Below are 143,858 nucleotides of genomic sequence, written 5' to 3' on the forward strand. Positions count from 1 at the left end.
AGACGGAGCAACCGCTCAGGGAGAGGAAGGTGGCAGAGGGTGGAAGGAGATAGAGATTTAAAAAAAAAAAAAAGAGACAGACGGGGTTAAGAGGGGTGATCTCTCCAAGTGTGTTTGTATGTGTGTGATCGCATGCGTGTGTCTGTCTGTGTGTGCGTACATGCATTTGCCCCCCCCCCCCCCCCCCCCCCGCAGTCGTCTAAATCCCGGGGAAGATTGATTGCCTTCCAAGGATAATCTGTCCCAGACACTTTAAAGCAACCCCCCCCCCTCCTCTTTTTCCTCTCCCCCTCCCATCCACTTCATACTCCTCTCCCCTTTCTCACCGTTGTCTACCTTCCCTACCCTTTGCTCCCCCAGTTGCTGTAACCTCCCCATCCTGTCTGAGCACCCTGAAACCTTCTGCCCTCCATTTAGCACTTTTCCAACCTCCCTTATGATTTGTTTTTTCATCTGCACACTCACACACACCTTTACAGAAGAAGAGAAGGAGGTGTATGAAAAGCATTACCCAGAACCTACATTTCACCTAAATCTTTAGGTGAAGCGAAGCTTTATGGGACAGTTATGTCCAAAGGAAATGTATCAACCGTCTTCAACTTTCTCACAGTCTGCTCTGCTGTCTCACAGAAAAAATATCACACTCTTTCCATGGTCAGTGTCTTTAATAACCCTTGATTTCTCTCCCTCCATGCCCAACCCTGAACCTATGTCTCAAGAATTTATATGACAGGCTGCGTAACAAACCTCTTCCATCTGGCTGTAAGATAGAAAATGAATAAAACATCTGACAGACACAGAGGCACCTTTACTCCTCCTTTTCTTGTCCTCTTCACCCAGCCACCAATAAAGATATAGAGAAGACAACCCTTTGGGTAATACACGAGGTCAAGGTAGCAACTGAACCTTTGGGGTAAACAAGACGAAGCCTTCATTTACTCTTGCAATTTCAAGTGTCTCGTATCCAGATAAAACCCAGATGCAATTTAAGAGACTTTCATTTACACTCAGCCTCACATATGCTTCTCTTGTTGGCCAGGTCACAAATCTGATTGCAATCCGTCTTGGTTTTCCTAGACTACATACAAATAGGGGTCTGCCCTCCTCCAGTTCTTAAAGAGGTAGAGGTAGAGATGCACCTGAAGCTGTTTGGTAAATGCCAAAAAGACCAGAAGAAAAAAAAACTAACAATGGATCATATTTCTGAACTTTGAGCAAAATATAAGTTATCATCTTCACAGGCTCTCATTCGTGTCGCTCTCTCACCCACACAGATCATTTAGTCATTGACCTGATCAGGGATCAGATGGAGCTTTGCACGCCTTGTATTTTTCATAGGTGTAGAAATCACTGAAGCCGTTTTTCCTTGGAAAGATGGTTGCAGTTACACCTCTTCAGCAACTGGCTAGAATTCATCCCACATCACCTCAGGAGGTGTTTTGAACAACGCAATTTCAATCTGTCTTGAATGTTTCTTGGATGCATTGATCCACCCCAGATGCATGAAGTGACGTAAATTAGTGTCTAAATGTCTACAGCCGTGCCTGTGAAGTTGTATTTACAATATGCAAAGCGGTCCAGTGAGCTAAATGCTCCATTCAAGAGTTGTTCAGAGATTTCAGTCTGGACCAAAATGCAGGATTGACCATTTGATATTACCATGATGAAAGCAAGATGATGAAAGCACCCTTTTTTTTTTTTTTTTTATTCAAATGCTACAATTTCTGTCTGCAAACACCCTAATCCACTCTGACGCAAGTAAACACACACAGACATGCAAGCACACCTACCACCTTAACCATGGTTTAGCCTAACATGCAGAAACAACAAATTAGACAACAGGAACTAGTCAAACCAGCTCTGATTCAGCCACAATGGAGCTAATAAACACCAAGCTGAAAACCAAAAGCCTCAATCATGGCAAAGGGCCTCAGTACTTACAGCGAGGCCAATTATGACAATGATGCCCTGCTTCCCTTGAACTCCCCCTGAACCTGCTCACAGCTTTCAAATGATGCCCCTGTGTTTGGTGTGTGACCCCTGCGTGGAAATAACCTCCCCAGTTATCCTTGGAAAATTGCAGGGTATGAGCGGAGCTAGCCGGGAGCGCACATGGGTATCTGCTGCTGAGGCGGCGTCTGCAGAGAGAGAAAACACATTGTTGCCATTAGCGTGTGACTCTGCCTTTAACAAAGGGCTGATCTGTTGTGACATGCTCTTCCTTTCCCCGGTGGATCTATGAAAGGGTTGCTGCAGAGATAGGCTGCTGTTGGCTTGGCCACAAACTGGGGTTGAGAAGATTTGTTAAGGGGGAATTAAAGCTTAGTTCCTTATCTGTAAATAAATTGTAGTAAAGTGTAGTAAATTGTTAGACAAAATTAAGTGGAGGTGAGAGTTTTGTATCCAAACAATGTCACTTTTGATATGCCAACATTTTTATCTCTTTATTTTGCATCAAAAATTTCATATACTGTATACATATGTCTACTTTTGGACAACATGCTCGACCTATCTGTGGAACAAACAGTAGATATTTAAGTATATGTTGCCATTAAAATGTCATTAAAAGTTTTGCATGCATGCAGCAGGGTTACAAATAGCTGCATCAAAGAGTGACTGCATATTTTAACTTTCACTTTGCTCTCAGTACATTAAAGTTAACCTGCCAGGTGTGCAGGGTGAGACACGTGGACTGCATCTGTTGTCAATTCTGCTCCAAAATGAAAGAAAATACATCACTTGGAGAAAAAAAAAAAAAGGTGACAACTGATCTTACAAAATGATTTGTACTAAACCACAAAATAAAAGCACACCGTGGTTACTTAAGCTGACAAACCGGACAAATCTTTTATAGGCTGTTGATAAACTAATTGACAAAAGCTTCTTTCACAGGGATGTTAATGCGCAGGTGTTTTCAATCTTACAGGAGATGCAGAACTTAGATGTCGATGTATTATCTTTAAATTTTAACCTATGCTGATGGATGTTTTCATACTTATCTCATGTACCAATTCTCTTACAGCAAGTACCTCGATGCCACAAAGTTTTTTCAACTGTAGGTGTCACTTGTCAGGTGGAGGATAACCCGTGTTGGCATGAACCTGCATTTTGTCTAAAGTATACACCTTTAAGACAGGAGTCGGATCTCAAGATAAAGCTTTGTTTTGGCGTCAGTCTGGAAAGCCTGCAGTTAGGATCACGTGGGAAAAAAGTGTTTCTTATAAGTTACCCAATTGATGCCTATTAGGTCTTCTTTTTTTCAATGTGAAAACAAACTGGTTTGGGTAAAATAATTTCATTCATGGCCAATTACAATCAACGTTTCTCTTGAGGAGGGGTACTATTTTGAAACATTTGGGGTATATGATTTGTTGAGAGTATAGTCACTAAAGCTTAAAGGTGCCACAATCAATATATATTTGTGTTAATAATGGACCAAATGACTGTGTTTACATGAAAGGTGTTGGAGGTGAGGTGATGGATCTGCAGGTCATTTCCATTGAACCTGATGGTTCTAGTATCTTTCAGCTCACTGTTTTTGTTTTCTGGCCCAAAGATTTACTGTTCTGGTTGACTCACACTGCTGTCATAAGCATCATTTCAGATAACTGATTTCAGCGATTAAAAACACTGTACGTGACATGCCCAGCACCAAACGCCAGACAGACAAAGTTGGCAACTAGTTGATGAACTTTGTTGAGAATTTAGCAGCAAAAGAGCCAGATATTTCCTTCAGGAGCTGGTGCAGCACAAAACTTGAGCCAAAGGAGAATGAATTTTATACATTTGTCATATGAAGTGAGGGGGGCATTAATATGTCACTGCTGTAAGCTTGAAGAAAATTTGAAAATAATTTTTTTTTTGCTGTCTAAGGCCCATATACAGCAAAAAGTTTTTGCCCATCCCAATTCTCTAACACATGATTGAGTTTTGCAATGAATTCTCATTTCGTCCAACAATAACATCCATTAATGACAGAACTATTAACGTGATCCAGTTTGTGTTGGCTGGTTGTGCCTTTCACATGGCCAAGGAAGGAAAAAATGGCAAAGTGGAAAAAAAAAAAAAAAGTCAGAGGCATTAAGGCACTATCACACGCTAATTTAGACGCATTTCACTAAATCCTGTCGTATGGAGTTTAGTCTGGAACATTGCTCAGGGTCTTTAAGGAGATTTAATCCAGTCTGAGGGTGATGGCCTGTGACACTAATAACAAGCCACCCAGTGATATGGACCACCACCTTGAAAAAATGTTCTTACACTTTTCCTTTAAATTCAGACTGAATTTTTGATTTTTCTGCACCAGAACATGAGGTCATATTATTTGTTTTCCAGTGCGAATTGATTTTTAAACAGTCATTCTCTTCAGTGGACATTAGTCTATTAGCGGCCAAGGACCGCCATCTTAGTGCTCTGAGATGGAGCCATGGGTGGTGGAATCAGGGTAGTGGTCCCTTTGGGTTGACCAAGGGTCTGGTGGCCAAAAATCTGAAAAAAATTGTTTCCATCACAGTTATCCCTTAAGTCTTACTTAATCTGGGGAATGTTTTCTTAAAAGTTGGCCTAGCAAGATGGATTCCACGCCCCAGGCCTGCACAATACAATCAGTGATGTATCGGTAACATACAGCGTAACCAGGACCTTGACTCTTTTCCTCACAAAAACCAAGGCCCTTGTGCTTTTTTAACAACAGAACTGGGCTGTCTTTTTTTCTTCAATCTTGTCTATTCTTACATGCAGATCTGTCCTTAATCAGCGTTGTGCTCTGAGGGGTGATTCAACAGTATTCTTCATGATGAAATTGTATGCTCAATGGTAAAACCTCAAGCCAGAAACAATAAACATCACAAACACATGTTTGTTTACTTGCCAGCCAGCGCTGAACATGTGGATGTGGTGTCGTAAACCGGTGATACTGAGACGTTAGAGAGCCTGATGCTTGTGGGAAATGGATTAGTTACAGATTTAGTGCATGTCCCTTTTTCTTTCTCTCGCTCACAACCGCTCACAGAGACGCACACGCAGAAACCAAAAGCACTAAAATCTTCCCTCAAAGGCGTGTGTGAAGCCGTTCTTTCCGACTGTAAAATGGCCATTGTCAGTCCATTCACGTGACCGTGCTGAAATTTGACGCCCGTTTCTCACCCTTTACTCTGTCGACCTGTGGAATATGAGTCCCATGGGGGGTGTTGTAAATGCGAGGGGCAGGGGGGGTTTTTTTGTTTTTTTTTTTTTTTTTTTTTTTACAACAAAGGTCGCAGTGGGACCATGAACATCACAGACACTTCACAAAACTCAAGGACCTCACAGCACTGTGATCAGACAAGTAGTACAGCACTGCAACTTCAGTGTCTGGCCTGAAAGTAAAGGACTATTTGTCAGCTAGCATGAATTGGTCCAAAAATGGCAAAATATGCCCACCAAAGCCAACTGAGGCGCTATGTCTCATCTATACAAAAATAAAGTATAAAAACTGTTATCCCATTTCTGTCTTTTTTTACTCTTTCCTTCCCTGTCAAGAAACCTTTTGGCGTTTTTCTCACATTGATCTGATAATCATCTTAATCTGGTTGACAGCCTGAGCTTGTCTTCTTTCTTATCTTGGCAATTGTATGCATGCCTTTGCATTTCATGCGTATTTTACATGCTGCATACTCTTACAGTTTGCACACACACAAGGCCATCAGTGTGGATCATCTATGTAGGTGTCTGCACCCCTATCTATGGGAGCCAGTTCTGACAGAGGCAGCAAGGCACGTGTGAGGCCAGATCGTGTCGTCTTGCCCACCCACCCCACTCTCCCTCGCCTGACTGGGAGTGTGGGAATGTGTCATCCGATACCATACCTCCAGCAGGACCTGTGAGGACAGGGAAGGTAATCCAGCAGGAGGGGGGGCGGGGCGTGTTCTGATCTCATCAACAAAACAATGCAGATGGGAGGAAAGCTGAAGGTGCTACCACAGTATACCTTATGATACAATGTAGTTCACAACCTTAAAGTGAAGTCGGGTCTTGTTTTAGCAAGCTGAAACAAATGATCCCCAGCAGATGTAGGAACTTGGACTCCACGTCAATTTAAATTCTTTAAGAAGGGGTAACAGCTGCTCAGGTGCTGCACCCTGCCTCTTGAGCTGCAGTGGAAACACCCTCGTGGCTGTCCCAGACCTCAACCTAAATGAACACCACAGGGAGAATTTGAGTCAGTGTCACACACTTTATATTGAATCAAGGCCAAAGCATACTGAACCTCTTTTGGCAGTTTGTAATGGCCCAGCACTCTATTAAGACACATATGTAGGCGTTTACTTTAATTTAGGGATTTCCCTTAGTCCAAATGAGCAGATCACACCATTATAGTTTTTCCAGCATGTAAGTGTTGCATACGTAACGCACAGTCTCAACGTACAGTATCTCTGTCGTCAGAAACTGTGGCTCACCCTGGTGGTAAGTCAGAAACAGTTTTCCGCTGTACTCAACACAAAAACAACTTTAAATGAAAAAGGAAACGCACTTAATGTGAAGAGCTCTCTTTTACTTAGATTTTCTGTCTTTTCTCAGATCTCCCCTTCCTTACGGTCTCATTCCTTTTCACCTGACACACACAAAGATAACAAGATTGGGCGACAGTGCTCTAACATCTTAAAGCTGCCGCTACTAACAAGCTAATAAATTAAATAAAAATAACAAAATGAATAAATTAGTATTCATCGGGAGGAGCGCAACAACCCAGAGTCGACATAGCGAACATGTCACAGTTGCTCAAATACACATCTAGCAGACATGGAGCAACAGGAGCATTAAGTTTGAGTCCTAGTTGGAGTATGTATCTGTTCGATACTCACTTCAACTCACTTCAGAATATGATGTGGCTCTTTCCGCTGCTTAAGGCTGCAATAGCTTAGCTAACTGTGACTGACTTTGCTGGGTAGCATGCGGTGGGTTTCAGAGCATTTTTGTGAAAAAAACAGATGGGACCAGTGATGATGAACCCTGAGAGAATGAGCATTAACACTAACAATCAGCTGAAGCAGGCTTTAGCTACTTTCCGATTGGAAGTGGTTGGCAACACTGCTTCTACTGAAGCTTAATTCAGCAGAACTGTGAATGCAACGATGGCAGAAGACTGGTGGGTAAACAACTGTTAATGCTAACGTTGGCTATGCAGCAAAACTTACAAACTGCTTCTTTCAGCATTGGATGGATCTAAATCGCAGATCCAAGCAAAGCAGATGGGCAACTCATGAGGTACAACTCAAGCACAAGAATGCTAAAGTTAATTTCCAGATCAGATTTTCTTTTTTACTGATTTAATGCTCAATATCTTCATTAAAAAGAATCCATCTGTTCAAGTTTGGTCATTTAACAACTCAGCCTCTTTGTAGACTCATAATGAAATCAAACTTTTCCTTTTAGATGTCTTAGAGGAGTAATAAGATCCACTGTATAGCTACATAATGCAGATGTGTGACAACACCTCAAACCCAGCCTGCCTGACCATCACATGGTCTCCAAACCACAGAGGTCTGGCTTTCTTAAAAAACCATTCAAAGTCTATTAAGTCACTCACTTAACAGAGGAGAAGAGGGAAAAAAAAAAGGTGGAGAGCTCAGGGTACACAGTAAGTACACAGAGACAAGAGAGAAAGAGAAATAAAAAACCTAAAATGAGACAAAAAGCAGAAACAAAGAACATGTTTTACAAGAGAATATACAACACTATGTTTAATTCACTTTAAAGTTTTGGCAACATAAGAACAATAGAGAGTAAGCTATTTCTTGGTCCTTTGGTCCCTATGAGGCCATCAGCACTGCCAATCCCGTTGAGCTGTTCACAGGAGAGCACAGGAATTAAAGAGAATTAAAGAGAATTAAAGAGATGAGTTACGCAATTGCTCATAAGCACACTGTTTTCTTTTTCTAATTCTTATCAGCCACATCGTTTAGATAATGTTTCTTTAACCATTCAGTCTAAATATACCTAAGTAGGGTGATTTCCCTCTCTCTCCTCTTCTGCCTTTGCTCCCAGTGTGGCTGCAAGAAAACACATGAAAAAGGTTGATGCAATAACCCAGATGTGACAGAAGTAAGGCAACCTTATATTATACAGTATGTACCCCAGCAGATCTTCAGATCTTCATTTATGTTGAGGTCTGCCTTGAATGTTCCTCAAGTGTTGGATATTTCTGCAGGAGAATGTTTCTTTGATGTGCCATGGCAGATTGTGCATTAAAAAAGAAAAGGAAAAAAAATCCTTAGATGTAGGCAATGTAGAATCCTGTCAGAAATCAACTACACTCCACACGTCCACACTTACTCGGCCCTTATCTTGATAAATCATGCAGACTTCACAACAAAAATGAGCGTCAGAGTCAAGAGCTTCAGGCCTGAGTCATTCCTGCAATCCAGGCCAACAAAATATGAGCAGCTTTTTCCACCGCCTTACACATGATTGAGAGTAGTAGAACTGAAACACACTTTTGAAATAGACTGATTAATTTCACACCCTGGTCAGTTGCCACTGTGACCACGACTAGCAGAAAAGGTCAGATATTGGGTCGTGGTTAAAGGTAGCACAGACATTTGTCCACTATGGATGGACAGTGATATGCAATGGAAGCCTTTATTTTTCTGGGGCTGAGTTAGTAAGTAGTGCTGGCTTGTTCCACACAACTTATTAGTCAAATATGGAGCCTTTGCTTCCCACTGAGTACTATCAGATTGTTATACATGGCAAAAGCTAGCAGATTCCAGTGCTAATAATTCCACATTATTTCCAAAAGATTATATTACTTGAGCTCATAATTTAACAGTTTTGAGCACAGTGTATCAGGATTAAGTTGCTCTTTTTTTTTGAACAATATTTCAAGTAGTTTCCTCACATAATAATTACAACAGAAAATAAGATGAGGTAGAAAATATTATACAAGACTACGAGTCTACAGCCACGTAAGCAGCTCTGTGAGGCCGTACTTAGGCTCAGCATTACTTTGAGTTAAATGCTAAGAATGCTGACAAACTTAGCAGGTATAAAGCTTACCATGTTTAGCATCTTAGTTTAACGTGTTAACATGCTGACATTTGCCAATAAACATGCTAGAATTTGCTGTTTACAGTAACAGGACACTTAAAGTAAAGCAGAGGCTGCTGAGAATTTACATTTTCATTTACAGGTTTGGCCATAAAACACAGCATTGAACACAATATTGAACACAATATTAAATTTCTTTATCTGATGATGTCTCTATATGAAAAATTAAGGTGTCACCAAAATTATTAGAATTCATCCTGAGGGTAACATGAACATCTGAACCAAATTTCATGGCAGTCCGACCAATAGTTGTCGATAAAATTCACTAAAAACCACAAATGTCAACCCAACCTCCTGATGGTGCTGTGGAAAAGGTCCAGGAATTATCAGGGGCATGAGGGCACTGAAAGTTTACCTCCATTAAAACTGCATTTCTCCCAAACACACTTTAATCCATGAAAACTCTAAATCAAACATCCAGCTGGAGGATGACCCTGCGTCGTGTCCTCAGATGAGACGTCTTTTGACAGCTTGAACACGTTGATGTAGATGAATCCATTTAGGATAAATTGACTGCAACGGATGTTCTCATGTCTGTGTGAATGTGCTGAACTCCCATAAGTGATCAGTGAGATATGCAGGCTTTGTGCTTCTCCAAAGAACCATGCCACTGAATAAAATGGAGGGCACAGCAGTCCATTGAGCCTGTGTATTTACACAAATTGTAGCAAGGAGTTGATAAGAGAGTTCAACAATAGAGGGAAAATGGGTGAGGTGTTTCGGATCAGTCATGGTATGGTTCTGTATTATGTAGCGGCAGAGAGGCTATGTTGTTTTATCATTATGTGCAACTACAAGCAATTTCATATCTCTCTCCCTGTGTGGCCTGAACTGTTTTATACCCAAATCAACTACATATCATCCCATCTGCTGTGCTCAGTTGTTTCTACTCAACAGAAAGCCACCAGTCCAGTGTTTTCATTTTCATTCATGATGAATGACTGCTCTTTCTCTTTTTTCTCGTCCTAACTGCACCAAATCCATTTCCTCTGCAGAGCAATGGTTTTTAAAGAACCACATGCACAGATGCATGTCAGATGACCCAAAACAATGGCTCCATTCTTGGCAAATACCCCTTACAGTCAATTTAATTAGACAGTACTCTGTAGTTTCTGTTTTTGCTTCTCAACCCTTTTTTGAAATCTCTTCTTTCTCACTGCCTCTTCACTGGCACTTTGTGTCATCTGGGTTCACAGACCAGTGAAGTGAAACACATTTAGTCATAAAAGACTATTTGAACTTCACAGACTTGATGGCTGACAAAAAGAGTGGAGAGTATCTATGTAATATGTTACAATACAGATCATATCGCATACATAAGTCTGGATGGGAGTGCAGTTTCTATCTTATTAACTCTTGAAGGAAAATAGTGGCGGTCTTCTATGTTTTAACCAATAAACAACATACGAAATTACATTCTTTAAATTATTGCCAACCACTTCCACCACCTTCCAGGACTGTTGTTTTCTATTTATGACACATGATTAAGACAGACAACCAGCTGTTGGTGCATTTAAGTTCTTGGGGGACACTCACACATCTGAGTGTGAGACTCCAAAGTTTTGTTGTTCAGAGGTTACTAAAGGCATACAGAGCAAGAGACAAATGTACTATGTATGTAAAGGTGGATTGAATGATAAGGTCTAAGGCATCATAAGATGAGAGCTGTTTCTTAGGCAGCATTAGGACTGATTTTCTAACAACAGTACAATAGCTCCATGGCTAAAACAAAAACAGACAAATAACAATGATTTAATGCTTATTTCGATGGATTTCTGATATCAGGGCAGTTTCAAATTTGTGCAAGTTCAGTTTCATACTTTTCTTAAATTAGCTTAAACCAATGTTTGCCTGGGAGGTAGGAAATCAATCTAAAAACCTTTGGCGTACTTTGGCAGTCACGCAACTTGTGCATGCTTTGTGGTCAAAGCGCTAAAAGAAGCTCATGGTCCGTAGTGTATTGCATATGGAGTCATAGGAGTGCCATGTGAAAGAATAAGAAATTTATGTAAAAATATTTTTTAAAAGAAATAATAAAGAAATATAAAAATAAGTGTAAAACAAAATAACAAAATATTCATTAGAATTTTTGCTTTGTTAATTTATTTATTTACATATTTATTTGTATATTATCAAAAATGTATATTATATATGTTTTATCTATGTGTATTTATTAGATTTTTTTAAATGTCATATTTTTGCAATTTTTTTATTATTTTTATTATTCTATTTATTTCTATATAATGTAATTTCTTTTTATCCTTTTCTTTTTCCTTATTCTTTTCCCTATTGTTTATGTTTTTGCTATTTATCTCCCCGGTGAAAATAGTTTGACTTTTTGGGCAGAATGCTTATTTTTTTCACTTTTTAACACAAGTTAGGGAGCAAGTGCATTTCCCAAAATGTCAAACTCTTGTGTTTTTGTTCCACTGAAGATATAAGGTGGAAAAGAAAAAATAGTCGGGTGAGAAGCAAATAGAGCGAACAAGAACAGAGCGTAAACTGGTGTTAAAAGAGAGGGAGTAGACAAACATTGTTGAAATATATGTGACAGAGTCCCGATGCCTGGCTGTTTGTATAGACACAGAGAGAGAATAACAGCATTATGAATGTGCCACAGCCAATTTTAGCAGTCTATAATGTGTCTGTTAGCCTATATCTATGATAAATAGGGCTTTTACTTTCTTCAACACATTATCTAATGGTCTAAGCATGGCTGGATGTGAGATACTGTGTAGATAATTTGGTGTATGGAGATATCAGCAGGCCATATGTAAACACTATCTGTCATTCCCTTGTAAAACAAGAGGGAGAGTTAGGGGAACGGGGCAGGGGGCTTCGCAGAGAGGAGGGTGAAAGGAGTGAGAAAGTGAAAAAACACTATGAAGGGGGGTTGGGGCAGATTGGAGCAGGATATTTAAGAGCATCAGGAAATAACGATGGTCCCTCAGAGCTCCTCAATAACCTCCACCAGGACAGGAAGCTACTCCATCAATCACCACGAGGACAGCTCTCTCTCTTTCTTCCTCTCTCTCCTCCTCAGGCTCTGAACCCAACAGGCGCACACCGGTGCAGCTGCTCCAAAGTGGCCTGCCTCCCATTTTCATTCCTATCCTGTCTATGAACACACACACACACACACACACACACACACACACACACACACACACACACACACAGCTGTGATTTAGTCAACAAGGTAATTACAGGGCTACAGTCAGGCCCCAAACCAGCTACACCACTGAGACACTGACTGATGTAAAAGGATACAGGACACCAAACCTCAGCAATGTGCTTCTCAAGGTCTGTGTTTGTTTGTGTGTGCGCGCGCGCGTGTGTGTGTGTGTGTGTGTGTGTGTGACAGAGAGAAACTGAAATAGACCCATAAAAAAAGAAACACAATTTTTTTTTTTTTTTAAAGGTATGAAGTTATTTCAGGAGCTTATCTTAAGTAAACACTATCATATCTGTGAATCTTGATAATATAAAACTACTTTATGAAGGTAATACATTGTGATCATTTTGAGATACACTCTTAGTGGATTTCCTGTTGATATCACTCTCATATCTGTGCGCTGAATCAGTATGAAGCCAGAGCCAAGAGACTATTAGCTTAGCTTAGCATAAGGATTGAACAGAGTCGGGCTAGCTTTTCCCTTATGGTGCCAAAGTTGTTGGAAAGTAAAGCTGAGGGGGCAATTAGATGATTAGACTCATACTGGCCTGGGCTGAAGCTGGCTTTATACTCTGTCTGTCGGTCCGAGCGTTTCTCTAACTTTCAGAAACGGACAAACCGAGGATGACAGGCAACAAGCCAAGAAATACTTAATTGGCCAAGAAATAATTCCAGCACATAACTGCCCATAAAACCTATACTTCTTCAAGATATAAGGCAATTAGCTTTTTTTAAATAAAAAAAAACTTCAGTTTAGCTGTTTCCCCCTGTCCCCAGTCTTTAAGCTTAGCTAAGATATTTAACAAAGAGATATGGGAGTGGTATCGATCTTCTCAACTGACACTTGAGCAAAAGCAAACGCCAAAATGTTCTTTTCCTTTAACTGAACATTGAAACAATTCACTGAAGAAGCTCTAAACAATGTATTTAGTGTATATCACATATTGCTGTGTGCTTCCATGAAAGATTTTTCATGTAATGTGGTAAATTTGTAGAAACTAAGAGTAAGTTTATTTTTCGGACAAATTTAGTTCTGCCATTTGAGAAATGACGCCGGTGTCAACGCGCTTCAGGTCCATGTTTTTGGTTGCCATGGGATAGCATGGTGTTCATGCTTGCCTATGCTTTGACAAGATCTCAGTGTTGTAGTCTGGAGCTAGCTAAAGTAATATTATGGTCCATCTCTCTCTTTCTTTCTCTCCCTCTCTCTCTCTGTCAGCGGAGAGACGCCATTAAAAATAATGAGCTTTCCTTCACCACGCTGTGCTTTGCAGCCAGTCAACAGATTCTTCCACTGGCACAGAGTGCTCACTGTACCCAGGCAGGGCTTTAACAGTTTTTTTTTTTTTTCTTAACTTTTACAGTGTGAGAAAAATTCCCAATTGTAGCGAGTAACCCATTAATGGCTCATGTGCAGGCAGTTTACCGTGACCCCGCTGATGTTGTGCCTGAGTGTAAAAAGTTGGGTTGTTCTTTGGGTCACAAACAGGGCAGGAAATTAACTTTTTCCACCGACTGGACTCGGTGACTGGTCTGATCCAAACGTCCACAGCCACTTTTTATATTTTAGCAGCCAGATTTTTTTTAATAGCTTTTTATTTATTTAATTATAGAATAGAGCTATGTTGGATCTGTTCTTCATTCACAGCCAGAGAAGGAATATACCAGCACTTGGCTGACAGTTATAGCATTAATTTTCCACCCTTCAGCTGCATTGTGCCATGGTTGCTGTAATAAAGCAATAACTTGATAATTAAAGACACAAAATTTGGAGTATCATAAAACTTCAATTGGGCTCAAGCAGCTGACATGAACCGGTCATGTTATGGTTTCAAATCCTCGATCATGACCTTTCTAGGGAATACAGACACACATAGACAAACTTAAACCCAGTGGCTTTCAAGTGCCAAAACTGTGGTTTTATAACGTTAGCATCAGTACTTTTCTTTTTTTTAAAAAAAAAAGATTACCTAGATATAAGCTTTTTGATTTTACATATATATTTTTTTCTTCTTTCTGAATAGGTTAAAGGTGATAGTTTGGTACCCACTGAGGATCGAGATCATGGGAATGTTTTATCCAACTTTCACACATCCTCTTTTTGTCCTGTGGATCCAGCTGCTCCCTACGTACAGGATCCAGTGACGCTCTCAAAGCACTGCAGCATTACTTCCATCCTTTAATCAATCTCATTTCACATGGTTTTTGCTCTTTTCCACTTGTCAATAGTGCCGCTGCAGTTATCAGGCCAGTGTATTTTCCACATGCAGGCGTCTCACATGTGGGACACTGAATGGAGTACTCTAAATGGGTGATAGAGCAGCCTCTGGGCTGCAGAAAAGGTCCCATGATTTTAGTGTTGAATGACACTGTCCCATAATGAAAAGGTCGCAGGTTAAATCTTGCAAACGGCTCATGCTTCCAGCCATGTGTGCTTTTGAGCTCTACTTGAGTTCTTATTACATGCGTTTTTACACGCAAGTCCTTTATGATTTACAGTTACTGTGAGCTTTGTTAAAATATGTGCCAATAAAAAGGTTATGTTTTCCAGCAACAGAATCATCTATGTGTGAAATATGAATTTCATGTGGTAACACCATTTCCAAATTATTTCAAGGTCTGGTTTTAACTTTTCCCGTCCATCAACTGCACCCCTGTTAGCTTCGTTTGTTGTAATCAAAGTACCTAAATCCTGCCCAAGAGCCTTTGTGCACTGACTCTGAACTCCATGAACGGCACTTGCCGTAGGTGTGACAGTTGAATAAATCACTTAAAAAAATGCCTGCAATGCAAGTGTAAGAGCTCTAAAGAAAACACTGGAAATCCCAAAGACTAACCGGATGATATTCACATTTACGTGGCAGCTCAAAAGTGAAAAGGCACACACTGTAGAAAATAAGTTCACAATGTTTTCTTTTCCTGAGACTCGGCAAAAAACATTTTGTCTTGTAACAACAGTATTGCTCACGCTTATCCAACCTCCAGACTGTCACGTCTGGACAACACTCAGCAGTGGCTCCTGCAGCAGCATGGTTGACAGGGGCCCAGAAAAAACACTTACTCAACTCATTCTTTTGCTTTCTCCTTAATGGGCACAGACAAGCTCATAAACACACACACACACACACACACACACACACACACACACACACACACACACACACACACACAGACACACACATACATTTTGCGCACACACATTCCCATATCAGTGTAGTAAAAACACTGCAAACCACTTGCCAATCAAGTGACTGGAGGACAGAAAGCTCAACCAGGTCAAAGGTCGCTGGAATGTTTATATGTCTAATCATGAATGAGGAGCTGTGTGTGTCTGCATTGTGCTTGCGTATGTAGCAACTATTCATATTGCCATAAGTGTATTCTGTTGTTTTTTTGTTTTGTTTTGTTTTGTTTTTTGTTTTATATTTATATTTAGTCCTTAATTCCTCCATCACTTTCCTCATATTTTAGTATTTTTCTGCTGATAAAAAGTGATTTATGACTGATTCAGCCCCTTTTCCTGCCTCTTTCATTGTTCTATTCTCTCTACATCATCTATGATTCATTTTATCTTCCCTGTTTTCTCTGTAGGCCTTCCTTTTGCCATCTTCTTCCTCCTCAGTGTAGCAGGTGATTCCAAGACCAAGAGCAGCTACATATTCTTTATATGCAGTAATAACTCTCCCTCACTTGAAACCCCTATAAATGTGATTTTTCTTGCCAACATGAAATACTCATGACTAAATAAACAGCAATCAGAGTCAAAGTTTTAAAAAATAACATCCCACATGGATTTTCAGCATCTTTAAAGGTCTGAAAAAAAATAAAGGTACTTATTACAGGAGCTACACTGTTCCTTTATTTCACAGTAAAGTGTCTTTCATAACCCTCAGCTTCCTCGACCTCTCTTTGCAGGGAGAATACATCACTGTACATCCATGTTACTTGTCTTTCAAAACCCTTGACTCCCTTCTCGCTCTCAAGCCTTTGCTCTGCTTTTCAACAAGGCGAGAGGAGTAGTAAAGCTGTCATCTTTGCTGCTGAAGTGGGTCAACATTTGTCTACAGCCGGCTGGAACGGGATTGAGCCAGAAGATGAGGAGAAGCCACTCGCCCATATCTGTCTGTGTAGAGGAATAATAGCTGACAGATACGTAGTCATGTTCTCACTATCTGCACTGGAGAATCAGACCAATTATTCTCACCAGTGCTCTTTTCAACTGCAAGTGTACTGGGCCTCCGCCACACAAGCACACTGCAATATTTTTTTTATATTTAGTGCAGAGTACAGCATCACCAAAGTGTTGCAGTATATACTTGGTGATGGATCATATTCATATTTGTAGGCTGGGATGTCTTAATTGAATTCCTCTTCTATTCAAAAACACAAAAGTTTTATTTTTCATAAAACAAGTGAAACAGTGGTTTATATTTGGTTGATGTCATAGTTTCCAGTGAAGTTGCATTTGTTTTAGTATTTTTTCAAACAGTGCAAGGAAAAATCATCTGATCACTTCCCTACTATCATCATATAAATCAAACTACTTGAATTTGATTTGTTCATTACATAAAAAAAAAGCAGCTAAAAGAACATACTGTATATGGAGTTAATATTTTTGCAGTTTATGTGGTGGCCTGTTGTGTTAAACTTCCTCTTAAATGTCACCGCCACAGCAGGGCTCCACTTCTTGACTCACACACGAAGCAGTCCAAATTAAAACCCCACAGATGTGAGAGTGAAGATTGTGCGCTTCATTCATCATCTAATTAACCACATTAGGTCCCAAAATCAAAAGAAAATAATTATATTCTTTAAATAATGGGCATATTATGAGTTTTTTTTTTTTTTTTTTTTTTTTTTTGCAGATGACATAAAACTGTATCTAATATTATGTCAGTGTATTGCCCAGATCTAGCTTGAATAAATGCTCTTCATGACGGACTGTGGGGCAGCTGTGCACTGCACATCAAGGCAGAGGGTGCTGAAAATCAGTTTGAAAATTTTTGAGAGGAACCTACTGTATGGAAATGGAGGAAGTGCTGTAAAGATGTTCTCATCAAACTGAAGCAGATTGACAACTAACTTCCACACACAGTCACTCAGACACAACTGTCAAAGCAACCACACGCAAAATTGAGATCTTAATAGAGGAGCCATTCATACAGATCTCATCTTGATCTAATTCTTAGGGTTTTTATGTGACAAACACTAATGGTTTATCACATTAATTCTGGAAATGCCTTATTTCAGTTGCGACATCTGCAGGCACAGTAAAACTAAAGTTCTGAGCAGGTAATGAGACTGCAGTGAGGTCAAGGAGTTTCACAAATAAACATACAGCCTTTGTTGCACTTGGGGGACATGGGAGATTCCCCCAGCACATGATTCTTTTTTTTAATATGTGATAACTATTTAAAAAAAAAAAAAAGCTTTATTATTATGAGTGTCAAGATTAAGTTTAAGTCCTGGGGCATATCCAACATTCATATCCAACAAAGGGTTCAGTCTGTAAGTGTTACTACAAGGATTTCAATTATCCACTCTCCTTTCTGGTGGATAGTGTGTCATTTTGTAACAAAGCTCTTCAATAAGCGAAGAAACTCATTACTGCTAATGCGCCTCTTTGGCAGACAGTTTAGCTCACAGGCAGGCACTTTATCAAACGGTGCTATGGGTTGATGACAGGCTGCGTGTCAAAACCCACCTCCAACTAAAACATCCATATAGTCAGTCACTTTTCACTTTGCTTACAGTAGCGGGTATTAGAAATAGCCCAGAGGCATATCCAAAGTGAGTTATCCATGAGGGAGGTTTTATATGCTGCTGTCTTTAAACATGCTCATCCAAATTGTATAAATTAGTCACAGGAGGCAAAGCTGGCTCAATTTTAATACAGATCGAATGCTGCCCCTCAGCAGCATAATTACACCAGGGTTTTATGCTTCATTATATTACATATAGATTCTTAAAATGACTATCTGACCAGGGTGCAACTCTGTTTTTCACATGAGAGGGGATCACATGAACTGACACGGTGGATTTAGTCTCCGATTAATACTGTGATTCATTCGGAAACATCATTAGCCAATTAGTCATGTGGCGCCGGTGCTGTTTCCTGTCAGATTAGGAACTTTATATTTTGCCAGCTTGACCAAGAGGAAACTGGTGGACAATTAGGACACTTAAGACAAATTAGTAATAAGACAAAGTACAGTATGACACATGGAGCAAAAGAGGACCAATGGTATGAGCATGATAATTATTGTCAGTTGTCTCCATCTAGTGGTAATTAGTGGAGAATAGTGCTGTGTCCCATTTCCATTCTGCACATAAATTTTTACATTTTTTTTTAATACAGCTGAGTGACAAATGAAAGGAACAAGCAACATTAAGTGATGATATAAGATGTCAAGCCACCATAAGCTGCCAGAACAGTTTCAGAGCACTTTGACATTGATTCTTCAAGTCTCTGGACTGGAGAGATGAACAACATTCTTCCAAAAGATATTCCTTTGAGCTGTCCAGCATGTCAGTCCAACATCTCAGTTGGGTTAAGATCAGGTGACTGCGAAGTCCCCAGCATATGATTCATATTATTTTTATACCAATCAAACCATTCAGCAACAGTCAATATGAACACCAACACTGATTTGTGAATTCTGATGAACACTATTGTCCCACAATGCAATGCACTATTGCATAACATTCACAACTAGAAAAACCTGGACTTTGGCATAAAAAAGCGACCACCAAGGTTATCTTTCTCTCAACAACAGAAAAATAAGATTAGATATTATTATCAATTTTATTACACCATAATTATAATTCAGATTTTTTTGCAAATAAATGCATTCTTTCGCTAATATATGAAATTGGAAAATTATTTTCTATTGTGAGAACCCCCCACTGCAGGACTATTCAGGAAGTCTGTGGAAACACGTATGTCGTTGGATTTATGTGCTGTGATTAGTGTTGAAATTTATCTCTTCATTTATGGAGGATGACATCTGTTGTATCCATTAGAAAAGAGTTGTAAAAGAAAAATATACACAAAAAAGAAGCTTTATAATGAACTTAACATTAGTAACATTTACACAGTTACTTTTTTAAAGTTAAATTTAAAAATGCAGTTTTAAAAAATACTTCCCCAAATTCACAAATTTGACCTTAGAGTATTGGTTTTATTCAGGCACTTAAAATGGCAACTAACTTTGACCCACCACAGAGGTGGCGTTAGCCATTTTCAAAGTATGCAACTTTTTCAAAGTACTGTTCACTGCTGCAATAGTTTAGTTCGGACAAAGTTTGACTTGGCATGTAAACTTCATTAGCTCATTGCTGGCATTTCATAAGTACTATGGTGTAATTTGGAAGGTATGTTCCGCTAATACAATCTCAATTTAACCTCAGTATTGTTGCAGTATTTTACATCACCAGCTGAACAAATCATCAAATGTCTAATATTAGCAGCAGGAGAATACAACTATGTATTGGTGGATTGATAAACTAATTGTGAATTGGTTTATGATCCTTGTTTTTTTTAATCCAATTATATATCAATCAATGAAATTCTTTATAACTATTTCCATGAAAACTGTGCTCCTCCGTACCTTGTTGGATGGAACTTTATCATTTCAGAGGACTCAAAGGAAAGTAAAAGTTCACAAACAAACAAACAAAAATGAAAATCACAGTGATTTCTTATCTGAAAGTTTTATTCATGGCACAAAACACAAATACTGTTTACATGCTTTTACACTTAGATATGTTTACATTTGGCAGTGGCCCCCTTTTTGATTAGAAGATTTATTAACTGCACATTACGTTGTTTCACTATGTAACCTATAAACACAGTCTTCTGCTCAGTACTTCAACAACAAACTTAAGTGCTACTGATTACTGTCTCACAATCACTGTAGCATCAATAAAGTTAAAAAACATTGGTGGGTTACAAAAAGCTGACTCTTTTACACACAAGTATACACAAACACAACAGAAACAATGCACACTGAGTTCTACGGGTCACACTTCATGATCTCTCTGAGGCAGATAGTAGCATAGCAGGAGGAATCCAGGTCAAAGTTTAAGGTGAGAGTGGGTGAGTCCTGCTTCCTTTCTCCTGACACCGCTCCTCCTCCTCCCTCCCTGCAGGCTGCTCTCTGGAGCTGATAGCTGAGGTTGTGTGGCAGGGCCAGCAGGGGGCGGTAGCAGCCAGGCAGATTCAGTTTGAGACTGCCGACTCTGAAGCGACAGTCCTCCAGTCCATCCCTGGCCAGTCTCTCCTGGTACCAGGTCCCCATGGCATTTTCTGGATATTTCACTGTGTTTCCTGGCATCGGTAGTAACACCTGACAGCACAATAACAACAGTCAGGATTAAAGTTGAAACAGTTGCATTTAAAATATAAGATTAGTCCCTAAAATACATACTTGTCCTAGTGTGTAGACTCCCCCTTGCTCCTCTTGGTCTGTCACCACATGGATCTGGAAAAGAAGAAAAGGTCAGTAGCACTAACATTGACAGAGTGGCCTACAGTCCCTGAAAAAACAATGTTTACTGTTGAAATGTCCTTGATCTGAATCCTGGTTACACATTCTTCAAGTCCCTCTGGATTGCAACATTTGCTAAAATGGCTACTGAAACTATGATATCATGATATTAAGTGTTGAACTGCAGAGAGACAGTTTGTATAAACAGTGTGTAATACAAGCAAACTCTATGTAACATTTAACCACAAATTTCAAAGTAAAAAAATACAGAGACAAGATTCAGCCACTCTGCTCTACTCTGTCATATCCTGTATTCTGGTGGGAAACGTCTCCTCCTCTTCTCTGATTTTTTTTTTTTTTTTTTTTTTTTTTTTTATAGACTAAAAACAAATCATTGTGTAGCTATGTGTACTGTATATTCACAATTCTATATAATTCCACAACTACTGTGTGTACATTCCTTTTTCCTCTTCTTCCTCTAGTATTTAAACACAGGTCATTTCCTTTGATGCAAATGCCTTCTTTTTCCATTTCTCCTCTTTCTTACCTGAGCAGAGCTGGTTTCTGCAGTGTCCTCTGGTTTGTTATTCCCTTCCTGCATCCACACTAGGTCTCCTCGCCTGGCACTGTGGCCCAGAGTGGCCAACCTGTGAGCCACCGCCTCGTTCCACACTCTGACAACCACAAACAGACTGATCAGTGACATTAATCTTTATATTATTATTATTAAAGAATTAAAGTATTGGGAGCTGGCTTTAATGGCCTAAACTGATTATGACTCAGTTACTTATGATTAGTTGAATCCTTTTGTAAAGAGAAACTAAATCACACATTGAGGGCAGAATCTGTTTATGAATTAAAAAAGGAAAATGCAGGTAATGCTGAGTTAAACATAACCCTACTCAATCTAGCTGTGGAAAGTAAGAAACACAATGTCTCCTTCTGAAAAACTGGGATGATGATTTCCCTAGAGTACAGTGTTTGGAGGTTCCTTGCAGCTGACCTGCTACAGTAGGCGTGTGGGTAGAAGACTCTCATGCTGTGGGGCAGGCTGAGCCAGGCTTGGGCACAACCATCTGCACCTGTACCGTAGCGGTTCAGGGCCCGCAGCATCAGCCGCTCCCTGGCCTTAGACAATGGCATCAAAGCCAGAGACTCTTTAGCGTTATCTGGTGCAGAGAGGCAGGAAAGACAAAAGTGAAAAAGAAGTTTAAATATCAAAGGGATTATCTCTGGGATTTTAGCAGATTCTTTGAAATAAAATAATGATAATAATGGTCAGTTGTTGTCCTAACTCTCACCAGTCTGAAGAAAGTGTCTCTTTGCATGGCTCTGAGGATCGTCTCCTTCCTCTGGAGTGAAGAAGAGGTGCAGGGCACTGACCTGACATACAAGAACATACAGTACATCAGCAACACAGGACTGTGCAGTCTGACAGGACATGATTATTTTACTTGGATGAAACTGTTCCTCCTTCTGGGGCTGCTAAAGACTTCACGTGGACAGTGATGAACTGGTCACTGGACCAGTGGCAGCTCACCCTAATTTGACAGTATTAGGGGTAGTAACATCCAGCCCTGTACATGTAGCACTTACCATGTCTTCTTTGAGTAAAGCCAGTCCCACTCTGTCAGACTGAACGCTCTGTCCACTCCCAAACCTCTGTGGTCCATAGTAGTTGACAAAACCTCTGACCTGCAATAACAATCATGGTGAACGTTACAGTGGCATCTGTAGCTAGTTTAAACTGAAGGGCAGCAGTGACACAGAAACAACAGGCATTCACTGTTATATTTTCATGGACAAAGTCTAAAGCAACAATGTGTTAGTTTGTCTCTAAGTACCAAATTCTGACCCGACCATCTGCGTGCCTAAGCAGAAATCCACATTCATCAGACCAGGGTATGCTTTTCTAGTCTTCAGCCTGTGCCGACTGGAACTCACTGGATGTTTACTATTTTTGGCACTATTCTGAGTGGAAATCTCAGGAGATCAGCAGCTTGAGAAGCAATCAAACCAACAATCATGCCACAGCCAAGGTCACTCAGATCATATTTTGTCCTCATTCTGATGGTTGATGTGAACATTAACTGAAGCTCCTGACCTGTACCTGTATGATTTTAAGCCGGGCACTGCTGCGACGATTGGCGGACTGAATAACTGCACAAATAAGCAGGTGTACAGGTGTTCTTAATAAATTGCTTGGAGAGTGTAAAACCGAAGACACGCCTCAAAGTAGATCATTTATGCTGGTTCACCCATAAAAAGTTATATTTGTGTGTGTTTACATTGGGACAATGTAAATGTAATTTTTATTCATAAAATAAAAAAAAAATACACAGGAGATACAACAAGGAAAAATTGAATAATACCTTGACATTCTCCACTGCTTCCTTTACCAGCACTGCCAGGCAAGCTTGTCTGTCTGCACCAGAGGCGTGTGTGTCACTGGCCCCATGTGGTCTCAGGTCGCGGACCACCAGGTCAAAGTGGTTCCCCTGTAGTCGCCCAAGCCTGAGAGGTTCGCTGACAGAGCGGATCTGAGACAGACGCATCCCTCTCTTCTCAAATTCTCCTGTCTTCTCTTTCAACCTAATGATACATAACATCAGGTTAATAAATACATTCAGATTTTCTGGCATTAATTATGAGGCTTCCAAAGGGAACACAAACAATAGTGAAAAATATTAACATCTTAGGATGATTGCCAACCCTCTGTCTTCCTCTTTGTCTCGCCTGTTTCTGATTAGGAAAAAACAGAACCAAAACCAACCAAACCAAGAAACGCAGCACTACCGTTGAGGTGAGACCTTCCTGACCACCATGGACTGGTAGGTGATGGCTCTCTTATCCTTGATCCCGGCGTAGGTGAAATCTGACGGTAGGACACCAAGAGCTGCTGCCATGTAGCTGATGGCCTCCAGAGTCTCCAGGTTCTCTTTACACAGAGTGAACGCTGGAACAGAGGACAGGATAACACGTTGCTGGTTTTCTTCATTTCTTTCATAAAAAAATATTTTAAGATACATTGGTGTGTGACTTTGAGTCCTCTTGTGACGGTCAACACAGAGGGCCTACAATAACAGAAAATGTCCTCTGCGTGCGTTCGCATAATTTTCCTTTTTTTTTCTTTTTTTTATGCACTTTTGAACAAACAAGCAGGTACAACTACACAATTTTCATCTAACTACAGCTGAAATGATTTTGATAAATCAAAAATCATTTGAATCAATTTTTTAAAAACAAGAATATCAAAATTTCAGTGGTTTCAGCTATTTATTTGTGATATTTACTGGTTTTCTTAGTGTTATATGATAATAATTTGAATATCTTTGAGCTTTGAACTGTTGGTTGGGAAAAATAATGAATTTGAAGACATCACCTTAGGCTGTGGCAAAAACTTTATCTCTTTTCTGACATTTTATGTATTAATTGAGAGAATAATCAATAATTGAGACAAAGAAACCTACACCTTACCAGTGTAAACTTCTTCTTCCTTGCGTTCCTCTGCGCTTCTCTTCTTCGGCCTCCCTCGCTCTCTCAGCCTCACCGAGATTGCTGTGCTCCCCTGATCACTGAAGCTTTTTGTCTCCACCAGTTTCCCAAACCGGCGGCTCAGGAAGTGGTGGACCGCCGTCCTGTGCTCCTTATTGTCGTCAGGTCCAAATGTATAGGATGAGCCCCGCACTTTGGCGTCTATGAACCTGAAGAAGTCCTCTGCTTCATCCTCTGTGACCAGCTGGGAGAGTTCTCTGTAGTCTGGGTCCTCCCTCACTCTGATCTCAGGCTGAATAGTGACAGTCATGAGGAAGGGGAAACGGTGTCTGACAGCCCGGTGGACATTAGCTCTGTGGTGTTTGTCAGTGAAGGATCCCAGAGATAACTCCTGCCGGGTTGGCTTTTCATCTTTTAGAGTCAACACAAACTGCTCAAGCTCATCGCTGACTGACTGGCCTAAAATCACACCTAAATCAAAATTGCCTGGACTAGGCGGGGCAAAATCTACCTCACAATCAGCTGGGACATCTGTGTCAAATGAGACAGAGGACTGATTATTCTGTTTAAATTCTGCAGTGGGCTCATTGTTATTATATGAGGATGCACCACCTGGGGTCTGCGTTGCTGCAGCTTTGTTAACCTGCTGTCCATTGAGGTCGATCTCAGTCACCACAAAGTCTCTGATAAAGTTTTTGATGCTTCCGAGAAAACCTTCATGGCTTGATATGAAGCATGCAGGGACGTTCACAGCATCACTGTCCTGCTTCATGGTCACTTCATCAGGGCTCCCACTTTAAGCAGAGAGAAATAAGAAGCATTGAGAGGCCAAAAGAAAGTAAATGTATATATACAGCACGATTCATACACTTGAGGCTGAAAGAGAATGTAAACATATGTACAAAATAAGAGACAATAATGGAGAAGACAAATAGAAGGCGATAAACTTAACATTACACGGCAGCAGAGAAGAAGAGGATTTGAAGCCTGTTCTTGAAGGTAGTCAGATTTGTGACATAGCTTAAAAAGTGATGTCAGTACTCTTAGAAAGATGATAGGTGCTTTATTTCTGCATAAGCATTGGTTATACATGCGAAAAAGTCCGTCTATTCACAGCAATATCCGTATCCTACACATTATCCCTACCTCGACTTCGGTGACGGAGAGCAGTGCCTGCTTTAACAAAGAAAGTAAACCGCATTTCTGTCTTTAAATGGGAATATAAATGTATTATTAAGAAATAATAACTGTTTATTTACTCAACGAACCTGCATGTGGCATGTAAACCAGAGGCTTTTCATGTAAACACAACCACGCCGACAAGATTCAGTCTACTTCCGCGCCATGTGACCGTCATGTGACTTTTCTTAAAGGGGCCGACACAAAGTCAGGTGCAAGATTTTTACTTGTAGTCCTGATTTATTTCTGCAGACCACTGTAACAAATTCATGGAGGGATGACTGAACGGGCCTACTGGGTCTCTTTGGGGTCACTGTTAACATTTCTTGTTGGAAAGGTGATCAAACAACTACATGGAGTTCCAAAATGAGGACAAACTCAGAAGAAGAAACGGGCACAAAACAACCACAAAGAGACTCAAAATTACCACAAAGAGATTCAGAATGACCACAGAGATGCAGATAATAATAATGTCACATTCATAGAACTTATCAGGTGTTTGACATTGGGATTTTTACTGTCAAAGTGAATGATAATGCTGAGGTCCGCAGCTGATTCTTGACCTTGCAAACAGCAGCTGAGAAAGCAGACTTAATGCTTTACTCACATAAGGCTATAGCAATTAAACGTATCAAAAAACAAACAAAATCCCATTCTTTATCCATGTTTTATAAATGTCATTGAAAAATGGCATCTATTCCATAGTTTAAGTGTTTTTCAAGAGAAATGAATTAAGAGCAAAGAAACCTGCTGATGGGAATTGTCATCAGTTAGTTGGGGTGTGGTTTACTGCCGCTGGGTTGTACACTGGTACTTTGTGTGTCCAAGTTAATTCTTGCTTTGACACCATATGCAATGAAATGTTGTTCATTCAATGCTATGGTTTAACTTCAGCAGTTCCTGGAGGACATGAAGACAGGAAACAGTAAATCAACTGTGTAGTGAGAAGTGAAAGCCACAACACACACACACACACACACACACACACACACACACACACACACACACACACACACACACACACACACACTTGTACTTCTATCTTTGTGAGGACACTCGTTGACATAATGCATTCCCTAGCCCCTTACCCTAATCTTAACCATCACAACTGAGTGCCTAACCCTAACCTTAACCTAAACCTAATTCTAACCATACTTCTAAAACCAAGTCTTAACCCTCAAAATGTGATTTGAAGGTGTCTCAAAAAGTGAGGACCGGCCAAAATGTCCTCACTTTCCCAAAATGTCCTCACTCTGTTAGTAAAATACTTTTTTTGGTCTTTACTATGTAGCAAGTACAAGTGTACACACACACACACACACACACACATTCCCAGCACACTTGAACTTTAAATATGTTTGGTACAAATTATGGACAAAGCACATTCACATTCCTTGGTATTTTGTATGATGAACCCTTCTTCCAAGAAGGGAGTGAAAAGGACCATTCAACGAAGAAGCAAGAAGTCCCCATATGTTGCTCAATAACTTCCACTGAAGAGATAGTGGAAGTGGAAGTAGAGCAACATATGGGGAATGTACTATTACTTTCTCAAAGATAAAGATACACACTTATGAAAAGCGGATTAGACTGTGCCATTGCTTGGCTCCCTGACAGCAAAGCGTCAGAGGACGTTTCTCAAGAATGAAGGTCCCTTTTCAAGCTGTTCTTGAAATCTAAACTTCATTTTAAGCTTGTAAAACCAGAGCAGTTATTCCTGTTATTCCTGCAAAATTTGCACCCACTGAATCAAAACTGTACAGTCATATTTATTGTACTATGTTTCTAATACAGTTGCTGCAGCCTTAAGCTGCATTGGGCCGAAAGAATCCCCACAGGAATGTGGGGAGGAATTACATCAAGTGAGCAGAGAATGCCTGCTTCACACATACGTGATGTTTTTGTTGGTATTCAATGAAATACCATGTTTCTAGCCATGTAAGTGTAGACTCATTCGACTGTTGAAGCATTCCTCACAATGATTCTGAGTAAACACAGCTGGAATATCAGGAGGGATAATGTGCTCGCAGGAACCCAATAAGAACCCAGTGTTCAAAAACAGTGGGAGGTGGTGACAAAACCAAATGCTTCAAGATTGGAAAAAGGAAGAAACAGCTAATCTGCCTCTATTTAAAGGTAATAAAACCCACCTTGTAGTACTTCCAAAGCTAAATAAGTAACACATCTTTTTTGTTTAATCCATACAAAATCATCAGTTTTTATGGGGTTTTGTGACAAAATATGTGCCTGACTGTATTACAAAGAGCATTAAAAAAAGCTATTTGTAAATTGAACTATTGCTACATAGCCAATGTTAGCATTAACAGTTGTTTGCTTCCCAGCATTGCCAAGCACTTCAGCCATCATCAGCCCAAGGTCACAACCCCTCTGAGCAAGACTTGGACTATCTGGTTCACCACTAGTGACAACTCTTGGTAAGTAAAGGAACCAAGTTTGATGCTGAACTCGCAGTATATCTTCCATACTGGCAAGACAACAGCCATTACTGCTAATGTTGGTTATGTAATAATAGCAAAACTTACAAATAGCTCTGAGGCTGACATATAATGATTTTCAGTCCCTTATATCTATCACCTTGCATATTGAAAGCCAGGCACAAACAACGGTTTGGTCTCTGTAACTGATTTCCCCTTTCATAACAACTGTGCGAGGGAGAGTTTTTAAATTCTATTAAGGCGTGCATAAATTATATGCATAATTTAGGGTGTGGCGCGCTGTGTAAAAGGTGGGTACTGTCACAGTTAGCTAATCACCTGGCTTGTTAGCTTAGCTTGTTATCTAATTATCCAGCAAATGAATTAGCCCTCAAGCAAGATGCCCAGATGCCCAGCTGTGCCAACGATCCTTACCACAGTTACCAAATTTCTCTGACCTTAAAAACCACTCTACAGAAACCTATTGGTGACATCACAGAGACTATGTCCATCTTTATATACAGTCACAGAGTGTTTCAGACATTAAAAAAGCTCATCCCCAGCCACAGAAGATATGATTTAACCATTTTCACAAGCTTAATAATACTCTCCATGATGAATAAGCTGATCTTCTCGCATAAAATCAATGGAGTGCCCCTTTAGGCGATGCTGAGGTTTTGAATTATCATCACTACATCAGATATTAAAACTGAGTTTATTGTTAAGCAGTGTTATGTGAGTATATCATCAAGATGCTGCTATGGGTAAATCAAACTGCGCAACATTTATCTCTAGAGAGCGGATCTGGTCCAAGGATCTCCGCTAAAGTAAATGTGCTTTTGGGCCTTTTCTTTCACTCCACCCACCTACATCAGCTGCTCCACAGACTGCATCAGTGCATTCATGTCATCCAGATGTGTGAATTTGTGCCAATTTATATGTGTGTGTTTTGTGGATGTGGGTTGGTGAAACTGACTAAAGCAATTGGAAGCGTGGGACTCCAAGAAGGCTGTATGTACAGTATGTGTATATTGATGTCTGCTTGAATGAGTCATGTGCACAGCATGCTCTCAGGTTGTATACATGCTCTGTCAGGAAATGCTCCACTCCGTTTCCAATGTTGAAACTGTTTAGGAAGAACCCCAGGGACTGATAATGTTGCAACAGTGTCTGTGTGTGATAGATGGATGGATGGATAGTTAGATGGTGAGTGTTTGTACTTGTGTTTGGGACTCTGATGAGAAGTCATGTGATGCAGCCTCTCACTCGTTCCTTTGTTTTTCCAAAACAGCAGACCGAGTGTTTCGTCTTTCCTCCCAGCTCTTGACTCCAGGCTCTGATCGGTTTCCTCTCCTCAGTTCCCTAGACCATGGCCATGCTCCTTTCATCCATCAGATATCCCCAGTCTTTACTCCCTGTTCCCATTATCCTGTTTGCTCCGCCCAGTCACATACCTGTTCCCACTTCTCGTCAGTCCTGTTGTTACCTGGTCTCTCCCCACCTGCTGTTCCGGCTTAATTCTCCTTGTGTACCAGTTCCTGCGTGTTGCATCTTGTCATCTGTTCCTGCCAGTTCCTGTTTATCCACCTGTAATCTTGGCACACATGATGAAGTCAGTCAGATCGCTCTGTGCAATGTGTCTGCTGGGAAAACTGGCATTTGTGTGGATGTTACAATAACACGTACCACCTATCTAAAAAGTGTTGCAGACCAAGCGCACACCCCTTCCTGGCAATGGTATTTCCTGATGGCAGTGGCCTCTTTCAGCAGGATGCAGAAATTGTTTAGGGACAGTTTAAGGGACAAGAGTTCAAATGGTATTTACTTGGCCTCCAGATTCCCCAGATCTCAATCTAATTGAGCATCTGTGGGATGTGCTGAAAAAAGAGGTCAGATCCACGGAGGCCCCACCTCGCAACTTACAAGATTTAAAAGGCGTGCTGCCAACATGTTCTTGCTTCATACCAACGGACGCTTTCAGAAGTCTCTGGGGGACCAACATGGTGTTAGGTGGGTGGTTTTAACGTTGTGGATGACCGGTGGAATTCTGACTCAATGCATGATTTTAAACCACATTTTAGTCCTGCTGCCATGTTGAATATCCAATATTAGTCAGTGCAGAACGCTGACGACGAACATGCTCACATTTTCTATTGCAGTGTGTGTTGATGAGGAGCTGGGTTGCATTCGTCCAAATAAACATTTCTGCTCCAGCTGATAGATTTGATCTACAAATTCATCTGAACAATGTCTTTACAACATCATCCTTCACAGACCAGAGCCACAAAGTACCATCAAACTAGGAATGAAAATAGGGGGGGGGGAAGAAAATTAAATTAAAATTTTAATTACACTTTCAACTATTTTGGAACAACATATACATCTATACAAATGTTCCCCAAAACTGTCTTAATTATTTACCCCATCCAGTCCCCTCTTTCCGAAAGGGGAGGGGCTTTCCCAGAACAATGGGGTTATCTTCCGCTACATTCGTTTATAGATGTAAACAAGACGTGAAGCCTCTCCTGGGTTGTCGCTCTCTCTCTCTCTCTCTCTCTCTCTCTCCCTCTCTATAACGCTTGGATTCTTTTACAATAAAGCTTCAAACTTTAATCCAATATACTGACGGCGAGTTCTAGAGAAACACAATGGGGAAAGTGAACGTCTGTCTGCGGCGGAGTTACATTACCGTGGCAAGTGTGATCGGGGTAAGTAGCTCTTTTTCTTTGCGAAGTAAAGAGGTAAAGAAGTGCAGAAGTTAGTATTATTCCCTGGATGAACGGATGCTAAAATCCGATCTGTCACTCGAATTGAGCCGCGTTTGTTGTGGGTTAGTTTTTGGCACTGCAGCTAAAAAAAAAAAAAAAATAAAATAAAATAAAATAAAAATTTTAAAAATGAGGAAGAGGAACTTAATATGTGTAGACAGAGCAGAGTTGGACAAAGTACACAACTCCATTTCAAAGTAGTAGACACTCCTGGTCAAATACTTCTCCAAAACAAGTGAAAGCTCTTCAGTCAAAGAGTTAAAGTGCTGGAGTAGCTGCTTGCTTTTTTTTTTTTTGTTTGTTTGTTTGTTTTTTTCTTTTTTTTTAATGTTGTATGGCTTCACAGTGCATCTACAGAACCTGATGACAGCAACGCCTCTGAAACAACTTACTGAGTGCACTGATTTACTTGTAGAACCTGTAGAATAAAAAGCTTGTAGAATATGCTGCAAAGCCTATAGAAATAGTGATTAAAAAAAAAAACAAACTCAGCTGTCACTGTCAACTTCTGATTATAACACCAGTAAACAAATTACACTTAATTGTACTAGTGTAGCTCTCCTTCATAAATTATCCATGCAGTGGATGGGAACTGGATTATGCAACATATGGTTTTGCTTGTTTGTGTGCCCCTGCAGGGATCTTTTAACTGTCACTGATGGTTAATTCCCTGTCATTTCTTATTTATAGATTTATAGCACACTTTGAGTTTCAGTGCATGCTGCGTGAGCAACATGCCCTCCTTCATGATTTAGCCCACAGCTCTTTAAGAAGACTCTTGTGATGCCTCATTAAAATTAACACTGGCATTGAGGCAGACCTGTAACAGCTGAAGTGAATAAGTGGAATATGTAGTCGGCACATATAGACATTTCAGGGTGGTTACCAGTGCCACGTTTAGCTAAATGAATGAACTTATTTTTCAAACTTATGCCTCAAATTTTCTATCAACGAAATGAGGAAAAATGCTAAAAATTCAATGGCCATAGCTTTTTAAAATATGAAGATTTTTATTTCACTATTATGGTCATTTTTCACTACTTTCTGAGATTTTTTTGTGCTACACAAATAATGGATTAATTGTTCTCTTGCAGGTCATGAGTGCCCTACTGTTGGCATTCACTCTATTTGGCCATGGACACTTGCACGATAAAGAAGAAGAGGTAACATTGATCTATCTATAATAATACAGCTGAATTTTTTTTTCCTGTTTAAAGTTTTTCTTCTTACAGTATTTATTTTACAGTAATACCACACAACTAAACACAAACAATAAAAAAAATGACTTAAAGTTCAACTTTGAGTCTACTTTGATCATATATAAGATGGTGCAATATACAGTATTTCAATTCACCTGATAGGATAAGGTATAGTTGCAACTAGTTATTATTTCTGTAGTACTGGAAGTACTTGATTAATACTGCTCTCTGTATGGTTGATGTTTGTCTAAACTGACCTTGACATTTCCAGTAGTCCAGTTGCAATCTTGGCTAAAACTACCTAGACTGAATAAACTGCAGGAACTAAAGACAGCAGCTGGGACACATGAGCATGCATGCTGACACTATGCAATAAACTTTTTCAGTCTTTTTTCAGTGTTCACTGAGCCTGGTTCTCTCTCAGTTTACTCAACAGATGCAAGCAGGCATACATGCCACTTATGTTATCTCCATAGTACCTCTGCTCTTGACCATCAGTGGTGTGTTTGGTACCTGCAAAAAGAAGCAGTGGGCACTGATATTGGTGAGTAAATTTGGGTAGTAGTAGTAGTAGTAGTAGTAGTAGTAGTAGTAGTAGTAGTAGTAGTAGTAGTAGTAGTGAACAAGTATACAACTATAACAACCCCCTTAATGTTTTCCCAGAATTGAATTGCTCATGCCTGTATATGTGTCTGTGTGTCTCAGTTTGCAGTTGGAATGATCCTGGGCAGTCTGTTCATGTTTGTGACTACTGTCAATGGACTGGTTAACAAACCTAAGGTATGACAAAGGTCACTTTAAAATGTGTTGTGTCGTCCATTCCTATACAGTGGTTTGCAGATATAATGGTGGCAGATTACCACTTGAAAGTCTTGTTAGTTTTTTCAAACAATGGGTCATAGATTTCACACAGAGGTAAACAAAGCAGGCCTCTCATTTCTAACCAACGGTGTGGATTTTGGAGGCCGAAGTGATGATTGCTAGCTGATTTGATCAGCTGTGGCTAGCTATCATAAGCAAATGCTAATGCTAAAAATTCTGTGAGTTGGTTTAACACTCAATCTGTGTGAAGTTTCCAGCTGGTTCATTTTAAAAATGTGCATATAGTGACTAGATACACAATTATAAAAAACATGATAAGTTGCTCTTCGGGGTCAAAAAGTCACCATCGATCCATAGAAGATGGAAATAAAGAAACAACTGTGTTTTTCCAACAGAACCTATCCCACATAATAATGAAGGTAGCTTTGCCACTGGATATAACACAAGGTTACTATAGTAGTAAACATTCGTTAACATTTTCAAATTGTTAGTTACTCCTAGTAATTTTATATAACTTTGTTTTGTTGTGCAGTTGGTTCAACAGCTGAAGGAGCCATACCTGGATATGGGACCGCTGAATAATATTAGCAAGAGTTTTCACGAGTACCTCAACGCAACACAGATGGAAGTAGGTAACAACAAACCTCATGCAAATACTTGTCTTACAGATTGGTTCTTAAGTGGGGCATGTGAGTGATTTTAAGATCATTTGTGATTGCAATGAGTAGTTGAGTCCCATCATATGAGCCATGAATTGGTAGACCACCTTTCTTCACAGGGGGAAAACACTCTTGTTTGATTTATGAATTATAGTGGCTTAATCTGAGTGAATTTAGAGTTAAATATAATACTGAAATGTATTTAATTGAAAAATCCCAATGCAACATTAATATTTTGTTCACCATATCATTGTCATCATGGCTTGTCAATTTATGAGAGATTTTAGTTTTTATAGGTATATTTCATGACAACTTATACGTTTCATGTATATCATGTATAATTTTCTCCTCTGTCTCAGTTGCAGTGTTGTGGACTCGATCAGGGCTACATGGACTGGGGCTACGACATCCCAGAATCTTGCATTTGCACTGAAGAGTCCACTAATCCATGTGTGAGTGTGAAAGCAATTGCACCAAGCCTACATGGCTGTAGACTCTTAGGTCCTGTTCAGACCTGGTATTAACATACATCTTCAGTGATCCAATCACAAGTGGTCAGCTATAAGCATGTCTGTTCACACCTGGCTTTAGCCATTAGAAATAGAAAAATATTTTTGGTTCATTACGAAACTGTAGAGTTGGAAACTCAGTAGAGTTGGTGGTTCCTTCAATGTGAAAAGGACACATTTGCGTTCACACTGCTAAGAATGTGGCCACATGTGGCCCGAGTGATTGGATCTCAAATGTGTCTTGGGTGTGATCACACCTGTACTTAGAGCTGTCCACTTGAGATCGGATCACTGGAGACGGATGTTAATACCAGGTCTGAACAGGGCCTCAATGTTGTTTTTGCTGGACTTGCTGATTCGTGTCTGTGTATCCCAGGTGGCAGCTCCTAGAGACAGCATACTCTTTGATCACAGGATCGAAGGCCAGCCCATCATGATTTATAAAGAGGTAATAACAACATTACATAAATGTTGGCTTGTGAAAACTTACAATGAAGCAATATATACCTGTAACCCCTTACTGCTAGCTTTATATATCTGCAGGTTGTTACTAGTTTTTCCTTTGTTTTATTTCCCTAAAACATTACGAATATCCTCCCTGAAATCCTTTGAAATTCCTGCCTGAACTAATTAGTTGGAACTACAAACTACAACCATGTTTTATGGTGAAGTTGCAGAATGAAAAGTTAAATTGATGGATTCATTTTCCTCTTTTCAGCCATGCCTTCCACACTTGATTAAGGCGGACATTTTAATGATAAATATAATGTTTGGCGTGACACTGGGAGTCACATTACTCTGGGTATGTACTGTCAGCCTCTATGTCTTTATTGTACCCACCTACCTGTCCCCTTCCCCTTTTATAGTTTCAGGTTGATTTTCAAAACTTGTCTGAACATTGCTCTCTGACTGTCCAGCTGCCAAAATCCAGCATTGAGCAGATAAAATATGTATACTCTCATTTGAGTCAGTACTGTGTGCTCGGAGCAGTAATCGTAAGAAACAACCACAAGTGTGCTTTTTTGACTGGGATTTAACCTCTCTTTAACTAAACATAGACAAGACAGTAGAGCAGTGCTGCAGTATGACCTTTTGACTTGTGAGAGTAGGGAAAGCGCAGGTGTTATTAACAATATTAATGATGGCTCTGTAGTTAAATGGAATTCAGCCATTATTATCTCAACCTGTTGTCATTAAAACCTGTCACCATGTCTAAAGTAAAGCCTTCATCTCACTGCTTTGAAATTATAGCTTTATTCAAAACAATGTATTAACATAGGATGAAGCAACAAAAAATGAGTAGAAAGTAAAGACCCATCTCTGTTTCACTGTCCTTTAGGTTTTGTCAGTAGTGCTGAGTATTCTCATCTTGTGTCAGCTGAATCGGAAGGAAGATACCCCTGCAGTGGTCTACAGTGCAGAAGCAAAAGCAGGCAACTACACCACTCTTGCAGAGTTCACCTGATTTTATTGTTTTTCTTTTTGGCTACTCTTTACACTTGTGAATGTCATCATGTATGAAAAACATTGGGAAGAAGGGGATTTTTTTTTACAGGGTTACATAGTGTACTTGTTGAGATTGAATATCCAAATGTATTTGTTTGGTTAGTTTTCTGTCTGTTTAAACCTTGAACCTTTTATTCATTTGTCATCTTTGAAGATTCATGTTTTTTTTTTCCTGATGGCAAAACTGGGGGCCATGCCTTCTTTGTGATTTCTTTGTGATAATCAAAAATGATGAAAACTGAGATGCATGAGGTACACATTAAATCTGAGTCCAGTCACAGAATGATGGAAAAAGTACAATGAATAACTAATGGTATTTTCATCCAAGATAGAAATCGTATTCTCGCGTGCTTGATCCGAGATAGAGGTCCTCACCCCAGCAAACATGCAGCGAAATGAGACATTTTGTAAGATGTGAAAATAGAGTAAAACATTAATATGAGCTGGTTGAAGACAATGTGGGTAAGAAAAAAGAAAAAAGCCCAGATGAAGATATGACTGCAGAAACATGGATGTATTAGAACAATAGTAAGAATAGCTGTATTTACCTTTTCCTGTACCATAATGTGCCAGATTTTATGTAAACTGTGTTTTGTTTTTTGTTTTTTTTAACTTTGTTTTTTTCAAATTTTCACTAAAATTTTAATCAAAAAAGCTGTTGGAGTACTTGGGTAGTTTTCAAATTAATGCATATTCATATTTTGACATTAGTAATTTCATCTCTAATAGGATTTCTTTGCTACTCACACTCACACTCACACATGGATTGTATACATTAAAAACTTCATGGCAAGGGAAGAGGAAAACTGAAAATGACATTAGCTGCCAATCCTGGCCATCACAAATTTAATAATGATGTCAACTGAAACAGTAACAGTTACCTTTACCTCCAGTGTTGCCTGCAAAAAAAGTTCATCGTAAAGCAAAATTGAACAAAATGACTGCATAATGAAATCTAAAATGAATGAAAAGTAGAAAACGTCAGGAACCTTAGCTGCTAAATTGACCATCAATCATGACATCTTACTAAAATACATTTTCAATAACAGCTGCTGCCTTCTGATGAGAAAATAAAGGAAAACTTCATGTTATCTGAGCTGCAAAGTTCAGCCTTTAAATATACATTTCCAATTAAATAAATATTCACCGTTACTAATCATAAATTTAGTTGCTCTCTTTGGCCTCTATATCTCTCTGTTTTCACAAAGTTAGTAAAAAATCCAAGAGTAACAGTTACATTACATGAGATGAAATGAAAAGAAAAATCAAAGTTGCATTAGTTGCTAGTTTTGGCCACAACTATTTTTGTTGTAGTAAAGTTAATGTCAAGGTAACGCTTAAGTCAGTTGCATTAAGCATTCGAAGACCACCATAAAGCTCTCACCGGCGCGGACGTCCTTTACTCAGCTGCCTTAAAAAACAACTGCTTATATAGCCTGTTTCTCTGCTGAACAATCAGCCTTGGCAGAACCAAACGTCATTCAGGTGGTTTAAGTTTAGCCCCTCTAAAAGGATTAAATGACAAGAATTGAATTTAATCAGTAAACATCAACAGTGCTCACAAGACATAAATTATAATTTTGTAAATAATCTGTATTATCTTTCCAAAGCAGACATATACTTATTAACAATGTATATTAAACTTATGCACACCCCTGCAATCATGGTACAACCTGTGACATCATTGATGACATCAGGAAGAGCTTAAAAGAGGTAAGTGTTTGGCTGCCATGCCCTTTTTTTAACTCCTGGAGCCATGGCTAGTAAGGGCGAATCAAGACGCCCTGGTTAAACCAATAAAGCATTAGAACTGTTACTGTTTCACCCGAGAAATTATGTTGTTAACTGTAACAAAGCACAGTGCTAACCACAAACAGCCATACGTACTAACTGTTTGCAGGGCTAAATATCAAAATGGAAATGTGGCCATGAGATTTGTGTTCTCACAGTCGCTGTATACCATGGATGTATTATAAAGACAAGCAGTTTGTGTGCTTCGCGGACAAGAAAGAGAGCAGTGAGGATGGCGACCAGAGCAGAGAGTTCAGAGGTTAGCAGTATAGCTGTGAATGGAGCAGTGCAACGTATGAGCACTTACAGCTATTTGTGAGTAAATAAATGCAATAACTCCTCTAGACCCAAGTCAATTTCCCGCATCTCCCCTGTGCTTCCGCCAACTACAGTCCAGACGATTAGCCAGGAAAGGTTTACAGTATTGAGGCAAGAAAATGCAGGATTCTGCATTGTCACTAGACAGCCAGGAAGGAGTGCAGAAAGATGCAGGAGAGGCGTTCAGCACAGGAAAGACAGGCAGCACAAAGTCATGGGAGAGGAAAGGCCACGAGTTTAAGGAGATTTGCCAGTGTCGCTGTCATGAATAGGTATGTTTTAGTCTGGTCCATATTTTCCTCGGTGGTGTAGTAAACAGCTGAGATGAGTTCAGCTCCGCTTGCCAATCTGCAAAAGTCACCTCACGCCACTGAGATTAGCAGTTTTTCAGTAGAATTAGGACACCATATGCCAGGGTCATGCATCAACAAACCAGCCTTATACCAACACACAGGCCAGGCTGCCTACAAGAGATCCAGTCCTCATCAACACCTGTCACATACAGTACAGTGCTAACATTATCAATATTTTAGAGACCCCCCCCCCCCCCCCCCCCCAAAATTTCACAATCATATTTTCAGGGGAACTCATGTCCTATTAATAAGAGCCAGACTCACCTAGTTGCCCTGTAATTCACACCCTTATCTGGTTATGACCAAATGTGATCAGTCGTCAAATCACCTGATATACTGTACATTTTAGCAACTGGGTTAATGGGGTCATATATACCTTCTAGATTTGATCACTGAATTCTTCCAAGCAATGTGTCTCTATAATGTCATCCATTACATAAAGCCATGATGTATACTTAAAATGACATTAAGGCTCCAGACCAGAGCCAGAAAAAGGTCAAATAAAAATTTGATTCACCTTTTCAACTAGTTGAGAACAATATGTACATCTGTACAAATGTTCCCCAAAATTATGTTTATTATTTCCCCCGCATCTCCAACTTCACACACACACACACACACACACACACACACACACACCCATCTTCCCAAAAGGGGAGGGCCTGTTCACTAGAACAGCGTAGCATAGTGTAGATTGATTCATCCCTCCCTCTCTCTCTCTCTCTCTGCATCCCTCCTCATCTGTTTATCAGCAAGAGGTGAAGTTTCTCCAGTGTTATCTCTCTCTCTAGAGCACTTGGATTTCTTTCATAAACTTTATTGATTATATTAACTGTGAGTTCAAGAGAAACACAATGGCGAAAGTGAACACCTGTTTGAAGTGGAGTTTCATAACCGTGGCCAGTTTGATTGGGGTGAGTATTTTTCGCTGACCCACATCGGCCCCAGTCTGCGAGACTGAACATGCATTTTTGTTTAGTTGAATATTTTGAATCTGCTGTAGTGTGTCTGCTGTAGAGCAGAGACCAGCCCTCACTATTGCCAAGGCTTTTGTGTTATGCAGCAAACAGTCCACCGTTTAATACCCTCTTAAAGGGGCCCTGGCTGCTGTGAGTCTATCTGGCTGCCTATGAGGGGTGGAGGTAACAAAAATTAACTGACAGAAATGAAAGTGATGAAAATTCATGTGAATTGAAAAATGGACTGATTGTGATTTGATTATTTAAAGCCCATTTGATTAGACGGGTTGCGATATGATGAAAACAAAACCATGCGTCATGTTGTGTTTTTCTGTAATGCACGAATAATGGATTAGTTGTAAAAAATAATCAACAGATTAATCAATAATGAAAAAGTGTAAATTGCAGCCCTGAAAATAGTGGCTAATGCAGTGTGTCGCTGCTGTTGCAGATCATTGGTGCCCTACTGTTGGCAATCACTCTGTTAGGCCACGGAGAATTACACAGAAAAGACGAGGTAACACTACCTATCTATCTATCTATCTATCTATCTATCTATCTATCTATCTATCTATCTATCTATCTTATGTTCATTTTCCTCAACAATAGTATATAACTTAAAAAAAAAAAAGAGCTACAATGGTCAAGCTACAATCTTGGTATAAATAATATATATATATATAAACTGCGCACATTAGATAAGCTGCAGGAAGTAAAACAGTAATTAGGACACTTTAGGACAGCATGCATGCATGCATGGTCACTGAACTCAGGTTTTTTCAGTGTTGACTGAGCATGTTTACCCTCTGTTAGATTTCTCCACAGACACAAGCAGGCCTATATGGCTTGTATGGCGTTTCCATTGTAACTCTGCTCTTGACCATCATTGGTGTATTTGGTGCCTGCAAAAAGAAGTGGGCACTAATATTGGTGGGTAAATAAAAACCAAAATTTGGTTGTTATTATTATTAAAATTAGTAGTAGTTGTTGTTGTTGTTATTGTGAACAACCATAAGCAACATCAAACGCCTGCATCAGAATTGTATTTCTGATCAAACTGATGCCGGAACAACAGGAAAGAGCTCTAGCTATTAGGATGCTGCAAGACATCAACTGACAGTTTGCTAAACGCCAACCCACTTAGCCACTATTGGTACACCTCAAGCTTTCATTCTCATATGGTGGTTTACAATTACAATGGTAGCAGGCGACGGGTTATTGATTTCACACAGCTATAAACAAAGGCCGGTTTCTCATTTCTAGTCGATGACATGGATTTTGGAGGCTGAAATGACGAATGCTAGCTGATTAGTGGAAAAAGGTACTTTTTTTAATAAACAGTATGTCAGAGGAATCAGGACTCTTAATGCACCTACATATCTGTATGTGCTTATGTGACAAAAACAGAAATATACATACAATTGTTAGCTATTCCTAGTAATTTCATATGTTTGTTTTTTATGCACCATGATAAACATCTGAAGGATGACTTATACCAGCGAGAGTTTTAAAGACTACATCAACAGAGAATAGATGGAAGTAGGTAACAATGGACCTCATGCAAGTACTAGTCATACAAAAAGATTAGTCCTTTAGTGGCACATGCAGGTGATTTAAGAGAATTTGTGTCTGTGATGAAGCAGAATAGTCAGTTTTTCTCCTGTCTCAGCTGCAGCGTTGTGGACTTGTGAATGTACGATATGGTATGTGTACATAAAACAGCTGTTGAATTTCAGAAGGAAAAAAAAAACATAAATTCCTCATAAAGATGTGACATTTTGTATGCTTATCTATGATATATAGTGCTTTGGAAAACAGCCCCTAAAATAATGCAAAAGAAACCTGCCATAAACAGGGTAGACTTCACTTTCAGTGTGGGCAAAAAACTGAAAAAGTTTGCATTTAACATCAAACATGCATGGGGCTGTATTTACAAAGCCTCGTAATACTAAGGGAGGGTAATAATAGAACTGGCCTTTTTTAATAAACTGATAAATAACCTTAATAAACTCAAGAAACACATACTTGCATTCCCTCATTGCCAATCTAATATGGGTGCTTCTTATCAGTTCAACAAAGGGGGATTTTAAAAAAATGTATTTTATGTTTCGGACTATGAAACATTAGGAATATTCTCCCCCAAAATCCTGTGGAATCTGCCTGAACTCTCATTAGTTGGAACTACAGACTTGCTTTATAGTGAGGCTGTATGAAAAGTTAAATTGATGTATTTACTCTCCTCTTTCAGCCATGCCTTCCACACTTCATTGCAAAAGAGATACATTCCATAAATATTATGTCAGGCGTGATGCTGGGAATTCACACCCGATGGTGAAATCTCATTTGAAGTTGCAGTTGTTGAGGTTTTGATTATATTGGTGAGTTTGCCCAGTTGTCATGACATTGTAGAGGTTCAAGTGTTTCCCACTCTTTAAAAGTGGTTTAAAGTGGAAGTTCAGAGATATATCTGACCTCAGAAACCGCAGCTGACAAAATAATCTCACCTCAAGGACTTTTAATTCTTCTGGAACTGTTAAATTATTTAATTCACTGTTTTTTCTTGTTTCCTCAAGAGGCTTGATAAATATTATTTGGGAGCACAGTGGAACCTTATGGTTCGCTTTTTAGAAAACTAAGCCATTATTAATTAACCTGTTGTTATTAAAACCAGTCATCAAGTCTGTGTCGAGCCTCTCTCTCACTTGCTCTCTCGCTTCATTAGCTTTGCCTTTTCTGCCTCCCTCAGTCTCTTTCTGAAATTGCAGCTCTGTTCAAAACAACGTATTGGCATAGGATGAAACAAAAGATGAGTATGAAGTAAAAAAAAACCAAAACATCTCTGTTTCTCTATCCTCTAGGTTTTGTCAGGAGTGTTGAGTATTCTTATCTTGAGTCGGCTGAATCAGAAGGAAGATACCCCTGCAGTGGTTTACAGTGCAGAGGCATAAACAGGCAAATACACCACCAGTCTTGATTAGACTGCAGAGTTCAGCTTATTGAATTGTTTTACTTTTTGGCTGTTCTGGTGAATGTCAGCGTGTCGGAAAAACGTTGGTAAAAGTGACATTTAGAAAAGGTTGCATAGTGTATTTGTGATGCTTGAATATATCAGAAGTTGCCTACACCATGTAAAGCTGCCTTTTTATCTCTTATTATGTATTTGTTTAGGTAGTTTTTCAATCGTAAATTCACACATTTAAAAAAAAAAGAAGATGTAAGCATTCAGCTCAGCAAACACACAACAAAATCGTTTAATGTTTAAAAAAGAAGCATGATGAAGATATAACTGTGTTGTACTATACTGTATTGCATTATGTAAACTTTTTTCTCTTTTTTTGGCACATTTTTTCCAACTTTTCAGAGACATTTTAAAGAAACTACTGGAATGCCTCGGCAGTTTTAGTCTAGTAGTAGTATAAATATTTATTTGACGGGTCTAATGACAAACTGTTAAGTTTGTTTACATAGTGTTTGCAAAAGCAGCAGGAAAAGAGGCTGATGTTTTGAATTTACCCTCCATTTACACCTGGCATTAAAATCTCATAGCCAGATCGTTTCCATATAGATATGATTTTAACCTGATTGTATTTACACATGGTAATTATGTTTCTCCAATGTCCACATTGAGATCCAATGACTCTGTCTAAGCTCAGTTCATATCCTCCTCTCATTTGTGTGGGTCAAAAAAAACATTTAAAACTACATGAATCGCCTCAGGATCCCTTCCAGTCATCCTTGGTTTTGAACCACTGGATTAAACTACTGAACCGTATATAAAGTAATTAAAAGTAGCAGCACCTCAACCAGCTACAGGAGTGAAATGCTGCTTTCACGTTGTTGCATCAGTATTAAAACTCTAATAATGTCACATATAATAACGGTCTAACTGCACAACCATTACTTTTACTTGTGACACCATATTTTACTGAGAACACCTCTATACTTTTACTGAAGTGGGATTAAGAAGTTTTTTATTTTTCCATTATTGTGTGGTGCTTTTATTTAAGTAAAGGATCTATGGACTTTTCCACCACTGTGTACTTGTTTTGCAGGCAGAATGAACCCATTAGGATTACTAGATTAATATTACTGAGGCATTTATGTGTAAGCAGGACTTTAAGATTTTAATATTGCAGCTGGTCAAGTTGGGACTCATTGTAAGTATTTGGTATGCTGTTGGGTAGTTAAACTTATGACAATGCATTTCTTTGTTCTTGTTATTGTGCAAAATGAATAAATGCATTTTTTCCCTCATTTAGTAGAATGGAAGTCTAAAAGAGCTTAAAATGTTTTTAAGGTCTAAGAAATGATTTCAAAACCAAAAGCTAAGACATCAAAGGAACAAGAATCACATTATTTATTCCTGCTATTTACAAAATATTACATTACTTCATTCCATAAAAAGAAAACAGTGTATGACAGAAATCAAAGTACCATACTTTTCAGAACATATTGGAACATATATATTAGGCATTAATGGTTAAAGTGCACAGGTAGACATTGGATCTGCTGTTTCAGATGAAACTCATTTGACAATACATTAGTCGAGGAGACATTTCAACTGCGGGCAGCTCATGCAGCAAGTCATACTTGGAGTGATGTGGCATGAAGGCCTCTTCGGTGAGAGTGGCATCAGTTGGGAAAATACAATCTCTGCAAGAATATTGATGACACATTTTCCTACAGGAGCCTCTCACAGCCGGTCTGCACTGGCCTTGCCAAAATTTCTCCGAACCTTGAAATCAAATTTTGGAGGCAAAAAATAATTGAGGATTTATCGGCATGTCTACTGAATGTGCAACCAAACAGAATCCCCTCTCCTCCTAATGGACATGATCACATATCACTTACTCACTACATGTGCTTTAGGGAAAACTGAACGAGGTGATGAAGTTTCAAATATACAATGTGCATAACAAGGCATCAAGACATTCTGGTATCCTAATGAGAGGTTCGACTCATTCCTTGTCTAACCTGATTATTTACTCGAGAAAATCGTTGCTCGATAACAAATCATTATATTTCAATCAAAGCACTTTGTAAACACTGTTTAAGAAAGATGCTACATAAGGATTATAATAATATTATTTATTCAAAGATTATTGGTTGCTCTAGTGCTGAAAATTCAACGTGTGTGCTTAAGACGAGTACAAATATATGTATGTTTGAAAGACATTGGTCCAGTTGACAACCAGAACAGCGTTTTGTGCATGTGTTTGAGACTGTTAGGTTCAGTAGATGCGATTGCATTATAATCTGCCTTTACAAACTCACTGATGCGTCCAGGTGTGAAGGCAATGGAGATAAATAATGTCAGAATATTATCCAGAGAAGACGACACTTACTGTAAATAACACAATGCCAGAAAAAGAGATGGCTGGTTAAAGCTTGGTAAGATATTCAGAATCTTAGGGATACCGCCAAAAGCAGGTGAAAATGTGATGATTATTAAACATTAGTTAATTCCATTAAACTGCATTGTTTTTATAGCAGTAAGGGAAAGAAAATGTCATTTGAAATTGATCTATGCATGTAGATTACTTCTCAACATCAGTTACATGCATTAACACTTAGAAAATAATACTGATTATAATTTAACATATGTTGCTACAGCACAAATTAGCCAGGTTATGTTATACAGCCTAATGTGTTTACATGTGCAAATTCAAACAAGGTACGCTTGATAACAATTTATGTAAGTATTAAATGTACTAGGTTACTAGAAGGCACCAGGAACATATCTGTTTGATTGTAGAAGAGCCATGAACTCCTGTTTTCTTCTTATCTGGCCCATCAGCTTGACGCTCATGACAAGTAAAACCATCTGGGAATGGAAGCACAGGTTAGATCAAGGCACGTAACAGAGCTGGTGATTGTCATTGTAAATTAAGGCACAAGCAAACATATAAATGTGGAAATAAATTTTTTTAAAAATCATACCCAAAACACTCCGCTTCCAAATTGTATACCCATTGCCAATGAGAATGCAAGCTTTAGTTCAGAAACATAAATCGGTAGGCAAGGCTGTGGGGGAAAAAAGTGCAGGTTTGTTTTAAAAGGTGGTGGCAAAAGTGGTTACAGTGTGACTCAAACAATCTGTGAGATGACAAGAGTTTACTAAACTAAATTTTCTAAAAGAAATCTCAAGATTTTTTTTACCTCTTGATAAACATACTGGTTCTTTGGAGCCCCGAGTGTGGCGCTGCCCCTTAGTCGAATCTGGTGAGGAGGACAAAATCCCATTACGTAACATGACAAAAATAGGGTTCACTCAATACTGGTGAGAGATTGGTGCAACATAAATGATATTAGGACAAATTTAAAGTTCCTCTGACATATTTGGTCCTTCATTTTCATGGTTTTTGCCATCATTCCTATCAGTTATGAAGATATATTACTTCCCCAAAATCCTGATGAGTCATCTTCACTGCTTACACTACTTATATTTATATGAAGGGAGATACTCACGCATTTTCCTGGATAGTGGCAGTTACAGGAGGCAGGGATGAAAGAGCCCCAGTCTTTGTAGCCTTCAATAAGACCACAGCACTCAAACTGGAGGGGACACACACACACACACACACACACACACACACACACACACACACAGGCCAAGTAAAAAGTAAGTCCAAAACAAAATGCATTACACAATATATTACCCAACAAGTACATACACATGTCTGCACCCATGAATGATTCATCCTTTCTTGGAATCTCTTGATTTGTACAGATAATGAGTCCCTTACAGCAAGGCAATATGTCTTGAAGATAAGACACATATACTGCAGGTGTGGCTTCATTCAGGTTTGGTGGCCTCCTAGAGAGTTGAGTGTGATGTGTGTGTCTGTATTGGGGGTTTCAGCTTTTGGTAAAATCCAACAAGTGTGTATGTGTGTGTGTGTGTGTGTGTTTGTGTGAAGCCTGAGCGGTTTTTTTTCTGAGTCATAACTCAGTCAAATCTGAACACACGGACGTGATTCGCATATTTTCAGATTCAGTGTGACATACACTTGCCACAGAAAAAAATTGCCTGAGAATCATCATATTTTTTAAGTTGTCTTCAGCATCAAAATACTCCAGTGCTAGTTGTCTGAACACACATGAGGACTCTAGTGACAGCAACTGCTTATGGCTAATTCAGCATAATTTTAACAGTGCCAACTTGCCAAAACTTGTACAAATATATACCTTAAAAAAACAGGGGTAAAGAAGAAGGCTGCAGCTAACTAACTGAGTCCATTGTAACATTATACTTCCTGTTAAATTCCCCCAAAGCATTATGGGAATTGTGGTTCCCATAATGATCGTCCCCTCAATCAAAGTGAGTCAAAAGAATAACAGGAGCGAGGAGCATCAGCATGTATTACAGTTTAGAAAGAGCACAGTCATGCGCTGAATGTTTCAGTGTCCTCATTTACACGGACAGCTGCGTCTGAAAGAGTTATCCACTACATAATGGATCATAGCCAAGTGGAGACATTGTCTCTTCACTGAGAGCACCAGTTCTAATAATAAAAATCAGATGTTTTTGTTGTTGGAATCGGGGCTGAACTGAATAATTCTCTAAAGGCCAGATCATCGTGAGATATTTTTTCCCATGGAACGCCAGAACAGAGCTCACAGGTTATTTGAGATATCAGCTTTTATAAATGGAAAAATGGACACATACTATTTAATTATGTGTAAAAAAGAAAATAATACCCTATGTCTTTTTCCACTGCACTTTTGAAGAAAGATGGGTGTATTATTTTAATGTATATTATAAAACCAAACCCAATGTACATCAAGTTCAATAAAGAGTATACGCTTACTTCTTCTTGAATACTGTACAGCAGGGTCCTGTTGGCTTTGCTCGTTCCACTGAGAGGCATCATGGACAACAACTTCGCTTCCTCACGGACAACACGTTTCTGAGGAGGGAGACATCACACTGAACCCTGTTCTTTGCATATCGAGGCACACTGTAGTCAAACCTGCTTTTTAAATACCTTTATTGTCAATTAAAATCACATCAGTATTAGCTTGTAAAAGCAATGCATTCAAGTACTTTACCTCATAAACATCTTGGTAACTCAGTGCTGTTCTGACAATTATAGTTTGACTGGCTGCCGCCATCCCAGTTGCATACTGCACAAACACATAAACCAGCAAGAGTCAGTGAAAGAGAAGCATCAATTTCAGAAACCACTTTTGAACACATACACACACTGCCCTACACAGGTTTAAAAAATCATAAAATGATGAAGAATTGTAATCCTAAGAACACACACACACACACACACACACACACACACACACAGTAGTAACAAACACACAGAGCAGGTTTTTACCAGAATCAAACACCATCTCTTTCCTTTGCAGGCTCCAAATATACCGAGCACTGAGAGCAGCAGGCAGCCGATCTCTATGACGTACATTAACACTACAGAAGCATTGGACACCAGCTGTGGAGAAAAACAACATTAGTATTAAAGGGATGCACTGTATTTTTATTTTTGGCAAATACATCAAACAATAATTATTAATCAAGGTAACAAAAAAAAAATCAAAAAAATCTAAGATTGAAGGATCCGTGTAAGAAGTAAAACTCATCTGGGACATTCACTTACACTTAATATTTATATCATTTTGTTGTCATAGACCTATTGCTAGGACAGCATGGCTACAAACGAGGTCAAAGGTCAGGGTCAGCTACAGAACAGCACCCGTAGCATGTGAAGATAATTCACTGTCTTGTCCAAGGACACCTCAACAGGCAGATGCTTGCTGACATGAGTGCTTGAACTCAGCTCTTCCAGAGAAAAGACAATAAAAAAAAAAAAAAAAAAAAAACCTGCTGCTGAATAGTGTTCAGGCAATATCGATGGAAGCCCGAGCAGGCCCATGCATTAATAATTCCACGGCTGTACTTGGATATCCCGGCAACTCTTTAGCTCCTTTAAAGTCTGACAAGACAAGGTTATTTCTGGCTCCAGCAAACTACATTATCTGCTTTGGAAAACATTTTCACTGGGTCAGAAGAACAACAGAAATCGGCCTTACTTTGCCAGTTTGTATGAGGTCTCTGTGCCAAGTTATTGTCATTGTCAGCATGAAGAAACACAGCGCCTTTTTGGAGAGAGAAATTTGTTTAGACATGAAAGTGTTTCAGAGTATACAGACAGCAGTGGAAAATAAATATGAGTGGCTCTAAATCCTCAGCCATTCGGTACTGTTATTTAGTCAGCCCCCGTGGAAAAGTACCAGCCTATGGTACTTTTCCAGGGGCTTATGTTTTTAAATGTGCTGCCTTTAGGTGAACTCATAGGTGTCACCTCTGAGGAGCAGCAGTTCATTTAAGTGCAGATGGAAGGCAGCAGCAGCAGCAGCAGCCATCCAGGATACCTTTACAGTAGAATCACAACGAGGCGTATGCTGCATATGACTCAAAAACAAACACGTTGTAAACATTAGCATTATAATAATATTTTAATATTTCAGATACTGTCTGGGTGGGGAGGTGTGGGGTCGCGAATGATTGTTATTCTTTGGAAATGCAAATTCTAACAATTACCATGGCGTCTTTTTTTTTTTTTTTTTTTTGTTGCAGCTACCAGTGATTTATTTATTTTTTCTTTCTCATCACTTTCTTTGCGGACACCCTTTAAAAATAGGCTGCGGTCATTGCAACGTTGTAAGCTACATACATTACATTTTGATGGAGGGGGGTTCGCTGCAGCATCTCTCCGGGACAGACATGCTGTAGAGCAGGAGTCTCCTTTAGGTTAATCATAGACTGACTGATGATTTAGGTAAAATAACAGCAGCAGTTTAAACACTGAGTGGGACAGACGGGCTATGTAAAGCGACCGAATAGGCCTCTTGATCTTAAAGCAGTGATATTTACCTACCATATGCACAGCATTTGTAAAAATAAACGGCCTTTTCAGGGTCGTTTTCTCCGCCACCACGACCACTGCGCTCCGCTGCATGCTGCTGCGTCTCTCCGGGGCGTCAAAGCAGCCTTTCATAAAGCAAATATTACGGCGATCCCAGACCTGTGATGTTAACAGTGAGGGCACCTATGAATCCGCACCGGACGTCACTGTGATGTGCTGGATGAGAGATCTGTGACGCCTTCGGGTGCAGTCGGAAATTGTGGAACCCGGAGGATGAGCGTAGGAATCAGCCGTGATGAAACGGGTTCATGTCGGACTGATGAGGTGCAATGGTTGCGAGCTTCATGGTCGCTCACTGCGGTGGAATGTAACTAAATGCATTTACCCAAGTAGTAGTTATGTTTTATCCCACACTGTCTGTACTTTATACTTATACTGCGCTGCATTTTAGAAGCTGATGCTTTTATATATACATTTATCTGACAGTTTTACTAATTAGTTACTTAGTTACTTAGATTCAGATTAAAAGTTATGATGAATTATTATAGATTAAGCTACCCAACAAATGCTAAGTAGTTAAAATTAGCCCCACCTTTACCATTGACTTGATGTTTTCACATTAGTGCATACATGCATTAAAATCAATAATGCAATGTATATTTATAATGAATACTTAATGAATACTTTTAGTTTTTACTTTTACTTGTGAGTATTTCTGCTGTGGCAGTGCAGCTATTACTCTGAATGCTTCTAACAAAGGGAGCACATGACCTCAGTGTCCTCATACAGCCCTTAATAGGAAGCTGTTCATGCTGTCTTCCTCATTTTATGCACCGGGAAGCTACTATTTTCATCTGCCGCTTATCAATTTGAGCATCAGTTATGATGTTTCCCTGTCATAAGCCATTATCTATAAGTAACTTTGTTCTTCTCCTAAGCTCGGCACGACTAAGCACTACTCAAAGTGACATAACCTGGTTGAAAAATTCCAGTTGAGATCCCAGAGCTTCAAAAGATCTGAGATGTGTCTGCGCTCCTCAGTTTTATTCTGTGAATGAATTAAAAAAGAAATGAATGAACAAAACAACTTGAAAACAGGCATAAGATTTCATCACACCGGTTTGTTGGTGTTGGCCCCTCAATAAATTGCTCTGCATGAAATATACACTGAATAACTTAATGTTGAATTTTATGGCTATAACATTATATTGAAAATATTTTCATGTAGTTCAGCCCAACACATTTTATATCTTTTGTAAATTTGGGGATACTGAACAGAATTTAAAACAAGGTTCTATTAGGTTATGTCACAGACTTCCTGTCAAAAAAATGACTACATTTCCCAACATCCAACTGTGGTAATGGGGCTGGGCTACTTTCCTAGGACAGGTAGGGCGGGTTTCTATTGTTACCACAGGTGCTGTGAGGCTGTAGGAACAGGAAAAACTGATGAGGGAAAGAGACAAAGAGAGAGAAGAGGAGGTGGAGACCAGTGGAGGAGAAAAACTGACACGTGAGAAAGAGCAGCAGGTGGATTGGACACCAAACCTGATTGCAGACAAGCTTTTTTTAAAATCCTATTATATCTAAAGGAAGTTCCTTTTTTTGACAGCTAACTGGGACCTGTGCAGGAGGACGAAAAGGATGAGATGTGTATTCATGCTTTTTTTTCTTTTTTTTTTTTTTTTTTTGCTGCGAGGCATAAACTGGGTCAACACCTGAGAAGGGGCTGAAAGGAGCAGCAGAACTGAGACAGTTTTGTCCATCTGAACGAGTACTGAAAGAGGGAAGGGACGTACTGAACTGGCTGGAGACATGAGACAGAGAATGCAGAGTTGTAAAGGAAAAGGTTTTAGAAACTGAAAACTGGGATAGTGTTCACATTTTAGACCATTTAAATTTTATTTAGAAGTAAATAGTTTCTAACCTGTGAAAATCTTGACAAACAAACTTAAACTGGTTTTACAGGCTACATGTGGATTAATTCAACCTAACTGACCCTGCTGCTGGAAATCTAGCCTGGTGACCGACTGGAGCTTTCACTAGAAGAAGTGGAGTTAATATATTTTCTTCCCTATGACCCAACATTTTAAATTCTTACTCAAGCATAAAGATAACGCAGCAAGTATAAGAGGGATCATCTCCTCCACTCTCATACATCCACAGAAAGAGACGCACTGTTCCGCTTTAACTCCACCATGCAGACCCCAGGACCTGAGCACGATGACTCTTTTGATTTCCTGTTTAAGATCATCCTGATTGGAGACTCTAACGTGGGGAAAACATGTGTGGTTCAGAATTTTAAGTCAGGGGTTTTCGCAGAGAGGCAGCAGAACACCATCGGAGTGGACTTCACTGTACGAACCCTGGACATCGGGGGAAAGAAAGTGAAGGTTAGTGCTGTGTGTGGAGTGGACTTGTGGACATAAAAACATATGTGCACGTAAGGTCTCATGAGTGTAGCAAAAGTATCAACTACACAGCATCAACACCCATATGTAGGCTTTTCTGTACCAGCAGCCATAGTGGGAAGTAGAATTCAGAATTTTTTTGTCAAAATATGAATGAACAGAGTGAACAGCTTTAATAAGTGTGTCAGAACTTATGGGCCAACCAGTATGTGACTACAGGTTACAGTAAAGGTTTGATATTAGAGATAGATAAAGAAGGAGTACAATAAGTCAAATAACTGGTGTGTCCTCAGGTCCTAAAGGAAAAATGCCTTAAGACACTATTAAAAAGTCTGCTTTATAAAGGCAGTAAGGTTAGTTATACAATGTTTTTGTATATAACTGAGGGGTGTCAGGACATGTTACACACTTATAAGCTAAGCCTGTAGCAAGGAGCTGTCACTGCTGTTAGCCACAGCAGCCAGCAAGCTCATTGTCTCACAATGAGTCAAGTTTAGCAAAACCTTAAATTAGCTTGAATTAATGAATCATTTTTAACAGGTTAATCCATCCATCCATTTTATACTTGGCTTGATGCCACATGGATTTAATTAACTGTATCATTAGGAAATATTGTTTTATGCTGTTTTGGAAGTACTTAAAAATGTGATGAATCATTCCATGCCTGTATGACAGTTAAAACGGTAATAAACTGTCTTTAATGTGGTAGTAAAGAGTCTTAACTTTAATCCTGCAGGAACCCTGATTATGCTCCAGTGATGCCTGCTACATGCCCTGATCCTTATCCTTAAGGGTGTTGTAGAGTCAGCCGGTTCTGACAATGACAGGCTGCACAGCATGGTTACGGGCACTCTGGTGAAATATTCAATGGACAGTATGGGGAAAAAATGCTCATGGTGTGTCTAACAGGAGCAAACATGCAGGTTCAGTTCCACATAATGGACTTTTCCAGCCTCAGGAGTAAATGACACTACATTGAGGTGTCCTTTGCTGACAGTGTCAGTTAGACTCAGTCTAAAACAAGTCAGACCAGCTGCTCACATGACTGACCTGTCCTTCAGGTTTCTTTGCTCGAGTCTTTGCGCTACAGACAAAAATAAACCTGAAATCACTTCTCTGCTGCGTCATTAAACGAGAAAGGGAACTAAATGGTTTGGGTGAACTGTGACTTGTGGATGCACACAGGCACTGCAGTATCTCCTCCACATAATACTCACAGGTATGGGAGGTAAGGGTGCCCAAAAAGGTCAAATAAACTCACCTTCTGTATTGATATATCAAAATGTTGTTTCATTTTTGATGTCTCTCTGTTTGTATCACTCTTTATTTGTCATAGCCAAGGGGGGAAGATATAGTCTGTTACACATGCACATAAACACACCCACAGCAATTGTATTTTTCTCTGGCCAAGCCAGTTAGATGACTGCAAGATAAAAATCATGGCATGCACTCTGTCCTTAACAAACATGTAATCAGCTGATCTTAAATGCAGGAGAAAATATTTTATCAATTTACGTCATACATCCTAAGTCATGATTGGTTATGTGGACAGATGCCAAAGATTACCATCCCCGACATCTGTAATGAAGACCTAAAGATGAATTTTCAGTTTTAATGACTGTTTCCCTTGTCTTTCCAGATTGCCATTGACTGTTTACAGACAGGATGTCCCTGATTGATAGTCTAAAAGCATTTATCTTTTATCAATCAGTAATTCACAACACAAGGTCACCATGACATTGTTAAAGTAACACAACAGAATGAAATAAATAGGCATTGCTAAGAGCTGAGGGTTCAAATGAGTCCAACATGAGCTCCTGTTTTCTCATTTCAGCTCAACTCCACCTAATGTTTCAACCCTGAGGTTGTACAAAATTGAGCCACCTGATATTGAGAACAATTCACTTTTGTGTTTCTAATGCTGGAAGCATTGCTAATGCTAGGTTGTGATGAGCCAGTTCTTGTGAGTTATTTTATTTGTTTGGCTTTGCTTATTGTTAAAGTTACTACGACTAACAAAGCACTGCTTAGAAATCTATTGAACAGCTGTATGAGTTTTGTTTATTCTTTTTTATATAACTTGTATATAAGAAAGGAGTCATTAAGCAGCAAAAAGCACCTCCAGTCAGTGTCTATTTTTAAAGGCTTGTTATATATAACATGGTCAGTGTTATAGACTTTGACAGGTTTGTATTGAGACATGTAAAGCTGTGAGATTTTATTTCATTTCTAAAATGTGAAAAACTATGTTATAATCTGGTTTTTAAGCTTTTTCATGTAGCATTGAAAACAAATAGGTTAAGCTTGGGAGCTTGGACTGGTTGCTATGACAGCTGTTGCTACACTAACATGGTCTGTGAGATGCTCAGGGAATATTCAGCTTTAGTGTGTGTGTGTGTATGTGTGTGTGTGTGCATGATCCATGCATTCAGTCATGTGTATGTCATTCATATATTCATTTGTGAATATATATCAGCTGATTTGCTGATTTCGTATTTCGTGTGTGTGTGAGACAGATGCAGGTGTGGGACACGGCAGGTCAGGAGAGGTTTCGCACAATCACCCAGAGCTACTACCGCAGCGCTCACGGTGCCATGATCGCCTATGACATCACACGAAGCCCAACCTTTGACTCAGTGAACCACTGGATCAAGGAGGTGGAGCAGTTCGGGGCAGCCAATGTAGTGTTGGTCCTAATAGGTGAGTGTACATGTGAGTGCATGAAAACGCTGTGTGTGTATTTTGACTGATTTGTACAAGAGGAAGGGCTAAATAGAACGTTTGAGAATATGAAAATGTTTATATTGCAAACATGATGAAGCCTTACCACTGAATTTCCTTCCCTGTGAACACTGTGATAGTTGTAAGGGGAAGTATAATGTGCCTTTCGCAGTTGTTGAACATTACTTGATGAGTTAAGCTTCTCTGTGAACAAATAATGTCTTCCTGGAACACACAAATCTCCCGGGAAGTAGTTAGAGGTGAACTTTAAAGCCTAGGTGTGGCTTTTTAAATTCTGTTATTAGCATAAGTGGCATTGTTTTGCTATCATTAAATCTACATTTTGAGCACAGACTGGAAATGTGCAGAACAAATGGATTTCAAGTCCAGCGCCTGAACCACTGAACCAGTGTAGCTCCTTTTACCCTTAGAATGAGAATAATGCTCAACAATAGTGCTTTCTTATTTGCATGGAAAGGGCATCATGCTTTACAATTTCAGAATATAATGTGGATTTACAACGTACACCCTGTGGAACCTGACATCTAAATTGTTAGCAGCGCTTCCATTTACCAACTTGCCAACTTATCAAGCAGTACTCAATTGGTTTCTGCATTATCTCTGCATAATTAACTTAACTTTAAATTAATCTTATTATTTCAATCATGAGCATGTGCATCGGAAAAACAGTGTCAACTGAGTGAATTTACACACAGACCAGTATGTGCTACAATAGTGTTCAGTGCATCAATTCTATCACAAGAAAACAACAACAAAATATGTGAGTCAGTATTGTGTTTCCATCTCTCAGCTTTTTTGATTTGATGATTTTTTTTTCTCTTTCTAGGGAACAAATGTGACCTGGAAGAGGAACGTCAGGTTCTGTTTGAGGAAGCCTGCCATCTGGCAAAGGAGAGAGGAATACTAGCTGCTCTCGAAACATCAGCGAAGGTGATAAGTGTGCTCACACATATAAAACACAGAGGAGAAGTTTTGAAGTCGGTTGAAATGGTTATCTAAAACTTCTCTATCTCCTCCTCTGTGTCTAGGAGAGTCAGAATGTGGAAGAAGCCTTCATGATGATGGCCAGAGAGCTGCTGTCCCGTAACGGCCTTGATGTCCAGCAGGGGTACTCGGAGAGCAATCCTCGAGTTCTCCTCCGAGCCAACTCCCGGCCCGTTAACGGCATCGCGGCCGCCTACACGCCACCAGAGAAGAAGTCATGTTGCTGATACAACATGGACAATAAAAGGTGACAGCTGTCGGAAGAGCTGTCAGTGGATGAGGAAGCAGGTGAAGGACACTTTTAACCATCACTGTTGGAGAAGAGGGGTGGATGATACAAAGATGCATGGACGTGGATTATGGCCATCAAAGGCCTCAAGAACTGAGGGTGTTTGCATTGAGGAAGTTTAAGCAATTATTAGAAAGTATTGAAATCAATTCAGTGTACTTCTGTGTGACTTATCTGACATGAAGAGAATCAGAGATTTGTCAATCTGGTGCAGCAAGGACAAGAAAGCCAGTGCTACCACAAGGCATGCTTACCGCTGTCAGAATAAGAGACAGTTCTAAGTGATGGGTGTGATCAGTGTTGTAAAGTTACAGTAAGCCAATTTCATTTATATCAACTATATCCAGATGATTTTCTTCTCTTCCAGTTAATGTCACATATGCACAAAACGCTGTGGGACTCTTACCTATTGTTGAAGTTTGCACTGGCATAAGGGATCGAAATCTGAATGTAAAAGCCAAAGCGATGACATTGGCAGTTACTACAAAGAGTAATCATTCTCAACACCTGCTCACCAGCCTCAGCGACATTAACTGTAACACACCACAGTCAGTGCAATAAGAACACAAAGACTTCCATATCTGGTGTGTTTGTTTTCACATTGGATCTGTTACTCTTTTGGACTTTGCTTTGTCAAAATGCTGTCTCCGCGTTTCACTTTGCCGATAAGACTTGAAAACCTTGGAAAAACCCCGGTGACCTCTTAAGGTGCCTCTGTGACGAGCTGTGATCCTCTGCTGCAGTGCTCTGGGTGAAAAGATCCTGGAGAACCTGCTACTAACCAGAAGGCTGTGAATTTAACGCTTTTTTCATTTGTTTGTTTGTTTGTTTGTTTGACTGACTTCCTCCTGTGACAGTTGCATATGTTAGGATGTCTTACATTGTCAAAAATGTCTGTAACAGACTGTGAATGTGTTCTAAAGGGATTCTTTCGATTTCTGATCAGTTCACGTGATGAAGCAGGATGAAGTTAGGCTTTTCTTGAGAAACAATGGTTGTCTAGCTTTGGTTATGGGTGTCACATACAAAAGGGTGACAAATAAAGGAAGAAAAGCACTATAAAGAGTCTTAGAAAACTTTTGGGCCACCTAAACCATGTCAACGCATCTTGAATTATGTCATACAAGTCTCTTGAACTTTATTTGAAGGATTCTTCAAAAAGACATTCCCTCATTTTGTGTGTTGATGACTGTGTGGGGGGAGTGTTACCAGTCCAAAATCTCCCCAACTCAAATGAGATCAGGTGACTGTGAAGGCCACAGTATATGATTCACATGATATTTATACCAATAAAACCATTCAGAGACCTCATGCCTGTATGTGGGCATCTGCACCTGTTATGTTTCTCCACTCATTTATGCAGGTTTTCTTTAAAACTGTCACCCATTTGGATGAGAACTGGCGTCAGGGGCTTTGGGCTATGTCTAATTGATAACTAGAACAAGGTATTCTTCATCATGAACACTAGAGGGCACTGTGCTATTGCACATGAATGTATAACTGCAGATTGGATGCTCATTGCCCTACACAATAAAGATCAACTTAATTTAAAACATCTGCGACTGCACTAAGTTTACATGCAACACAGTAAACAGGAAAAGGTCAAATCGATCCGCATGTCTGAACTATGCCAAGCCGACATCCTGCAAACACAACAGCTGAACTAAAGTAACTGAGCTGACAAGGCTCCCTTAAGCACACTGGCTGGCACTGATCAACCATCAGTGAAGTTTCCCACCTTTTGCTTCCAAAACATAAAAAAAGCTCATCCACGTAACTTCATCAGGGTTCATGTAATATCTAAATCTTCTGTGACCATTTGGATGCCAAATGAAACAAAGACTTGGCAGTGACAGACTCTTTTCATTGTTATTACTGTTTTTGAGGTCTGATATGACATAAGAATTTGGTATGTTTCACCTATGATTAGTTGGCAATCAGCAGATTCCCAGTGGAGTATATGGAGCTTTTATGTCCTCATTAAACCAGAGAGTCATTGTATGATGCCATACATCTGCTTCCCATCATATGGCGGCCAACTGGTGGCACCGTAGGTAAACAAGTTCACCTACTTACAGTTCGTCTTTCGTCGTGTCTGTGCATCACTTAGTAAAACACATTTTCAGAAAAAATAAACCCGATTTTATTTCCAGAAACAGGCAGACAATATCATACATCAATCAATACAAAAAAGGACCAAAATCTACTTTTTTTTTAAAAAAAAAAGAAAAAAAGGTTTATCCTGAACTCAACATCAAAATTATTGTAGTAGATAAAAAAGAGAGCACCTGCAGTTCACTGTGTGGGAAATTCAGAGACATTTTTGTTGGTGTTATTAGATCTGATTTAGACTGGATTGCAAAAAGATGAAACAAAAGCTCAAACTGTATTTCCTAAACCTTTGTTTAAAGGTAAACTTAGCAATATGAAATTGTAACTGATAATGTTTGAAGAAAATGTTAATGTTCTATGATGCACTGTTGTTATCCACACAAAATTGAAAATGTTCAAAAAGACATCTTAAGCCCAAATACTGGTTTTTATCCCAAATTAGTACTTCTGCTTATCACATTTTTATTTGAACATCTAATCACTGAGTCTACCTTTAGTAATCCATTCTTTAGCCTGTCCACGGACCACCTTGTGGTTTCTTGTGTGAGTTTCCCTCCAAACTAAACCACACCAGTCCACTGATCCACCTCCATTTTAACTCAGCCGGATGATCTCAAATGTGTTGGGCTTCTTCTCTTTCAAGGGCCGAGGCAGATGCTCACCCTGTCCCTCACGGGTCTCCCCCACCTCCTGCGCCTCATTGTCCCCTCCTTGTCCTCCCTGACCTGTATCCATCCCTCCTGTTTGTTTATCCATGGGACATTCCCCGTTGTAGGTCTTGACATAATCCTCCACACGCCAGCCCCTGAACTCCTGTGGCTCGGAGCAGATCAGGCCAGTGTAAGAGACACCAGGGTGGTGCTTAAGCCAGTAGATCAGGTAGTGGATGTTGTAGTCGCAGATCCATGGGTTGTTGCCCAGCAAGAGCTTCCGTAGGAAGTAGAGGTCCTCTAGTACACCATACTGGAAGTAATGGAGGCTGTTGTTGGACAGGTCAAGCTCACGGAGGTACAGCAGGCCTGCAAACGCAGCTGCCAGGGGGAGAAAAGAAAAGAAAATGAGGTGGCATCTCATACTGCTGTCTGAATACATTTTTGGGTCTTCCAGGGACAGCAGGAGAAGCCGCTTTATTATCACCTAATAAAGTTGTGATGAACTCCTATAAGCAAAGAGCCGCTTATTTACACATCCTGCAGACACAAAGTAACATCAGCATTAGCATTAGTTGTGTTTCTAGCTACCTGGTGGATGTAAGTCCAATATTCAGTCTCTTTTTTGCCTTTTTCTTGGTCTCCACCAACTCCTGAGGGAAATATCTGGCTCTGTTGCTGCTAAATGCTCCACTTCCTTCACAGGCTAGTTACTAATTTTGAAAAGCATACAGTCGATTTATAAGTACAACAGAAAACCAACTGACCTGAATTTTCATCATTTTGATAATAATAACCTCTTTCCACAAAATCGGGTATGAGCAAGTTTTTTTAAAACGTGGGTAAACCCACTAATAAAAGCCGATTGACCCCTTGCCCATTGCTTAGTTTAGTGTTTTTCTGTTGTCTGTGCTCTGAACGGCGTCACAGAATGAATGAACGGATTCACCTGGGGTGCTGTGTTTACATCAATGTCAATCAGAGCTGGAGCTGATAAATACCTGTCTACTGCAGAGGTGTGAATGTAGGCTGTACCCTTTTCCACTGACGACAAATGCCCGATGTTAGCTGGTCTTAGTGGGTTTTTTCACCGGTGGAAAAGGGGATTCAGGCATGCTTACACAGCTCTCCTTATATGGATGTGACTTCAGCTGGGCCTCAGGATCACCAAAACCTAGCTAAACTGAGTTAAAAAGGTGGCCGACGTCCTTAAAATGCAGATATTGAAAGCAGACTGTGTGTCTTTGTTTGCACATGCGTGTGTGTGTGTGTGTGCATGTGTATGTGTGTGTGTTTGAGTGGGAGTAATGGGACAGTGGAGACTGTTTCACACTGTCCACTAGCCTTGGGCCCAGCTTTGATCTTTGCAGAGCGGAAGAGAGGAGTGGAGGAGAATATGGGAGGAGGAGGAAGGAAAAGAAAACGAGGAGGAGGAGAAAGTGCAGAACATATAGAGGTAGACAAATATGGTGAGAATTCAGACATCGCCGAGATAGACATGAAAGAAAAAGAAAAATGGACACCAGGGTCTGAGATCCCTCCGGTGTGCGTTTTCAACAGATAAGTTACTGCTATTCCATCATTTGACCCTGAAGATGACACAGATATAGGGGGCTGTAGGAGGAACGGAGAAACGCCTCATGGGACTGACTCTCCCAGATTACCTCCCGTTCATTAGCTTTTTTGAGCCACTATGACCACAGGAAACCCAGTGTGGTCAACTGTCATGGTGTCTTCCCAGGCAGTTGTCAGGAATATTTACAGGGAACTTGTTTTCCCATTCTGTGTCTAAGGTCATGCAGATAATGCCTGCTCACATTCTTTTATTTTTTTCCTCCCTTTAGTAATGCAACAAAATCTCCCTAGCAGCACCTCTAAACCTTACACAATATATGCCATTTGTTTTGATCTAAAGAAAAACATAAGTTTAAAAATGGTAACTGTGGTACCCTCTGACAGAACCAGCTAGGTGTTGCTGCTTCCCTGTTTTTAGTCTTTGTGCTAAGCCGATCGGCTACTGTCTCTGGCTTTATATTTTCAATACAGATATGAGAGAAAGCAAACAAGAGTATTGGACTATTACCCAAAATGCCAAACTCTTCCTCTAATGACCATGCTTCCCTTAGCGAGTTGGTGTGACATGTCAGTTCTTCCATGACCGTTCTTTCCATCTGTTCTTTCAAACCATCCTTTGAGACTACTGTCAATGTATTTGTCATGGAATGAATTCAAGCAAAGAGAGTAATCTCCAAGCATTCGAATCAGCGCTCCCACCAGGGCTGCAGATCCATACAACAGAGCGCCCACTGAGGCTAATGCTTTGAACCCTGTCATTAACTTTTCCAGCTGTTAACGTACATGCATTAGAGCTCTTGGAGCCAACAAAGAAGCAGACAGAATGCCACAAAAACATGAGCCCAGCCCTACTTAATTTATCACCCGACAGAGGTAATAAATTAAGGTTTTACCCCTCACCCCCCAGGCTTGCCCCAATCTGTGCTGATCTTGCCTACAAGTCTCCATAACAAATAAACACAATTTTAAAGTCTTAGTCACCCTAGCTACAGATATCAGTGTTGCATAAGTCCAACTATTACACACTTACATGCTCCTTCATCATTGCTTCATTTACTACAGCGAAGCATGTTAAGAAATATTTTCTCTGCAGAGTTTTGAGTTCAAGATAGGCGGACTCCCCATAATTCCTAAAGTGTCACATTATTATTCACAGGAATGTGCACAAAATCTACTTTCAGATATGCTGTACTTTCCTGTAGCTGTCTAAATATGATTGTTTTGTCGATTTCAGTGTTGTCCTGCCTGGAAAAACCACAATGACCTGGCACAAGAATTGGCCAAAACCAACAATGAGAGGCTGCTGCATCAACAGTATTGAGAATAATCCCAGTGTGCCAGAGCGTTTGTGTTACCATTCCATTCATGTTCCTTTCCCTGCCTGGTCATCGTCCACATGAAAAGCCTAAATAAACAACATCATGAAAATGATTATAATCATTTTTCTATTTTAGTGAAAAAAACAAGATTAGAAGGAGCAACCATAATTGAGACCATATGCCTCTGGCTATCACAGAGTGAACTTAGAGTTTTAGACAAACTGGAGCTAGCTACAGTAAATTGCAACATGTGTTGCGGAGTAATGAATAAAACTGCAAGGTTTTGTAAAGGATTTCCCGCCTGGGCAGGAAGACATAAGACATAATAAATATCTCAAAGAACCCAGATATATGTGCTGAGGTGTATGTGAGGACATGGAGGGTGGTGCGGTGGTGTTACCTGTGTCTATATGTTGCAGGCTGTTGCTACTAAGGTTGAGCAGCTTGAGGTCTTTGGACAGCAGGAACTGTTTGGGCCTGAGATGTTTGATACTGTTGCTGGACAGATCCATCTTCACTATGTCAGATGGCAGGTCAGACGGGATGTGATTCAAATCTGCGGAGGGAGAAAGACAGACAAACATAAGGTCTTCAACTCTGAGAGGAGACGGCAGGTAGCGATAGTGTTGACAGGAGAGAGAGAGTGTAAAAGTTTAAACTTCTTAGAAGGTAAGATTTCAAATAGAGAGAATGAAATTCACCGGAGGCATTTATAGCACGACAAATAAAGATGCATTCACGTATGCCTGTTGATAGGTTTACAGGATTGAGGCAGATGTAGAGAACACACAGTCCCAGAATGAGCAGGGAAGGTGGAAATCCAATCTGTCTGCATCTTTATACATTTTCAAGATGTTGTGTGGGTTGTGTGCAGCATCTTGGGATTTTCAAGGTGGAGGCGAGTGGGACAGCATGGATAACATTATTTCACTTCTGTGCCATGAAGGAGCCAGTGTTATGTTCCTAACCACACACACACACACACACACACACACATACACACACTCACCTGTCTTTGAAAACTCTAATGTATGAAACAGTGATCCCCCACATATTCCCACTTCAACAGTGGATCCTCTCTGGAGTTTCAAATCAAAGTCCCACGCTGAGGCACATTTCACAATTGTTATATCGTCCCCTCAGTGTTGGGACAGTTATAATGAACATTTGTCTCTGCCAAAACATTTTGTCATAAAGATAAAAATAACAGAGCTAAAGCTTGAATCTTGATATGTGGACCTTCTCCACAGACAATAAATAGATCCAGATTCAGGTTCAGATCCTCATTGCACAAGTTCTGCTTTTGGGAATTTAGCCGTTGGATGAAAGCGTTTTGGAGTCCAAATATTTTTATGGATTTTGAATGATGATATAGTTCAGTAGGTGGTCCCTGCAACCAGTACCTTCAAAATGAACATGGGTGATTGTTTCTGAAGCAGTTTGCAAAACGGTTGCAGATGAGAGGAAACTGAAGTGTGTTTGGGTAGTGTATACTGACTCAGATATAATCAAACAATCATTACTTGCTTCATTTTGTTGATTTGGAAAAAAAGGGTTGTGTACGATACGTTTGTGGTTGAGCATTCATGCATACATGCATGTGGACCGGTTTCCTGCATGTATTTATTTACACAGAAGAAAGCTTATGGACATTTTTACAATGCAGATGTTACAGTCTTTATGCACACATTTTACTGCCGCAGATGTTGTAGCCAGTTATCATGGCGGCACGTCGCCATAAATCACCAACTGAGAAAATATAATTACACAGACACACACACGCACACACAGGACACGCTTACGCAGCATGCACATACGTTGCCTATACACTTAGGAAATGTAAGAAATGATTGTGATGCAGTGAAAGCTGGTGAAGTGTGCAGCAGGCAGAGACTTTTACAGACACAGGAACAGACTATTAAGTTCCACATTACAAGCCATCAGTTCTCCACAGTGAGAACTTTCTTCTAAGAAGTCCAAAGGGAATCCCATCCTGCTTTAGGTGTACATGTGTCTGCAACTTTGTCCAAGCAGATTCTCAGATGAGACTAAGTTGGAAAATGAAATAAATGCTGGCACAAACATCACACTCAAATTCCCAGGCTGCCTTTTGAGAAATCTGACAGACTCCAACATTTTAAGCCAAAAAACAAAACCTCTCTGTCCAAGACAGATACATCTGTGGTTTTTAGTGTGTTTGACAGTCTAATGAAGATAATCTCCTGCACTGTCTTCAGCAGTAACAGTGGGTTAGGACTGGAAAAGTGGTGTAGCGGTGACCTGAAGCACCTACAGTATGTTTCTTTTGGTAAGAAAAAGCTGAGTCAAGGGTAGAAAAGAGCTATAATCTTGGTTATCAGCTTGATTTGCTATGTTAAGTGTCCCCTCCTTCTTTTAGCATTGCTTCCTAGAGCTTAATGTGCTTTTAGGAAGTCAGACATTTTATCAGGGGTATCTTGTAATTTCTAATGGAGCAAATCTTTCAGATTAAGTGGCTCTTTCCGACTTTTAACATCTGCTGCGTGCCTCTGCAGAGTGGACTGCTGAATGAAGAAGCTTAGAAAAAGAAAAAGAGTGAACATGTCAGGAAAGTGAAAGTCATTCAGTTATTACTGGGCTTGGACTGGGTTTTGTTCTGAATCTGCTGGAGTCATTACTTTGGCACACATGTGAACATCAGTCCCTCTTGGATTTTTCTCTCAAAAAAAAAAAAAAAGAAAAAGAATTTTAAAAAAGTGCTTTGTGCTTCATGAGCACCTAAAATTAATCTGAACCATTAGCTGTGACATTTCATCGTTTATTCTTTGGAAAGCATAGCACCTGCTTTAAGTTGAAGTGCCAGGCTAGACTTACTTACTGCAGCAATTTATTCAGTCATTTGCCAAAACATCCTATGGAGGTCCCATTATAAGTTAAACACATCTAGGAAATGCATTAGTATAACACATTGATCACACACTGCAGTAAATATACAGCAGTAATTACACAGTGTAGTATAATGATTTAGTACTGCAGCTGTGCAGAACATTAATCTGGACATTTATCTATATATCCCACTCCAGAGGGTATGGGTTAGCACTATTGATGATGTATATAAACACATAAGTTACGAGTTCCAAAAAAAAAAATTCCCTTCCATGAAATTTCTTCCAGTGGTGCTATTATTTATTCTGATTTGTGCAAAAAGTGAGATATAAAGCTACATCTGCAAATATATTTCATTAGAGCATTAATACTGAATCTGTTTGGAGCAGGTGGTGCAATATGTTTGGACAGTGGAAAGGGAAACCATTAATTCTTTTTTTACAGTGTTGACATGATTACTCAGGGGTCAGCTGTGCGTAGTGCAGTGAATTTTGTGGTTTGGACCAACAACCCAGACTTGACAAGAGGAATCGCTTCTTGAAGTGTTTTTTGAACAAATTTAGGCACTAAGATGTGCTGCATGGTAGCAAATAGGTAGCTGGGATATGCTCATATTTAATATGGGCCTTTCTCAGTTTAACTATATTTCATGTGAAGTCACTTGCACTTCAGTTGCTAAACTGCATGTAAGACTAGAGGTATAATTTGTTCCGCGGAAGTACAGTATATACAGTGTGATTGCTTGTCTAGCATGAAGGTATGCAGCCTTGGGAATAGAGGTGAGAGTATCCTGTTTACTTTTTTGGTCATCATCTTCATACACAGGCTAATGGTTGGGATCTATTCTGTCATTAATGTTTAACAAGAAACGTAACACAATAATCCATCAGGTTCCCGTGTGTTTCTAGGATCTGGATTTTGCACGTGAGTTATGTTTGGGCTTTATGTAATATACATAAATCTCTGTCATCATTCCGGCAGAAGATATAGAGGCAGAGGTAAAGCCTTTTCTAAACATGCTGACATCTTTGTTTATATGATATCACTATTACACTATTACAGTGTCATGTACTCCCTTGTGCTGATAGTTTTAGGGGTTGAAGTAATGCTACATTTTAAAACGTAAAGTTTCCCCCTTTAACTCACAGTGACGATGGATGAATATGGACGTACCCCCCCCCCACAGGTGCTCAGCAGCTTAGCACAAAGATTGGAAGCACTCAACAAATCATATATATGAACTCCAACATAAAACCACAACATGTCCTTTCATGAACCAAGATACTTAATTTGTGAGCCATATGTTAGTAGGTAGATTTGATTACAGAGTGAGGTGTTTGCCCTTGTTTCCAGTTTTTATGCAACGCTAAACTAACCGACTGTTGGCAGTGGAAGAGTGGTTTCAATCGTCTCATCGAACTCCTGGCAAGAAAGTGATTATGTAAATTTCCTGGAATTGCAGACAGTTGCAGACAAGTACGAAGATGCACTCCTTGATTTTGTAATAGTTCCTAAAAGCACTCTGTAACTGGATCTTTAATCTAAAAAAAAAAAAATCTTTTTTTTTTTTTGCACACATCATCTTATTTCTGTTTCTGCACTCTTGAATGAATAACAGAGCCTTGGGAAAGAAAAGAAAGAAAGAAAAAATCAGCCCTTTGTTATTTTAGATCCATATAAATCTTAATCATTAGGCTAGACAATGCAGGCAACCACCTTGCATAACAACTGGTTTCAGTGGAAATTCTCAGTAGCTCATGATCTGTTCCAGTATTCTTTCAGTGACCTCTTTGCCTTGGTCTGAAAAACTTCTTTGGAAAAGTCTAAACCCCTGAAGTCAAACATCAGTACAGCTCCCAGTGTAGAAGGGGCTCAAACTACTTCCTGGCGTTTGGCAGAGTCTGCAGCTTAATCCTCCTGTTGTAGAGAGTGATGTTTGATTCTGTTCTCTTTTTTCATTTATGCTCTCTACCTCTGCCTCTCGCTCAAATGACATTATGGAAGATTCATTTTTTCTGCTGACTAACCGCCCTCTGTCTGCGCACCCGGATGTCCAGGGAGAGCCTGACATAACATCATACATGTGGGCGTGTGTGTGACTGGGTAGCAGCCAACACACCGTATACAATACATGAGTCACTTTTCAGCTGTCTACTCGAATGGCCTGAAGTTTATATGGAGGATGTGTGGCACCTCTGAAACCTATGATTTCTTGACCTATCAGTTAAGTCTTGAAGACGGTCTAAAACTAGGCCAAAATAAAACCACCCTGTAGATGGGTCTCTGAGCAACATCAGGTACTAATGTAATTTATCAGGCAGAATGAGTGGGCTTTAACATCACTTTTATTTAAACTAATGTTAATTTTTTTTTTTTTTGCTAACATTACTTTTTTATGCTAATATTACCTTTTTAATGGTAATGTTTTTTATACTGACATACATTTTTTTTAATGCTAACATTACTCATCTTGCGCCCGCATTACTTTTTTTCATGCTAACCTTACGTTTATTCTGCTAACGTTAGTGGGCCAGGCTTATGTGCTCTTAACTCGTGCTGCCTATTGATAGGCTGGGACAAGTTATTTCTCACCAGATTAAGGGCTCATTTCAAGCGGTCTTTGCAGACTGTCATCCAGTTGTTGTGCTGGTTTTCATCAAATGTATTTCCAAATACTGAAAATATTACATCGTGGCAGTGAGGTGTGTTATTTCTTTATAAACCCAGATTTTAAAAAGTAGCGTCACTATGAGAACTAATCCAGGATAAATACAATTTAGGAGTTCAACAACGTGTCCATTGGATAGGGGCAACTTAAACAGTAGTAATTTCGAGGCATATTTTGATACTACCACAGACTCTAAAGTCCACATTTTGTCCTTGAGAAACACAACCTCAAGAACTCCCATATTAACTCTGACCACTCTGTATCGCAATGATCTCCAGTAAACATGATGTGGAGCCTGCAATCTGCTGTGGTTCACCTCAGAGAATCAGTCTTTAAACAAGAGGAAGGGAGACATGGAGACTGTGGAGAAAAAAAGGGAGAAAGAAAAGAAAAAGAAAATACAGGGTTCATAGACCGAGAGATCAGGGTATATTTCCACTTTGCTCCGGGGTTTCTATTTCTTGCTGCCTGCTAGCTTTTTAGTCCCATGTGAAAGAAAAGCATGTTCCACATTTGTTCCACCCCCTGACACTTCAGCCTCTCCACAATTTCTTTTCAGTTAATCTTCGATGAATTAACTATCAGAATGAAAATGGTCTAAAAATACAGAGTGGCTGCAGCTGGCTGAAGATAATTCAATTTTAAAGCTGCCAGCCCTTCAGCTGCATTATATGGCATGTTCCTGTGGAAGACTGGATTACCAACCAGGCAGCGTCACAGGCAAGTGTCCACCTGCACTGGGACCCCAGGCCGAGAGGGGCCCTTATAGCCCTAGGTTCAGTTCATGTCCAGTGGTTTTGGTCGTTTGGATCATTGCAGATTTGTTTGGAAGGTATTTGCTCCACTTAAAGATCACCAGTGGTTGTTTTGTTAAGAAACCAAAAGTTATGTTTTCATTCAGTGGTTCCTGTATGAATCATTGAGGTCTAACCAATGTATATTATGCTTTTTTTTCTTTTCTCGTAAAACACTGATGAAACCAATTTTTTAATATGTTAGATTCTTATATTAGTGTTTGCTTTCATGCAGTCTTCGTTTTCACAGCCTTTGTTGGTGTATTGTTATGTTTGTTGGTGCATTACCGCCACGAGCTCTTCAGGACAGGGACCTGTTCGTAAAAAACATTGCTTCATTGTGCTACTAATGGGCAAATTCTCCACGGGGCGCCTCTGAGTACAATATCAACCAAGGTTAGCTCATTTTGTGGCTGTCTTATAGAGAGACCCTGTGTCAAAGCATAGTTTTATGAGCGTTATTATTTTAGTTTATATTGTGTTCACATTATAAATGTTCCTCATAAAAGTGTGTCAAATCAGACTACTACTAACAAATCACAAATTACAGAGTTTTTCCAGCATAGGAATGAAGGTACACTGAGTTTAATGAGAACTTGGAAGCAACAGGGTACATACACATTGCACAGGGGGCTTTACATAGGGGCAGACAGGGAAAAAAATGGTTTTGTGGAGTCCTAATCAGTTGTTTTCTCTTGTGGGGTGGAGAGGTCATTTATTATGGAGCATGGAGAGAACAATAACGCTCTGATTTTCTCAAGCAACTCCACATACCTTCAGAGAGACGGGGGGTCTTGAGAAATATCTAAAAACAAGATTCATCTTAAAGAATATAATAGGTTTTGTTTTTTTTTTTATTATATATTATATGTTGCATTAGTTGGCCCAAAGTTCTTCAGGCCATATCATACCACAGCATACTGAACTCTGCCAGCATCTGTAAGTGTTATAGATCATTGAACAGACAAAAGGGGCAAGAGAAAACAATAAACATTGAATTATCAAATTATTATAATCTACCTGTGATTAGATTTCACTGTGATTGACAGCTAATGCAACCAATGTAATTAATAAAAACAATGATGCTGGAATCCAGCACAGGGAAAACAACAAAATGAAAGGACACCAATCCTCAACTGGTATCAACTTAGAGTACAACTACATGGGTGTCCTTGCAAATCAAAAGCACAGAGGACCATGCACTGAGTTTCATGCACAGCAGCTGTAATATATTAAGCAAGAATCACACATCCCACATTACTTTCATGGTTCAGAAGGAAGCAGGATAGAGAGAGTTATTATTGGGCATAGAATGACGTGAAGAGACGGATGAGACAACCAGCCTGTGAGAAAAACAGAGAAACCTCACAGTGCTTCAGATAAAGAATCGATTCAAGTCCTACTGTAGAAAAAAAATAATAATTGGGAAAATATGCGAAAAGCTTCCTCGAGCATTTACACAACACAGATGTTGCTTTGTGTGGCTTTGGCTTGTCAATTCTCTGTGAAAGATTGCTTTCTCTGAAGGGCATTAGCTCTCCATTTATAGATGCATTCAGTTCCCCATGTAAATCTCAGAGCTCACTTGTCAGCTCACAATCTTTCAGTTTAGGGGGCTGACAGCAGATGCTACTTCAGAGGAGTCGTGCTTTAGTTCTCTTGAAGAGGACAGGGACAAAGGGGAGGAGCAGCGAAGTATAAAGACCGCACATAAAAGTAAGCAAGCATCAACAGAAATTGTCATTTCTGCCTCTCTGAATAGCAACAGTGAAACAAAATGTTTATGGAGCCCTGGTGAGGTTACAGCCACAATGATAGCAGTGTCAAAGTGGCATTTTTACACAGAGAGAACCAGATGTGAAAACTGGAGGAGCTGAAAGAAACTTGGAGAAGCCTTCGCCTTCCTTGATCTTCTCCCTTTATTCTCACTGACGCCTGCCTGTTTTCATCTTTTCTGCTGCCTATGCTGACTCAGTGTTAGAACTGAAAAACACAAAGAGACTGAGATGCTGGTGGTCGTTTCCGCCTTCTACGATCTCTTTGAGAACTCAAATCTGCAGGAAATGAACGGATGTGTGATTCAAATTAGAATACAACGCAGGGGAGATGGTGCCGTATCTGCAGGAAGTGTGCAACAGACCACAAACACACCAAACAAATGCAGATATCATCAATATCCTCAATATCATAAAATGAAAGGAGAAAGTTGCCACCTACTACTTTAAAAGCAAGAATTTTAAAGAACAGACCACAATCAGCCCCAGAGCCTGCTACTTTCTCTCCCATGAGGTTCAGATGTCCCGGGTGGCAGACTTAATAAAGCAACACCACTCTGCTTACTCAGCTTGGTTGTAACCAAAACATTAGACAGCAAAAGTAAGTCTCATGCCCAGTTTCGCTGTATATACAAGCACAACTCTCAACTGGAGAGTGCTGTGCAAACCTAACAAATGTACCTTTTATACAAGACATTCCTCTGCCAGGGCAGTCTATTTGTTATTTTTTTGTCACACATTATAGCCAAATAAATAGGAAAGCTTCAGCTAACCACACCACAGTGGTTGATTTCACTTGAGTTTGAATGAACAGTTTCTGATGCAGGAAAAATGAACTGATTCCTTGTGTGAGTTTGTGTTTGTTTCAAGCTGACCCTTGTCTGTGGACATAGTAGCTACAGGATTTCTCTCTACTCTTTCCAGGAAAGACAAGGGGCTAAAGACTAAAACTAGTTGGTGCATGTGTGATCCACGGGCTGGATCAATGAAGTTACTTCATTTCATCCTGAAGGGAGCATGAAAGGCTGTACTGGATTTCATGGCAATCCATCCAATAGTTAAGATTTCAACTGAGATTTCACTGAAAAACCAAAACTGTCAACCTCCTGGTGGTGCTAGAGGAAAAATCAGAGGATGACCAAGGTCAGAGGGATTCATCCTCTGATAACCACGAATGTCTGTACAAAATTTGGCAGCGATCCATCCGATAGTTTAGCAGACCAAAGTGGTGGACCAACCGGCATTGTCATCCATGGACCCATGCCAGCAGTAAGTACCCACCTACCACCTTAACAGTTAACTTGTGCTGGACAGGTTGTTTGTTATCAGTTATCTTTAAATAGCATCAAAAATGTGTCATCTCTGCTTCAGATTAGTAGACTGTGTTTCAGCAGTGCATGACACAAGATGAAGACACATACAGAACCTGACGGTCTCTCACCTTTGCTGCTGCAGTCCAGCAGGGGTTTAGGAAACATGTAGGTGTGACACATGGACGTGGCTTCTGGCTTCGGTTTCATTGGTTTAGGCCTTGGCTGCCCCCCCCCTCCACCCCCTGGCCTGTCCACCTGGTTGTCATTCACACACAGCGAGTCCACGTTCAGCTTCTTCAGCTTCTGGCCCATCAGTGAAAGAGGATCTGCACACTTGGCGTAGTTGCCCAGGTTGCGGCTGCTGGGTACCTGCAGCTTTCTGACCAGGCTGTCCAATGAGCACTGGCAGCTCCAAGGGTTGTCATAGAGACGGAGGTAGGTAAGGCGGGGCAGAGGGAGCAGGACTTCCTCGGAGGCTGTTTTCAGTCCGTTGTGCTGGAGGAGCAGGGTGGTGAGCTGGGAGAGGCCACTGAACGCTCCGTCCTCCACCATGGAGATGTCGTTCTGCTGGAGGTCCAGGCTCTTCAGCTGGGTGAACTGGGAGAACATGTTGTCCCTCAAAACCTAAATGGAAAGATATGAACTGTTGGTTTTTGTGGTTTTGTTGCCATTAAGTATTTTCTGTTGTGAACAGTGTACTGTTTAGAGTAACTGCCAACAACCATGGTTGATATATAATTATTGGCCATTGATCATCTATTTCTTGTTCCAGAACCAACAATGAATCGATCCCACTAATGACTGTCTGTGTATCCAAAACCCCACACAGCTTATTCCTCTGAATCACAGGGCTCCATTGTTGTCCGGCAACTGTTATGAACACATCAGTGAGCTACAATGTTGCATTGGCAGACATGTTCCTTCCTTGAGATGAATATAAGCTCTGTATTTTGAGTTGATCCAACAAACACTATCCTGCTCCTGTAAATACTCACTAGCGCACCAAATGTGTGTTAATCCACAGCTTCAAATAGTCCCCAGTGAAAGCATTATTTGATCTTATATGAGTTTTGCTGAAAACTAAAGTGCCTGGTTGTGTTATGAAGTGATTTAGCTTTTTTTTTTTTTGTTTTAAATTAATGTTTTGTATAGTTTTATGAAAGTATGTATTTATCACCACACACAAAGAAGTCAAAAGACTGAAAGGAGATCTTTTTATGGAATTTGTGTTTGTTTGAAGTCAAGGGCACTGACAAGAAAATCATTCATGCAGTGTGAATAGTACATCGGTGATTCATCAGTGGTTCATTCAGTAATCATCTAACGGAGAGCACTAAATACTGGCTTCTAGTGATGAAAGGCGGTTTTAACTACTAAGTGATTTTCTGAAGTCATTACCATTCAATCATCATGCTAGCTGGCCAGCATGAATAGCTTTTTTGTGAAAACAAAGGTTCTTGGTACAAATCTAATATTTATCTCTTTAGCTCCTGAATGCTCCACTGTGTTCACCCGCTGGTTGCTAAATTTGTCTGCCATTCGCTCGGCAGATGGTGTCCATGCATACTCTCTGTGGGTTTGTCACTACATGCAACACCTGTCACATTGCAGAACACACAGTCATTGCACCCATCGTTAATATAAAAGTATGGATATGTTGCAGCTGTAAGTACAAAATGCTGGTAATAGCTCTAAAACTCAGACTGTAGCTTTAATGAAGACAGTTTAAATGTTTAATGGATTTATGCAAAGATCCAACCAGGCCAAAGAAAAAAAACTAAAAACAAAAACCGCTTTGTTCATTCTTTCCCTCACCACTCAGTCATTCAGCAACCCAACTCTTTGAACTTGAATGGGGGGAAAGTAGACCTTAATTAAAGGCCTACTAATTTTTTACCGATTTGATCAGTGTTTATAACTCATTCATCCTCATCTGTTACCTCGCCGGCAAAGCATTTGGCTTAGTTCCTGTCAACACCTGTGACACACATCCTGTGTACGCACTCAGACAGGCAGAAACCTACACCGACACATACACACACACACACACACACACACACACACACACACACACACATGTGGTGGAAAAGTGAGTCTTTGATCTCAGGACCAAATGAATGGTGCACAGATGCTCATGGTATCAACAACCTGGCTGTTTTTACATTTAAGCTTGAGACACAAACAAAACATCACCAGACATTCTCAGAATCTGTTCAATATTGTTAGTGGTGTCTTATATCCAACTGTGGCAGGTGGTCTATGTCTTGTCTCCTCATATTTACACAATGCAAGTGCAAGCTGTCTGTTCATACCTGAATCTTATTTCTTGCCAGCAGCAGGTGGTGAATATCTTTGGGCCAGTCCTGCATCACGGTGGTCAGCTGCCTGTCCTGACAGTCCAGGTACTTCTCTCCTGCCTCCATGTATTCCTTGCACTCCTGAGCTTGACGCCTCATGACCCCCGCCCTGCCTCTGCCTCGTACACGGCCCCTGGAGCCCCTCTCCACAGCCCCTGACCGCGGGCCTCTCCGGGGCTCAGCTGACCGGAGGAGCAGGAAGAGGAGAAGCATGGCGAGGAGACGCATGATGGGAGACGAGAGAGGAGGAAGGGAGGCCTCTCGGTAATCAGGTCAACCTTGGAAGATCGTTTTCCGATGATTGGTGTGATGGGACACGGGAGGCCAGTCACAGCTGTGTGTATGAAGAGAAAAACAAAGGGAAGAGAGAGAGACGGCCATGAGCCAATTAAGCCACATTTTTAGCAGTTCCCCATTTTAACTAATGATGCCACACAAATTGTACTTTTGAAGATCTGAAGCTCACCCGTGTTCAGTCTATATGGGACATGGGAAATCATTTAAAGCAAGAATAGCAAGCAACACAGGACTGACCAGCAGCACAAACAAAGGAGGGGGTAACAGCTGAACGACTTTAACTTTATGCAAATTTGGATTTTTTCCTGGAAGATTGATATCTTTATGCGTGACAGAGAGGTTAGAGGTAAACAAATAAGCGTATTGGCCCGAAATGGAAATGACGCACAGATAAAGCATAAGAAACAATAGTAGTGTTTTTATTCTGTGACTCGTGATCATTTGAGTCTCAAATACAGTGAAATATACAGGGATTTCTCTTGGTTGCATGTGAAGACATGCTGACAACTAAAATGTTAACACCGCACATGTTGAAAGTGTTAGTGGAGAGGTAGAGCGAGAGGACGGGGGGAGAGGGGGAGGGGAAACAGGAAAGGGGGTTTTGAAGGGAAGAAAGAGAGACATTTGTTACATGTTAACATCTTAAGGGTTAAATGTGGTTGTAGTAAAGTGCTGTTTTCTTTCTGGGATGCACAATGAATGTTTCCAACTCTCAAATAACCAGACGCGGACGTTCTCTCATCCTGTCTCCCTGCCATCTCTCTAAATATGCCTTTCCTCTCTACCTTTCTCCTGATTTTATTACATGTTCTACCACTCTCTGTCTCTTTTTCCTCTCTTCACATCTAGCTGATTCAATTTCTCCCCTCTGTCATCATTGATTACTTCTCCTCAAACTTCCACCCACCTGACTTTCCACCACTTTGGCGGAGCTATAAAGTTTAGACATGCACCAGAATTATTCCTCACCAAAAAATAGTGCAGCTCATAATCATGAAATTATTGTTTTCCACCCTGCGATCAGACTGCACAGCCAGACTAGCTGTTTCCTTCTATTTCAGGCCCTTATGCCGTGATAAATGGCCACTGCTTGTATGCCTATAATTCACAGACAGACATGAGTGGCACCAACTACCTCTCACCAAAATCAAATGAGCAAATTTCCAAACATGTCAATCTATTGCTTTAAAATCACTACCTGGCTATTCTATCCTGATTTACTGCCTGTCTTGCCCTTTGTACTGCCAAACTGTGAAACTATCACCAGCCACAAACATAAAAAAAAAGTTCAAGACTGGAAATATTAAAATTTATAGCTTGATAATGATGGTGATCCCTGCTCCTGCTGATTACGTGAATATGTGTGCATGCGTGGGTGTGTGTGCACGTTGCATGGTAAAATAAGTGAGTCATGGGTCCCTTGTGTGATCAGAGGCGAAAAGGCAAGGACAGCTCTGCCAAGAAACAGTGCTCGCACACACACACACACACACAGACAGACACACATGTGCACACAGAGTCATTCCAACTGTACCAAACCGCAGCCCCCTTACAGTCTTCCAGTCTCTCACACAGTGGAACAAGCCTGTCAATGCAGATGGTGTCGTTCCATTGTGAAAAACAGACTGGGCATGTTAGCGTGCTACAGACAGAAACAGCTGAGAATGTATCTTTCCAGCTCATTGAGCGTTCTTCAAGTGTCCCAACTATCAATTGTCTCCAACGAAGCAAATCTGAAAGTTCAATTTCCTTCACTGTAGTAATATACTCCTGCTGTTACTCCAAACCCAACAGAAACTGAATGAACTGCTGTTTTCAGCTTCCATCTGTCAGTGTGCGCACAAGAGTGTCTGTCTTTCTTCTTTCTCTATATTTACATGCAAGAACGCCCCTTACGGACTTTGTGTGTGTTTGTCGGTTCATGCGCTTGGATTCTGTACATCAACTGCAAACACATGTTCTTGTGTCTGCGTTGCATGATTGCACAGCTGATGAAAGACACGTTTCGACACAAGGCGAGACCTGTGCCAGGCCAAACATCGGACCAGACTAGACTGAGATGGAAAGCATGGAGAGATGTCTTGAGTAGACCCAGACACATCCTCTCAGGCTCAAGTCATTTGGTCCGTTACAGGTGATATAGTGTGACCCTGCTGTCTCAGTGGTCCTGCGCAGCTCAGTGGGTGAAGCAGTGATATTGCTCAAATTGTAGATTCAGCTCAGTGAAAACACACTCTCTACTGCAGCGTAGTCACATCCTCCAAAGTACACATAATGGAGAAAATATTAGGGATGTACGGTTGACAAATTAAAGGAAAAACCAACAGTGTCCACAACTTCTTTTGGCTTCGACTTCCCAAGTCTCTGGAGCTGTGCTGGAGGATAAACATAATTTTTCCAAACGACATTCCCCCATGTGATGTTTTGATTATTGTCATAGGGAGAGCTGTCTAACATGTTCCTCTGAACTCTCTCACAGGTGTTTCTAGGTTGAGCTTTGGCCACAGTGAAGGATATAGCATACTCTTTAACCTCTTTCATAAAGCAAAGTTCATTTCATTTTCTGAATTTACTCACATACTGTGACTGACAAAGCCTGCCTTGTCCACCAATGACAGTATAACATCTCATTTCCAGCTGTAATGGCTAGAGAATTGTACCTTACATTGCACGAAAGCATCTGGACTGGTTCACGCATTTGTTCAGGTTTTTCCTTTCATCGCTCACCCCTCTCAAAGGTTGAGTGAATAAAGGATGACTGCGCTTTATATAAAAATGTTAAAGCTACAGTTCCTCCTAAGGTCTTGTATCTAATGCTTGGAACAAAAAAAAAAAAAAAAACGAAACTCCGCTTCCCTCTATAATCAATGAAAGCACTTGGACCACTGCTCAGATCTTTTCCACATCACAGCTGCTGAGCAGGAAAAGTTCATCCCCTCTTAGAAAACTACAGCCTGCAGTATCCCAACACACATTCCAGCTGGTACCATAACAAACCCACGCAAGCCAAACCCATCCCTGCGGTTCACCTCGCGCCCATACCACCCCAAATCAGCCCCTCCAGTCTAGTATTATTCCCCACCCCAGCTCCTACTGGTCAGTCCAGGCCAACCCAAGGCCGTCTCGAAGAAAAACTGCCTTCCTCTTTCTGTAAACATCCAACAGAAATGAGTCAAAGTTTCAATCAGATATTTCCTCAGGGGCATTGCTCTAAATACCTTCGTTTTTGCTGCCACTGACATCTGTCCTGACCCAAGTTTGGTCTGGACATGAAATGTGGCAGCAGCATCATGTCTCATTTTGGACCCTGGAAAAACAAGCTTATGGGAAGAATCTGGCTTCTTTGTTTTAAAAAAGCGGTGGCAGTGAGTTCCAGAAAATGAATATATGTCTGTGATAAATATTAGGAATATTAGGAAACCACTGTAATGTGGTCATTAATCTTAATTTTAGAATTCCTCTTGGACCCGTTTGAATTTTTTTTTTTTTGCCAGCAGCATGATGACTCTGGGGACTATTTTGGTCCAGAACTACAGCAGCTATTGGATGTCTTCCCATGAAATCCTGACAACTTTGGTGATGCCTTAATTTTTAATCTAGCGCCATTATGGGCTAACAGGCTGAACTAAGATGGAAAACACACTAAACGTTATACCTGCTAAATATCACCATGTTAGCACTATCATTGTGAGCTTGTTAGCGTGTTGACATTAGCATGTCGCCAAAAGCACTGCTATGCCCTAAGCTTCACAGACCCGTTAGCATTTTATTTTCCGATATTTTTAGGGCTGTAATCTCTGTATAAACATTACAAAGTTTCCGTCATTATGACCGTCTATTTTAACATGTTCCCCATCCAGCTTCATTATTTGAAAGTCATCATGTAGCCTACCTTTAGAGACATTGGGTATTATTCCACAAATGTGTTTTTATTGTCTGGCAATCAAATGAAACAGACTGTCAGGCTGAAGAAGTTGAACAGATCATCCCATGAATCATATTTTAGCCCTCAGCACTTTACGTAGAGCTGCATGTGGCTGACAGTTTTATCGGTTTGTTCACAGTTCCTGCATGCTAACAAGATGCCTCAGGGTCACCCTGCTAACCGAAATGCAGCCTGCTTTTTATATTGGGTGCTAATTATTAGACATTTTATTTTTTGTTATCATGCCCAGCGCAATTTTCAATCCTATTCACATTTCAACTACATGAGGTGTTTTTTTTTTTTTTTTACAGGGAGACCACAATCAGACAGCTCTGCCAGCAAACCCCTGAGAGAAAAGGCTGTAACAGTATGATTGTGTCATCAGTTGTGATAGAGCTCCACTTGCCGAACAGACACTTGAAGCTGCTGAGCAAATGGAAAAGTCATTATTTGGTAGTTTGCCTTGAATCTTTCGAATGGCTTTTCAAACCAAAACAATTTACTGAGTCAATCTTTTAGACAAGGAAGGGACAGCAAGTACTCAGCACGAGTGTGCTCTCAATCAAAACAAGCCACTGAATAAATGCTTTAGTCTGTGTTGGAATTTGTTTTGGTAACCGGGTGCAGGGAGTGTAGACTTAAAAATCCAACTCCAGCTGAATATCATGTGTCTTCATGCTGTACCAGCTTTAATATGCCTTTCATTGGACATTAAAACAACCCTTTTTCATTCTTTTGATCCTCATACTCCAAACACAATGAAGTGATTCAGTGACTGCATGTGCAGTAGCACACCACAAACATTATAATGATTTAATGCAGGATAGTGAGTGTTGCACAGTGAAATATATGTATAATTTAACCAGGTGGAAGCAGGTGGTCTTGCAGGAGTTCAGTGATGACGTTAGTCAGGGTGAGAGGAAGTTGTACCACTCTGCCAAAGGACCAGAGGTCAAAGTGCAGAAGTCCAGGAGCTCCACATAAGACACACACACCCATGTAAATACATAGGAAATTGTATATTACAACAGTATATTCAAACAGGTAGACAAAAGGGAGGAGGATATAATGCAGGCACGCATACAGGGACAGTGAATGGAGATAAAACACACAGAAGAGACACATGCCAACCCAGTCTGTGTCTGTGTATGTTTTCTGAGCTGTCTGTGGGTTCAAATGGGTCATTTGTCCTCAGCAGACCGGAGGAAACACAAACTGGTTGGCCTCCAACATCATCCCATACCACCTACGTCAGGAAGAGGGGGTGAGAGAAGAAGGGGCGCTGCCTGAGATTAAGAGAAATACAGATGGAGGAAGCTTACAAATTTGAAAACCATTTCCAAATAATGTTTCTGCGAAAAGAAACCACAGGGGGAGAAAGTGAAAGACAGAATGGAACAGAAAACCAGGCTCAAGACAAGATTAATGTCAGAAGTTGAAGCTGCACGGGACAGACAATATCATGATGTCAGCTAAAGGGAAATTCCTCCTGGCAAAGAGGGGAGACCGACTTGTTTGGTATCAGGTGACACTGCTCTGCTTCTGTTAATCTAAGAACACAAGAGGATATTTAAAATCCTCAGCAGCTGAGGAAAAGAGGCACCGGCACACATTACCAATACAGTAGACCCTATCAGATGTTAGTTGGTGGGTCAAAAAAGAGGATCGCTTTCAGTTTTGTCCTGTCATAAAAATCAAACATCGTTTGTATAAAAGTTTTGGCTCTGACTGGCCCGAGGCTCAATCCGGTGGCGAGACATGAATCCCCTATTTTTTCCCCACCACTGCAGGGACATTACATAATCAGGCTAAAACATACAGTATGTGTTCCTGGTTTACCATATGCACATGAGCATGAAGAGAAGGCGGGGAAAAGGCGCTGCACACTTGACTTGCAGGATGAGGACCGAGCGAGATCTACCTATTAAAATCTTATCCACGCTTATCCATGTCAACACCACTCTCTCCCGCAAAGCCTTGAAGCTGCACAGTCTCTTCCTGCACTAGCTGCCCACAGAGGCTCTTCATGCTCCAATAACACTGGATGGGCCACTGGGGATGGAAAGGGTTCAGACCTCCAGAGGAAACACAGTGCAGAAAGACAAGGGCCGCTGTGTTTCAGAGAGAAAGTGAGAACAGGCAGGGGAGGCTACAAAAACAAGAAAAAGCCCTGTCTCCTGAGCTACTATGAGAAAAATGTCAAATATTCCGCTTCCATCCAAGTTGCACACATAGAAATGTGTAGGAAGCAGGCAGAAAGACAGTCGGTCAGTTGTTGCCAAAAAAGCAGACGGATAGGAGCAAGGTTATAGGTGAGTTTTCCCTGCCAGCTGGCCTCCCAGTAAGCTGACCTTACGTTCCTTTGGGCTGAGTTTCCTGTGTGTGTGTATGTGTGTGTGTGTGTGTGTATGTGTGTGTGTGCCCCGAGGTAACAGCCCCACCACCCAGCTAAGAGACAAAGAAGGGAATAAGGAAAGAGTGACAGTACAGACCGAGGAGAATGTAAAGAGAAGAGGAGGAAAAAAATCTAACCACAAACCCCAAATGCGACACCAGAGGACGAGGCAGTGACAGAGACAGACATATACTGTGTATGTAGAGAGCAAGCAAGGGAGAGAGAAACCTTGACACATCCCAGAGAGATGAAATAATTGAAACCAGACAAGTTCATTTCTGTGGAAGAGGAGAGGAAAGAGGGACAGGGAGAAAAAAAAAAAAAAAGTGGAGAGACTGAAAATGACAGTTTGGTTTATCAGGCAGGGTCGGAGGTGACAAACACACAAAAACAAACATCTGAAAGGAGATGTTTGATGGAAACTTGCCAAACCGTGTGCCTTTGTGTATGCTCCTTCACAGTATTCCCATGTGAAATCTGCTTTCGCCTAATCTCCTGAGTCCAAACATACCCACAAGAATAGCAGCTGCACGCCCTGATAGAGGTCAGTGTTTTGTGCGCGTGCGTCTGCGCGTCCACGCAACGCCCATGTGCTTTCAGCTGATGTTCACAGGCACTTGTTAGCCTGTACTGCTAACTATGACACAATGAGCTCCAGCATAAAACGTTAATCCAGGATTAGTGTTGGGCTGTGTCTGGTTTAGAGAAAAATGAGTTGGGGAAAGTGTTTATTTTAATGTTATGTAATATTCTACAGTGTTTAGTTATCTATTCCAGACTACTACTGTCTCTCTTGAGTGTCTGCAAACTGCTTCATTAAAATCAAGGAGTTAAAAAACTGTCATGAGATGTTTGACATACATTATCTTCCTCTGTCGACCAGCAATGCAAATTGGTTTGGATTGGTGCCAGACACATCTGCACTTTGAGCACACACACAAAAAACACATACACACACACACACACACACAGAATTCTCCCTCCTCTTACTACAAAGTGTTCCACTTAAACTTAACTGCAGCTGCAGCTGAAACAGCAGAAAGCAGGGTCTCTCTCACTTTGTAATCAGAGTAAACTTGCAAGTCAAGCTTTTTCTCCCGCCCCCCCCCCCCCTTTTTTTTTTTTTCGGTGCACAATTCCAGAATCAAACCACACGTTGCTCCGTCTCTGCGCTGCTGGAATTTTACTGAAACTTAAACAGGGGCATGTAACTCCGTGTGTGGATGTACGTATAGCTGCACACACACACGTGCATATGGACAACTGAACGACCATTCTGTGCAAACAGTTGCGCAGTAAATCGTGCAGCAGCCCCTGGCTTCCTTTTGAGTATTTGTAATCTTAGCCTCCAAATTTTGGAAACCTGCTGAAGAGCCATCTGACAAAATCTCATAGCTAAAACATTTTTTCTCAACACAGAAGAGGCTATGCATTCAGTGAACATGAGTCATTTGGTGGGCATGGCTATCCGGAGTTTCTTTGAGTCCAAAGAGGGTCCAAGTGGGTAAATGAACCCCTCACTCTGGCAGAAGTGCTGCTCTCAGCTCTCCGCTGAGCTGCACAGCACTGCCTCATCATGACATGAGTTTAGTTCTTTTAAGTTATGGTGCATGGGACCTCCAGCCAGTTGCATGACAAAAGCATTAAGGCAGCATCTAAAAATAGCAACTAGCCTAACTCTGTGGGGAAATCGAGATTAATGAGAGGTTGCAATGACCCTCCGTAAACTTGGCACAACTTGAACAACCTCATAGTCGGAAAAAATAGTTGACTTCAGCAATCCCTCAGACACAGAGCCGGATCAAGATGTAGCTCAAATGTAATGAATACAATAATTTATTTCTTGTTCGTTTAATTGTTTTTTAACCAACTGAGATACTGCATGTTACGCAAACATGCTTCCTCTCCTGCGAGTAGCTCAGCTCTGTCCATTCATATCTTCCTATGTTTGCAGTGTCATTGTGCTCGTGCAGATACTTCAATCAATGTCTGATACTGGACACGTGTTCTAATGTGTTGCTGCAGATTAACTTTGAATGACTTATCAGAAAACACATAGTAAGTTTTCAGCATGGCCGCATTGCATTCATTCTTTGTCTATGAATTCACTATCAGTGCTTGTCTCCAATGTCTGAGGAACAAAGGAAGAGTCTAAGAAAAGGGGGAAGTCACACTGTGAGTGAAGAAAAAAAAACTTTTTTTTTTTTTAAAAGTGGCAAAAATCATCCTTTGGTGGGTTTTATCACATTTTCTGACACCTTGTAACCATTTCAGTTTTATGATCAAAATAATATGCTGTGTTTTTTTTATAATTTTTTTTTTTTCTAGCCTTTGTGGAATCAGATTTTATAACGAAGAGCTATACTCTGGTGCCAAACTATACTTGCCAAAAAATCTTCTTGAATATTGAATGTTGTATCAGGAGGGACTGGGGGGTTTGCTGTTGCGTTTCAGCTGCAGAATCTTTTGCAGATGGAGAGATCTGATGGTACAATGTGAAGGTTTCAGTCCTACCTGTGCAGGGAGAGAATCTGGCTCAGGCTCGTCCACAAGGACCTGCAGATCTCCGGTTGGTCCCGCGTCCCCGGCTCCTAATCCTGTCATGAGCGCTGTGTCAAAGCCAAGAAAATCCTGCCTGGCTGCCTGTAAACTTAGAGCCTGGAGTGAGGGACGAACGACTGACTGCTTCTCTCTCTCACTCTCTCTCTCTCTCTCTCTCTCTCTCTCTCTCTCTCTCTCTCTCACTCACTCACTCACTCACTCACTCACTCTCTCTCTCTCTCTCTCTCTCACTCTCTTGCTTTTCACCCACTCAGCTGGATTGCACTGAGAGTGTGAAGAGAGAGACAGAGGGAGAGCCTGCAAGCAAAAAAAAAAAAATTTTTTTAAATAAAAAAAAACTGAAAGGAGCCACAAAGCTGTGTCTGGTTTAGTATTACACACACACATACACACACATACACATGTAGGAGGGCTGCAACCTTGCACTGGTCCCCTCTGCTAAACCAATGGACTTCCTCTTGGATATTCCTCCTAATTGGCTTGATGGACTCTGGTTTGCACAGAGGTAAAAACACTCACCCACCACTGCAAACACCCATGTGGTTTTTCTGTGGTGTCATGCTCCCAGCAGAAGGGACAGCCTTAAAGATGTTAATTTTAGCAGGTTTGTTCCAAAATAACCTGGGTCCACTTCCAACATCTGCTTTTGATTGTTTTTTTTGTTATTAGGCTTTATATTGCCTTGTATTCCTGCCCTGCTACTTTTCAGTAATGCTAGCAGCGAGGCTCTAAGGATGGCACCGCTGGTCTGTTGGGGATTCAGTCCACTACAATGATCCAGACTAAAATATCTCAACAACTATTGAACAGTTGCCATTAACGTTTGTGCAGACATTCATGGTCCCCTTCAAAGTGGATGGAAAAGTTCACTATCCTTGTTTCATCCTTTGAAAGCGTTGGTGAAGCCCGTACAGCCACAGAGCCGCTGATCGTGACGGAACTGGTCTTCCCATTTTTGATTTTGCTAATGTATTCTGAATCACAGGTTTTCAGTTTAAAATCTGTTTTATTTATTTGACATTTCTATGATAAATTGGGTGTAGCTCCTCAAGCCCCCTCTGAGGTAAATCCTGCATAATTGTTTTGTACTGCAGTACATCTGTATATTTACTTATGAGGCAGTGAAGATTCCCACAGTGACTGGACATTCCTAACCACTTCTAACTAACATGAACCAGTCGTGCTCCATGACACAAAACAGCTCCCACAGGCATAGTTTTGTCGACGGGTAAAGGGCATTCTGTGTAATTTTATGGTGCCAGAAGACAGTGATTCTTGATAATCAACATACTGCTGCCCTCTTCTCTTCTCTTCTCTTCTCTTCTCTTCTCTTCTCTTCTCTTCTCTTCATCAACACTGAGAGAAACAGCTCCATATTAGGACCACCTTTCTGCACCGTCTTAAATAGATTGTTTACTGCTAAACACTCGAGGGCACTTACACCAGAACAAGTGTTTTCAGTTGGCAGGAGGAGTGGAGATGGAGACCGAGGGAGTTTTTCTGCAAAGGCTATAAAACAGTCAACCTGTCTGTTTAGCAGCAGACAGTGGACATACAGTAGTCCCCCTCCCCCCACCCCAAACATGCAAGCACTTACTGTGAATACATCTCAGTACTTTAACCTGTGCCAGAGTGTGTCTGTTTGTGTGTGTGTGTGTGTGTGTGTGTGTGTGTGTGTGTGTGTGTGTGTGTGTGTGTGTGTGTGCACCTTGTTAAAATGCTTTAAACGCAGTCTTTAAAGAACCAGACAGACCTTTGAACCCAATGCATCCTTTTAAGACTTTTTTACAATCTGTGTATAGTGTACAAACGTCTAAATAAATCTTTTAAAGCAAATTGTATGAACAGTCAGGCAAGGTAGTTTCAAGTCATGTTCATGCCTTGTTATATCCTTAAAATCTTAGATAACATCCCAAAACAAAGCAGACAAAGCTTATAGTGTCTAAAGTTTCAAGTCTGTACAAACTGCTGCACTGAAATGAATTAAAACCAATGACTTCCCGCGAAGTAGGAAATCCAACCAAATGCCATTATAATGTATTTTAATTATATGCTTTGGAGACCAGTTAGCAGTTATGTCATGTAAACATGAAAAACTGCCCTCTAATTTGGCTAAAGCTGCATTTCCTCCATTTCCAGCCTTCGCCAAAGGGGAAACATGTTGCGAATGAGGCCTGCAGTACTTTCCTGTCCCAAGAGTAAAAGAACAACTCCCTAAATCCCATTAGACAAACTGCACACGTCTTCATTCCTTTAGTATCTCTTCCTGAGAGCAGACGGATAAGTGCAGACCAAGTGTGCAGATTTGGTGTCAGCACAGTAAAACAGGGATTCTTCAACTACCCCCTAAAATATATTCTTGTGTTAACAAAGAATAAATGTGCATGAGGGAACAGCTGCTCATTGAGAACAAACCTGAAGAGAATTATCACCCAACTCTGCAGTTTCCCTCTACTGAGCGTTTTGGGGTCTTCCAGCTCACTTGTTTTGGTTTTTCCGGCCCATAACCTTAATGTTTCAGTTCGCTTGCACAGCTTGAGCTTAGTTTCCAGCCACAGCAGGCAGCTATATTCAGTGAAAGAGCTCGAATAAACCCACTGTACACTGCTTGCCTGGTACCAAATGGCAGACTGACAGAGTTAGCATCTATCTGCTGAACATTAAGGATTAATTAGCAACTAAAGTGGTAGGTATTTCCCTCATGAGTTAATGGAGACCAAAACAGAGCCAAAAGGAGAACAAATATTGAACTTTCTTTCATCGGGTCACCAGGAATACAGAGACTTGACTTTGTATTTGTATATTTACCAAAAAGAAACTTCTCTGTCACTATCGTATCGTATGAGCATCTCTCATTTGTTTTTGAAGGTCGGACAGAAAGAATACACTGTGGTGAGATCTTTCAAAGTGTAAATGTAATACTGCACAGTTGGGGAGTCAAAGTTAGGGTTATTAAAAGGGGGAGGGAAGGTGGGGGTACCATTGGAAAGCCAAAGGGTGGACATGCTTTGTATTGTCCTAAATCCACTGTTTGATTTGGTACATACATGTTTAGTTAGCTAACTCTGCTCCTCTCCGTCTGCTGTGTCTCTTTCACTATTTGGCCGGCTTTCCCAATGTCTGTCTTACTCCCTCTGCGCCTCTGTCTCTCTCAGTCGGTGTCCAATGCTTCTCTACCTGGCCACAATCCATGACAGACTGGAAACGCATTGGAACAACACATGTACACACAAACACAGCAATACAGACTTTCTAGACAAACCAGATGACCCCATGATCTCCATCTGCTATGGCTATAAACCTTAATCCCATTTAATCAAAGCACCGTACACTGAATCCCTCTGATTCAGTTCATGCTCTACAAGTGATTGCTCACTTCAAGGACAATTGTGAATCACTCATTAGTTCAGTTCCTTTCTCTGTTTTCTTTTTCCTCTCACCCTTTATCACTATTTATCTATGTCATTCTATCTTGCTGTGTGTGTCCCCCTCCGCCCTTTCCACTTCTTTCTGTGATTTATTTGTTTTGTATGATTTCTTCCCCCCCCCCCCTTCCTTTCTTTGTTATTTTCTCCTCTGCTTCGCTGAGCCAGACCAAGGAGCAGTGAAGGGTTCGGGAAGAATGGAATAAAACTTTGATCAATCCGTGAGCCAGAGTGTCGTGTTACGCCGTGTACTGCTAACACAAATAATCTTGCGGTTGTGTATTATACTGAAGAAATGAACGAACACAATCAATGAATCTTTGTATCTTTATATCTGCGGGGTCAGTTGTGTAACAAACTGGGTGCTTGTTACAATCTGTGTGATCGGGTGTGGATAAAAGGATGGATTAAAGGATCATAACATATCACAACAATGACCTGCAAAGACAAATGAAGGTTGGTTGGAGAAATAGAAATAGACAGAGACATTAAACACATTTAAATAGGTGTTTAAGAAAAGAATCACACATCTGCCTCTCGTTCAATCTGCTGTAATGACTAGAAAATGGCTTAACTGAACTATGTGTTTGGAGTAATAACAGCCATTAATCCAGTCTAACAGAAGGGAGATTGTTTAGACACATTTTTATCATCTGCCGCTGTCACAATTTGTCATCATGAGGGCCACAACAGATAAATGAGTTCCATCTTAATGTACTGTAAGTCATCTTTCCTGTTGTGAAACATGCTGGAATTTTTAGTTTTCCTTAGCCAGACAATTACACGAGACTACAAACTGCAGATAAACTAAGATTAAGATGAAAAGAGAGCTGGTCTAAACCTAAAGCTTCTCTAATCAAAGTTTTTATATCAATTTAAAGCTGCTCCAATCAATGTTTTTACATTAACAACAAATCGAACGGATGTGTTGCTTGTAGTGGCAAACCCACAGAGAATTATCACACTGCTGTTTTTCTCTTTTAGCATCTTTCAGCTCATTGTTTTGGTTTTTACAACCTGCGGCGTGACTGTTTTGGTTCACTCTCACATGTTCACATGAACCAGTGATGGAACCCATTAATCCCTTGTATAAGACCTTGTATCGGGTCGACACAACTTAATAAGCACCAGTGGATTGTGGATTGTGTAGTGCTTTAATTGTTCACGTGTTGACTGATGGGTGTGTTGATAGCAGCTGTAAAACCATTTTATAATCATGCTCTCTCTCGCTCCTAATGACCATCTCCTGTTTCGGAGATATCACCAGAGCCCCTCTCCCTAAAGTGATAAAATAACAAGCCAGAGGGAATGTCCTATCTGTCTCCCTGAGCAGAGAGATTCTTCTCTTTCGGGACCCAAAGTGATAAAACTATGCTGAAAAAAAACAAACTTAGGGGAGTGCTGGGGGTAGAGAGGATTAAATGCTTAGCCAGCTTTGTGGTACTGCAGCTGTTGAGCATTAAACACAATGCCAGTATCACTGCAATGATCCTGATTCTGAATTTTTAAATTGACCACCAGACTTGAACCAACAAGCCACAGGTCAGAGCCCTGCTTGTGTAACTCTTAGCAGACCCAGGGGCTACATACAGTATCTATTCTCCATGTGAGGAGTGAACTGCTCCGTCACCAGGACAAGTTATCCTGCAACGGAAATGTCCCCTTGCCAAGTAAACATTAGACCAAGGAAGTGCAGTGTTTTCAGTGGCAGGAAGAAAATAGAGACATATTCATGTGAAACTCATTTGCATAGAAAGTTTGGCGGCTTCTATGATTTTGTGTTGAGTTGCCAAGCCAGCAGAAGCTTGCTTTAAGCAAAGACGTCCAGATATAAGGAGTTTGCTACATGGCAGGGTGTGCAACTATTTCAGGCTTCGGGTGATCAGTTCTCACATAACTGAATCATAGAAAGTTGCTAAACAAAAAGTAAAATCAACAAAATGTGTGATTGGTGTCACTTTTTTGTGGTAACAACCTTCACCAGAGATGAAGACTGATCAACTAGGAACACAGAGTACCAATCATATTTCAATACAATCATAATCAACTGCAAATGTGTCTCCAATTGGAAACAGTCTGTATATATTATCACTTGTCTTCTGTTTTGAATTTGTGGGTTGCTTAATCTTTATAATGGCTGTGTCTAATCATTTAATTTTCTATGTAAATAAGAAGTGGAGTTTTTTAATGAATTTCATTTTCTGATGATAAATTGCTTTGTCTTTGCGACCAAGCGTTTTGTCAACCCGTCCATCCACCTCTACCTCCTCCTAACGCAGACTTTTTCATTGTATATACTATGTCACCTGACCTCCTCTTTTCCTCCTGTCATAATAACGACGGCCGCTAGAGTTTGCCTCACAATAGTATGTATCTTTAGATCATAATAAGCTGCTTCTTTTCTTCTTTTTTTTTTTAACAGGAAGACAATGTCGATTAAAGCCATATGATAGCACAGCATCCGTGAAAAACAAAAAGAGAGAAGTAACATCTTTGCAGCTTCTTCCAAGTGTAATAGCTTTGACTGAGGAATCCCCCCCCCCCCCCCCATCAAGACTATCAAGGGGTAGACTGGACTTACTGGGTAGACTTTTTTCCTCTGTCAACCCATACTGACTCAGTTTGTTTATATCAGGAATGTATCTAACAAGTTTCATCTCTGGACGTGTAAAGAATGGTATTTGTCACCTACTGGCTGAACTTATGTGTTGCTAAGGTATTCAGTGTCCAGGGAATTGAGCAGGATTTGGCCGTCTTCAACTGTGGCCATGGGCTGCAGGATTCAGAATATTCAGAGCATACAGATGTGCTCTCTGGCTCTGAACTGTCTTACGTTTTAGTTGAAATCGTTTCAATCACCTTAAGGATCCTAAACTCGCATGAGCCCAATACCCATGATAAATACTCGCGTGTGTTCCACTGTCACTGGTTCCAGTGTTTCCACCCTTTTCCTTATGTAATGGCCCTGTCCAAAACAAGAGTCAGTCATGACGTGAAAGTCCTCGACTCGGCCCCTCCAAGGCATAAATTTCATTTAGCAAATGAAAAAACAGTAGTTGTGTCACATTAGGCGAGGATCCAGTAGAAGAAAACTCGTGACCCATTAAGAGCAGCAAACCTAAACTGTTTGCCTGACCCCGTGTGGCACAGCAGATGGAAAATTATGTCACTTTTCTGGAAACTGAATGATACACAAATGTAAAAAATTGAATCCTATATAAATGTCCCATATACTCAACAAATTGCATTAACGGAAACAAAAAATGGCTGAACTGTTTCAAATGTTTTAGTACATAAGACTGGGTGGTGTTTGGATGTCACTACCAGAAGTCACTTCTTAATGAGTAAAAAACTCAACCACTTCTCCAGTGTGAAGACATAATTCATCCATCTTATTGTCATTATTGTCTTATTGTCTGCCAGGGCTCACTGAGAGAACTGAGACCTTTTACACTTCCTCTTATTACCAAGGAGACCAAACTGTAGTGTGAACATTGTCCAAGCTGTTGTTCTGATGCCGGTGCATAACACAGCTGCTCATCTGTTCTTCCACATCAAAAGACTCCTCAGATTCCCCCCCCCCCCCACCACTGATGGACAGACAGGGGAGAACATATCAAAATAAAAGTCTGTTTGATAAATAATCATGTAGTTTTCCTCCACAGTTTGTGGTTTTAACTATGAACTTCCTTAGTAAGCGTGCATTTACAATCTCTAGTCCAGTCTGGTTTGCCCGTTATGTAATATTAAGATTGAGTCCCATTTATGTGACCTAACCAAAGGCTCTTATTGTCCATTCCTTTTGTGCTGTGGAAAGAATTTTATTTTTGAAGAATATTCAATAATTGTGTAACTTTCATTGTATTTTTGGCTGAAAAGGTGAGCAAACATCTGATATGTTTTTCTTTCTCTACTAGCTGACATTTGGAAGTGACGTAACAAGAGCTTTTCAAGCAACTGTCACCATTACCAGTACTTTTCCATTATACTTTTACTCCATTCAAACCACTATCTGCTTTGGGCTTTCCAACCCAAATGTTTTCTTAAAGTTCTTGCTGGTGCTTTGCTGCATCTTTGCTGCAGCTTTTTGTGTTTTGATTCATCTGTGCTGACGTCTGAGGGAATGAACTTAGAGAACAAATAAAAACAGATTGACTAGGTGCCACCCTATAATCATAGATCACATATAAACACAACGGCTCACTAGCCAGCTGTCCAAACTCAGACTTCTCTTTCTATGTTACTGCCCTGGACAACCAAAATTATTTGTATTCATATATTTACCAGAATTATCCAAAGTTCAGTGACCTGAATTATAAGTGTAGCACACATCGACACACATGCAAACACACACAGCTTTGGGGGGAAAAAAAACAGTCATAATTATTTGCAAATGTAACAAGCCTCTCTGTAATATCCCAAAGATACACAAACAAACACTGTAGTTTTAGGAGTAAAAGCTACATTTGATATTATGGGTAAAGCCTCATTATTGATGAAGCATGACTCACCCTGGAAATTGTTTCTTCGTAATCCACTGCTGTTTACACAGAGGGTAATGAAAGCAAACCACACTTGGAACACTTCATGATGTGTTTATCTTATTAAGTGAGCATTTTAATTTTAAATGCTTGCATGATCATTTTTGTATTAAAAAAAAAAAAGTATTTGACATTTAAAAATGGTCCTGTCGAGGCTCAAGTGCAACACTAAAACACTGGAGCAATGTTACTTCATCAGAAAGATAACCGCCTCCTTCCCGGGGTTGCAAAAGGATTAGATCCTCTTCTTTGTTGCAGCCCCAGTTTATTTTACACTGATAAGGTTTTGCACATACTTTAACTTCAGCCAAGTATAATGTAGTGGTTTAAGGAAGCCTTTCACTTGAAGGTCAGTGTTATCTATCCAGTAACAGAATGCATATTCTTAAGGCAATGAATGGTGGCATTACGTCACTGAAAACCTTTATCACAAGAAGAAATCTATCTTTAACCTGCTCTGCAAATAGACACCAGTCTAAGTGTCTCCTAATTTCTTTTGCAGCTTTGCAGTGACCACTGGCTTTTTTTTTAACATCTGTTTAACTACATGTTTCTTTAATTGGATCTTTTATAGAGTAGTTTTCTCTCAAAGGCTTCAATCCGTGATTTTAATTGGACAACAGCACCATAAACCTGAACCGCTAATAGGAGCTGTGGTGTGTCACACTGCTCTTATCCTGTGCCACTCTGTGGGACACTTTTAATGTCGCCATCTGTTTATAGCAGCTGTCACACAATAGTACACCAACATCTGTACATAGACTCATGCGTATTTCAGGATTTCCTCAACCGTGATGATCTTTCCTTTTCTGTAACCACGTAGTTTTAGCTGTCATACCTTAACCGTACCGTATATTTAGTGTAGCTGCATGCATGGATATTTTTGGAATAATTAATTACAAAAACAGTGGCAATGAGCGTTGAAAATAGTCACTAACACAATCATCCAATATCAATATTCCGTTTGGCAAGTGGGTACCCTTCAGGGCACTGTGTTAGGAAAGAAAGAACTCTGCAGAGGCCATAAAAGGGGGCTGTTTATGTGATTTTACAGTCTATAAATCATTCATCACTGTCGTAAATAGGAGCATGGAACAACTATTTTTAATACACAAGTACTTGCAATAACTGAGAGCTGACTGCATTGTCAGTAACGGAGTGAGCTGGTTCGAGAAGCAGATTGATCATATTTTTCTGTGAGCAGAATTTTTTTGTTTTTTTTTGTTTTTCCCATCCAAACCATCACCTTCATGTCTGCAATCTCTTCCTCTGCTACTTTCCCTCATCCAAACCTTCCGTTTGTACAGTCCATAACAGATTCTACTCACATCTCTTTTCCCGTTCTTTGTCCTTTTTCTCTCATTTTGTGCTTTAAATGCATACAGCTGGTACCTCATGGGTAACTTCATTAGTTACACCGTGATTTATTGTAATGGCTTCATGGTGCAGATGTAAATGTCTTCTGTTATGACTAACTGATTCCTCTTTAATCAGTTAAGACATGAATATATGTACAGTGTCTGTGTTTGTGTGTTACATCATACTGAAGCCGAGCCCCTGCAGATTAATTGTCCTCTGAAAAAATAAGTACAGAAATACTGTATGTGACATTAAAATTCATCACCATCTGTCCTTGAAATCATATTTGGGCTGCTGAGCAATAAATTTGCTGTTTATTAAATTTTATCTTTGTTTTTCTGATGCCTGTGGCGACATTCATCAACCAACTGTGGAGTAAATACATTAATACATTAAGTACAGAAATTAGTTCAGGGTTTATATGTATATGTATATGTATATGTATATAGAAGAAAAGTGAGAGGAAGTGAGTGAAAAGGGGGAAATAGGAGCCTGACATGACAGGGACATTTTATACTTAAACACCACTATAGCTGTGTCAAATGTAAACAGTTGTAATTGGATAGCAGAATCAAACTCCTTTCCCTCCATAGTTCTTCATCCTGTCTTCTCTTTAAGCCTTTTTCTTACCTTCTGTCTTCATACCACCCTGTTGTTCTAATTTACTCTTTTTTTCTCTCTCTTCTTCCAGATCCATATAGTACAGAGTTAAACAGACAGGTTTGGACACATGCCTGTACACACATACGTAAATATACACACTCATCTATGCCGGAAAGTCATTTGATAGTTGTGGATCTTTAAATAAATGCATAGTGTAGCTAACAAATCTCCTTGTTTCATGATGACGACGACCATCCTCTCTGCGCCGTCTCCTAATCTTGGTCCAATTCGTGGTGATTTAAGGTGCACTGTACAGTGGAAGTGTTGTGCACGAGTGTTTGTGTGTCATAACTACGTCAGTGGTGTGTCTAAAGATGATTTACCATGAAGGGTAGGTTCTCATTGCAACATCTGCTCTCCGGCACTGACTAGCACTGACGGTGTGATGATGACATGTACATATGTACAGTATGTGTGTATTTATGTGTGTTCTCGACACTAAAGAGGCGCCAGCTTCACGGTTCCCCCGTCTGCTTTGTCTATAAAGGAATATTTTGTCTTTTGTTTACAGTCTGTTTAGAGTCTGGCTCATGTTTCTTGTGCTGTTATACTCTGTTGCTGTGAGAAATCTTTGCAAAAACAAAAAAACTGAAAAATAATATGCAACAATTCCAGTAGCTGATTACGTGTTGACGTCATTTATGAAGAAATGCAGTGCAATTAATGGGAGGTATGAGGCATCCCATTAACTGCACATGTAATATAAAAGATATAAAGCTGGTTAACTAATAATATTTTGGTACTTTCTGTCCTGCTTTCTGAGAATGACCAATGTCCCACCATAATCTAATCCACTGCCACTGCTGCTCTCTGTGCTCAGCTAATGGTGGAAATCCAAAACAGCAGGAAGTCAGGAAAGAGCTCCCTGGGTCAGATCAATCTCACAACCCTTTATACAGTAACACACATGGGTCCATATTTCTGGTCTATCAAAGACATCACAGGAGAGCAGGTGATCGGTCAAAGGTTGCAATGATGTCAGCGCACAAGTTTCCAAGCACAGTAAGAGAAACAGAGAGAGACAGGCCTGAGATAGTGGAGGACTGAAGTGAAGAAATCTGCAGTTGTTCTTGTTTTGTAAGCGTCGTTTTTTCATCATGGTTTAACAAAGAGGCCATTGTCCTATCATTTGGTGTGCAGGCCTGTCAAAAAAAAAAATATGAATGAACCTCAAACAAGTACAAGAGGGTAAAAGCGGGTTTTGTCAAACAGTCTTTCACAGGATTGGTTAAAAAGTGCAGCAGAATCTTTATTTTTAACATTTTTAAAAAACAGTCAAATAGTCAATAGTCATACAGTACAAGAGACATTAAAGACATGACTGCTGTTCGATTTTTAAGGTTACAACCCAAAAACATCTGTGAACCAAACCATTTCTAAGAAGTCCATGTTTTGAAAAAGCCAAAAAAAAAAAAAAAAAAAAATGAAGAGAAACCTCAATAAAAGTTCAAAGGGTTCATGTGTTTTTTACACCGTAAAGAAAAGCTGTTTTACACAGATCACACTCTCAGGATTCGTGTCCTTTTAAAGGTTTTCAGGTCTTGCTACATGTAACTGAGTTAATGAAAGCACAGACTCACACACACGCACGCACACACTCACACACACATGCACACAGTAAATTTTATAACCTCTGGAGTTCTTTAGCTGCATAAACTGTCCACATATGCAGTAAAACAGTGAAAGAAGGATTGTGTTCATGGATGCGTAATGCAATTTTAAAACTTTGAGACTCAAATTTCAGACATTATACTTTTTGCCCTTAAGAGACCTTTTGAGTTTAGTTTCACAGCGTGACAACAGTGTGAAGTTACAAACTAGGAGAAACTGCAAAGGAACAGTCGCAGTTGCTTCACAAACTAGTGCTAATAAGCAACGCAAAGGAGTGCGATGCAAGGTATACTGTAAAAAAACAGTGTATTTAACAGGACTTCGAATATTTAAGTGTTAAATTGGGAAAGCAGTGATGGATGCAGCGCCTGCTATGTTGCTGCTTACTGTGTATTCAAGGGAAATCTACACAAAGCTTTATGCATGTTGTGTGCATGCATGCATGGCGTATTGCACATGCTCAAGCACTGGCCAACATACCACACAGCTGAGTGTGGGTTCAAAGGTCGCCGAGGTCAGCCTGTATCATCTCAGCATCTGCTCCCCTACACTTACCTTGACTGAGCACATGTCTTAACTTGTTGACTGACGGAGTGTGTTGTTAGCCAAGTTTTTAAACACGTTTCTTCCATTAAGGTCATTCTGTCTCTTTCACTGCGATTACTCCTGCTAGTCATCATCTCGTCTGGTCCGGTGGCAGGTCTGTGCCTCTGTTCGCTCTTTCAACACTTGGGGAGGTTTTAAGACCAACTGGACACTAAATAGTGGAGTCTGGAGGATTTGGGAATGCGTGCAACTGCATGAGGGCTGGGTCACCGCGGGGGGTCTGTTTCCAGCTCTAGACTAGACTCACCGAGACCTTGCAGGCAGAGAGGGAGTGAGTCACAACCTCTTACAGCAAAGTGGCCTCTGGGCAGACATACAGTCACGCACAGATTTCTTTTGTTTTTTGGCTTTCTCTTACTAAACTAGTTGGGGTCTGTTTTCAGGAGATTCAGATTGTGTCTTCCATGACTTTTAAATGTTCAAAGGAGCTTAATTGTACTTTTGAAGGACAGACATTTTTGTTCCCTCCCTCCACCCCAGCTAGAGATCTCTACTCTGTAATTTTGGTTTTGGGATGTAGGCTACTCCCTGAGGACCAAACAGAAAACTCTCCATACTACAGAGAAGCATTTCCAGCCCGTTTCTGACCACAGACAGGAAAGAAACACACATACACACACACAAACACACAATAAGCTGTGGATACAGTATATCATGCAGTGAAAATGAAATGTGCCTTCTTCAAGATGGCACCACCAGCCATGGAAAATATTTAGTGGGTTTTTACAACAACTGACATAAACAAAAGAGACCAGATGACTGGAGACATCTATATGTTTGGTTTTTTTTTTCAGCCACAAGACACGATTGGATGTGATGTGATTCCACAAAACAGAAAAAGAGGATGTTGATGCTGTTCTTCCTTGAAAATAGCCTCTTTGGTAACACAGTCATCATATCAATGTCATAAGGCGGCTAAAATCAGTTATTGCTGGTTTAACTTTCGAGAAAATCAAGGACTGATTGGGTTCAGTCCTTGGTCCAATAAAAACCTGAGGGCTAATTAATTCTGCTCTACCGAAAAACCTCATATTGAACCGTATGATTTCATTTAATAGGAGCTATTAGAGTATCATTGGGTGGCCACTGTGCCCAACACACATGCAGATATTTCCATAACACTGAACACTAGTTTTCCAATAGGAAACATCAGACAACATGGGTTTTTAATGAGCCTAATATTGCCACTCCAGAAATATAAAATGTCAAATTTTTTCCTCAGAGATTTTGCTATTATCATTTATTAGTGGTGACGAGTGACAATGTTTACCAGATGTGTGTGTGAGAGAGAGAGAGAGAGAGAGTGATTCATGATGAGAAAAAGTGATGTTCAAAGACAAAGAGAAGACAGAAAAAGAGAGAAATATGAGACAGAAGATAAAACATAATAAAAAAAGCAAGAAGAAATACATTGAGATAGAAGGATAAGAAGAAAATGAAACAGGGAAAGTGGGAGAAGATTTGTTTCCTGGATGCTCTGCAGTAACCATCCTAACCAGGGAGTGCAGCGTCTGCAGGGATGTGGCTGTCTGTGGGTAACTGTGGCTGGGATGAAAGGGGAGGAAGCCAGGCGGCCCTGGGGGATTTCTGCCTGGGTCTGCGGGGAACACACACATTAACACACATACACACATGAGCATGTATGTAAATGAGAGGCTATCCTCTAGATCTGGCGAACAGATGACGTTAATTGCTTCCATCCCTCTCGAGAAATCAAATTACATTACGCAAACACACATCATTGGGCTTTCTTTCTTTCTTTCTTTCTTTCTTTCTTTCTTTCTTTCTTTCTTGCTTTCTTTCTTTCTTTCTTTCTTTCTTGCTTTCTTGCTTTCTTTCTTGCTTTCTTTCTCCTCTCACTCGACATTCCAGTGTCACCCATGAAAGAGGTTAATACCCTGGAGGATGGGTCAGCCTCAGATGTTTTGTAGGTGATTAAATCTCCCCTGACGTGATGAAACACGCGTGTCTCTTCACTCTGTTTCTGCTGTCTTTGATTTCTTGTATTTTACTGTAAAGATATGAAAAGGCATTGGCACTTATGCTGGGGTGGAAGAATTCAGACGCTCTACTTAAGCGTTACCGATGCAACAATAAAGTCATGTGGTTCCCAGCCTACAGCAGGGGTTAAACCTCCTGCAAACAGCCACAAGGTAAATCTGAGTGGTTGTGAGATGTTTAATTGGGTTGGAAAAAAGAAAAAAAAACAAAGAAATTAGTGTTAATTTGGGGACTCTTATCTAGTCTTTCCTTTTTTCCTTTTTCTCTGACAAAAGTGGCCATAGCGGCACCTAGATTAACCTTACTTTGGTAAAGTCTAAACCAACCTGAAAGATGTTTATGTAACTCGAGTCTGACTCCGTGAGAATCTAGTCAAGCTAACTCATCACCTGTGATAGATAAGACAACCTGACCTGGTCTGTGTATTTAGACTCAACATTCAAACGCTGAGCTAATGTGACCTGTGTGACCTCTCCATGTTATTCTAATTTCCCTAAATCCTTGACCATGAAATCCCTACAGGTTTATGGAAAGCAGTAAAATAGATACGGGGCTATCTCTCCGTTCCTCAGTGGAAACAGGAAGGTGGGGGTTATTTCACTCTAATCCCCCCGGACATTTGCAGGGTGTCCTTGGATCAATTTCACCTCGGAGGTCATGGAGGGTCACGTATCTGCAATCAATTAACTTGCTACACCACCAGCTTTCAAGCAAGGATTAATAAATGTTCTCTTCTTCCTAATGGTAGTTGGTTTTTGCAAACGTATTCTACTCTATAAAGACTTTTGGGATGAAATCAACTTTCTTTGCCACTCATGGCTCTACTTTGTTTTACTGGTTACAATCCAAAACCAAGCGTGTGAACAAAGACAGTGATTCAGTAGGTTCCAATAAACTATAATTAGACCGGGCGTCTAAGGTGAAAAGCATTAACTAAAGTTGATTCAGGCTTTTAGCATCTAGAGTCAGGCTGGTATTTTTTCCTCCTCAAATGATGTGTGTGTGTGTGTGTGTAATTATCTTTTAAAGATCTTTTTCACGTTATTTCTTTTTTTATATAAGCTGAGTATAAAAAGTCATTGTTTCAAGTGTCAAAAATTCAGGATCAACTTGATCGTTTCAGAGAGAGAAATCCATCCAGTGGAAACCCAAAACACAAAATTGTTGACATAAAAAAAACGTACTCTAAAGATAACAGGAACAATCTACAACTGTAAAGTGTCCCTCAGGCTAAAAAATGAAATGCGTAATAAAATCTACTTGTCGTTGAAAAAGCTGACGTAAGCATCCACTTCCTTTCAGGTTATACCTACGCATATATCCATGCAGCGGTTGGCAATTTGTTTCATTTTATTGGACATCATCTTGGTTCAAAGGCTAGCCACAGATTAGTTGCTTGTTATATGAGCAGCACCACGTGTACTTTCATCAGAACAGGCTGCAGCTCAGACACCACATCAAAGTTAGAGAGAAGAGGCCTTCCAAACGGTTTGGTCCCCACATTGGCACAAATATATTCATATGATACCAGTGTGAATCTGTAAGTGTCCATTTATTGCACAAACAAGTATTTCATCCATATTTATATACAGTACCAGTCAAAAGTTTGGACATACTTTCTTTTTCAAGTGAATGGGAAAGTGTGACCTTTAATGTATGTTAGACTTTTTCAGTATATTTCCTTCAGGACACCACTACAGACTGCAGGAGTAGCATAAAAATGACCACGCAATGCCATAAAATGAATATATTTAGATTTGTTACATACCCTTGCTCATAGACTTCCTCGGTGAGGGAAGGTCTGAAAACATTACTTAACTCCAAAGGCCTGCACTGGCAAAATTCAACAATAAAAGGCTTCAGAAATCTAATGTCAGCCAAAGAATTTTTTAAAAAAACACACACACATACACATACACACAGACACACACACACACACACACACACACACACACACACACACACTATATTTACACCAGGTGTTGTTTTCATAATGCTGAAAGGAATGTCTTCTTATAAAAAACGAGTTAAACAGTCTAGTAGGTTGTAAGTGTGATTAACTCACATGTTTTGATACCCAAACAAACCCATGTAAGGATCCAGTACATCTTGCATGATATGTTGCACAATTGTGCATCTGTTGTGCAAATGTTTTGAGCTTTTTTATTTTTAATAGCAAACAAAAAACATCAAATACAGTCAAATATGAGGCATTATAACATAACACTACATATTCCACTACCCCTTCTATTCTGCCTTGTTAATTGAGTTCAGGTCTGTGGCCCATCAATGAGATCCTGTAACTGTGTGTCCCAGTGACTGAAACATTTCTCACTTCCTGATATGTTGAATACAAACAACTTCTGCTCTGGTTGTTGAACAGTTAGACACTCTTCAAAGATCAGCACTCGTTCCAAATGAGTCAAGATGTTCTGCAGAAAATATGTGCAGCTTTTACTGGCTCACACATGTGGCTTCAGTTGACATTTCTTGGAGACATAGATACTTTTTTTTTTTTTTTTTTTGTCTAGGAGAGCCATGTATCATGGTGAGTCAGAGTTAAAGCTGTGGTACAGTCTGCTTTACAGTAAAAGAGCCCTTGTGGACTCCCTGTGTGTGCCCTGGATTCCCCACAGAGATCCTGTAGAGGCTCCAAAAAATGACATCAGACGCACAGTCTGCCAAAAGCGCTTCTCAGTTTATCAGTGATTTATGTTTTAGGTAGTCCACTAAACACTAAAACTCTGAAGTCTGAATCAAGTTTGATCCAACAGCATTACGATCAGGAGTTTGATTAGGTGTCATTTTTCCATCCCTCTGGTGAAACAAATTTACAGTAATCCTAGCATCTCATGCCATTTCATCTATTGTTATAGTCTATTCTACCTTTGAATATAAGGTAAAGATCCCTTTAAGACACACCTTTTATTGTAAAGCACAGATGATGCAGTGTGAGCATCCATTAAAGCTGGTTTCAGGGTTTTAAGAGATTTTAAACATCTGTTTATAAACTGACTCCAGACACTTTGTCTGAAGGACAAAGTTTTTGACGAGAGAAACTGTAACAGCAGATTACGTGTATGGAAAAATAACACCGCTTTTTCTGTGAGTGTGTGTGTGTGTGTGTGTGTGTGTGTTAATTAGAGCATTTAAAATAGCCTCCCAACACCCAACCCCACATGAAAGACAGGAGGTAGAGGGGGCTGTAAAATTACCCCCAGTCCCCAAGTTGCGTTTGTTGTGACTACAATACAGCAGTAAAACAGAGATCTGGACGCTGCACCCTTGAAATACAGTAACTTTTTCCAAAGGTCTGGTTTATGCAGGGGCTTGTGAGCAATCACACACATGTTGGACATGCACACACACAATGTGAAACCTATGGTTGCTCAACCTGCTTCTACACAGAGTTCGCAAAACAACAGTAGCAACAAATGTTACACATAAAATCTATATCCTTATGCTGATTGATAATTGCAATAACACATATGATAGTTGCCAGGTGTGTCACTTATGAACCATACTGAGTTTTCTGTTGCTGTCAGAAATCATTTTGTTCAAATAGATTTCGGTAGGTGGATATCTATTTTTAAATACTTGTTTTCACTCACTGTTTCACCGTGTAGCATAAAATCTCTGCACTGTTTCCACCGAGAGAAATCCCGAACACAGCAGGTTACACCTCATCACGTGGAAATACACTGTATAAATTACAATTACACAATTAGGATATACCAGTATAAAAGCAACCCTATAAATCAGTTCATAGTTGACCTAAAATGAAAATGTACAGTTTCAATAATTCGATTTACTGGCATCCACTTGTCCATGTCCTGTACATATAGTAGCTTAGAATCCCAGTTTTCAGCCCTGCTGACTGATTCAATTTGATCATCAGCATCTGTTCTAGATTAAAATAGATGTTAAACTTCACAGCAGGTACTGTGAACTGTGGGAATGAAAATTCATATCTATTAATTGCAAATTGTTTTAACATAAATACATATAGCCATAGAGTGGCTTAGTCAGTGCATTATGCCAATGACTGACTCAGCAACAAATAATACTGCAAAGCAAACATTTTAAGTTTCAGTGTCCCTCCATTGTTCCCACATACTTCTGCAAGTCTAAGTTGAGCTCCAAAAATAGCCATAAAACTGGGGGTTATGTTTTATTTAGCCAAAAATGGTAATACTAGGGGCACACAAGGGACAGATTTTCAGCTGAAAATAAATATAGGATTCAGAAGTTTGCATATCCAGACTGTTGGCAAGGATTAAAGGTTAATTTGGAAACCTGGCTTCCACCACAAACATTAATCCCAAAGTGCCGGGCAATTTGTTCGAATTTAACAAGCAGTGGTAAAATTAGGTCCACATAATGAACAGATTTAATTAGAGAGCCAGTTTAAGAAGTCAGATTTGTTCTTTCATTCCCCTTCATCTCCACCCTCTTTAATTCTTTCTGGCTACGAATGGAAGAACAGCATGAAATTTGGATCTCAAAAGTTTGCCACTATAATGCTGTGAGTGAAAGCTGATGCCATCGCCCATGTTTCACCAATCTCTTAATCTATGAAGAAAATCAAGCCAAACTGCAATCACTGGAAAAAAAACAAAAAAAACATGGTCATTTCAGCTGTTGACTCTGCGCACAAAAATAGTTTCTGTCCTGTACCAAACCACCAAAACTGCAAGGGAGTGTACAGTCGGCTGGTCAGATATGGTTAAAGTGAAATGAAGCTGAGGAATAGAGAAAGCCATTACACAGAACCATTGCTGCAGCTGTTGCAGGGAGCGAGGAATGGGCCACACCAGCTCCCAGAGTACACTGTGGGAAAGAAGCTGATAGGGAAACAGCAGCATTGCATCATCACCATCATTTTCACCTTAGATTCAGGTCAGCTGAATACAGTTTCATTTCAGTGCTCAGTCATCCAGTTAATTCAGCCAGCTGGCCTTTGACGCTGCTTTGTGTGCCCAACGCATGACATATGATGACGATTGTGTGCTGGATGTCAACAAAATAATTACTATTCACCGCCATCTGCTGGGCAGTCGCTGCAAGTGTAAAATAAGATTTTTGATTAAACTTTAAAATCTTTTACACCCTTGAATATTATTTACTCAAACGGCAAAGAATAAATTTAGCCTACATAAAAAAAAAAAAAAAAAAAACTAATGTTAAGATAAGATTTTTCAGCTGACATTACTGGGGACGTATTGCGTCGTTGCTATGGTAACCACAACACGCCATTTAACCAAGCCGAGAGGAATCAGTGATTGGGTTTTGCTAACATGAGCAGCGGCTGTAGTTAAACTTCTCAGGGCTGTTTTAGCTTCACAACTCAATGGTCTATAGTCTTATGGGACAAAAGGACGGAGTTTTGAAGACGTGCACGAAAACCCAAGATACTCAAAAGTAAGACTTTTGCAGAAATGTTTTATTTGTTTAGCAAACACCAACATAAATAATACGCCAACCAACGTTACTTGTAGCTAACTCGTTAGCTTAAGTGAAGGCTTCTAAGTGGCCAAAGCAGGCGTCACGTTTTAGCGGTATGAGGACGGAATTAATCCATGTGGAGAACTTATTTAGGACAAATAGGGTGTGTTTTTGTGTCTCTAAAAGGGCTCCATCAGTATTTTACGTGTGTGATTATTAAAGATGACGAACCTCTTCGGTTTTAACCATTGCGCGTATTATAATGGCAGTCGAAAGGACTTAATTTTTTTTTTAATCTTTAATTATTAATATGACCCTCAAACTGGGTTTGTGCCGTCACAAAACCAACATTTACCGTGATTTTCATTTCCGCCACCCAAAGACTTCCGACTCGAATCCTTCAAAATAAATGAGGATTTTTTACAGATTTAACTGATTCTACCCTGTGTTGTCTGTATTATCATACCATCATCATTACTGTCATTACATTATTATTATTATTATTATTGTCAATTACTCGTTATGGTTATGGAAAAGGACTTAAGTCTCTCAAAGTCAACTACATATATTGAAGGGACTGTAACTGCATTGAAACAACAAACCATTTATGTCATTGGTTTGGATGTGTAGCTTTCAAACCAAAACCACAAACGTTTAGCATTGATTTGTTTCTTGAAAAATTTGTGTTGCCAAGTGTTCCGGGAATTTGGGTAGCAATACTTTTTGTACCAAACTACCCTGTGACCTTTCTACTGAATTACATTTAAGGAGTAACTCACCTCTGGGGAAATTACAGAGAGTATGTACTGTATAGCCTGTCTTAAGATATCCAGCCCACATAGTCTATTGCTGATGTTTTAGTCATATCCTTTCACCATGCCTACTACTTCATAACTGCATTGCTCTTTCTACCCTTGCTATCTCTCTTCCTCCAATCATCTACCTGTCTCTGTATACCTATCAATAAATCGGTGGGTCAATAGTGAGTCTATCTGAGCAGCAGGACAGCAGGCCTCCCAGAAGAGGAGAAGTGGAGGTGGAAGAACAAGAGGTGGAGGAGGGAAAGAGAGCAGAGGAGGACGCCCCTCTATTGGCCCTCGCACCTGATGCTTCGCTCCCAGAAGAGCAGCCCTCTGCCATTACTGATGTTTCTGCCACTCCTGCTTTCCAGTGCCTAGATGAGGTAAGACTCATAAATGTTAAATTATCATGTTTTATGTGACTGGCATTTTGAGATTTTATAGGGAAGAAAACATCACGTTTGGCATTTGCAGTGACAGTATTTACTATAATTACTTAAATCATATAAGACAAGATTATGAATGCTTTTAAAAGATTATACAGTGTTCTAAGGATCTAATGGGTCTAATGCGTCTTTTTACAAACAACCAGTCCTAGTGTATTTTTATGGACAAGTCCTTCACATTTTATTTTCCAGCTAAACTGATGTTTAGAATAGACCGTGGCACTGTAAATGGAGTTAGATTCCTTGCAATGTTTAAAACTTCAAATGTTTTTAATGTTTAAACAAAAGTGAAGACTTGGAACTTGAAATAGTCATGTGGATGAGCACAATACTTTATTAACTTGATCGTCACATACAGTAAACAGACATTAAAGTCACAGAACCACAATTTGATCGTCTCTCTTCTCTTCTGTGAAGCTGATATGAACTCAGTCTTTTATTGAGTTGCTTTATTGAATGAACATCTCATTAACCCATTTATGATGGGCATGCAGCACCTCATCCCTCCATTTTTACAGGCGCCATATAGCCCTGGATACTAGACTGCAGACAGCAGAGTCTCTTCTCGTGAATACTCATGCTAAACCTATATACATATTCATGGAAAGGTGATTCCAATACAGAAGATGCTTTGAAAGTAGAAATCTATATGATTTAATTCTTCCAAACACTGCAATATACACAGCCATGTAGTTAGAACTTTATTCATTTTTTGATATAAAAACTGCATATCTTTTGGCATGACAGTTGAATATGAATGATAGAAAAGATCAATATTGTACAGACACAAAGCTCCAAATACACACATATCTACTATGAATGGTCACAATAATCTTTATCACTGCTCAAACGTCAACAATTATTAGACTTTGTACTGTATGACCTATGTATTATATAAAAGCTATCATAACCTCACAAAATAAAATAAATACTGTACACATCCTTAGAGTGAAACATTCCTTCCCCATCAATCCCATTCACAGTGTGTATAAAATGGATTAAATGATGCTATACAGTTTTCTAACATTAGGCAGCAGTATTGTACAAGTGGTGAGTCAGGGAGGATTTTCTTTTTTTTTTTTTTTTTCTCCTTTCTTTTTTTACACATGAAAACTGGTGTATGGCATTAGCATCAAGAGATGCGCAGTAGTTTGGTGCACCCAGAGCTACGGGTGGATAAACTGTTTTTTTCTTGCAGCAGTGTCCTGCTCTGTGGTTCCTGTCAAACAGAATTTTCTAAAACATCCATAATGCAGAATGTACTAGGGAATGACCCAATAGAAATTTATCTCAGGCTACATATTTATACTGGGATGTTTTTTATTGTATAGAATGATGATACATTAGCAAAGTGTCCCAGTGTAATTAAATAAATGACAAAGAAGCTATTACTTGTTCACTGCTGCCTAAAGAGTGCTGTGTATCATTGCCTGTAGGTTTTTTTAACAGTTTGACTCTGACCCCAGCATGAAGTCTTTCTCAGTGAATTTCAGAACCACTAAAAACTGTATCATCAGCTCTCATATACCTCACTTGAGTGGCTGCTGTTAATTATGAAACCATTTGGAGTGGAGAGAAATGATAGCTCATTAGTTTTTACTACTACTATGTGCTGTGCTGTGTCCTGACTGGATTTATAGTGGGAGGCAGCAGACAGAAAGTGGTGAAATGTCAGAGAAAAAGTGAAAAATCTTTCATGGTAACCCCCCATATAATATTATGGCCCCTGTAGGAGGCTGCCCTTTACACTGCATGTGTGGTTTTTTTATTAGTCCATCATCGTTCACAGTCCATCGTCCTTTATTATTATCATTTTAATCCAACATTTTGAAGGCCACACTCACTACAGTAGAAAAGGTAATAGCACAGTTAATTTTTTTCACAATTATTTTTTTATTACTGCATTCAAACTTCTATAGGGCTATAGGTCTTATAGTCTTTTTCAGTGTACACGTATGCAAGTGTAAATGTGTGCAAATGCATGACTATGTGCATGTTTATGAGTTTCTGAGTCTACATGTTCTTCCATTTTCTTTGTCTTTGTTTGTGTCTGTCCATCTATCTGTCCGTCTGACTATACTCATGAATAATTACCTGTCCTCTTAAGGAGCATAGTTCTTGGGCCGTATCATCATCTTGACAGTTTTGAAAGCCTGCCTGTAGTTTGTTGGATAGTACTCTGTCGACATGTTGTGCCATGTTCCCCAGAAGATCCCGTTCCTGACTCCTTTGTACCTCTTGTGATAGTACTTCCCGTTGAGATTGGCGGACATGCAGGCATCAAACCACCAGCCGGAGCTGTAGTAGGCACCACAGTTTCCAGAAGGGTACATGTCATTGTCGCGGTCAGGCGTGGAGAAGAACTTCTGGTCATGGTTGAAGTGCTTGTTGAAACTGATGGCATTCCCAGCAGTCCCACTACAGTCACACATCGATATATATTAGATGTTACCCTCCTTTATGAATATTTGATCACACATGCAAGCATGTACAAAATGTAATATTGTACCTGTATCCACTGACAGACAGCCGGTAGCGTAGGAACTCATTGGCCACGTAGAACTGGTCGTACTTTGCGTATTCACGGACACCCTCAAAGTCCTCCAGCTCGATACGCAGAATCATGTCTTTGGATTTTGTCAGCAAGTGGATATGGTCATTGCCCAACCAGAACTCGCCTCTGCAGGAGAACAGAGAAAGGAGGGGAAAGAACAAAATGAGGGATAGATTTTAAACAAGCCCATACCTTTGTACACCTGATTAGAAGGTGGATACAGTCTAAATGAATTTACCTATCACCACAGGGGAGGAGAGGAAAGGAAGAGAAGCAAGGGGAGAGTAGTGTGACAGATAATATAAAACATATAAAACAGATCCCTACAGAGGCAGAGAGGATAAAATGAGCTGAAATTTGAATAGAGCTTCAGTTGAAATACTGTGTTAAAACGAAATATAGTCATTGTGAAAAGACTGTCTCCCTGTGTTTTCTCCTGTTTCCAAATCTGAACTTCTTTTTGTTTCTATGAAGTCATTCGTTTTAGTCCACAGGTTTATGATCTGTTAAACGAGGTCAATGCTAATGTGGTGATGTATGTTCGTTTTGTTGTTTTACACGCCATAATCCATCAATGATAGCGAAAACAGGTGGTGAACAATCAGTGGTAGTGAGAACAGGTGTGCATCATTAGGCCCTCTAAAGAGTGATTGACTAGGCACTCTCAAGTTGTGAGAGGAGGGGGAGAACTGAGTTTCTGTTAAAGTTGGTGCGCTCATGGGTGCATATAAATATAGTAAGTTATAATTCTCAGCTGTTACAGAGGTAATGTTGTTAATTGTTGAATTGATGTTTTGTTTATTATTCTGTTTTCTTTGTAATCCTTGTATCAGTCTAGCACACCCCCATGATTACTTGAGGAGTGGTAGGTTCTAGCTAGGAGAAGGTGTGAGGCCAGTCATTTGTGTATAGTAAAATGTTTGGCAGTTTGCTCTGAGGCCACAGATTGTTGATTTTTTTTTTTTTTTTTTTTTTTCTCTCCCCTTCCTTGTATTTTAAATGTTTGTTTGGGTGAACTTCCTGTGGTTTGCCTGTGTTAAATGGCAGCTGCTTTTTTTTTCCCAGTCCAAGTTTCCCAGAATGTCAACTGCCATTTATATGGGCTAGAGACACTACAGTTACCATGCAGGAAAGTCTCTGATTTGTGGTGATAATTAATTTCCACCTTCTTTTAACCATGCATTATCAGAGCCTCATGTCCTGCATACAGATGGCAGAAAATTCAGATTTTTTTTTTTTTTTTTAACCCACATTTTGAATGTCAATGATTTGTAAATCTGCAAATCCAACCAACCAACTCTTCTATTAAACACTATATACTATAACAATACTTAAAAAAAACCCAAAAAAACTAAGTTATCACTAGATGTCTACAAAATAACATCTCAGAGTTTACAGAATTGCCTTAAAGTTGTAGTTCCTAGTCTGAATCAAGGGTCTAAGGACAGAGGTTATTGTAAAAGGCATTTGTGGAAAATTTGTTTTGATTTTAAGATCTATAAATAAAATTGACTTGACCACAGGCTTTCGTTCCAATAGCTCCTTTTCCCCTGTGCTAAACATGACTAAAGACCTATCGCAGAGTAACCTTGGAAAGATTGAAATCCAATACCTGAGGTTGCCGAAGCCCTTCTTATACTCGGCCCAGGTGCGATTGAAGCTAACAGACCCATTGAGCCGTTGCTGTATTACAGTCCAGCCACCTCCAAAGGACTCCATGTCACAGAAGACCTCAAATGTCCCATTGCGTGGATCAGGAGTCACACGATACACACCGTTCTTCCTCGTCTCTAGCACATTGTAGTCTGAACAGTCCCGAGGGGCTAAGATGACTGGTGGGAGACAGAGGAAAAAAAAGGGACGGCAATTTTAAGGGGATGTTACAGACATTCGATTATCTCTTCACTTTGCTCTGGCATTTTTCTCTGCCCAACCAAGAGACTGTAATAGAAACGGCCCCTGAGGCGGGGGAAGACTGAAGAAAGGAAAAGAGAATGAGATGTCTTTTGTTACAAGACTGTTCCCTATGACTTAACATAACAATTCCTTGTATGAATCACACTAAATTTCAGCTTGACATCAAGTGTAAAACATTCGTATCACTAAATACCGTCTTTCTGTAATCATTTCAGTACATCCCAGTCTGTTCCTTTTGTATCTCAGCATGGTGTCACTTATCTGACAGTCATATTGAGAATCAGAGGACTCCAGCATGAAAGAAAGTGAGTGAAAGGATAAAGTCCACTGTCAGAGGATAAAAGTCAGTGACCTTCCCTTGTGCTGCACCACTGGCTCAATTCATTCCCTTCCAACTTATTCCTCTACCTCTTGCTTCTGTCCCCTGTGCCGCGCTGCAGGCCACTGACCCAACCCAAAACCAAGGTCCAAAAGCTCTTGTCAGTTAGCATTTGGGAACTGAAAGGAACAGACCTGTCAAAACGTGGGAAAGTGTAAAACTGGATTAGAGGAGCCTACCCCCTCCTTGCACATTCGGCACCTTGGGTCTAAATCAACCTGACATTGGGCAGGCAGCATGTGGACCCCTCCAGAGTTTGACGCTCTCCATTGCTGATACAGTTTTGTCATACTGTTAAATCTGTTTAGTGGTCTAGTAGATTATAATAGTGTGAGAAGGGAGGTGCGTTTGGAGCACAGAGGGCCAAACATCAGGTTTCTTGACGTGCAGGGAGAAGTCTTGACCAAATAGTGTTTGTGCAGTGGAGTGCAGTCATACTTCCTGGTACCATTAGTGCAAGGTTAGACTTCAGTTTTCTTCCCTCATGGTTAAATCAGGAGAAGGTATTTGCAACAAGTATATGGTGCACAATAAAAACCCCTTTCATGTATTTGGTTGCTTTGACTCTATAACCATCTCCTGTATCTTCCTTCCACATTACCCAAAAATACTTCTGGTGCAAAATGGCTGCAGATGGTCAATCATTCCATATGGAAAGAGTTGAGTGTGAGGTTTAAATGTATCCTTCTCACGTTAACAGCTCTGTTTGCACTTGGCATTCAAAGTATTGACCTATGAATTCTTTTAGTGTCTCCTTCACTTTAAGCGTCTGACTGTGTAGATTCTCCACTTCACATCTCCCTCCCTCCGTTTGTCCCCATCTGTCTGACTGGGCTGCCAGTGTCCCTAGACAGACAAGAGCCACCTCATGTCACTACCTCTGGCACTGTGCCTGACCTAAATAACTCTAATATCAACCACTTACTGAGGCCTAAATGACTGTCTTATTGTTGAGATGGCTGAATAACAGATTGGCTGACATGCTTTTGTACATGACTTCTTGACTGCTTGAATACCACATTGCTTGTTTGACCTCAAACAATAAATGATTGACATAAAAGGAAGACAGCTGTGTTATCAAGGAAGTATGCCTTGTGACAAACAGTACTCGTGTAAGATTAGCACCTGTAATGGAAGGAAATGTGTACCCAAAGTGATAGTCTAATCTTTCCCCACAAAAACAGCTTAAATCGAATGTTACTGTCAGTTTTAATGCAATGAAACTACCATCAAAAGGCAGCACCCTTCCTTTAGGAAGTTGTGTCACCACATCACAGACAAGCAATTCCTGACAATGTAGTGGACTGGGCATCCAGTCTCTTTTGTCAATAATTGACTTAACGTAGCTGAACAGCAACATGAATTGCTGTCCATTCACCTCAAGGCCCCAATATATCTTGCAGGAGTGAAAGTGAAGATTAGCTCTTGTGGCAGGGATGGGAATTGGCAAAGAGGGAGGAAATAAATGAGTGAGCTGTGAGTGATAAAAGCATCTTGACAAACGTATTAGTCCTGCTTAATGGAGAAATTGCAAACCCACATTGGGCTAAATAGTCTGGGCATAAATGCTGGTGTTTTATTAGCTACACGATTTCTCATCAGTATTTGTATTTGTATTTTTTTTTCAGCCTGGAACAAAAAGTTTGAATGAAGGAATGAAGAAGTGTCCTTAGATGTCTTTCCTAAACCCATGGAGTGTAAATGTTTGAACTGTAGAGTAGCTTAATGAGCTGTACCAGTGTGGCTGGTTTCTAAATCCCTGCGCATGTGTGAATACTTAACATTTACTTGCAAATGCTCCATCACCACAGCTCCCGCCTCCTATCTAGATATAAACACACATCTGCCTCATATGAAAAAAAAATGTTATGTCTGCATGCCTGTCTTGCTTAGGATGAAAACAGAATTTAAATTTGGTTTGTTCAAATCTCTATTTAATCTCTCTTTTTAATGAATTCAGCCATAATATGGCAGCTGGATAGTTTATTAAGGATTCAGGGGAACCATTTAGCCATGAATTGCTTCACTAAGTGCTTTTGACATTGTGATGAACAACTTGAAAACAACATTTTTCTCTCAAGGCCCTTTTTACTGTGTAGTTTTAATGGCAAGTAGATGGGCATATTAATTCAGCATCTACTAGTAGTTTTTAAAGATGAAGAATTAAGAAATTGGGACAGAATTTGCATTGGCATACAAGGAAAAGTTTTCAATTTATACCAGTTTTTAATGTTGTTTTTGATTAGGAAGACAATTACTACAACATTGTTTATACCCATGTTGTGAAACTACAGAGGTCTTATTATTAGACTATTTCTATGGTAACAGCTGTCTCTTGTCTACTGCTTTCAGATTTACTTCAGACACCATCAGGCATGATTGCCTAACTTGCAGCAGAATAATTTGCTGGTTCTTGAACTTAACATGACAGATTGATGTACAAAGACAAGTGTTACTGACCCTGTGTACTCTCTGTGACTAATGTTGGGAAAGCTGCCTACATTACTTCTTGTGTTGCTGGCAAGAGATAATGAGAGTTTGTTGTTTTATGCAGGAACGAGCACTCAAGAGCATGACCTCCAGTGCAAGAGAGAGGCGTAGGGGAGAGACAAAGACGGAAGGCACCAGGAAAGGGGATTAAAGAGAGAGAGAGAGAGACGGGGAAAGTTGGGGCAAGAGAAGATAAATGAAAAATAGCATGCAGCAGGGGAGAAAAGAAACGAAATGGAGAGATGAACTAGAGATGTGCTTAGGATACATGTACAAGAGAGAAGGACCAGGAAGAAACTGAAGGAGAATTTGAAGGAGAAAGAGGCGAGAAAAAATCAGACATGAAAAAAATAGTTTTCCCTTCACACCACTGTCCCAGCTAATCTACTTAGAAATAAGCTCACATCTGTTTTCCACATAAAAGCCCCAATATGGTGTCACATTCACTCATGCAGTATCAGGTTATTATTCAGTTTCAGTGTGAAAAGTGGCCTGCATTTCAACTGTGCCCTCATCCAAATAAGCTTTTACGCCAATGTAAAGTGGAATGTCTGTTATGCTTAGCTAGTTTCCAGTCCGTGCTGATAAGTCTCCATCATGAGATTCACTCCCCTGAGCTTATTTTTTACATGTTCACACTGTGTGGTACTATAGGCGCCAAGTATCTGTCTGTCTCTTTTTTCTCCCTCTCGCCTTCTTTTGAGTTTCTGCATATGGAGCATCACAGTGGAATGTAAGGGTACTTGAATTAGTTATATAAGAAGTAATTTGAATTCTCACTTTGACCCTAGTTGTCATATTGCTTCACTCATGTACAGTATGACCTCAACGTAAAGTTATGTTGCTGGGGTAATTTTTGCTATGGCTACGGTGAGTAGACGGGCTCCACTATAGTTATGGTGTGGACATGGGAAGTCTTTGTAGGCACTACAGTATTTTTTTTTAAAAGGTGATGGGAAATTTCTTTTCCCATGATTATACAATCCATCCCAAATGTGTAATGTTATTCTTTTGTAATAGAGAAGTCTGTTGTGTGCTGTCCCGAAGGTCATTGTCAGTTTGGAAGTTTTTATTTCCAATTTCCCAGAAAGACAGGCTTCATTGGGTGAAGGTGACCACCCAGAGTTGGGTTGTTTGTAGTGATTACAAGTCGCCATGTCCACTTAGGCATGATTGGATAGATCCTATGCCAAAAAAATTCACCTCATAGCAACCCAAACTGCTGGATGTGTTTGGTGTGTGCCAGAGTTTCATTACCATAATAACATCTGTGGTGAATTTGTGAGAATAGAGAAGAATAGAGACCAGGCTTCTTGATCGAGTCCAGAGGGATTACGAAAAATGCATGAGCGAAGGAGAGAAGAGGAGAGACATCTTTGAAATGGCAAAGATAGAATAGAATAAAACAGTATGCAGGAAATGCAGAGAAAGGGGTTTTGAGTTGTAAGAGAATACATAGATGGTAAATGGCTCAGAAGATGGAGAGGGCTTTCAGGGGACAAGGTAAGATAGAATAGAAAAAGTAATGGGAGAAAATGGTTTGAGTATTAAAAACAAAATAAAGAACACTACTAAATTAATCTTATTAAAAGCTGGCTTACACTGAGGTGCATTCTGTACTGGACAGTGGGTGGTGCAGGTGGACCTGAGCTTGTTGACCACTCCAGTGATGTTCTCTACCCGTCTGTCCACCATAGCCTGCACGTTGTCCATGTTGAGCAGGTTGAGCCCCTCCAGACGACCCTGCAGAGCTGAGATGTGGCTCCTGGCATTGCGCAGGCTGGCTGACATCCTATTCAGCTTCACCTGGGAAGGGCCAGACCGGGGGGGGGGGGGGGGGGGGGGATTATTTCTCTGCACCGAATACAAAGCAGGTGGATTACTGAAGTCACCAGTCTCCTTCATTGTTTTACCAGCCAATTTGAATTTTAGAATAGAAACAGGTCTGCGTGATGGTTGGCTGTCTGCCAGAGTGGCTGTGAGAGTCAACAAGCTTACCAGACAGAGCAAAATTTACTGTCATTTGGCTGCTGTCTAAGGCTGATTCCCCACCCTGTTTACAGTACCAGGAATTTTCCCTGGTGGATTGCTGCCAGGTAGGACTTTACAGGTCTGTTAACATTTGGTCAGTTTACATTCCAGCTGGGTACATTTGACAGGGCTTATTGGTACCTAAAATGTTTATAGAGCACATTTTAGTTTAAGATCGGTCTTCCTACAATCTTCACAAGGCTGATAAATGATACTGGCTCATGGTTTTGATTTAAGTATAAAGAAACTGGTGCAATACCACTTTTTTTTTTATGATTTAGTTGTCTTTTATTAAATGACAGCAAAAAGTATTTTCTACCCTAACTTGGATTATTCTGACAAAGCACATGCTTCAGTTATGGTCTTGAAAAATTCATAATTCTGAAATAATGTTTCTGAATATTGAACCAATGGTATTTATAAGAATAACACTCATTCCCTGTTAAAATCCTGAAAAAGTTAAATGTCTCTCTTTGAGACTAAACTCTCTCTTACCTGCATCTCCTGCATAGTGCTTGGGCTTGGTGTAATTTTCCCAAAAATAGAACCTTGTCCCAGTCCAGTATTGTCCACAGTAGCTCCAGGGATCATCCCATCCCCACGTTCCTCTTGGCTGGACCCGCCTTGCACTTCTTGTCCTGTCAGGTCCAGTCTCATTTCTTCCCCACCATCCCTCTGTCCTTGGTCAGCTTGCTGATGCCCAAATGCTCCATTGCCTCGTGCCCCACGGCACTCCTGGCACCCGCTCTTCAGCTTGTTGACCACCTCCTTCAGGCTCTGCAGCTCCTTCATTGTCTTCTCCAGCAGCCTGAACTGCTTGGGCAGCTGGATGGTGAAAGGAGGTAAGGTGAGCTGGTATGGGCATTCCTCCCCCTCCTCTGCCCCGCACTGGCCCGAGGGTCTCAGTTTAACAGGACAGGAGGTGGGGGTACTAGATTCAGATCCCGAAGAGTAAGCTCCTCTGGCATCCCATCTCTGGTGTGAGTTGATGGGGAAGTCCGCTGCCCGGCTGGTGCGTGGCACCAGGGTGGCTGTAAGCAGGATACTGGCACAAACGCAAAGCACAGTTGTCCTCATTTTTCTGCATGAGATTTGAAAAGGAGAATTAAGTCTGCATGAAGTGAAAGTGTCAGCAACTGCCTCTGGTATAAACTTAAGAGTGAGTGTGTATAATAGTGTGTGTGTGTGTACAGCTGCAGATTGTTGTAGGTATAGGAGTATGTGAATGAATGTCCAGTATCCTATTGGTTCAAGAGTGTGTGTGTGTATGAGCGCAGCCTGCAGGAGGGAGAGAGCGCAGGGGAACTGCCGCTGCCTCAGATAGCTGTGTCATTAATATCAGGACGAGTGAGGGAGGGAGAGAGGGGCAGAGACCGAGAAGGGAGAGAGAGAGCGAAAGAGAGAGAGAGAGAGAGAGAGAGAGGGAGGGAGAGTGCTGAGTTAGAGAGGATGGGAGGGGCAGGACTATTGCGTAATGCAAAACACCATATCAGCAGCATTGTGAGAAACCACAGAGATGCGGACGGAGATTATTGGGAGGGGGGGCAGTGAGGGAGGTGAAGAGAGAGAAAAGGTAGATCTTTTGCCTGCAGTCAGTGCATGCTGCCCTCCTGCCTCACTCAAAGTCTGCTCATTTCCCTGAAGAGCAAAATGCCTTGGTGCACAGGAACCATCCACTCTACTCATGTTACAGTGACGTGCTTTGTTTTTGTGGTTTTAGTTTTCACAACAGTTAAAGACCACATCTTGACACAATACAGATTCCGAAGTCTTACTGAAAACAGTGACTCACCCCCACTAGTCACTCTCCATGTCCAAATTCTGGTCAGATGGGCACAATTACTATAAAATCCATGGTTAACCAGCAGCAACAAGAGAGAGGGTTTGTATCAATTAGTAAAACAACTTTTTCTAAATTCAGAAGGCTTGCTGAGGATGTTGCAAATTAAGCATTCGAGACTTATGAATTCAGTTTTCCCTGAATCCCAATACACATCCTTGAATACTGAGCGCCTGCCAATACTCTGTCCTGATCTGATTTAAGCTTTCTAAAATGATACACCTGCGGAGTGCACACTTCACACTAAATTTAAAATGAATAAAGCCAATCAAATTTAGATAAGATATACTCTGATGGCTAAGTAGTGCTTCATTAGGTAAATGTAGCATATAGTGCATCACAGCTTATATTTAATGTCCTGTTTTGGGGAGACGTGTGACAACCTGACAGTGCTCTCCAGAGAGCCTCTTTTCATCTCTAGCGTGAACAAAATATGGAAATTCAAAAGCAATTTTAAACCAACCATGCTGTGATTGTCACCACTGATGAATTTATGAATTGGTTTGTCGTATGTTTAAATGTTTAATGAAGGAAGCAGATAATGAAGTCTTTATTCATCAACAATAAACAATACACTTGTTTTTGTATATAATATTTGATGTGGTGATGTGGTCATTTTTGGTGGTTTTGATATTGACATCGATGAAATTGTTCTCGTTCTCTCCCATAAACATTATTTATTCATTAGGCAAACTCATGGAGCATCTTATAGAAATGATTAAGCAATGAAAGTAACTGAAATGAGTTGTTTATTGATACCAGCATCACATCACTCGGTGACTTTCAGTCCAGATGTTACCCTACTTGGAGTCCTGTTATAAAGTTCTTGTGGTTTCATTAACTTGGCACTGATCATGTGTTTGTGGGCCATGGCTATTGTTTTAGTACATTCTGTAATTCGTTACCACGGGTGCTGTAATTGGATTTTTTTTTTTTTTTTTCCTAAGGCGTTAGTCATGCACTTGTCATATTTCTACAGAAGTGACACAGTTTCAGTAATTGATTTCATTTCCAGAAGTGGCTCTCAGCCCTGATGGAGGAACACTCCAGAAAGGAAAATATTACAGCACAAAAACTTGTAACAAAGTGATTCGATCTGGCTATAGGCTCATCTCCAACTCAAACAGTCAAAATGAGGACATGAAGGTAGAGATCCAAACACAGAAAGATGGATCCCTCCATCACACAGTGGAATGTGTTGCTGTGCCTCGTGGTGATGGTCATTATTTTTCTCCCTGAGGGTGCAGGGTATTAAAGCCCACAGCTTCTTTTTGTTACACACTTCACATACCTGCTGCATCACACACTCATATTACTGGAAGGTTTTAGTGGTGTTCTGCAGTGCAGATCACATGCTTGCTTCGCCAAGTGGTGCGTGTGTGTGTGTGTGTGTGTGTGTGTGTGTGTGTGTGTGTGTGTGTGTGTGTGTGTGTGTGTGTGTGGATTGATGGATGGATGAGGGAGTAAATAGACAGGTATGCGTGTCCATGTGCCTGCATAAATATCTTTCGGTGATTGTCTCTATCACACTTCAAAGATGCTCAGCCACATGTGAGCCTCATGCAGTCACCCTGTTAAAGCCTCCAATACTCTATTCTGCTGAAGATAAGTCTTGGCACCAGAATTTAGAGGGGCTGCCTGAAAACGCTTCAGGCTGCCTCTCTCAGATAAATGGCCAGTGTTACGGCTCAGATGTCTGTCGCATCACTGCTATGCCTTGTATGCTGCTGAAAACACAAAACTGACCTCTTTTAAAACCGTTTAGCCTCAAAATCTGTTTTAAATTGCTATCTTCGTTTCAGTGCAATGAGATGATTTCCCATGTTCCTGTAATCTGCGTTTTTTTTCTGTATCAGATGACTTGATTAAAGTTGCTGTTTGCAATCAATAAGGACCAGATGACTGGCTTAACATTTCAAGATGTAAGGGTGAGAGATTTAGCTGTACTTTAAAAGTTTTAAACACAGATCATGTAATCCTAGTCAGGTGTTTTCCTTGTAGTGATGTGACCTTGGGTGACCGCAAATGCAAACTGACTGAAAAACATCCGGATAAATCATATTGACAAGAGTGCTAATCTACATCATTCACAACGTTTATATCTCTGTCCTTTCAGCCCTTGGAACGTGGTCTTGGACTTTGACAATAGCCTGATAAACAATATAATGGAATAAATTGAAAAACATAATCGGTTATCCCTAATGTTTGAAGTTGTGGGGGAGATATCAGTGGGTGTGTGCGTGCGTGTGTGTGTATAATCAGACCATTTGTGTGTGTTCATTGCCGTTAGATTACCTGCTACGCAGTCCGACATGAGATATTCTCAGTCCTGCAGCTCTTTGATACAGACAAGGCTATCCCTCATTACACCTCTCTCTACCAACCTGGCTCGGAAGATAAGAGGGGAACAACACCTGCCCTCTGTTTCTTTCACTGTTGCACACACACAACTACCTCACCACAGAGGGAAATTTCACAACAGCTCATATACTTATCCCATGTTTGCAGAACTTTTGACCTGATTTTTTTATTTATTTATTTTTTGCCAAGGTTTTCACAGCTGTGTTTGTGGGTTTTTGGGTTTTCTTTTTTAGCAATTAAAAACAATCATTCAGCCCGGATGTTTCTTCTTTTTTTTTTTTTTTTTTTTTTTCTTTTTTTTTTTTTTTGAAGAAATGTTGGTATTTATCATAAATAGGCTATTTTCAATCAGAATTTCTCTCCCTTTGAGACTGCAGATAGTTGGAGGTTTGTTATTTATGCTGATCATGATAAGGTGTTCTGATACTATGATGATAAGGGTTTATTCAGCCCAACTTAGGTTAAATCCCTTTTACAGACACCGGGGAGTTTATTGTGGTCGATCACACTTTGTGTTGGTGAATCCAGACAGATATTGAAGAGCCTTTTTTAACTGGAATTTGAGCAGATTACAGCAGGAACCAAGTGAAACGTTTTGACTGTTATGAAATCTAAAACTCTTTTTGGAGTTTTGTGATCTTTTTTTCAACTTCTGAGATTTAATTTTGTCACTAAACCATATTACACAAAACTGCTTACAGGTCAGAAATGCATCTGGTTCCTAGCAATATTGCCATATTGCATATTCTGTTCGTAAAAAAAACGCCAACAAGCGATTTCTACTGAATGTGATATTCTTTTAAAGTCGTAAACTCTGAAATAGTGAAACCAGAGATGGCACACCCATGTAGGACAATCTGTAGCCAACTTAGATGAATCCAAGCCAAACAGTTTGGGGCTGCTGTAATGTCTGGCTGCAGCTGGATTGTTCAGATGTGGATGATTGACACAGGGGAAATTAGTACATCAGCAATTATATTGGTACTACTTGGTTATTCTACTTTATAGAATGTTTTTCATGTCCATATTATTGGTAATAATCCTGCTTTGTGTTCCTCAGCTGTTGTCATTGGGCAAGATCAGCCAGACCAAAGTAGCCAAACTGAAAGCCAGCTACAAGCTACTGCAGGAGACTCTGAAGCGGTACGTTTACCTGTTTTCCTTGATTAAACAAGTTAAAAACTGTTTTTTGGTTGTTTTTTTTCTGAAACAATATTTTACTGCTGAGAAGCTGAAAGTGCAGGAAATTAGAGAAGAATGTGCAGAGACGTCAGGCGTGTGTTCAAGCCAGAATATATCTAACTGAAGTGTCCTTGGAAAAAAAACTGAAACCCCTTATCAAATGTATGTGTGATGCTCTCATACACTGTTGTAAAAACATGCAGGTAGCATCTGTGACACCAGCCACTGGCTTCAGAAGACACATTTTGAAACCTAAATTAGGTTTATTACGTCTCACTCACTTTGGAGAGACAAAAAGGAAATAATGACTTGAGCAAAGAGGTGGAAGTAAACATGTACCAGAGGCAGTATGAAGAAGGCACAACCACCACAACCGACTGTAAAAGTCCCAAAGCATAATTCTTTTCAAGCTTTATTAAATCTATGCTTGACCAATTATTCTCAAAGTCACCACCAAGACACATAATAGGAGTGAAAATAATTGTTGAGGCCCCAATTTGTTGTGAAAACAAAGGGAAAAAATCTAATTGTTCCAGTGCTTAAATAAGTCTATCATGGGGGCGCCTTGGTGGCTCACCAGGTGGAGCGTGCCATTAGGGCTTAGTCCTGACCACAGCAGCTCGGGGTTCGAGTCCAACCCGTGGCCCTTTGCTGTATGTCATCCCCTCTCTCTCTCCCCAACTTTCCTGTCTCTCTCTCGCTGTACCTATAAATAAAGGCATAAAAAGCCAGATAATAATTATTATTTAAAGTTACATAATTAGCCCTTTAAGTAAGGTTTTTATCAATTAATCTTATGGTGATTGATTTGTTTTATTGAGAGAAAATTCATGAAATACAGTTGATTGAGCAACAAATACAATGAAAAACTCTACTGCACTGCTGTGCTGAGACAAGTGAATTTATTTTCACTTTGACCTGAAATCATGGAGAAAAAAATAGATAAAATTGAGATATTTAAATTTTCAATGGGGAAATAAAAGTAAGGATTGTGTAGCAGTCTGATCTTATCTACCTGCTGATGACCTCTCTCCCACAGTGAAATACAAACAAAGTAAAAATACTTTGTGTAAATGTAACATCACATCACTTAAATCAGTGTTTCATCTAAAAGTACTCAGAACTCTGAGATCCAGCGACTGGAAGAGGCGAAAAGGTGTCGTGCTGAGCTGCAGAGGCTGCAGACTGAGGTGGAGAGAACAGAGGAGCAGAGCACCTCCGAGGAGCCTGAAAGTGAGGTCAATGAACTGAGGCAACAGCTCCTCCAGGTATACAATGAACTGAAAGCTGCTGAGGACAGAGAATACGAGACACAGCACCAATTGAAGTGGTGAGCTATGCACATACACATTATTATTGCAGTCACTCATGCTACAAGCTGCAGTTTCAGTGAGATATCAAATCAAATGCCAAATAAATCAAATGAAGTTGACATTTGAGTCAAACTTGACACAAACTCCTCTCGAATTTGGCCGGAGCTTTGTTGACTCTCACAAACACACACCCCAGTGACAGGAACCGGAGAGACAGAGGAGAGTAAGGGCAACACACATAAGTGAAACTGAAGTGGTGGAGACAGAAGTTGTGTACAGTAGGAGAGCATATGCACACAGACACACACACAGACACACACAGTCACAGTCAAGTAACGAGGGACCAAACACTGAGCTACATGAGGCAGCATCTTTGCAAGTTTTTATTGACTTTTGAGGAAGGTGAAGGTGACAGTGTAAGAGACACACACACACACACACACACACACACACACACACACACACACACACACACACACACACACTGTATTGATAGTGTGTGTGTGTGTGTGTGTGTGTGTGTGTGTTTCTCGGCCTACAGCATTTTTTTCCATACCACTTAAACAGTTTACACTAATAGGAATAAAACCTGCATCAACTGTTTCAGCTTCAGAAGCCTCAGGTTTATCACATGTGGGGGAAGAGTTGATATACACAATAAATGAGACGTAGACCAGTTTCAAGTGGATTTTTATGTTTGTTGTGGATGTGAGAATGTGTTTACTTGTCTGAGCGTTTTGACGTCAGGCCTGTAGTCGTTTCTGTTCCTGTCTTCTAATTCTTTTCACTCCCATGAGTCTCTTTTCTCATCGCAGCCAATTTTCCTCTTTTCTGCTGCAGGTTTCTCTTTTCCTTCCCCCAACTCACTCAGCACCACTGTCGGTGTGTCCAAAGGGTCAAACACGCCTACAGAAATGAAAAATAGCGCACTCACTCGAGTAGCTCTCTCTTCTCTATACACAAACTCTGCTATGCCAAAGTGAGGTTATTGGAACATTGCTAAGCAACATGGTAACATACACCGGTGCTTCCCAAAATGTTTGAGAACCACCCGGTATCAAATGGGATTTGCAAAAACAAAACACTTAAGGCATTCAGTTGAACTGTTATTTAGAAAAAGGCAATGTGTGCACTGTAAATAGTGTCAGTACATTCATTCCAACATTCAGCACAATACAATTTTACAGGGTATGAGGAGACCAAGAAGGGAGGTATGAAAAAGATGTGAGTTTGTGTGGTGAAAGTGTGACTGACATTACCAGGTGAAAATATAATGAAGGATTTAAAGTGCCAAATTAAAGCAAAGCCTCAAATAATCATTGTTGTTTTACCAGGTAATCGTCATAGAGATATATCCTGGAAAGTCAGATGAAGAATATTAAACCACTCATCAGATAGACTCACCACTGTATTGCAGAGTTGAACTAGATGAACCATGGCATAGAATAATTTTTAGTCCAGGGCACACACTGAGGCAGAGAGCTGAAGGCCTAGCGGTAATTGAAATATTAAATGAAAACACTTACAGAGCGCTCTCCGAGGATGCAGTAATAGACAGTATTAGACACTGAGTGTGCATATTATTTGTGACAGCTTTTGGTAGTGAGCTCTCTTGTCCTCTCATTGTCAGTTTCTTCTCTTTTTCTAGCCGCCTTCTTCTTTCTTTCACCCACACGAGCCTGATCTCTCGCCATCTTCAGACTTTTTCTTTTTTTCGGTTTTCTTTCTCTTCTTTCTTGTCCACATGGCCAGCAGTCTGCATATGACAAGCAGATGCTCACCATGCAAATATGCCTTTTAAAGTCTTTGCATCCTTTATCTGTAGCCAAACAGATAGGCAGGAATACAGCACTTTTTCCAGTCACATATTTTAGCATGCATGCAGTTTTCTCTATATATCAGTTAATATCCAATATATCAACTTGTCAGGAAGATGAATATCATTTACTTTGTGAAACGTGCAGCTGTACACTGTGTGCTATTGTAAGGTTTTTCACAGCAACAGAGCTGAAATATTTCATACAAATTTTAATCAACTCCTCAAAAAGCTTATGCCACAGGGAAATGAAAAATTAATACAAATTATGATTTTATTTTATTTTTTGCACATTTTGAACTATGTTGTTTACCTTTGTGTTTATGTATGAACACTTGTGAGTGTATGTCTACAGCATATCACATAAAGGTTTTAGTCACTTATTAATGATAGTGGAAAGGTTTCATAGAACTAATTTAAAACTTCTGACACTCAATTCAAGAACATGGGCTCTGAATCCTCTGCCTTTTGCCATTTCCTTTTTCAAGTAAAAACGGATTTAGCATGAGTTTAGTTAACTGAAAACTGCCCATCACTTATTTGTAATTTAAATGCAAGTTCCTCTCAGTGCATTCCTCTTTCTGTCGAACCAGGAACTGAAAAATGTCATTTCTTTATCTTAATAAACCTTTGATGCTATTTTATTTTTCTCCATTTCTTCCTCCTCTCCTCTCGTCTCATCGCCTCACCTCCTCTTACCTCACCTAACCTCTATGCAGTCTCCGGGAAGAGAAGCTGTATCTGGAGAAAGAGAATGAGATTCAACCAAAACCTGCTGTAAGTTCATCATTGCACCATCCACGTCTAGTTTCAGAGATGTGGATTACTGCTGCAACAGTGGTCTTCAGAGAGGATAAATATGAGTTTTACATTAAGCCTCTATCCGGGCTTAATCCCTCCATATGAGGACTTGCCATTGGCTCTTTTTAAGGGCCATATAAAGCAATGTGAAGCCATAGCTTTTTATATTCCAGTCTTCCATTCAGACAAAAGAATGGCACACACATTGAATAAGGTTTAATCTTTGTTGCAGATGGAGAGAGGTTTTTTACTTTTTAACTTGAACAAGGCAAATCAAGTTAGTAATGGCTGGTAATCATAAGCACAAATATCAGTGTATAAATGCAATGTAATTCTGCTCACACTATATTATAATATACATGATTCATAATATAAGTGCTGTATTAAAAGGAACACATTTGCAGTAAAAATAAAAACATTCATTCATTCACAAATCCCAATAGAATCCCAGTATCTACTTGATGCTGACTATATACCATGCTGTAGGCCATATTACCACTGTATTGCTATTAGTATTGAGTCTGTCAGAAGTCTACCACAATGTGGTGCACTTTTGGTATTTCAAACATTCGAATGGACATGAAAATCTTCAGCAGCTGTTAAATCATCAGCCCAAACAATCAGTATTTGTGTTGAAGAAAATCTGCTCAGAAGTGCAAGAATATGAACATAAGACCCTGAGGGCAAGTCTCTAGGAGAACTGCATTCATAATTCTCCAATCATTAAACTTCATCAAAATTCTGTTGCTGATACCAATTACTGTTTAATTACTGAATACAACAACAAAACATTAAAAATGTGCTAGACCTCTGCTTTCATGCCTCAGGCTGGTAGCATTTTTACAGTTTTCAAAAGCTACACTATCTGTTAAACAAAGAGGCTTTTGGATAATATTAATGGCCCAAACAAGTGACATTTAACGGACTAAAAATTTTTCAGTACCCCTTGGTATTGAAAACTTTTATCGCAAGAATTTACACTCAGACATCATCAGAGCCATACATGGACTGGTCACTGGACAGTTGCTGGTACTGTAGCTTACATGCTTCCTGCTCCCACAGGAATATATGTGACGAGAAGAAGAAAGAAGTTAAATTCATTGACAACTAGTGGCTATAACATAACCAAATGAGACCAATGAGAAACCCACGTGTCCTAGTTTTGGGCGACTCACTGTAGAGGTATTGTGACCTCTTGACATGATTGATCGTGTTGAATGGATGGGATGTTCACTGCCAGTATGGACACACACACCACCAGAACATGGACGATTCTTAAAATGTACAACATCAGAATTGTGTTAAAATAATGCTGAGCTATCAAAAAGAAAGAGGAATTGCTTGTATGAATAACAACAAGCTGCTGCCTTTACCAGAACAGCTTAGGCAATTATCTTTTAATGTGATGGTGTGTGTGTGTGAAAGGGTCTTTTGAGTCCCTTTCCCATTGTTATTGAAACAACGTGTTCCATATTGGACCAGCAGCATCAAGTGTGATATTAACTCAAATTAAATATTCAACGGTACCCGGGTGGGTCACACACAAACATGCGCCTACTTCATCTTCAGTCAAACGTGATTAATAAACATCACTGAGACCTCACATGCATTTCATACTGTGTGTATGTACTGTATGTATAGCAGAGGAAAAACCGCAAACTAGCTTTAAAGTGCATGACATTTATCAAGTTGAATTATTTACCGCTGGTTAGGTTGCAGTTGATTATTTTAATAGTCATGCTTGCAAGGTTAAGTCAGTACATTCAAAATTTGATATTCAATGTTGAATATCAAACATGTCTCTGTTGTGCAGAAAATGATGAGAATTAAAATTGGGGCATCAAATTAGAACTACTTACACCACCACAGATTCGTTTTACCTCTGAAAAAGAAGCTTCATAATATTAATATAAAATCTAAATCGGAATGAACCTTACTTAGATACAAGTAATACAGGCAGTAAAAGTATTTTATAACTTAAAAAAAAAAAAAAAACTGTGCAAAGCAAAGGCTGTTGGAACTGACTCTGAGAGTTAGGATTAGACACTATGAAATGAGGAAAAACACAATAGTCTTTTGGCTGCACAGCCAGAACTCAATTAAATTCTCATCATTAACATGAAAATCTTGATTTGTGATCTAATGTTCATACTCTTGGTGGGTCCTCCAGGAGCTGGAGAGCAGAACAAAGGCCCTGCAGGACAAATATGAGGATCTGAGGAAAGAAGTGGCCCAGAGACAACTGGAAGTCAGGTCTGTCATTACTATGCTTTTAACTTCTACATATCCAGCTGGTGTGACAGCTTCCATGTCCTCATTACACTGTCTTTGTTTGTGTTTCTTTATATCTTTTCATTTTTTTTGTGCCTTCATGTCTTGTCAGTTGAATACAGTGAGAAGCACTGCAGCTGAACCTTTTAAGGGCTGTTAATCACCATTTTCTTAGAAGATAAATTAGCTTTTTGTGTTTATCTTGCACTCATGCCCTGCACAGAAATCTGATGGAAGATGTGGAAACCCATGAAACTCTGATACTGAAAGAACAGAAAGAGCTGGAGGACCAGAAGGAGATCATAGAGCTCAAAGAGGTCTGTGTGCTGGCATGTGTATGTGTGTGAATGGTTATAGCTTACAGCACACCATCAAAAAAAAAAAAAAAACAAATCATGTGCTTTCTTACATCTCTGCATGTGTTCATGTGTGTGTATGTGTGTGTTGGAAGGCTGAGAAAGTCCGGCTCATCAGCATACCTGACCAGATTTTAGAGAAGATTGAAAGGAAACGCACAAAAAGGGAGTAAGTACACTTAACCCTGGGAAGAGCAGCAAAAGTTCAAACACCAGGAATAAAAATGAGCAAATTCTGTGAAACAACACTAAGAAGAAAATACAGAAGACACACCTTTTGAAAACTACTCCCTGAATTGCACAATCCATCTGTTATTTTTATAAATCATTCTGATATTTGTCTCCCACTCTTCATCTTGATCTCATAAACAAAAGAAATGAGCAACAGCTGCTAATTATTTTTGCTCAGTGTAATTTTTTGATTGGACCTGATATGGAAAAGAAAAACAAACACAGAACCTGACAAAACAAGTTTCTTTATTCTGTTTTTCCTGCAAAAAAAACATAATTTTTTCAGTTTCATTTGTTGTTCACTTTCCTCTTGCAATGTATCTTTCTACCCGCACTCCTTTTGATGTACTGTAGACTTTGCACTTCTATGGAGAAGCATATTTTAGTCCAAATAATGAAGTGAAAAATAAGGTACTATTTGTAGCGACAGTCAAATTATTTTCAGGTATTTGAAGGTGGCAATCCTTCTCATTTAATAAAAATGACAACCATATGCATCAGCAGGCATCATTAATTTCATATTTAAGGGAAGCTGCAGTCAAAAGCCTCTTAATCACCAGAGAATAGTTCCACTTGCAGCCTCACTGCAGTTTCTTTTTATGTTTATTTCAAATTAATATTTGGCTCGCAAGTGATGCAGTGGAGCTGTCTGTATGAGCCATGTGAGCTATTTGAAATGCACCAAGCTGACTGGTACTGGGGGGGTGTGTAAAAGATGGATGCACATGCTGTTATTTCATAACATATTCACTCTTACACGGAAAGTATGGAGTGATAAAAGGATGCTCTTATTGTGGTGTTACACATGGTGTTATATTTTCTTTGTATGTTTAATTTTTTCTATTCATCCCATACAAACACATTAGAGCTGCAAAGAAGCAGATAGAAGCACTAAACACAGAGATTTCAGAAATGGAGCAGCAAGTGAAGGAGGTGGACGAGCATAACCACTCCCTCAGGATGAAGAAGAAGGTGATGATGCGGGAGCTGGAGGCTCTCCAGGCCCAAGTAGAGGCCAGTCAGGCAGAGTACAGACAGCTGCTGAAAGAACAGGAGGTCAACAGGGAGGAGAAGGCTGAATTCATTGGGAACAGGTACAAAACTCTAAATACACTCAAAATGGACACTCTGGAAAGGGCATTTTAAAGAACAGATGGAATTCCATTACATAAAGGTATTAACAATATATACTATTACGATATATTTTAACACAGTATTTGATTTGGTGTTTAAGAGCTGGGAGAGAGGCTTTCACTCTGTGTTTTCACGCATGTCAATGTGTGTTTTTCATCGCCAGAGGTATCCTGGAAGTGAAGCTGCAGAACATCATGTGTGACAGAAAGCACCTGTATGAGAGCCTATCTGTGCAGCTCAGAGAGAAAAATAGGTACAAACTGATGTCAAATTGAGCTCTATCACACATGTAAATGAGAGTCCACATATCCATAAACCTCAATTACACACTGTATGTGGCCACTTACCCCTGTAGAGCTTGTGGTTTTAATCACCAGCGAATGTACTCTAATTTTAGACTGCCATAGTTTAACAAAAGACCAAAAGGTTCAAAGCATTTCTGTAGCTGCATTCCAAACACAGTGAAAACTCTTCATATTTGACAAGAATTGATATGTTATATCATTTGAGACAATGTATTCCAGCTGAAAAGTGTAGGAGCATTATGATGTTGATGAATATTTAAAAGGTACCTGGGTTTTTCCTCAGGCAGATGCAAGCCCTCAAGAGGATGGAGCATGCGTTGACCCTGGCCACTGAGCAGCTAGAACACATGCAGTCTATCTACAATGACTTACAGGCTCAGGTGACCTGTGGATTGTTACTTTCAATGTCTGCAGAAGAAAAATCCACCCAAATTTAAAGCAGTTGGCATGTTGATGGGTTGTTACAGTTTTGGTGAATACATTTAAAAAGTGTAAACCTTCTTTTGTACATGTAACACCGACTTGCTGCTTGGAAATGTGCTCTTGGTTTTACTGGTAGTGGCGGTTGGTTCGGCAAATTTTCCAGGCCTTAACAGAGGTGTGGGAACATTTTGAGTGAAAATGTCACAGTGCTAATGATAAACACATTAAGTCGATAATCTGCGTTTCACCAGAAGCATTTTGTTATTCTAGAGCTTCCTGTAATTTTACTGATGTTCACAGTTTTTAAAAAGAAAGTAGAGGCAAGAAGAACAGAGAGTGGGAGTCATGGGAAATGCATCAGCACATCTTACAAGCACATAACTGTATGAACGGAAATCATTATGACACATCAGGGAATTCACAAATGTAGAAAGTATTGAAAACAATACAGTTGTACAAAAGGATTCAGTCATTCACTGATCTGCCAACCAGCTCTCACATGACAAATATCAACATATGTAAATTTGACTGTGAAGGCTGTTTAGATGAGGATTCAACAGTCTGTGGCTTCACCACAAAAATCCATCACATTTAAATCAAATAGGATGATTGATGCGTTTAATATTTACACAGTATTGTGGTCTAAGCTTTACACAGCTTGAGGGCTGATAATGATTAGTATGAAGTGCTTCATGTAGCTGAAATAAAATTCTACTGCAATGTTTTTTTTTAAAACCCCTAAACCTATTGATTTAGTTTTATTCTTCTACCAGGGAAGAAGACAATTAACAATTTTTAAATATGAAATGAACATGAGGCCTGGCAACCCTGTAGAGAGGGGCAATCCCAATGCCTGAGGGCATTCATCTCTTATAAGTTTCAGTGAACACTTGCAGTGTCGCTTGATCCAAGCACTATCAGAGAGCCCTCAGGGAACCTCTGATATATGGTATTAATTATTTTTGCAGTCAATGTTTAATGTGAGATTGAATATGCACTAACTGAATTTGATATGAAGTTTGCTAATCTTACGTACTGGATCCTCATAGTCCTTCTGTCCTCAGTATGTAAAGTCTAAAAGACTATTATAAGGGAAGCAATTGATTAAAATGTATTTGACTTCCTTCTTCTAAGATTGTACAGGGACTACAGCAGATATAAGATCTCCTTGCTCTGTGAAAATCTGAACAGACTTTTGATGTTAACCTTACTGACTGCCTGACTCGAATTTCCAGTTAGATGCTGTTCCCAAAAGAGAGGCCAGTATTCAGCAGAGGATGGAGCTTCAGAAAGAGGTGGACGCTCTCAAAGTCAGCTTTGAAAAACAGGTGGGGACAAAGTCTGTGGGTGGACACAATATCACCAGAAAATAGAATATAAAAAATATAAAATACAATGCAGTCTACTGCTGTAGCCCTCTGACAAGCCTGCAATTTCATTTTTTGTTGAAACTATGATAGCAAAGTCTTAAATCAGCTATATGTTAGTTTTAATATATGTCTCATAACTTATTTTTCACTTCTTGTCACTTGCACCTGACGTTTTATGTTGAAGCTCTTGTGATATTTTTCATTTTTTAGTGTCTTTATCTTCCAGACAAAATGAGATTTTCTATTACATAATTTTCCTAACCTACAGCATTTCACAAGTCATACAAAACTTTGTCTAACTATACCGTCCTCTAGCCACTGTTCTCATATTAAGGGGCTTTAAGTCCACTTTACGGTCTCGTTCTGCTGTCAGTAACCCTTAAATTTCCTCCAAATAGAGTTGTGAGATTTTTCAAATGAGAGCATCTTTAAATTTGTTCCCAACCAGCTCTCAGTGGCTGAGGAGGAGAGCCAGAAGAATGAGCAGTGTGGCGTGATTCAGGAGCTGCTGAGGGAGTCAAACAGCCTCAGAGAAGAACTCCACAACCTCAGATGTCTGACACAGATCAAAGCTGAGGAGAGGGGCCAGAAGCACCGTGAACTGCTTAGGGCTGAGGTGCAACACAAACCACACACACACACACACACAATCAGGTATATGCTAACAAATGGGATGGCACACACACAGGTCAATTTCAATCAAGTTTAGATGTCTTCATTCATGGATTTGATAACTGACAAAGATAAATATTTCACACAAAGAGGGACTTAAGTAGGATTAGTTTGGTGACTGTACAAGAGATTCTTCCTCTCTGCTAAAATCAAATAGTAATGTATGCTTTTTTCCTCCACTTGCAACTACAGATTCATGGCGTCTCTTATCTGATTTAATAAGTTGTGAAAACCCAAGTCAACAATGACTAGCTCCAAAATGAATCAATGAATTCATAACACAGAAGCACGCACGCACACTTGCATACGCACACATAAACGCATAAACACACCCACGAGGAGTGATGAAACTGTGGCTTTACCTGTGTAACTCTGTCCACAGCAACTGAACCAGCACATCCAGCACGAGCTGCGGGAAAAAGACCTGATCGTCATGGACCACAACAAGCTGAATACAATGCTACAGCGCAGGTATCACTGTTGTTTTCTTCATCAGCCACCCTTCATTAAATGTGAAGGTGTGTGTGGTGAGAAGAGGATTTTGGTTACAGAGAAGCTACTACTTAACATTTCCTTACACAATTACAAAAGATCTTTTAGTAAATGTCATTACAGATTACTCTTTGCATTATTGCAGGGATGGTGTCTCTGCATCCAGGGTAAACTAGTAGCTCTACATTATGTGTCTTAGTAATAAGTGTGGGAAGCAAATCAAATTCCTATCCACAGTATATTGATGTAAAAAGTTCCTCTACTCATAATTGATTCTCTTCTTGTTTTTTTTTGGCTCCTCTGATCTGTGTAACAGCTGAGATCACAATTAATTCAGACATCTGCACATGTTGTCTGGGTAGAAAACCATTACTTACTAATTGGTCATACTTCAGTGTTCAGACTTGGACTAATGCATCCTACATCTCCCAGTACGACAGCAGGCTCTCAGTAAAATACACAACCATAAACTACAGTCTGATGTGGTTGCACTTGACATGGAATCTGCCCCCCTCAAAAATACACCTAGTCAAGCAAAAGAAGGACAGGGTGATAATTATATAGAGATAATTATATTAAAATATTGCATATTCTCTCTGTTAGCGGTCATTGTTTACAATGCATGTCTTACATGGAGGAGATTTAATGAAATCTCTCATTGCTTCAGACTAGTGTGAAAACAAATTTTTGATTTGCTGATAATTAATCATGATCATAAATATGATTTTTTTTTTTTTTTTTTTTTTTTTTTACCAATGTTATCATACATTAGTTCATATTTTAAGACTGATATAAATTTAACATTAATGTATTAAGTTTTCAGGCCACTTAATATCAGTTGATCCATTAACATTATCCTTATTAGCTAATGATATAAAGCCTACCATATATAAATCCTATAGTACCTAGCAAGATGCTAAACAAAGAGTGTTTTCCAGCTTCCACTCTTGATTGTAGTCAGTCTTTGTAATGCAGATGAAGAATGGATTCATTTCTTATCAGTGTTTTTCCATCTCAGAATATCACAGTATTCTAAACTGTGTGACACGGTTATGGAGGAGAAGATAAAGTACATCAAGCTGAAGCAGATCGCCTCACAGACTATCACAGAACTGACGGAGCAGGTTAAGGTGCTGGAAAACGAGACGGAGATCCAACGCACCATTGTCATCAACAAAGACAGGTGTGCGCATGTGTTTTGTAGAGGGTGGGTTTGGGGTTGTCTGTGTCTATGAAATGTTAATACAGAAAAATAGTATACAATACATACTAATGCAGACAAGAAGCCATTAACATCTATAATGAAAGGCGTTACCACAAATGCTGCCTGTGTAAAGATTAGACGGTCATTTTGTGAAAATTTCGTTATTATCACTTATTATTACTTACTATTGCTGGTAATTGCCACTAAAGCTGTGTCTGTGTCCCTTTAATTCTGTATAATATCCTTGATATTTGTCTTTTTGTGTGTGCATTTATGTGTCTCCATTCCAGATCGCTCACAAAGGCTCATATGAAGCTCTCTAATAGCTCCAAAATGAGGGACAAGCTGCGCAATGACATCTCCAAGGTCCAGACAAACACACACACATACACACAAACACAGATGAGATCAGTCAAAACGCACTGTGGGGAAACACACTGTGGTTCTTCTTTGCTATAAGCCAACATCACAAGTTATAAACAGATTCAATATGTTAAAGGGTGAACTATGATTCAGGGAGCCTAGAGTTAAACAGCTTCCACTGTATTTATCTTTGTGTGTTTCATCAGACACTTAAAAGTAAGACAAACTATTCAGAGATTTCAACAGTTTGTGAACTTTTGTGTTCTTTACTGTAGAAATCAATGTCTTGCACTATCAACTGGGAGCATTTCATTGTATTTAAAAGCATAAACTTGCATCAGAATCTTTTTTTTTTTTTTAACAACATCTTTCAGGTTGCATGGAAGCACCGTCAGATCAGTCAGCAGAGTGAGGACAACAAACAGGAGTTGGTGAAACTCACACAAATGATCAACCTCCAGGAGCATGCGCTTCTGGAAATTAACAAGAACCATGAAACAGCCATACAGCGCCGCAATTTTCTGTAGGTTACAAATTTGAAGTTTACACACATTTTACCTGAATTAGATTAGCAGATTTAAACCACATATATCAAATGATGTTTGTGCCCTGGTTTGTGTGTGTTGCCTACAGTGGCATTAAGCTCCTGGAGCATGAGGAGGTGTTGTTCAACCACTATGAGAAGGTGAACATCCAAGAGGCGGCCATCACTAAGGGCAACGTGGCGCTGGAGACAGTGGAGAAGGAGATGAGAGACTTGCAGTTAGCCATTAACGAGGAGAAGAGACAGATAGACCTGAAGAAGAAGGAGGTGCCCCTCAAGAGAAAGCTCGAGGGAGAGATCACCATGTTGCAGATAGAGGTGGGAAACAAATTAACATATGCATACTCGCACATCCTCACACTGGTCACACTGATAGTCTGTAGTTCTACAGTGACACAAAAGATAACTTAAAAACTTTTAGAGCTGCAAACTAATTAGTGGAGAAATGTGGGTGGAAAGGTGTGTTACTTATGAGGTTGTTTAACCGAAATCTTTCATGAAAATCTTTTCTGTTGTGTAAACAGTGATGACAGTGTCCTGGTGGCAGTCTCCCAGCGCCCACTTCTCCTTTCTTAGTGTCTTCTCTCATTTCTTGGAAACAAGATGAACACACATTTTTAAATGTTTTTGATGAACTAGCATCTGCTGTGAATCCAGCCTACTGTATGGCTCCCAAAAGTTACAGAAAGGTTCACTTAACAGCTTTGTGCTTTTTATTTTTTGCAGTGGTTAGTGTGATTGCTGGCACCAGGTATATTATTGTTTTTAATGAGCATTGCACACAGGAGCTGGAGTGGTTGTTTTCTATTGCGCCCCTACAGTTTCCCTAGAGTGGCTTTGGCATTGTAGTCATAATTTACTCAGATTGGGGCTACAGTATATTGCTGTCCCCATTTTCCCAGTGTCCAATCTCAGCATGACTACATCAGGATGTGACTTCACTTCTTGGCTTCAAAATCCTGTGTGCAAGCTAGTTAGATGTGTCAATTAGAGCTTCCCGGTGTGATCGCATGATAAGATTTGCGCTGAATAGACAGATTTTGTGTGTGTGTGTGTGTGTGTGTGTGTGTGTGTGTGTGTGTGTGTGTGATTCCTTGGAATCTTTTGGTAAATTCTGTGTGTGTTTTTGGCTTGCAGACTTTGACGTGCATACAAACATAGAGACCTTCTCGAAAAGTGCCACAGGTCATTGTGTGTGTGTGTGTGTGTGTGTGTGTGTTCCCATCTTTTCTTGTAAGAAAAAACATTAATTTTAGATGTTATTTGTATGATGTCAGTGGAGAAGCCTCATAGGCTCTTTGGAAGAAGATGATTGTTTGTACATGTGAGTTTTTTGTGCCCAGGGTATTGCAGACTATTGTTCAACTTTATCTGTATCTTTGTCAAGTCAGGGGAACTCCAAAAAAAAACACTTAAGTACAAGCTCCAGAAGGCAATACTTCATGAAGAAAAACCACTAATAAGCAGATCTCTGTTTTGAAAAACTTTCAAAGCTTCACTTTATAATGAGACTCTTGAATGCTCTTGTTAATACACTGTGTAGGAGGGCTTTCTTTTTAATGTATGGAAGAGCCTCAATGTTCATATTCTACTTTCCTTATAGGTTAGCTTGCTTTATGTCTGTAGGCTGACTTTGATCACTCATCAAAAGCAGTCAGTTTATAGCTTCGGTTTCAGACCTGATACCCTCCCTTGCTTGTTGCTGCGGTGCTCTGACTGTCGTCGGACATCCTCAGAAGCTGCAAGGGAGACAGAAACCTTGTTTTTGCTCCCTGAACTCTACAGACATGCAGAGAGATTTAGATGAAGATCTAAACCTAGAGAGACAAACCCAAACAACCACACACTACACAAGTTTCTCAGTAACTGAGACACACATGAATAAATAACATAAAAACACAAACATATTGAAGTAATTCTGCAATGCATAGAGAGTGACAGACACATAGAAGGAGAGAGATTTGAGAGAGGCACATAGACACACACACGCGAGTTTCCCTGCCAGCTGCTGCATCGTGGGATTGGGTGTGTTGCTGCTCTGGATCAGAGCGACTGGTTTTGACTTGCTGCTGGACCAGACTTCTCTCATCTGAGTCTTGTGCTCTTTTGGATGAACGTCGTGTTGGAACAGGCTTCACCATGTGCTTCTCTTTTGAAAAACGCCCCCTTCCCTTTTCTCCATCTGTTTACTCCTTCTGCTGTTTATCATTTGCTACAACGGGTCCTGTTGGTGCCATCGTTTTTTCTGTCACTCTTATTTTCTATTGTTTCGCTCATCATTAGTTCCTTTCCTCCTCAACTTTGTTTGACCATCCCTCCTTTCATTGTTCCCTTGAGGCACTCTTATGGTTTTTGTTTCACTTGGAGTAACTTTATCTACATATCCTTCCTTCTAATTACATTTTTCTCCAAACTATCTCCCTCTCCTTCTTCCCCTCTCTGACTGACCTTGCGTTTGGCAGAACATACAGTAGATTCCTTCCATATTTTTTCTTGGTCAGTCCACCACTTTGGCGCAAACTGAATAACTATTGATTGGATTGCCATGAAATTTTAGTGGTTCATTCGTGGTTCCCCAGAAGATGAAGCCAGCTGACCAAACCCTTAACTATTCATCCACCACCAGGTCAAAATTTCCAGTTATCCAGTGAAATATCTCCACATTTGCTTGGACTGGCACAGAATTTTGCACTGACATTCATGGTTCTCAGCAGATGTATCCTAATGAGTTGGATCACCTGACATTTCGTCTTGGGCCATAATGAGGTCGACTTTTGTGCCTTCGAGTAAAACATCTCAACAACTATGGTATGAATTAACATATCATTTGGTCCAGAGATTCGTGGTCCGCTCAGGATGAATCGTGTTAACTTTGATCTGCTGACTTCTCATGTAGCACTATCGTCAAGTCAAACTGTTTTTGTCAAACACTCAGTACTCGCAAAACTAATGTCATTCCCATCAACCTGTAAGCTGTATTTTGTGTTTTGTGCTAATTAGCAAATATTAGCATGCCAACACACCAAACTAAGATAGAAAACAGATTTACACACATTTAGCTGCCTAAGTACAGTCTCACAGCTCCTGGCATGAGTGTAGACTCTCGGTCTTGTTTGGCTTTGCATGCAACTGCTGGAACTTCCTAACAATTCACACTTACATCCCTGATTAGTGTATTAGCCCATCTAACTTTTCATCTATTCATCCATCTAGTCATTCCATATCTCTCCTGCTCCTCTGTGTTTAAATAGCAAATCATTTTCTAAATCGCTGTTTTCCTTTTACACAGCCATCTCCTCTGGGTACGAAAAGTGAATCACAGGGGTCTTTCCTATTGCAGGAGGCTTGCCTGCTCAATTCATTCTCCCTGCAAATTCATTCTCTATGCGAATTCAATCTCGATGCAACTGCCTAGCTGTCAATTTATCATATATATTGTGTATTTGTATTCATCTGTGACCAGTTTATCTGTTCATTGCAGACAGACCCCCCCTCCCTTTGATGGAAAATTTTGACAAAGATAGATCGGGCCATCTGTGAGACTATTGAGGTTCAATATACTCTGAGGCTTTCATTTGCTCTGAGGAATTTTAATTGCTTCAAAATAAACAGAGGTTGGTGTTAGATTCTAAATTTACTACTTGTTTATGAGTTGCTGGCACGTCGTCATCTCAAACACACATACAGGTACACATGCATCTACGCACACAATGAGATCAGTGAAGTTGTGATAATACCCTTGCAGCAACATCTGAATATTTTTGAACAATCTGCTAATGACTAGCTAGACTTCTGTTAAACATTGTCTGTATCTTTGTGATATTGTGCTTGACTGAGATATATTTATAGAGCATTCACACACATTCACACATGGAGTGAGATTTATAACAGGGTGGACATACCGCATTGTCCCTACAGTGGTGTCATATTGTTTGTCTGTCCATCTCTTAAATCTTTGTCCAACTTGTCTGGAAATCATTAGTACCATAGATCATGTCTTGATAGACAGCAGATGTGTGAAAATGTGGAAGTGTATGTGCTGTATGTGAGACACTAAACTCAGACAGGTTGAGAGCGGGCAAGAAAAGCAGGCACATAGAAACAAAAAGGCTGATAATACTGTGACTCGTAATTGCTTTTGTGCCGTGTATGAAACTCCTCTTTCCACAGTTGAAAGTCAAACCTCATAAATCTGACCTGTCCTCAGACACCCTAACTTTCTAACTCAATCAAGTCTTCAGACGAAGTTGGGATGCATCCTAAATGTAGTAATGACAGTGTTACAGTTGTCCAGTGATGACATCTTTTTTTAGGACCACCAGTAAGTTAGCTCTGCTCAAGATTCCCACAGCAGATTTCCAGTGAAATCTTTGTATTGACTTGTTGACATAAACAAAACTCACTCTTTTCTACATTTAAATATTTGAAAAAGAATTTATTTATTTTTTACACTTCACTGTCACCCAACAGACATACCGGTAATTTTTTATATTTGATTTTAGGAGTTCTCTGATGACTTTTTTCGTCTTTTACTGGCATTCTGAGTATTACCAATTAAAATATAGCTGTGGAGTCAGAGGTTTTGGCCAGACTACAGGATTGTTAGGCAGATGGAGGCCCAGCCCGTAGAGGTCCACAGCATCTGTGACTAGTTTTCATATTTTGATGAATCTCTTGATACTAACAAGTAGTAGGGTGTGGGTCAAGTTTCTCCAAAAAGCACTATTCACACCACTTCCAGTGAAATGCAAAATTTAATTATAGTCTCTTTTCTTGCTATATAGTGTATAACAATATATTTAAATTAGATTAACATTTGGTTAATTTTTTCACTGGTTCATAACTCCAAATAATATTCAATCACTTTTTATTTCTTGTGAGCCTTGATGTTGCCTGGCTTCAAGGCTGTGATTTGCCTGAGGAGTCCATGTCACCAGAGTTCGTATCATCTGTCAGATCTCTCCTTAAAACATACATGTAGTATTTACCATAAGGTCTTTTATACCCCTTGTCTTTGAATCACCGCATTACCAGTGTAAATCTGTTAACCACTATCATGTGTTTCTATCATTCTTACATTAAGTCTAAGTTGAAAATGTCTATTTTCTTATCTAATTATAAAGTACTCCTCATGTGGGACTTAGGAAAGCCTCAGTTCAGCTCCAATGCCCACATGTTCTCCTAATTAACCTTACATAACCTCATTATGATTATGATTTGACTACAGTTACTGACCTTACTGCCTTACTGATCTGTCCCTTTTGTCTTTTATGTCTTTTAATTGTGAGGCACTTTGTAACCCATTTTTGTCAAGTCTTACATAAATAAGGTCATTATTTATCTTTATTATCACACTGTTAAATATGCAGTGTGCCATCCATTATGTGGCTTTTTAAGACATCATGTTAACTGCTAACTGGGCTGAAATTATGTAAATTACATGCAAATTATATTCAGCGTGGATGCTTTCATATGTACAATGGTTTACAGCTTTCATGAGCCAAGAAAGCAGCTATTCTTTGTGACTGTCAGATGAAGAAAACAGAGTTGCAGGCAGGCAGAACAGGGACACTGACACAAAGACAGATGAATACAAAGAGAAAGACAAACAAAGGGAGGAGTACGGGTATAAAAATGTTAAGAGTGAGGGCAACACAGAGGAAAAAAGGACTGATTGAAAAGCGGAGCAGGGAGAAGGAGAGTGACAGACACGCTGTATGCCCATCCATCATGTAGTGTTTAAATAGCTGAGGGTGGTTACGTATGAGGGTGGAACATATATCAATCAGACTCAAAAGTTAGGACTAGGCACACACTCATCACAGGCGAGTGTTTGCAGATTCTGAAAAAGACGTGTGGAAAAGTTCCCTTTTCATTTAAAGCTTTGAAGTGTATTAAAACATCTTTGATGCAGTGAGGTTTCTTTGTACTGAATATCCATAATTCAATTATTACTTAGAGTCTGATTTCAGAATTGTCTCCTTTTAACCCTAACAACTCAAACTGGAATTCATTCATTTGGTGTTTGTTTTTACTTGTGTACTGATGTGGTTAAAGGTGTAATTAGCAAGAATTAAAAAGCATTAATGAAGAAAACTTCATTAATGGGGTCCTTGAATTTGTGGTCCCAACTGGCAATGCCAGCACTGGTGATTTGTTGTTAATATAATTTCAGCTCCAACAGCCATACCCGCCTTTACTCCAGGGTCAGCACTGTTTGCCACTGCTTAGTCTCATCTGTGACTCTGTAATGTACAAAGTGTTGAGGATACAGGACAGTTCATTGCTGTATTTTTGAGGGTCTCATTATTTGCCATCAACGTATCGTAGCTTACATTAGCCGGCAAGGATAACTAGCTTCCACTTTTTGAGTAGAAGCTAGTTAGCTGAGCTTCCTACTTTCACTTTTGGAATGGAAATAAACATCTAACAACACAACAGGTCCTTCCGTATGTTCAGTGCTGTAAGTGGTACATTACTATATCTATGTGGACTAAAAAAGAGAAAGCAAAAAAACATATAAATAAACTTCACGTCAGCCACCCTCTGCCATTGAAAATGTCCACCTAGAAGCTTGGGGAAAAAAAGTTTAATCTTCTTTTGAAAAATGAAAAAGTATGCATAATAGCTGCTGTAATCATTTTAGCTTATTCCCTTACAAAAATAAAAAGTGGGACGGATTCAAAATTCAGTTCAACTTTTATTTGTGGTGTCACTATCATATTCTACAGTTCGGTGACTTTCATTCGTACATTCAGCATGAAATGAGAACGTCTAGCCTGCTTTGTTGCCTAATTTTGTTTTTGAAATAACCTAATTGTGCATTCAGCTCCTCGCACCATGAACAAGGTCTTGTTGTCAAAGTTATATTCTCCGTGAAAACTGCAGATAACCCTGTTCCCTGTTGGTCAGCCCCAATTCCTGTTTCTCAGCATCTCATGTCTCTCTAATTCTGTCTTTCTTTTCTGCTCTCACATCCAATCGCTTGTTCCTTTTCTCACTCTGAGCTTCATGCCGTCTTTCCCTTGCTCTTCTTCACTTTATCTTCCCCTGTCTGTCAGTCTTTCATCAGCCTCTCCGAGTAAATCTGCTTCACTCTCATCTCTATCACTGCTTACTGTCAGTGTTTCTGCCTCTCAACTTCATTTCTTCTTGAGCATCTTTAACTTTAACCTAACAAACACCTCGATTAATCACATGACAGCCATACTATGAAGTTCAAACTAGAGTCATATGACGTTGAGGGGGGAGCAACTTTTTACCAGGCTGAACCTGGTCTCAGTCTATTTTAATCAGACTCGCTGTCTGTTTGCATGAGTAAGGCTCCATTAATTTCATCCCATAGAGGGAGGGGGAAAAGGGAATCATCACTTTGTTCCACGCTGTCTTTCAAGTCTGTCACACACACACTTGCACATTAGATACAGGCACGCTGACATGCATGTAAGTACACACACTGTATGGTTGAATGGAGGGAAGCTGCTGTTTCATAAGCCAGGTCATGTCAGGTCAGACTGCCTGTGCACAACATTTTTCCACACCCTGTTTTTTCCCTCAACTCCTCCCAGCTCCTCTCTCTACTTTCTGCAGTCGATCCAATCATTTCTTCTTCACTTATATTTGCCTCCCTCACCAGGCATCTATTAATATTTTCTCATGTATTCACTTTTTTTCTCTCTTCTGTTATCTGATCTTTTTTTTTTCCCTTTCTGTCTATTTTCTGCTTTTCTCATTTTTGTGGTGCCCGTCAAGGCTCCTTGATCATCTAGGCTTCATATATTTTTATATATAGACTACCTCTATTTTGCTGTAATGGGACCATTGGGCGTTTGCATTAACTTCCCTGTTTAGACAATGTAGCTATTTAATAGCTCATTTCCATCTACAGTCCCTGCACCTGACTTATTATCGCTTCTTATTGATCTTTGTCTCAATAATCTACGTTAAATACTGGACTTTAGAACAACTCATTCCAGGTGCAGCTATAACTCCATATCCTCTTGATGGTTGTGCATTTTTTTAGGCCTAATTCTCTTTCAACTAATGTGTTAATTATCTTTTGGTTGTCTGATTAATCATCTAATCTTCAAACCGTCAGACAACTTACCAGAGCTTTGTGTTTGCTGTCTGAAGACTTTCAGAGTTTTCCTTTCTTTTAGACTGCTTATCTTTGGCGACACCTATGGCGATACATGGTGATTGCAGGTTGTTTTCTTTTTAACCACAATTGTGTTATCAGTCACTGAGTTCTGGCAGAACTCACTAACACAAAGTTAGAGACTTGTAATTTTGTGGGTGAGTCATATCAGAGACCCAGTTCATAAAACTGGAAATGTTACACCATTATTACAGCATTCAGGGATGGATAGTGACTTAAAAAACACTTATTTAAATAAAAATCCTCTAGATGGCTACTTTAACATTACGTTTCTTGTAATTTTGCCTCGAAGTAAGTAGTTAATTATACACTGTCTGACTTTCACATCTGTAAAGTATATTTTCTGTATCCCCAACTCTTCATTGAGGCTGTATAAGCTTTTTACACAATGTTCTTTTGGTTGCACCCTTGTATCTGATGGAAATAGTCTACATGTCTTGTGTCTCATTTTATCCACATTTCCCCCAAAATTCAGTCTAACATATTTTCTATCTTTCAAAACTTTGGGATCTCCTCTAGAATCTCATCTTAAGTTTTTTGTGTTTGAACAAAGCCTGAGCAAACAACAGAAGTTTGTACTGACTGTTCTTCTACATTGACAATGATATAAAACTGAGAAAATCAGAAGATGTGCAACATTTGAAGCTGGGACCATTGTAAAGTTTGACATTTTTCATCATTTGTTTACAAGCCCCCTGTGGAGCTGTTTACAGAAACACTATGTGTGTATCTTTGAGTTCAAAACTTGTATTGTTTTCATCCATGTTTACCATCTTGCAATTTTCTTCTGCCCTGCCTTGGTTGGCACATTGCTGCATTTCTTGAAGTGTCTCCTTCGCCCGTAGATTAGTGGAGAAATGTAAAACCATAGGAAGGGTTGTTTATTATATAGCCTGCGTCCACGTTTGTGTGCATGTGCATCCTTGTGCACGAGACCAGACAAACAAAATGAGGACCCTCTAAAGACTGGTGCACAGCAGAACTTGAGGTCACTCCGCAGGGTACCTTTGATTAATATTTTAGGTATTAATTTTCTGTTGTTTATCTAAACTCTTCTTCACTAAATCATGTCAGTGTCAGCTAGAGGCATGAATCTAAAATGCCATCGCTGTCCTCTCACGTCATTTTAATGTTCTCTCTTGCCCTGTCTGCCCTCACTGTCTGTACTCTTTGAACACATCTTGTGCTTTCTCGTGCATCCTTACCTCGACTCCTTTCTGCTGTCTTACAGGATGTCAAAAAAACAGTACCTGAGAGGGATCCTGTGGCATCTGAATTTTAGTTTGTCTTATCACAGTTTGCCAGTGACTTGTTACCTAGTGGGGAGTATCTCCCACATAGGCAGTACATTTAGCTGAGAAATGTCTTAAGGGTTTTTTTAAAATCCCCATTGAAATATGGATCTTAGATGCCTGGAGGAGAAGGCACTTGAAACACAGACAGTGGTGTTTATTTATATGAAGTGTGTTTTCCTATGGGAAATTTCTGTATTATTTTCATTACGACAGCAATAACAGCAACTTGATACTTGTACTCTTTGGTCTATATGAACATTATACATGTTTTGTATATTAATACACTGTACGTATAAGGACGTATAAGTGCATTGACTTGTAGTCTTGTATTGTTTTTGTCTCTAATTCTTTCCATCTCTCAGCTTTCAGAGGCAAGGGACAAGACACTTGAAGATCTGAATCGAACAATTGATTGCAAAGAGCTAAAAGGCAAAGACCCATCAACTGTAGATCTGGTCAAGAAAATTGAGCAGGTATCTAACAATTCTGTAATGTTATTTTTTTTAAACTACATTTTTAAATTACAAGAGTTTGTCATTTTACAAACTGTGTTGCACAACCATAATCATTGTGTGTCTGTGTGCGCACTTGTAGCTTGAGTTGAATCTAGCCGAGCGCGAGAGACAGTTGCTGGAAAAAGAGCTCCTCGTGGACCAGGTGACCCGGCTCTCAAAGCCACTCAGCGAGCAGGCTGAGAACTGCCAACAGGACAGACTCTCGCTGGCAAAGAAGGTAGACAACAAGATCCACATACACGGACAGAGTTAAAGCTTAGCCCATACACACACAAATCATATAACATAGACTCAAACACACACTCTCCAACACAAAAGAATACACACTCAGATTAACACACATGCAAACATACTTGTTATATCCTTCACCTGTTCATTTATAGTGTAGTGTTTTAGCTCTCTTTGTCTCTCTCAGAAACACACTCACACATTGTTTGAGAAGCATGTGCGGCCCATGTGAGGAGCATGCAGCGTGGGCAGAGTTCAGCAAGCATTACATTTAACAAAAGCAGGTGGAAGGAAAAGCAAGGTTCATTAAGTGTAATAGCTTGTGGAAGCATGTCATAATAGCATGAATGAGAATAAATCAGATTTGAAGTGCAAAGCCACTGCACACCAGATGAACCTATATGAAACAATCTAAGCTCAAAGGTCAATTTACAGTACATGTAGTTGATGTAATGTAGAGTCGAATCAAAGATTCACCTAAATTGTATGTGTGTGTATGTGCATGTCTTTATGTGTGTGTGTGTGTGTGCGTGCATGTTTGTGTATGCTGTCTTCCTCCAGCTGAACAATCTCCGAACTCATATAATCAACACCAGCCACCGTCTGATGGCCGTTTCCGCGGAGCTTTCCATGAAGCAGGCCGCTGCTTTGTCTCAACAGCAGGAGATCAAAGAGAAAGAGCTCCAGGTCAGAGGTGGTCTCACTTACAGTGCATACCATGCACCCACAACTATGTGATTCTGGAGTCCAAACTGTGATCTTAGGTGCACATTCTCCCCTCAGTCTCCCACTGTCTTTCCAATTTATTCCTGTCACTCTCCACTGACCGCGCTCAAAGACAGCAAGTGTTTCAAAAATAATTTCTCACTGTGTCCCATCTTTTACCTCACACCCATTTATCTTGCTTATTTGTACCATAAAATAAATCAAGAGGTAAACACAAAGAGACAAAATAATATTCATAAATGAGTTTCAAAAAACTCCAGTGGGTTCATAAAAATAACGCAATGTCGACTAGAATTACTGTCTCACGCTTGCATGCCTCTGCCAGCCAGTCGAGTTGCAGGAAATATGGTCACAATCTTCCGCTCTCATCCTGAGTTACAGCACTGAATAATGGCCAGAAGCGTTTTTGCAGAACATTATGATATCACAGTGAAGTTGACCTTTGGATATAAAATGTCATCACTTCATCATTCATTTAACATTTGTGTTAAATTGTGTCATAATTAGTGCATCAATTCTTGAGTTATGGCCAAAAATTGTAATTTTGTATGGTGACAGGATGGATGGCGTACAACCTGTAAACATAATGCCTCTGGCCACAACTGCCGCTGGAGTGGAGGTTTAATAACAGCAACAAACTATGCAAGGACAAATAAGTGAATTAGAGGAAACACATTTAATGAAAGCATCAGGGAAGCAATTAACAATTTATTTTATTGTTTGTGTACTGGTCCCCTGATAATCAGAGTGAATGATGATTGTATTTCCACTCACTCACTGAAAAAAGGGAAAAGAGGTAGCCAGGCTGCACGGGACCAGAAACAGCTATAGCAGGTAGCAGTTAGCCTGTTGGTACCTTCTGTAACTATAGCAACCAAGAAGAAGAGTTATTGTTGACATTTGAGCCACAAGTGCTAACGTATAAAATCACCTGACTTTCTGCTGTCACCCGTGCTTAAAAAAACCAAAGACTGCATTAACAGTAAGTTAACATCTGTAAATGTTGGCTTTCCAACATAGCCTTAACTTAGTGTTTAAATCAGAGTATTACATGTAGCTAAGTGTGTAACATTTTTGTTTATATGTGCCAAGTAACTGTGTGTACTTTATTCTACAGATAACCAGTAAGCCATGTTATTGTTCAGCTTTTAAGCAAGTCGTGCTAGCTGTAACTTTCTGTTGCCTGCTTTGTATCTGTAAACGCTACAACTTTAGCCACTTGATCAATTCATCAAAATATTATCGAGATCACAATATTGCCAGATGCAATATCCAAATTGCAGGAGCTTCGGTTTTTCTGGTAAACCATTGAGGTGCTACAAAGATGCCCCAGCCTACAAATCATTTTCTCCAGACATAAAGGAACATGTTTGTTTGGTACAAGCACCAACAAAAATCACATTGTCATCACTTTTATATTTATTTCAATGAAAATGAAATGCAAAAAGGACCTTTCCAGCTGAAATCATGATAATATCTGCCAAAATATGATTTCTTTTGCATATTTCTCAGGCCTACTTGGGGCAGGGGAAACAAGCTGTAAACATAACACTCACATATCAGAACCTCACAAAATTGCTATGGCTAACTTGTTTGCAAACAGTTCCCTATTTACACATCTAGCAAAAATGACGCAACTTAAGCTTGCATTTGGAAATCATGTACTCAATCTGTATTCACCACTTCTAGCTTTGTTTTGGTCTCCTAGTAACTCCAGATGGGAAATGTCTGGCTCATAAACTTCTAACTGCTAACTGCTCTGTTTGGTGCTCAGCTGGTAGTGAGCAGTGGGTTTTCAGCTGCCTCTTGTGCCTGGCAATGATTGGAGCTCTGAGACTGAAAACCCTCTAAACTCAAAACAATGAGCTGAAAGAGGCTAAATAGCTCCACAGAGCTGAGGAAAACTGCATATTTAGATGATTATTCTCAGTGAAGGTTGTCACCACAGCCAGCCACTTTCACATTACGCATTGTTAATATTAAATCATTGATTTGTGAAGCTTTAAGTTGATGTTATTGTTAGATTTGTTGCTCATAGCCTTTTAGTTTTACACTGCCATTTTAACCTTAAATAACATAAACTGGTCTTGCTTATACAGATATTGTGTTTACAGTTTTATACTTTGACAATAAATTTCAACAACTGTCTGGTCCTTTTAGGACATAGTGAAGGAGAGAGTTCAGCTGGCATATAGAGACAGTAAAATCAGCTTTGTAAGCAGCGTGTCCAAATGTTAAACAGATTTTATTTAAGCTACATTTTCATTCAGATGTGAAGAGAAATCATTTTACTTAAATTTGGATTGACATGTGCTATCAACGCCAATGGCTAAAC

The 143,858-nt window shown here is 39.9% G+C and overlaps 7 protein-coding genes and 1 long non-coding RNA gene across 15 annotated transcripts in view; 4 read left to right on the top strand and 4 right to left on the bottom strand.

Moving 5' to 3' along the window:
* Nucleotides 1–19,958: 19,958 nt before the first annotated feature.
* Nucleotides 19,959–29,520, bottom strand: pus7l (pseudouridine synthase 7 like). Of its 6 annotated transcripts, none has more exons than XM_071502320.1 (11): nt 25,515–26,075; nt 25,393–25,419; nt 24,229–25,040; nt 23,548–23,707; nt 23,124–23,343; nt 22,348–22,446; nt 22,053–22,134; nt 21,755–21,920; nt 21,299–21,425; nt 20,692–20,745; nt 19,959–20,610 (listed from the first exon to the last, which is right to left on the bottom strand). In XM_071502320.1, the coding sequence occupies exons 3-11, from the start codon at nt 25,016–25,018 to the stop codon at nt 20,278–20,280; spliced, it is 2,031 nt and encodes a 676-aa protein (XP_071358421.1). In that variant the 5' UTR covers nt 25,019–25,040; nt 25,393–25,419; nt 25,515–26,075; the 3' UTR covers nt 19,959–20,277. The 6 variants fall into 6 exon arrangements, with proteins under 6 accessions (XP_071358421.1, XP_071358420.1, XP_071358416.1 ...); XM_071502319.1 differs by having other exon boundaries at nt 25,393–25,422; XM_071502315.1 differs by lacking the exons at nt 25,393–25,419; nt 25,515–26,075 and adding an exon at nt 29,127–29,520.
* Nucleotides 29,521–30,358: 838 nt separating this feature from the next.
* On the top strand, nt 30,359–35,989 carry LOC139635214 (tetraspanin-8-like). The gene is made up of 9 exons (XM_071502322.1): nt 30,359–30,568; nt 31,723–31,791; nt 32,252–32,371; nt 32,533–32,607; nt 33,182–33,277; nt 33,668–33,760; nt 34,194–34,265; nt 34,536–34,619; nt 35,157–35,989. The coding sequence occupies exons 1-9, from the start codon at nt 30,509–30,511 to the stop codon at nt 35,280–35,282; spliced, it is 795 nt and encodes a 264-aa protein (XP_071358423.1). The 5' UTR covers nt 30,359–30,508; the 3' UTR covers nt 35,283–35,989.
* Nucleotides 35,990–38,143: 2,154 nt separating this feature from the next.
* Nucleotides 38,144–42,925, top strand: LOC139635420 (uncharacterized). The gene is made up of 3 exons (XR_011694205.1): nt 38,144–38,699; nt 39,196–39,261; nt 41,603–42,925. It is a non-coding gene; the product is annotated as an uncharacterized lncRNA (long non-coding RNA).
* A 152-nt stretch (nt 42,926–43,077) lies between these two features.
* On the bottom strand, nt 43,078–49,038 carry LOC139635419 (tetraspanin-8-like). Of its 2 annotated transcripts, XM_071502756.1 has the most exons (10): nt 48,635–49,038; nt 48,436–48,483; nt 47,787–47,852; nt 47,075–47,188; nt 46,797–46,871; nt 46,556–46,654; nt 45,213–45,299; nt 44,904–44,963; nt 44,685–44,768; nt 43,078–44,568 (listed from the first exon to the last, which is right to left on the bottom strand). In XM_071502756.1, exons 1-10 carry the CDS (start codon nt 48,752–48,754, stop codon nt 44,464–44,466), a joined length of 858 nt encoding a protein of 285 aa, XP_071358857.1. In that variant the 5' UTR covers nt 48,755–49,038; the 3' UTR covers nt 43,078–44,463. The 2 variants fall into 2 exon arrangements, with proteins under 2 accessions (XP_071358857.1, XP_071358858.1); XM_071502757.1 differs by lacking the exon at nt 48,436–48,483 and having other exon boundaries at nt 48,635–49,028.
* A 1,166-nt stretch (nt 49,039–50,204) lies between these two features.
* On the top strand, nt 50,205–56,601 carry LOC139635229 (ras-related protein Rab-19-like). Its single transcript, XM_071502342.1, has 4 exons — nt 50,205–51,015; nt 53,550–53,733; nt 54,602–54,705; nt 54,804–56,601. Exons 1-4 carry the CDS (start codon nt 50,821–50,823, stop codon nt 54,984–54,986), a joined length of 666 nt encoding a protein of 221 aa, XP_071358443.1. The 5' UTR covers nt 50,205–50,820; the 3' UTR covers nt 54,987–56,601.
* A 566-nt stretch (nt 56,602–57,167) lies between these two features.
* On the bottom strand, nt 57,168–81,789 carry lrrc17 (leucine rich repeat containing 17). Its single transcript, XM_071502340.1, has 5 exons — nt 81,608–81,789; nt 72,432–72,810; nt 70,248–70,743; nt 61,105–61,260; nt 57,168–58,191 (listed from the first exon to the last, which is right to left on the bottom strand). Exons 2-5 carry the CDS (start codon nt 72,702–72,704, stop codon nt 57,755–57,757), a joined length of 1,362 nt encoding a protein of 453 aa, XP_071358441.1. The 5' UTR covers nt 72,705–72,810; nt 81,608–81,789; the 3' UTR covers nt 57,168–57,754.
* A 19,315-nt stretch (nt 81,790–101,104) lies between these two features.
* The window catches only part of ccdc146 (coiled-coil domain containing 146), a 45,066-nt gene continuing 2,312 nt past the window's right edge, over nt 101,105–143,858 (top strand). The window contains exons 1-21 of the mRNA XM_071502889.1: nt 101,105–101,282; nt 102,290–102,489; nt 117,185–117,267; nt 118,421–118,636; nt 121,155–121,212; nt 123,407–123,489; nt 123,731–123,824; nt 123,959–124,032; nt 124,961–125,188; nt 125,392–125,481; nt 125,817–125,913; nt 127,192–127,284; nt 127,775–127,942; nt 128,381–128,469; nt 129,509–129,673; nt 129,985–130,060; nt 130,432–130,580; nt 130,691–130,919; nt 140,417–140,527; nt 140,649–140,786; nt 141,359–141,484. Of these exons, the coding sequence (XP_071358990.1) occupies nt 101,282; nt 102,290–102,489; nt 117,185–117,267; nt 118,421–118,636; nt 121,155–121,212; nt 123,407–123,489; nt 123,731–123,824; nt 123,959–124,032; nt 124,961–125,188; nt 125,392–125,481; nt 125,817–125,913; nt 127,192–127,284; nt 127,775–127,942; nt 128,381–128,469; nt 129,509–129,673; nt 129,985–130,060; nt 130,432–130,580; nt 130,691–130,919; nt 140,417–140,527; nt 140,649–140,786; nt 141,359–141,484 (2,568 nt within the window). The 5' untranslated portion in view covers nt 101,105–101,281. The remainder of the gene's footprint in view (nt 101,283–102,289; nt 102,490–117,184; nt 117,268–118,420; nt 118,637–121,154; nt 121,213–123,406; nt 123,490–123,730; nt 123,825–123,958; nt 124,033–124,960; nt 125,189–125,391; nt 125,482–125,816; nt 125,914–127,191; nt 127,285–127,774; nt 127,943–128,380; nt 128,470–129,508; nt 129,674–129,984; nt 130,061–130,431; nt 130,581–130,690; nt 130,920–140,416; nt 140,528–140,648; nt 140,787–141,358; nt 141,485–143,858) is intronic.
* Nucleotides 103,241–113,252, bottom strand: fgl2a (fibrinogen-like 2a). Of its 2 annotated transcripts, XM_071502909.1 has the most exons (6): nt 112,419–113,247; nt 111,494–111,698; nt 106,719–106,938; nt 105,062–105,232; nt 104,647–104,970; nt 103,241–104,395 (listed from the first exon to the last, which is right to left on the bottom strand). In XM_071502909.1, the coding sequence occupies exons 1-5, from the start codon at nt 112,998–113,000 to the stop codon at nt 104,655–104,657; spliced, it is 1,494 nt and encodes a 497-aa protein (XP_071359010.1). In that variant the 5' UTR covers nt 113,001–113,247; the 3' UTR covers nt 103,241–104,395; nt 104,647–104,654. The 2 variants fall into 2 exon arrangements, with proteins under 2 accessions (XP_071359010.1, XP_071359009.1); XM_071502908.1 differs by having other exon boundaries at nt 103,241–104,970; nt 112,419–113,252.

The sequence above is a fragment of the Trachinotus anak genome, unplaced genomic scaffold (genome assembly GCF_046630095.1).
Source record: "Trachinotus anak isolate AG129_WGS33_773 ecotype Australia unplaced genomic scaffold, CSIRO_AGI_Tana_v1 ptg000018l, whole genome shotgun sequence".
Lineage (NCBI taxonomy): Eukaryota > Metazoa > Chordata > Actinopteri > Carangiformes > Carangidae > Trachinotus > Trachinotus anak.

Bases quoted from the DNA above. Each gene is read 5' to 3' on its own strand.
- pus7l (XM_071502315.1), bottom strand. From the start codon at position 29,248: ATGAAAGGAGCATGGCCATGGTCTAGGGAACTGAGGAGAGGAAACCGA. The intron at 22,447-23,123 runs GTATTATTCAAT...TTGTTATTGCAG, and splicing joins AAGCAGTGGAGAATGTCAAG to GTCAGAGGTTTTGTCAACTA. The intron at 21,921-22,052 runs GTGAGAGTTAGG...TCTCTGCACCAG, and splicing joins GAGACACTTTCTTCAGACTG to ATAACGCTAAAGAGTCTCTG.
- LOC139635214 (XM_071502322.1), top strand. From the start codon at position 30,509: ATGGGGAAAGTGAACGTCTGTCTGCGGCGGAGTTACATTACCGTGGCA. The intron at 34,266-34,535 runs GTAATAACAACA...TCCTCTTTTCAG, and splicing joins CCATCATGATTTATAAAGAG to CCATGCCTTCCACACTTGAT. The intron at 34,620-35,156 runs GTATGTACTGTC...ACTGTCCTTTAG, and splicing joins TGGGAGTCACATTACTCTGG to GTTTTGTCAGTAGTGCTGAG.
- LOC139635419 (XM_071502756.1), bottom strand. From the start codon at position 48,754: ATGAAAGGCTGCTTTGACGCCCCGGAGAGACGCAGCAGCATGCAGCGG. The intron at 47,189-47,786 runs GTAAGGCCGATT...TTTTCTCCACAG, and splicing joins ACCTCATACAAACTGGCAAA to CTGGTGTCCAATGCTTCTGT. The intron at 44,769-44,903 runs GTAAAAAAAATC...TTTCCCCCACAG, and splicing joins ACCAGTATGTTTATCAAGAG to CCTTGCCTACCGATTTATGT.
- LOC139635229 (XM_071502342.1), top strand. From the start codon at position 50,821: ATGCAGACCCCAGGACCTGAGCACGATGACTCTTTTGATTTCCTGTTT. The intron at 51,016-53,549 runs GTTAGTGCTGTG...TGTGTGAGACAG, and splicing joins TCGGGGGAAAGAAAGTGAAG to ATGCAGGTGTGGGACACGGC. The intron at 53,734-54,601 runs GTGAGTGTACAT...TTCTCTTTCTAG, and splicing joins TGTAGTGTTGGTCCTAATAG to GGAACAAATGTGACCTGGAA.
- lrrc17 (XM_071502340.1), bottom strand. From the start codon at position 72,704: ATGCGTCTCCTCGCCATGCTTCTCCTCTTCCTGCTCCTCCGGTCAGCT. The intron at 70,744-72,431 runs GTATGAACAGAC...CTTTCCATTTAG, and splicing joins TGGCAAGAAATAAGATTCAG to GTTTTGAGGGACAACATGTT. The intron at 58,192-61,104 runs GTAACACCACCG...TCCCCCTGGCAG, and splicing joins CCTGCAACATATAGACACAG to CTGCGTTTGCAGGCCTGCTG.
- fgl2a (XM_071502908.1), bottom strand. From the start codon at position 113,000: ATGAGGACAACTGTGCTTTGCGTTTGTGCCAGTATCCTGCTTACAGCC. The intron at 111,699-112,418 runs GTAAGAGAGAGT...GGCCCTTCCCAG, and splicing joins GCACTATGCAGGAGATGCAG to GTGAAGCTGAATAGGATGTC. The intron at 104,971-105,061 runs GTACAATATTAC...GTGTGACTGTAG, and splicing joins CTGTCTGTCAGTGGATACAG to TGGGACTGCTGGGAATGCCA.